The sequence below is a fragment of the Prosopis cineraria genome, unplaced genomic scaffold (genome assembly GCF_029017545.1).
Source record: "Prosopis cineraria cultivar Desert tree isolate PC_DT_omini unplaced genomic scaffold, ASM2901754v1 PC5, whole genome shotgun sequence".
In the NCBI taxonomy this organism is placed as follows: Eukaryota; Viridiplantae; Streptophyta; class Magnoliopsida; order Fabales; family Fabaceae; genus Prosopis; species Prosopis cineraria.
The window spans coordinates 1,472,053-1,596,027 of NW_026555336.1; the positions used below are offsets into that span (position 1 = coordinate 1,472,053).

The window sequence follows — 123,975 nt, forward strand, 5'->3', positions numbered from 1 at the left end:
ACTCAATTTGAATATAATATCAATAAATGATCATTTAAATTTTTCAAACATATAATTTTCAATGCATATATTGGTTTATATTTTTATAAAATGGTATTATCTGTCCTAACTTTTTACTTAAAATATCAATATGTAAAGATAGATGAAAATATATTTATAATATAAACATTTGTATATGTTCCATATAACTTTTTTAAAAAATTAATATTTTAGATATATGGTGTCTTTTATTGTTTTCAATTTTCTTTAAATACTTATGCATTTATACTAATACATAATTGTCATCTAATAATATATTTTAACTTATTAAATTATTTAAAAAATAATTATAAAATATATTTAAAATTAAATAAACATACACACGCCCATATAACCCACCCCCAACAAAAAAAAAAAAAAAAAGGTTTATAAGGCTGGTAACGTAGCCAAGGCTCTTTTTTGTAGCACTCGAAGAAGTGTCTTCAGGGTGTCAACAATAGACTTAGAATCTAATTCTACAGCCATGTGACGAAGGCCCATATCTACAAATAACGGTAATCCTTTTAAAAATGGTCCATCACTCAGCTTCATGTGCACTGCATAAGCCTAAATATTCGAGAGACCAGAAATTCATTCACCAGCACAGTCGCGGATAACTCCTCCAGAAGTAGTGCACCGGCCCATGATATTAATTGTGAGTAAGGCCCATTTTTTCATATGACCCATTTTAGGTAAGCCCAGCCCAACCCTTATTTGTTACCCGAGACAGGGCCTCACAGTAATAGCATCCACATATTAAACTGTTATTAACAAATTAATATTAGCGATTAATAATATTACAAAAACTTTAGCTATGTATTATGCATCCACGTAAAGGTTGCAGCATGTCCCTACAAAACCTCTGGCTGATAGATATTAACTGTTAGAGTAAATAAACAGTGATGGTAGTTGATTGCAATTTGTTTGTATTCGGCATGGCATCTCATTTGTTTGATGCTCTCATTCGTCATGAATTATAATTTATAACTCTCTGCCCTCTGAAGCAAAATTTGACTCCATTTTTCTATGAACAGCTGTTGTTTCATGCTACGAAAATGCTACTAGGAGATCGATACATGAATGAATTACTCGTAATTTATCATCTGTTATATAAAATGTCCTGACATCAATGAGCCTTGTCTGCTTTTACATCTCTGAAATTCCAATTCTTTCTGCCCCCGCATATTGTCCAATTAATAACTACTACATGCTCCAAGTACAGTATTAACACAATTATATATCGCCCAAATTTATTATAGACATATTGATTCTCACCCTAGGAAAAAACTAGACATAATTGAGCGCGGATAGTAAAATTTAACACAATTTCATTACATGTTTTCTGACATGAGAAATTGCAGAGGTTAACATGTAAAACTTTTAAAGATGATATTTAAATGAGTATGCTGCAACATCACCTACATCAGCATAGGCATAATTATTGGAAAAATCATTGAAAGCCGAGGCCCCATAGATGAAGTCACTGAGTTAAGACAAGTAGACAGGCGGCTTTAAGTATGCAAGCAACTTGGTCTGCTGTCTTGTGGCTAATAAAATAAATGTAAGAAAAAGTAATCAATTTATATTTAATTTCCTAATCAAGAAAATAATACTAATTTAATTTCATTACCTAAGCAATGAGATTCACTTCGTTTTGAAAGCATCATACAGTCGATTTCCGGTATAAAAATGGCACATCCAATTTTTTTTTTTTTTAACCAACGTCGATGTACAAAGTGGATGTACCAGTATTGCTCAAATCACAAGAGGGTCTTCTCTTGCTATTCAGAGGCTTATAACTATCACTTCAAGGGCTTGATATGGCCACCGAATCATTAGGAAGTATAGGTTTTGTAACCGCTTAGCACATTGATTAAATAAATGAATTTGAACGCTTTAAAATTCTTTTATTATAAAAAGGGAAGTGTAGATCCACAGCCTCATAAAATGTCAACAGTCTTATCTCCTGTGTCTTTTGATTGTATATTATTGCAGACCATCTTAATTGGTACAGAAACTGAATGAAAGAGAAACTCTCGTTTTCATTCTCTAATTAAATCGTTCGTCCATGCGTTATTCCGTTTCATTAATCAAATATTATTATTATCAATTCATCAATCATGCATAATAAAATAAATGGTTTTGTCAATATAGAGAAGGAGGGAGAGAGAGAGAGAGAGAATTCAATACAAACTTTTACTTAATATGTCACTTTCCTTAAAAACGTTTTGTAGACTTCCAAAAGAAATTAGAAACGATTTCCATTTCCTCCAAAAATACCCAAAACCACTAGATGTTATGAAGAGCCACAGTTTGCTTAACATGAGAAGAAGTAGGACAAAAGGATTAAACAAAAGAAATGCATAGGTGTTCGTCGAGAACAATAAATTATCAGTATACTAGAGATGATGAGTTTCAATTGATGACAAAGGATTCCTGGGTTCCTTTATCACAATTTACTCGAATGTAAAAGATATGCAAGAATTAATGGAACAAATGTTTGATTAATGCAAAAGGATTACAAAACGTAAAGGATTACAAGTCTGAAAGTGGAAATGAAACTAATGGTAAAAGCTATCTGATAAATCTAAGAGTTATAGGTGCAAAATGTCAGTCTTTGGATTAGTGTTGGTGTCCTCTTTTTATGATTTGATCCTCTATTTATAATGATAGAGCTACAATGGTTGCTTCCATGGAATTCGAAAATACTCACGAAATATTAGGGATTGGGTATGCACATTTTACTTCATGGCGTGTCTTATTGTTTAACTATCAGCCCGTGTCTTCAAAATACTTGAAGCTATTGGTTATATCTCCATGAGATTCAAGGCTCATTTAAATTTTGGTGTTATATGCCAATGGTCTCATGTGATTCCAAAACTTAAGGGATTCGAGTGCCTGTCGTATGACTTAATTATTTTTGTAAGATCTGAGCTAGCTGATTGAGCCTAACTCTTTAATTCTCAACCCACTTTAGGTTATAGCCTTTGACAAGCAACATTTTGATTCTAGCCCAAACAGTAGGTTTTAGACCTTTGGCAGATTATAAAATTTGAAGCGAAACTAGTTATTTTGTAAGTTGGAGAGGGCAGGGTAGAGCACAAAAACCAGAAGGCTGAATCATTGAAATCACCCTTGGAAGTCTGAAAGCAGACCACCCTTCGCTGAATACAGCAGCTAACAGCAGCATGGATCCACAAAAAGTGTTCCACATGACTGCAGGAAGTGGCAACAATAGCTACGCCGAAAACTCCTCACTTCAGGTTCTCTTTCTTTCTGTAGTTCTCATTTCGAGCTTCATATTTTGATGTCCTACTTTGAAATTTGACAGAAGAAGGCATCTGATGAGGTGAAGCACATCATCATGGATGCACTTGAAAGTCTCTACCTTGCAACCACTCCTTCCAGCTTTGGAATCGCTGACTTGGGTTGTTCCTCTGGATCCAACACACTCTCATTCATCAAAGACGTTTTCATAGCCATCCAAGGCTTTATCATAAACCACAACATTCCACAGCCTGCACTTTCTGAGTTCAGGGTTTACCTTAACGATCTTCCTACAAATGATTTCAACTCAATCTTCCAGGCGCTCCCCGACTTCCACAGCTCTCTCAAGCAGTACAGGAACAGCATCAATGAATTCGATCCTCTCATTTTCATCGGAGCTTACCCTGGTTCCTTCTACGGAAGACTTTTCCCCAACACTTGCTTGCACTTTGTCCACTCCTCTCACTGCTTGCACTGGCTTTCCAGGGTAATTAAGCTCAGACGGGACTGATCAACATGAATGATCTTTCATTATATCTCCATTAATAAAGTGCTTGCATATGCAGGTTCCTCCAGGGCTTTATGACGAGCAGGGGAGGCCTGTGAACAAGGGAAGCGTTTACATTACAGAATCGAGTCCAGCAGTAGTGGCTGAAGCGTACTATAAGCAATTCCAAGAAGACTTTGCCTCGTTCCTCAGATCAAGGTCTGAAGAACTCGTGGTGGGGGGAAAAATGGCGATAATCCTTCTGGGAAGAAGAGGGCCTGAACATGTTGACAGAGGCAACTCTTTCTTGTGGGAAATTCTCACGCGTTCGTTTTCCATTTTGGTCTCCAAGGTAGGAATATTACCTGCATTCATATCTTGAATTTCAATCTAACTTTAGCATTATTTAACTGTACGTGTTACTGCCTGTGACTTCTGTTTCCGTTTTATTTCATTTTTCCTCAGTCCCAAAAGCAAGGAAAAATTAGTAACTGTCATATTAGAAAATTCAGAATCTTACACACACACACACACACACACACACACATTATCATTAAATAAATAAACCTACATCCAAAATTATTATACATATTTATAAATTTTTGTGTAGTTTTTGAATGAATATTTACTGATCCCTCTAATAATTTTGAACCAGAAATAATATTTTGACATGCAATTTTATGAACTTGATTATACTAATGTACTACAATTTTGTTTTTGATAGGATATTGTACTATAATATTTTTGTTTGGTGATAACTTAAAATGCATCATTTCATTGTAAGTATGGAATATTAAAGTTATAAATTATCCATTCCGGGATAATCTTGTGACTTGACTTTCTTGGATAAGAAAAAGTAATGTCTAAAGGGTCCATTTATGAGAAATTGTAAATCAAAATGCGACAAAAAAGTTCCCATTCAAACAAAAGTTTCGAATCAACGTCTATTTTGTTTGAAAATTATTCTCAAAACTTGAGAATATTCTGTTGCCCGGACACATGGGTTAGGTATCCGATAGTCAATTAGTTTGATTTGTACATGAAGGGAGAAATAGAAGAGGAGAAGCTAGATTCGTACGATGTGCATTTCTACGCTGCATCGAAGGAAGAGATAGAAGAGGAAGTGAGGAAAGAAGGGTCGTTTGAGTTGGAGAGGATAGAGATGTCTGAGATAGAGACGACTGGGGCGGCCAAGGCAACGTATGGCACCGTACTTGCCAGAGCAATTAGGGCAATCCAACAGTCCATGATTTGCAGTCACTTCGGAGACACTATTTTAGATAGTTTATTTGACATCTATGCCTCCCTCGTCGATCAAGAACTGGCCCTTGCACCCCATCAACCCCATCAACTATGTCCTCCTTCTCACAAAATTATGACTATATATAATTATTCTGATCTTCCATCCTCATAGCTCGTACGAGATTTATGTGAATTAAACTAAGCTTTAGTCGTACTTATATATATGCCACTGCATATTCCCCTCGGGCTTGCCGCCGTAAACCAAAACTGTCTCCTCCTTCATCTTAAAGCATCGTTGGCATCTATACAATTCTATTATTATTTCTTAGTTTAACTTGTGACTCTCTTTAAAAGTAATGTTTTGACAAGTTCTATGCGCGCATGGACATGCGTGTGTGTGAGATGCATCGAGTCCAATTTGGTGAACAATACTTGTTATATAGTCTTCTCTCTGAATGGAATGACTTGATCCATAATTTTCTCTGGTCCCCCCCCCCCCCCCACAATATGTAGTTTTTATAATCCATTTGATTTATTCATGGAAGATCGTTGATTTATCAAGTCATGATATTAAATGAACTTGGACCAGACGAGTAATCAGGGCGAAAATGACCTCATCCCACCTATTGGGCTTTCTCATGAAATATCACAATCGGCCCAAAAATGGTAAAAGGCCTTGCATGGAGAGATAGGAGGCTCGTGATCAAGAGAAGAATCTGAGCCCATGTCCTGTGTTAACAGGAGTTAGACAAGTCAAGCTTCGTTCTGTATCAGTTCCACCAGACAGTGAGTCAATGTCCGAGGAAGATGTTAAAGACACAAGCTGTTGGTGGCTGGAAAGAACAACGCTATTAGCTGCCTTATTCCTTAAAATTCATATATACGAACTAAGACTCCCCATTACTTCTGCGTAATCATTTTTTATGGAATAGAAATGGGAATGAAGTGGAGATAAAAGTGAGAAAAACAAGTTTTGTTTAGAAATAGAAACAAAATATTTTATAGAGTCGCGTTTAACATGATAAAAAGGAAGGGGAACGACAATAATTTAAAGTAAAAGGACTAAATTAGCTGTACACCCTTTAACTACATGACTGATTAATCATTTCGTGAATGATGAACATTATGCTTTTCCACTCTTTATCTAGATGGAAACATTTGGAGCCCATGTTTCCAAATAATAGATAGTGTTACGAAATTTATTGAAGACCTATCAAACATGAGTGTTGGTTATATTGACTCCCTCGGGATTTCCTTTTCACTGTTTTCACCTTTCCCGAAGGAAACTCGAACACCACGTCTAGAGAAAAAATTATGATATGAAGCCATGTGTGGCCTTCTTTTGAGATGTTGTGTGTGTGTGTGAGAGAGAGAGAGAGAGAGAGAGAGAGAGAGAGAGAGATCCTATAGCCTCGTACGGATCCACGTGCGATTATATATCATGGTTTTATTTTTATGACATGTACCATGGTTGAAGAGGGAGAATAAAACAAAAATGCAGTCTCTTCCATCGCCGGGGGGGAAGACAAAAATGCAGTCTCTGAGATCAATATAATCAAGAGTGAGTTGAAAATCAAATCCTCAAGTGCATTATATATTTTTTAATTAGGTTAGATTAAATTAATACCAACCGTTCAGGAGATAAGAGATTTCAGATTTGATATTTAATTTGAACTCTTGACTTTTGCAGAGCAGAGACATAGCGATTAAAGTGCGCCCAGCCCCCTCCTATGGCTATATTATATGTAGAGGCTACGGTTCGATCCCCACCAACACATACAGTTTTCAACCCCACTTGATAACTCAACACTAACTCAAGCTTCTCCACTTTGCATAAGAAACCCACAATTTCATTTTTAAAACATAAGCATCAAAATTATTGTTGCCCTACTTCATCAAAGTCAAAGGCCACTCTGTATTATTAAAATAAAAGTGTAATAATTACTTACATTTTAAAAAATAAATAAAGACAAAGGTCAAAACACCACTTCTCCTTCCTTAATCTTTCATGTAGTGGGAAATAATGGGGACGCAATTATCCAATGCAAGCCAATATTTTATACCAGCTCCAAAACTGTCCACTTCGCTAAACAAAACCAATAATCTTTCATTTTCTTATTTTTACTGGTTTATCAACAATGATCTTCTACTATATCCTCACTATATTGACATCATCCAAGTTTTTCAGAACTGAATCAGAATTTATGTTTAAATTTATTTAGTATCTTATAAAATATGCGCGAATTGAGCGTCAAAGAATTGTCTAAATAAACCAGAGTGGTGCCACATCTTCGCAGCCCATGGATTAGCTAGAGCCAGACTTGTCCCATCGTAACTATCATTATTAAATCCACATGACTGATCATCTTTATGCAAACAAGCTAGTTTTCATATCTTAAATTCCGACTTCACCCTTATAAAGTCACAGCTTATATGTTCATTGTTCATGCTAGTGCCCGATTTATATAAAAATAAAATATAAAATAGCTATTACTTTTTATTCATCATTTACTATTTAAGCACTAATCTATTCACTACCACAGAATTATTAATATATGATACCCCAATATATCACGGTTGATTATAAGAAAGTCCCTGATATGAAGGAAGAGCATACATCAAGCATCGATACTTGTCTAGTATTGCAATAAGCTTTACTGTGTTACTGTTTATGAGTTTTATAACAAATTCGCACACTAATACTAACAAAAACACGTTAGACGGTTTTTTTTTTTTTTTGTCTATATACGAATACAAGGCATCCAATATACTTCTATTATATATTGAAAAAACAAATAACCATCAATATTATAATATTGAATGGTTTAAAGAATGTGTCCAATGTATGATCCAAACACATCATGTCATGAGAGGAAAAGTTACATTGAATGGTTATGACTATAATCGTCTAACGTCTAATATGGTCTATTTTTTTAATAATAAGGGAGCTACATTTATAATAGCCCTCCTACAATAGTATAATTGATATAGATAAGAAAAATTTAGTTCAATCCAGTCCTAAAACATACTTAACTAATTATACTAAATTAATAATTTTATTAAAACTAAAAAAACTAAAAATATACTATACAATAATTTCTCAATGGAAAATCAAAATTATTCTAACTTATAAAATTTAAATGAGATAAACTGCATAAAAAAAATATCTAGCTCACTTATTTTGTTGCTTATAACTACAAAACGTACCTACGCCATTCCTTAATAACTTCATTAGTGTGGTGGTTCCCAAATTCTTGATAGTATGAGTTAGGATAATATTATAATAATGTAATATGACAATAAAATTAATTAGTTGAGTAAATTAAAATTTATAATCATAGTATTTAAGGGATAAGGTGTTGAATTTTTGTTCAAGATATTTCTAGAGCATTGAGACATTCTTCAATTGTCAGGCACCAACTTAGAAGTTGCACACGAATAACTGCTGAGGTAGATGAAAAGGTGCATAGAGAATTTGTTTTTTGGTTTCCACACTAGCTTGCGAATATTGATAGTGGCTCCTGCTTGTTTGATTTGAAATTCCTCGCTCTTGGTCCAATAGGTAATGCAAGAAGTTTTACAGCATATAATGTCAACGGGTTTAGGTTTTGCACAATTGCACGTGATCAAAGGTTGCAAACCCAAAATTGTAGAGTTCTTATAACTCTTGGAATTAGGAGTTATGCAAGTTCCTCTGATAGCGACATGCATTATGAAGGTGTCCCTTATTATGGCAAGGTTTTTGATATAATTGAATTGAACTATCAAGGGCATTTCAAAGTGATTCTATTCAAGTGTATGTGAGCAAATACAACAATCACCTAAGGAATAATAACTGATGATTTGGGCATCACCTCAGTCAACTTATCTTGACTAATTCACACCAGCGAACATGAAGATGATGAGCCTTATGTGCTTGCTTCAAAAACACAAGTTTATTATGTTGAAGATGAAAATATAATAAAGACTGTAATATGTTTGTTTATTTGAAGCCTTGAAATCTTTATAATATGGGTGATGATGATGTTGATTGATATCATCCATGACAATAAGTCATTCTAACCAAATAACTTGCAAAATTTCTTTCTTGAAGGAGATGATCACTTACCATTGTAAAATTCTATTTTTATTGTTACCATGTCTAAAAAACAATTTATATTTTATTTACATACTAATAATATTATAACAATTTTAATAGGAACTTAGATAAAGAATGATGTCAATAGAAGCTAAATAATTTTATTTAATATTTAATGTATTTTAAATTGAATATATTAAAATTTTAGTAAAATTTAATGAAATTGCAAAAAAAAATTAATTTTCAAATTTTCATAGCTGTTTGCCAAAATAATTCGCTACTATATCTTATCTTCTACCAATTCTAGATGAACAACCACTGTAATAGGAACCCACAGCTCATTTAGTAGCAGTTTGAAATGAACACTAAGCAAACCACAAAAACAATTGTAACAGCTATAGCATTCACAACCCATAAAAACGCATGTCTCTCCCTTCCCATTTGCTCGTTTCTTTTGTTTTTTCTCCCTCTCATCTCCTCTCAACTCCATTGATTAGCTCAACTTTAGAGTGTTAATTTTTTTAATCTTATTTAATTTAATTCGTTTATTTTTTATTTCATCTAATTTATTTTTTACTATTTAATATCTTCACAAATAATTTTTTCTTATTTTTTTTTAGGTTTTCCCAACTATTCAATGCTCCAAATATATTTTTCTCACATTTTAATTTATAACAATAACAAAAATGAATTTAATAAAATATATTTATCTGCATATAATTCAAATAATACTGGTTAAATAGTATACTAAATAAATATTTAATAAAATTATATATTCAATTAAATATAATTAATATTTTAATAAAGAATACATATTATTAAATAATAAATATTCAAAATAATTATAATGTATTATTAAAAAATAAATATGAATTTTTAAAGAAAATATAATGATAAAAAAATTAAAATATGAATGTTTGAAAAATAGAATATTAAAAACTAATTTTTGTTAATAAATGTAGATATTTCATAGCGGTTCTGTGCCATATTTGAAAACTTAAATTTCTTTTCGCAACCGCTAACATATTTGAAATTTAAAATTTCTTTTCGGCATCATTTATTGTGGTTCTTTGAACCAAAACCTAATCAGAAATCAAATATGTCCAATGAAATTCAGACAACAATCAGATACGACAAAACCTAGCTACATGGTTTCTAGCACACGAGATTCATAAGAAAGGAGAAGGAGAGAAGACGACACGAGGATACTTACGGAGTTGATGCACACTCAATGGAGTAGAAGAGAAGACTTACGACGTCGATGACTGAAGAAGGTGAGCTCCATGGCGTCACAATCTGTTGCAAATGAATGAGGAAGGTGCTTGGTGACGAAAAACGAGGAAGACGAAAGGAAAGATAATGCACAATGACTGTTTTTTGGAGGGAGATCTTTTTCCAATCTAGATTGAATAATTATTAAAATAACTGTCTAATATATTAGATGGTTATTAATCCCTAAACCCTAAAATAACGGTCCAATATGAATTTTGCATTAAGAAAAATTATAAATTTAAAACATATATTGAACGGTTTTATGAACAATTGTCCAACATAGCGAGACATACTGGATTATTATCCATAAAACCATTTAATATTCTGCTCTGCCTTTGTATATTAGACAGTTTTCAATATAACTGTCCAATGAAAGATGCAATATATAGTATATATTGTAGCAGTGACAATAGAACATAAATCAGTGTAATTAAAAGTTGTGACCAACATTTTAATAAAAAAATTGAAATGGTCATTGAATTTACTTTAACTGTATTGAATTAACAAATGGCTCAGTGCATTAACACGGAGTCTAAAAGAAAATATATTATTCATGATTGGTAATTAATAGGGATTCCTTATATACTATTTTATATAGTACATAAAATTGACTTTGATTTAGTCATATTGTCGAATCAAGTTGCATCGATATATGGGTTTTGCATTGGCATGACTTGTGATCCATTTTTTTCCCGTTCAATAAACGATAAACTGAAGTCAGGAAACAAAAACTACGGATGGATCTCATTGAATTGAGGAACGATTGGTGGTTGAGGAGGGAACCACATAGGGAAGTACATGTAGGTTAGGTTGTCGTGGAATAAAGTAAAATGATGAAGGCAGAGCAAGACATGTGATGGTTATTAAAATGGGGAGTACTATAACGCAGGCAAAGAGAAGTGGAAGTTTAAAGATGCACAGAGATGAGATCTAGAGAGGACACACTTGAGATTTTGTGGTCAAAAGTTCCATCAGTTATCATATATATACATATATGTGTGTGTACACACACACATATATTTTCTTTCCCTTTTTCCCAAGAGTTCAATTAGTTGGCTCTCTTAGTTAATTGTTAAAATAATAGCAACAAAATGATAGGAAAAGAAAATATATGGTCAAAGAACAACGAAAATACATTGCATCTCCGTTTAAAAACTCAAAACTCAAGTTTCCTTATATATTAATTATTAAGTTAAATTTTATCTTGCATGAGACTTCTCCCGCATTAAGTCCACACGTACTTATAATTAAACAATGTAAAACGAATGCCTTGACGTTCTCACATGAGCTGCTTCCAAATCCAAATGGCTAACATAACATATATACTTTAATTGGATTGATTTTTTGAAGAAAAAGGAGGACTGAATAAATGGTGTTCCACAAGACTGTACTATTTGCTGCAATACATACGAATGTAAGCCTAGGAAGATAAGGATTGACAGCTAAAAATAGTCATCACCCAAAGTTGAGGTCATTTTTCACGATCGTCCACACTGGTGGGGGCTAAGTTATGGTCCCTCTTTGAAATTAAAGGTGATGCCTCCATCCACGTTGTCAGTGCACATGGATGGGCTTTTCAACGTTGCAACACATAACCCACTCACCAGCCATCCTCTCTCTCACACTCTCACTTATCACTTATTTCTTTCTCCGTTGCTATGGCCTATGCACCTCACTGTCTGCTGGCTCGTCCCTTTCTTGTTCACACCGCTTGTCCCCCCTCCAATTGCTTATCCCCGATATTGTTTTTTATTTATTCGAAGCATTGAATTTAATGTATGTGCTTGTTTATTCTTTTATCGTTCTCTTTTAAGTCCATGATAAATTATTAACAAAGAAATAAGAATTCTTAATTAATTTATTAGAGAATAACAATTAGGTTCGCATCATTGAATTAATAATAATTAGCTTCCTCAATAAAGTTTTTTAATAATAAATTATAATAAATATCAATTTAAATAGTTATAAACAAAAATTTCGGTTATAATTTAAAAGTTACATTTGATATTTAAATTCTTATGTATAACTAAAACTCTTATACTTATAATTATCTAGATAAATATCTTTAAATTATTTTTAAAAAATTGTATTCAAAATTTTACGATCATTAATTTAATACTTTAAAATTTAACTGTCATTCTTCCCGCAAAGACTTCGTGCACGACAGGACTGCCCACTAAGCTCGATCATCTTAGAAGCAAAGCAACCCTACGTCTCTAGCTAGGTCTTTTAAATTTTTCCTACACTACTTTTATAGAGTTTCTTTCATTAAAGGTGAATTCTACAGTGCACTCACACAAATCCTTAGTGCTTCTGCGTAAGATATAATTTTGAAAAAATTACATTCAACCATTTTTCAAAAAAATTAATTACAAATAAAAATCAATACAGTACAGATTGCTATTAAAATATAAATATAATTTATTTTTTAAATATAATTTATTATTAATCTTTACCTATAATTAATTTTTTTAAAAGATGGCTGAATGTAATTCTCCATATAATTTTAGATACAAGTTGTCGTCCATTATATATAGAATCAAAGTGCTTCACATTGTACACGCACATACACGCTAGTTAAGGTTTGGTCAAAAAGTACATGTTAGAAGAAGAAAGGTACAATAACAGGAGGACATGGGTTTTGTTTTATTGTGGCATTACTGTATCGTGACGACATGTGGTATATATATAACTCATGGGTATGCACATGACAAGGTGTCATTCAATAACAAACAAACAGGATTAATGATCAGAAACCTCAAGATCTGTCAAGCGTTCTTTCTTTATCCTTGCGAGGTCACTAATGAAGTGCTGATTTATTTATAATGCCTGGGTCCTGAATCTATATAGAGCTTCTCCTAATAAATACGAAACACACCACGTAGGGTTGGACGCTAGTTTTTCAATCTTATCTCTGATTCAATTCAATTCAAAATAGTTTCCATCTTATTCAGTCTATATAAATATTAGTTTTTCAGGATGAAAAAAATTAAAAAAATCAGACTGTTTTTTGAGATTGGACTAAATAAGTAACTAGACATTCGAACTACTTGGTCCAATTCAATTCTATTAATTTATTTATTATAATTAGAATTAATTTATTTTTGACAAATACTTTAAGTGCAATTGATGCTAAGGAAATGATTGTATGAAAATTTATTAAGTTTGTTTTTAAATTGTTGTTATAATGTAGTGTTTTTGAAATTTATTGAGTGCTATTTTTATTAAAGTTATAAATTTAAATCATTTGAATTATAATAAAAATATTTTTTTGTTTGAAATTATTATGAATTTTCTATTATTATTATTATTATAAATATTTTTACTATCTTAATTAAGTTTATTTGGTTGAAATGTATTATTACCTCTCATAGAAGGAAAAAAAAAAAAGCTAAGTGAGTAGTAAATTAGTAAGATCAATCTTTCAATTATATAGATCAAGTATAATTCTATTATTCTTTAAATTATTACTGGACAAGATTAAATTATGAGTTATTAATTCAATCATTTTTATAAAAAAAATTAAATTTTAAGTTAGGTTGAAATTCAATGCGCCTTATCCTTTGTGCACCCTACACACACGCACACTCGTTGTTATGATCCCAAGACAGCACGAACCACTGTCACTGATGACCGATGATGAACAGGCGGAAGGGGATTTAAAGCAACCATAGAAGAACAAAAATACAGGGAGAATGTTAATAAAAATCCCTTAATCACATTTATTTAAATTTAAAGTTCTTAAATTTTTAAAATTACACTGTAGTCAAGAATATTAATTTGATATTAAATTTTTGAGAAAAATAATAAAATTACTCCTCATTTAAATTAATATCAGAACTTCTCAACTTCACTTGTTTATTATCCCACTTTACTTGTTAATTTATTTAAGGAATGTTGTTAATTATCTTACTTAACTTATTTTTATTTTATGTATTTAAATCATCTTAAGATAATTTATTAATTTCTATAGTGTATGTTGTTTATTTACTTACGGACAGATATTCATTACCTTACTTTACTTGTTCATTATTAAACTTTTACTTAATTTCATTTCAGAAAAATGAACAAGTGAAATAGGACAATTAACAATATTTCGTAAGTAAATGAATAAGTGAAGTAGGACAATTAATAAGCAAATAAGAAAATCTAATATTAATTTAAATGAAAGGCAATTTTATCATTTTCCTCATAAATTTAATATCAAATAATCAATACCTTTGAATTGCAATTAGGAGTTTTGAATTTAAATAAATATGATCAAAGAATCTTTATTGAAATTCTCCCAAAAATTTATCTCTATATAAACAGTATTCATCTTTAATCTTTATTATTTAAATTATATTTACAGGGTTATAATTAAGATCGTCTTTCTGTTTAAAAAACATTTGATATAGATATTACTTTGAAAGAAACAGATTAGATGATATAGTAGTCTTTCTACTGTCAATTTTAAAAAAGTAACAATAACAATAAATATAATTAAGTTGTTGGAATAAAATTTACAAAATGACTTAGAAAGTAAAAGCATCCAATGTAGGCATTAAGTTATCAGATTTCAGGGTACATTTCCACTAGTTACAAAAACTTATGGCTGGCCATCAATAAGCAGTTGAAAGAGAAAGAGAACAATATCTTGGTTCGTTTTGCTATCATGAAATCTTGAAGCGACAGACAATGGAAGGAGGACGAGAGCCAGAATAGGAAAAAGGAGAGAGCAAAATGACTGAGGTGGAGGAAAAGAGGAAAAAGAGAGAAACATCAAAGGAACAATTTAAACATCAAAGCTGCTTTTATTTCTGTTGTGCTTGTTGCCTCCACTTGGAACCCCACTCAATGACACTTTGCCGTGTAACTAAGCTCCGTGCATTGTGTTCTTGTAGTACTGTTACTGTGGTTCCGTATGTAGCAATTCATCCTCTTTCAAGATTGATGCTGATTGTCTATTTCATCGTTGAAATTTTCCTTTGATTCTCAATTCATTTTATCATGAACAATTTCAAATAGTAACAAAGGCATCCATAAGTTTCAGTGTTCACAATTTATGAATAATACATTTACATATATATATATATATATATTGATATTAATTATTAATATTGATGTGGAGTAGTTTCCAACAAGATGCTGAGTTTATGGAGCAGGCTAACGACCAAAAGTCCAAAAGAACGGCCAATCGCTCTCAGATATATATCCTAAGCAACTTCAATGGTCATGTAATTATCAATTCCTGAAGTGTGTTGAGTCTTGTTACAAATCAATATAAACCTTTTTTTAGTTCACCTCCCTTGAATTTAAAATTATCTCATTATTACTGTTTAGGGATGGAAATAAGTTAGGTAAGGTAAGTTTTGGTCAAGTTAGTCTGAGCCTGTATAATAAATCAAAGATTTGAGTCTAATTTGAAACTTGTATGAGGTTTTTTTTTTTATTTTTTTAACAAATTAGGCATCAGTGTAATTAAAACCTATCCTAATCTGAAAGCATATTTAAAAGCTTACTTAAAAGTACTTTTAAGTAATCAAATCTCAAATATATTTTAGGACTATTAAAGTCTACACACACAAAAAACATGATTTTATAATAACAATATAATATATAATAATTAAGAGCACTTACCCACTATAATATAACAATAAAATAACAACATTAAAATCAATACATAAGTCTAATTTAATTAAAAACATAACTAAAAATAAAAAAGAATGGATTGATTGAAAATCAAATATGAAATTGATCTATGTATAATATATTACATAATATATAGGGAGAATTTCAATTAAGGACCATGGTAACTACATAATTTCATGTGGATCTAGAAAAATTTTAAAATTTTAGTTCAGTTCAGAAAAGAAAAGTCAAAAAAAAATTTATGATAAAAAGATTAAAATACCCTTCATTTGTTATTCAAAATCACTTGTTATTAATTCTCTTACTTTACTTGTTAAGTTATCAATATCACTTATAAATTACATTCATTTGTTAGACATTAGTAACTCTGTTGTTAATTTATTAATTTTACTTGTTAATTTACTAACATCAGTTGTAAATTACAAGATTTGTCAGTAACTTATAAATGATGTTAGTAAATTACAAAACCTATCAGTAATTTAAAGCTAAGGTTAGAAAATTAATGAATAAAGTTAGCAATTTAATAACTTATGTTGTTACTTATAGTTGAATAATTGATACTAAGTCTTATATAATTATTGATATATCAACTTATGTAATTTGCAACCCATATTAATAAGTTAACAAGTGAAATAAAAAAATTAACAACTAGTGATTCTGCATAACAAGTGAAGGGTATTTTAATCTTTTCACTGTTCAAATTCCTTTGACTTTTTTCCTTTGGACTAAAATGAAATTTCAAAAAAATTTTGGACTTACCTATAATTAAGTAGCTACTGTGCCCTTAAATGAAATTCTCCCTAACACACACACACACACACACACACACACACACACACACACACACACACACACACACACACACACACACAGAGGCAGACCTATTAAACTTGTAGGTTATATCTTGTAAAAATATGCCTGACCTATTTAATTAAATAGGTGTAATAAAATGTCAAAGTCTAGCTTGAACCTATTTAGTAAATAGTTTAGGTTTAAAAGGTATGAATCAGTCATTTGTCACATTTTTTCCTTCATTTTTTATTTTCTTGAAAAATAATATGTATTAAATAGGTCAATCCTAACTTATCAAAGTTAGCCCATATGATTCACAACTTATTTAGTCTAAGCCAAGAAAAACACGTCTTTTAAAGTTAATTTTTTTTTCCAACATAACCTAGCCTTTATAATTGATTATTCAGGCCAATCACTATAATTTGACTTATATTCTTAGCTCTAGGTTAGGCTAGATATGAAGTAGACCAAATAGTAGGCTCCTAATAGAGGCTTGGTCTACTTCCACTCCTACTGGTGTTTAGTCAAGATAATTAAGTACTTCATTTGTTAAAAAATGTAAGGTATTTTTAATCGAATCTCACCTCTTTACTAAAATAATTACTTATTTTCAAACTAACTATATCTTTTCATATTTATCCCAATTTAATAGGGTGTTTGACCCTAAAATAAATATAAAATAATTTATTTAATATAAGTACTTTTTGGGGGGAAAAGGTAATGATTACATCTTAAAAAACTAAAAATGCCTTATATTTTTTAATATCCAACCTTTTAAAAAATGCCTTATATTTTTTAATGGAAGAAGTATTCATTTTTACATATTTTCAAGTTATTCAATTTAGTTCCTTCTTTTATCATTTTTTAAATTAATCAAAAATATTTTATAAATAATTTTTTTTAGTAATATAGACTATAATTTTCTTAGGCTAAAACTCATGGTATTAAAACCTAACTTAGGTTGGCCGGTCAGATTAGTGGATCAATAAACCAGTCCTCTAATCAACTGAAGCAAAGAATTTTGAACGAGTGGATCAGGGGGAATCTCCCCCACGGGAGCGGATGATCGTAATTAACAACATCATTTTGAGTTAAAAAAATAAGGAAAAATATCCGTTCATTAGATTTTCCCCTTACCTTTAGTAACTCTATCATGTTAGATTACACGTGATTTATACATGAATGTTTTATTTACTCGTGGCTTAATACTTTTTCACTTAAATATTATTCTTTTCAAGGTATATATATATATATATATATATGAATATTTTAATTAAATTATATTTTTATCATAACTAGGTTAGCTCCTTTTCAACTATAGTTGGATTATTGATTGGTTCAATTACTGGTCAAATTTTTAATACTTTGCCAAAATTTTGTTAGATTCAATTTTATTTGAATATCATATTCTTTTAGGGGTGCGTTGCACTTGTCAAAAGATAAAAATAAAAAATAGAGATTTTACAACAATTCAACTTGCCCACAAAATTATTTTATAAGATTAAATTGCAATGAAGCACTTAAGAGAAGAAAAATCATTGTCAGTTGTGACAAACTAAGCAAAAGAAATCTAAACAAAGTCAACATAAATCATATATTATAATATAATGAGAACCTAAAGCCACATTACCGAAGTGCGGCTATAAAAGGAGACTATAGCTTCACTCAGCTGATGGAGGCATACTCCAGCCAAAATGGACATAGAGAAAGTCTTCCACATGACTGGAGGAATTGGCAACACTAGCTACGCCAAGAATTCCTCACTTCAGGTTCTCTCTCTTTCCCTCTCTTGTGCAAATAAAATTTGATTTCCAACACAAACTGTTCCTAGTTTCGTATTTATTTTGCACGTATATGTATCCCTTTTTGAATTTGCACAGAAGAAGGCATCTGATAAGGTGAAGCACATAATCATAGATACAGTTGAAGAGCTTTACCTTGCAACCACTCCAACCAGCTTTGGAATTGCTGACTTGGGCTGTTCCTCTGGACCCAACACTCTGTCCATTATCAAAGACATCTTTGTAGCCATCCAAGGTCTCATCAAGAGCCACAAGATCCTGCAGCCGCCCCCACCTGCCTCTGAGTTCAGAGTCTACCTCAACGACCTTCCCACAAATGACTTCAACTCAATCTTCAAGGCCCTCCCTGATTTCCACAGGCAACTCAGGATTGATGACTCTCACTTCCCTTCCATTTTCATGGGAGCTTACCCCGGCTCCTTCTATGGAAGACTCTTCCCCAACACTTGCTTGCACTTCGTCCATTCCTCTCACTGCTTGCACTGGCTTTCCAGGGTAATTAAGCCCAGACGAGACTGATCAACATGAATGAATGATCTTTCATTATATCTTCATTCAAGTGTTTGAATATGCAGGTTCCTCCAGGGCTTTATGACGAGCAGGGGAGGCCTGTGAACAAGGGAAGCGTTTACATTACAGAATCGAGCCCTGCAATGGTGGCTGAAGCGTACTATAAGCAATTCCAGGAGGACTTTTCCTTGTTCCTAAGATCAAGGTCTGAGGAGCTGGTGGTGGGGGGAAGAATGGTGCTCATCTTTCTGGGAAGAAGAGGACCTGAACATGTTGACAGAGGCAACTCTTTCTTCTGGGAAATCCTAACGCGTTCCTTTGCCAACCTGGCCTCCAAGGTTGCTAAAATATATATCTAATATCAGTGCTTGATTCCAATATATAGAACTATTTCTGCAACTTGAAACTAACTTGCATATATGAATCGAAGGGAGAAGTAGAAGAGGAGAAGCTTGATTCGTATGATGTGCATTTCTACGCAGCATCGAGGGAAGAGATAGAAGAACAAGTGAGGAAAGAAGGGTCGTTTGAGTTGGAGAGGATAGAGATGTCTGAGATAGATAGAAATGAGCAAGTTCAGGGGAGCTATGGCAGTGTAGTTGCCAACACAGTGAGGGCCATACAAGAATCAATGATAAGCAATCACTTCGGAGAAGCCATTTTGGATGCTTTGTTTGAGGAGTATGCTGCACTGGTTGATGAAGAAATGGTGAAGCAGGATATCAAGCCTATCAATTTTGTTGTGGTTCTCAAGAAACTATAAAGGCCCTGAAAGATTCAATTTTTAGATGCCATTGGAAAGACCTTTGTTTCATCAATACAAAAGCCAAGGCTATGTATGTTGCAAAATCTAATTAATTGGCCGCTGATTCTCTTTGATTGACCTGAAAAAAAAAAATTACCAGTTGAATAATCAATCGAAAATCCTTTGATCTGGTCACTCATTTTAATGCGTTGACGTGGGATCCACATGGTGTGAAAACAAAACATCTGGATCCAGAGCAGCAAGCGAGAAATTGAAGAATAAGACAAAACTTCAAATGCAATAATTAGGAATAGTGATTTGGAAAATACTTTGACCATTTTATTCCCCCCCCCCAAAAACAAAAACAAAAAAAAACAAAAAGAAAAACTCTTTGTTTCAATATACAAATTTTTATCTCCACTTTTTTCCTGAATGAGACGACTATACTCATGAGAAATTTACTATAGACCCTGAACGCTTGATTATTCATGATTTATAAAATATTTTAATTTTTTTTGGTAAAATTATAAAATGACTATCAAACAATATTTAGATTTTCATTTCAATATTCCTTATACTTTTATATTGATATACTCCTTTTATTTAAAAATGTAAGGTATTTTTAACCGAATATCACCTTTCAATAAAGTAGTTACTTAATTTTCAATTAACCTTATTTTTTCAAATTTACCTCTATCAAATACCCTACAATAAATATAAAGTCATTATCAATTATGGCACTTTTGAAAAAAAAAAAGCAATGATTACACTTCGAAAAATCAAAAATGTTTTACATTTTTTAACATCTAACTCCTCAAAAAATATTTTATATTTTTTAATGGAGGGAGTCTATGAATTTTAATGATTACTAATTTAATCATAATAAAAGTAATCGATGATCCAAAATAATATATGGTTGCAAACTATGCTTTGGCAAAATGGATATATTTTTCAGGCATGAAAAAAATATTTATTTATTAGTTCCATTTCTTCATAAGATCACCAATGTTGAATCCTGTATGAAGTGCATGAAGCAATGGGGAAAAGATAAAAAGTAAAAATAGAGTGATCGGGCCGAAGTTGTGGTATCAACATGCACTCATATTAGATATGATGTCATTTATCACTAACCCTTCTACTTTTAAATCACAAGTTTCTCATGCAGGGCCAGAATCTATTTTAAAATTTAATTTGTCTTTAATGGTATTTAAATTTTTGTATCGTTTGTTGCTAAGCTCAAAGGCATGGATTCTCTATCTTCTCCCGGGAAAACCTGCACCCATTCGCCTGGGAACAAATATTTAGACATTGAGCAATGGCAACTATAAAAGAAATCAAACTTAGATGTTTCGATCATGACCAAACAAGATTAAGAATCAATCATATACAAAATATTTTGATTCTTATTAAAATTATATAGTGGTGAACTTTTCTCAAAACAAAATTCATCAGTTGTTGTTTTTTGACCTTTTCCCCACGTTACATCGGTTCATATTTTAAAAATGTCACATCATTTTTTTATACTCTCTTACATTTGAAGCTCCTAAATATAGACCTCTTTTTCGCGGAGAAATGTAGTCCATTTTAAATCTTTGGGAGACTAGGAAAATAACAAAACCTTAAAAACCTTGACAAATACTTCTCGGATTGCTATTCTTTGTGCATGTTGCATATTTGTTGTCAACTTCAAAAATTCATTCCTAAATATAGAAAAAAAATGCTTTTAAATGGTTCAAGTCTGCCATCAAAGTTTGTTAAATCCTTTTTAAGAAAAAAAAAATCGGCCGATAACTTGTCCAGGTTAATACAGTAAATTCACGCAAGTTGACTGTTCAAAATTAGAAAAATTATATATATTTCACTCTGCATGTAAGGCAGCGAGAAATTTCCATTTTTGGTTACAGAGGCAAGAAAAATCTCTCGTTATTAGTTGGTATAAAAGATCAAATTTAACCGATTCAATCAGGAATTTGTTGTAATCTTGATTTCTTGGGGGTGGAAAGAGGAGAAAAATGGCAACATAACCGAGGGCGACACAATTAAAAACTGCTCAATAAGTAACAGATGCCACCACAAACGAGGTACGGATATCACTATATCAGTCATATATTTGTTGTAATTAACAAACTACTTTTCTCTTCGCTTTTATTCTTTGAAGTTACATCCCAAACGAGGTCTCTGGATATCACTATATATTAGTCACGTTCCATCCATTTTATTAGTCTCACAGAGGTTAATCAGAAGAAGAAAAAAGACCAAAAAAACAAAAACCCACAACTCAATGGCGCAGCTGATCCCAAACCCCTGCTACGTTGTTGAAGTAAGTAATCCCAATGAGATATGGAAAACTGATTATGACATCCTCAACAAACATGCCCCACTTTTGGGTATCCAAATCACCTTCTGCATCTTCATTACCAACCTTTTCCACACCATCCTCAAACCCCTTCATCAGCCTCGTATTGTAGCTCAGATTCTCGTAAGTGCATGCTTTAATTTTATGAACAGAGGGTTTTTTTTTTTTTTTTGATACAATAACATACTGGTGTTTCACTTTTTCAATATTGTTGATGATGCTTATGCATGTAAATTTATGGGCATGCAGGCTGGGTTCTTTCTAAGCCTTGTTATTGCTGTAGATGACAATTTAGTGGACATATTTCTGCCTGCTAGAGGAATTCTAAATCTTGAAACATACACAAATTTCGGGATCATGGGCTACGTCTTCCTTAGTGGATTAGAAATGAATTTGGATACCATCTTACAAGTTGGAAAGAACGATGCAGGCATCGCCCTTCTTGGCATGATCATTCCAACGGCAATGGGAATAGGCCTCTTTGCTTTGATACAAAAAGTTTACGAAATGCCTCCAAACTGGAGTTTTCAAGAAGATGACATGTATATGAGAAAAGCTTATTTGTTTTGGTGTTTAGCTCTGCCTATCTCGAGTTTTCCACTGCTTGCTCGGATCCTCACTGATCTCAAGCTTCTTTATACTAAGCTAGGCAAAGCTACCCTAAGAGCAGCCTTGTTTAGCGAGACTTATGGTTGGGTTCTTTTTATAGCATTAATTCCATTTTCTAGAGACGTTGCGGCAGAGGCAATCTTGTCGGTGTTGAGTACAATGATGTTCATCCTTTTTTGCATCTTCGTGCTACGTCCTTTCATAACAAAATACATCGATCAAAACACCCATCCAGATAAGCAGAACAATTCTGCATTGGCATTTCTACTGTTAGGAGCTTTTGTTTGTTCATATGTTACAGATTTCCTCGGAACCCACCCTGCTGTCGGGTCTTTTGTGTATGGACTGATCTTACCAAATGGGAGATTCACCGACTTGGTGATGGGAACACTAGACAACTTTGTTTCTGGAGCCATATCACCTTTCTTCTTCTTTCGCATTGGCTTGAATGTGAACTTGATGGAACTTGCACATCAAAAATATTGGCCCTTGATGGTCGTAGTTATCCTATTGTTATCCATTCCAAAAGTTTTAAGCACTCTAATTGCCACCTTCTTCTTTGAATTGCCCACTCAAGATAGTATTGGCATGGGACTGCTTCTCAACTCCAAAGGGGCCTTGGCACTAATAATACTAAACCTGGCTTTGGACAGAAAGGTATGTACGATTTGTTAATTCTTTAATCAATATTCACACTAACTATGCCCTTTTTATATACCAGTTAGCTTATAATTGCTAGGTCTAGTTACTATATTACTAATCATCAAATCGGTTGTGGTGTGTAGATTTTTTCTGTGGTGCTCTATACAATCATGGTGTTTGCAGTTCTTGTGATGAATATCATGGCACCTCTTTTCATTAACTTCATGTACAAACCAAGAAAAAAATTCGAGAATTTCAAGCTAAGGACTATTGAAATGTTAAAGAATCACGCCGAGCTTCGAATTCTAAGCTGCGTCCACAATATTCACCAAGCTACTTGCATGGCCAACCTCTTAAAAACTTTCAATGCTAACAGAATTTCTCCTCTGCGAGTGTTCGGAGTTCACCTTGTTGAACTCATTGGACGTGCAGTTGTGGCCACTACTCTTTTGGTTGATCAGATGGAGCAACCAACCCATTCTGGATCACCAGATTCCATACAATCACAACCAAAGTTAAAGAGTATTACCAATACCTTCAACACTTTACAAGAGGAAAATAACGCTATTAGAGTCGAGAACTTGCATGCTATGTCTGCTTATGAAACCATTTACGAGGATATACACAACTTAGCAGAGCAAAATCGAACGTCCTTAATTCTCCTTCCTTTTCAAAAACAAAATGGGGTAATAGGCGGTCGAACAGAGGCAACTGACGAAGCCTACAAAGACATAAACCTTAAGGTTATTCAGCATGCGCCATGTTCTGTGGCACTCCTTGTTGACCGTGGTCTCGGATCGATATCTAAGACCAACTTACGCATAGTGATGCTCTTTGTTGGAGGACCTGATGATCGTGAAGCCTTGGCCGTTGCTTGGAGGATGGTTGGGATTGGGAATCTAGGGAACACACTCTCTGTGGTGCGGATTGTTCTAGTTAGTGAAGCTGCAGAAGCTGGTATATCAACCAGGAATGATGATACTCAATGGCCTTCATCAACAAGAGTGGATGATGAGAGGCAACAAGCTTTGGATGAAGAGTATATGGATTCATTTAGATTCAAGGCAGTGTATAACAACGAATCTGTAACATACTCAGAGGAGGAAGTTCATAACGGGGAGGAGTTAATTGCATTGCTACAAGAATTGGACAAAGTAGAGTGTGATCTGTGCATATCTGGACAAGGAAATGGTAGGAACACAATAGTGTTTTCAAGTTTTATGGAATGGTGTGACAATCCAGAACTTGGAGTTATAGGAGACATAGTGGCATCAAACTCTTCGCTTTCTTCACTACTTGTTGTGAAGCAATATGGGCATGAAGAAATGGTGTTTGGGAGACAAAATCAACACACCAGGACTGGTGTGTCTAATGAGGCACATATTGTATAACATGAACTATTTTTGTTAGAGATAAGAGAAGAACTCTTAGAATTGTGAAGAATATACTTGAAAAAGCTAAATTCATGCCCTCAAGTTAGTAGTGCTAATATTTTCTCTTTATCAGTTGAGTTGTAATGGAATTAAAAAATGAATCATATTCATCTTGCTTCAATATTTTTTTATATGCATGTCAGGTGTCATCAATATTTTGACCTTGCAAGTAACATCGGCAAGTGGGTGTAACCAGGGAATTATTATTGTCTTGGTCCCTCATTTTTTTTATAATTTATAAACATGTGTTTAAGATTTTGGTAAAAGTAAATTCAAAAAACTAATATTTACATTTAATTTTTAATATAATTACATATGGCTCTAGCAAAAGTAGCCAAAAAAAACTCCAGCAAAATAAGCATCTGAAAAAATAAATAAATAAATAAAGCGTTCAGCTCCTTTTATTTCTGGGTTAAAGAATATTTCCCAAATTCCAAAAACTAAACCCAATGAAAATATATCGTTCGAAGCCCACAATCGAGTACACACCGACGGGCCTGATCCATTTACCATCCTATCCCAGTATCCCCAGCATTACCAGAAAAGATTTCTTTTATTTTGTCTGATATAGAAATTATTTTTGAGAAATGACAATTAAGGACCCCAAACCATGAATTATAATTAGGAACCACAAATTATTAAAATTTTAATAATGGATCATGGTCTTTACTTGCAATTAAGAACATGATGAGTTTACAAAATTGCCCTTAAGTCTCACTTGAAAAATAAAAAAAAACACGCTACTAAAATTACTATTATGAGTTAAAATTATTATTAATTTTAGTCAGAAAAACCAGGATCCATGTTTGAAAATATGTTATTTTTCAATATGAAATTAAAATTCACTTGTGAAACTTTTGAAAGGTACTTGTAAATATAAAATAATCACTTAGAAATTTAGTAAAATTAATTCTGAATATGAAACCAATTATTTGTGAATTTTTATGTTTGTCAATATATAGGTAAATCACTTAAAAAATAAAAAAAAAAAGGCAAGATTGAAATTACTATCACAGGTTGAGACTATTGTTATTTTCAATTGAGAAAACTAGAATCCCAACTATTATGGGATAAGACTACTAAAATTACTATTATGGGTTAGGACTATTGTTAATCTTATTTTCAAATATTGATCCTATTTTTTCTAACTTTATAATAGTAATTTCAGTAGTGTCTTTTCTTGATTTTTTTCAAATGAGATGTGCAATTTTGTGAGCTCATATATATTTTTAATTTCAAGTAAGGACAATGATTCATTTTTGAGATTTCAATAATTCAAAGTCCCTAATTATAATTAATGGTCTTATAAGGTTTTTAGTTGTCATTTTTTCATTTTTTTCTTTCTCATTGAAATTATTTGAATTATTTATTTCCAAAATTTTACTATACTTTAGAACAAAATATATCAATCAATATGAATATAATTCTATTAGAATAAATTTAAATTATAGAATTTATAAAAAAACATTATTCATAAACCATGACTGATACTACCATTCTTGAAATTATAAAACATTTTTGAGAGAGAGTTGGTATCCCAAAATATAAGATACTTTGAGAATATTAATGTTTCATTAAATATGCTTATTTTATCTTTTTATCTCTTTATCTCTTTATTTAATTTATGTCACTCTCTCTTTTTAATATATTAAATGGATAGTATTTTTAAAAGTTTATATTTTTTTTGAAAAAATAAGGTTGTTAAGTATACTTAGTTATATTTATTGATACGTGAGATTTTATTCAAAAATATTTTATAATTTGGGATGGGAGGAGTACAAATTATTTTTCGTACTCCTTAAAATACGCCAAAAGCTGTGCAGTTTATATTAATACATATAACAGTTTTTTTAAAAAAAAATCGAGTCATTTTTAACTAATTTAATTTTTGTGGGTCGAGATGAGATAATTCTTAAAGTTTGAAATTGGCAGAACAAAACTTTCCACCAGAATCAAAGATCATGAACGGAGGCTCAGGCTTAGCATAAACAGTGTACTAAACAGAAGGAATGTCATTACGGAAATGAATTGGGGGTAACATGGGAATTACAGTGGTCCAAGATGGTGAACAGGAGTGAAAGTGGAATTGATGAGTGAGCAATTATTGAGAATAAGAAAATAGTCTAAAGAAGAGGCCAAAAGAATAGAAAATTGGCAGTAAAAGCTCACCATACAGACAGCAAACTAACATGCTTGTTTGATTATGGATACCTTCACCCTCCCACCTTCGACCATCCAATTAGGCCCCACGTTACGGCACGAGCCTCTCATCAAAGGCTAAACCCTAAGAGGCATTCAATACAACAGTATATATCCAACTTATCATAGAGCCTTGACTAGTTCAGTTTCACTTTCTCCATATTAATGTACTCTCTCTCTCTCTCTCTCTCTCTCTCTCTCTCTCTCTCACACACACATTTATACGCGACAATGAATTATTGTTTTCTCTGTTTCCCAAATCCCCTTAATAACACAGACCATTTATGACATTATATTTATGGGCTTCTATAATGTAGTAATCATGTTTCTGATAAGCGTGCGTATGGCAGAGGAAGAAAAACATGCAAGTTTTGAATCTCATTATAACTTGCCCTATGGAGAAAGTATTATCTTTTTTTTTTTCATTTTTATTCGTCATTTCATGTATTTCTATTTTACATTTCCATCAGGTCTTGTCCATTTCTAAAATAATTATTCATACCCACTACCACGAAATCAAGGTTATAACCTCGGTCGCATAATGTAATAATGTTATAATGGCATTTCCAAATTTGTTATCACCCTTGGATTTGAGGAAAACATTTAATTTCATTGTTTTGCTGGTCAAAAAATAAAAAAGAGCAATTAAAAAACTTAAATGATACTCTCACCATCCCAAATTATAAAATACTTTTTGGGGAGATTCGATATTCAAAATATAAAATACTTTAACAAAATTAATATTTCATTAATTATATATTTTTAATATTATCCTTCCTATTATATTATCTTCTTTAATATTATTTCATAAAGAATTAAGGTACAAAAATGCCCTTAATGTTTCCCTCCAAGCATATCTCATATCCTAAACTATTTTAGTGTAATTTCACCCCTAAAGTTTTTAATTCAGGTACAATCTCGCCCTACTGTTAGGGTTTGATTGTGTTGACCATTAACTTGAAAAATTTGACTGTTATCTGCCATGCAAGCTATCCACATGACACTTCTCTCCTCTAACCCTACTATAAAAAAATGACTTTCAGTAGCAACTTTCAGCGGTAATTCTAAAAAGTTGCCGCTGAAAACAAACAATTTGCAGCGATAGTAAAAGTCGTCGCTAAAAGTATGACTTTCTACGTAACATTTGAAGTTACCCCTGAAATAATGACAAGATATAGTTGCCGTTGATTGTTAAACTTTTAGCAGTGACAAGTGCATGTCGTCGCTGAAAGTCTAAGTTTCAACGGTGACATATAAATCGCTACTACAAGTTGACAATCAGCAACAATTTTTTAGAGTCACCATTGATTGTCAACATATTTTAAACTATGTTATAACTTTTAAAAAAACTTATGTTATAAGTTTCAGCGGTGACATATAAGTCACTATTGAAAATTGACAATTAACGGTAACTTTTTAGAGTTGTCATAAATTGTCAACATATTTTAAAATATATTATAACTTTTTAAAAAAACCTATGTTATAAGTTTCAACGGCAACATATAAGTCACCGTTAAAAATTAAGAATTAGCGGCAATTTTTTAGTGTTGCCATTGAAAATGAGACTTTTAGCGGTGATTTTGAATGTCGTCGCTGAAAGTTTAATTTTGTATGATCATCATAATTTTTTATTTTTATTAATCTAATATTTAACATTTTAAGACATTAATTTTGTTGTATTATTGTAATTTTATAATGAATATATAAAATAACATAATGAGTTTTCATTTAATATATTCTATGGTTAAATTGTAACTTTAAGATAAGGTTAAGGTATTATTTAATGTTAATGAGCTAAAGTAATGAATTAAACCAAACCATATTATTTTACATTTGTGTTTGGATTAAAAAAATTTACAACTGAGGTTAAGATTTAACTGAGGTTAACAAATTAAGGTTGGAAAAAAGTCAGTAAATATAATATAATTTTTGTTTGGATATGTTTTGTCTTTAGAAGTTAGTTAGATAAATTAAAATTTATTTGGATAATTTTATTCAAAAGCCAGTTGAGATTTTAATGGCCAAAATAAGTATGAAATTTTTAATATATATATTTTTGACTAATTAATAACAAAAAAAATTAAATTTAAAATTATAACTAATAAGTAAAAAATTTTAAATATTCAAGATAGAAGAGAAGAGAGAGAAAGCATAAGCCATCGGATCAACGTAGAAGTCAATAACACTACTTGTTATTCATTAATAGAATGATATTTCATTTAATCTAATTTTTTAATTCAAATTGTACAATTAACACCAGTAACTCTAAAACTTGATGCAGTTTAGAAATATAAATAATTATAAATTAATGTATAATCATTAATATTTTTACCATTTATTCTTAGATATTTTTTATATTATAATTATAAATATGAATATTGAAATAAATGACAACCTCAAGAAGTAAAAAAAATTAAAATAAATAATGCAAATGATATTGTATCAATTATATTTATAGTTTACTTTAAACAAAATAAATAGTATAACTTATAATTTATAAATTAAAAGAATTAAATTAAAGTATTTAAGGATAGTAATGATATTTTATAATATTTAATATTTAATATATATGTGTGTTTGTATATTTTAATAATATATATATATATATATATTTAATTATGCAATAATAGATTGTAGGTTCATTCCAATTAGTGGGAAAATAGTTAGACACAAAAGGAGGAGGTCATAGGTTTAAATTTTAAAGGAGACAACTTTCAAAATGAAAATATAAATTGGTGATATGAAGACACGTGGTGTGTGGTGGAACGACACATGGAGAGTGACATAACACCACGTGGCATGAGGTATGGGGCGACACGTGGAAGGTGTGAGTGGGGTGCTATGTGGAGGGTGATGTGGTGCCACGTGGTGTGAGGTGGGGTGCCATGTGGAGGGTGATGTGGCACCATGTGTGAAAGTAAACTAACATTACTTTTCAACAACAACAAAAGTTGACACTAATTGATAGTTTTCGCGGCGACAAATGTCGCCACTGATACTTAACATTCAGCAATGACTATTTTGTCGTCGCTGATGTGCGTTTTTGCAGCGACAAAATGTCGCAATTGATTTTCAACTTTCAGTGGCAACTATTTTTTGGCGGTGACAAATTTTTTTATGCGGCGATATTTGTCGCCTCTGATTATAAACTTTCAGTGACGACTTTTATTATTGCCACAGATTGAATCAACGACAAGAGTTCTCGCGATGACATTGTGATGACTTTTTGTTGCCGCTAAAAACTTTCAATGGCAACTTTTTAGCTTTAAGTGGCAACAAATATCGTCGCTGAAAGTTAATTTTTTTATAGTGCCCTCTAACTTCTCTCCTCCAAATGAACCAAACCCATCCTATTTGCGCAATACCCATTTCTTCATCTCTAAAATTGCCAACTCTTCACATCTCCTTCTTCTTCGAGCACCCAATGACACAGCAAATCACCTAGCTCGTTTCCTAGCCATCACTCAACTAGTTTCCTCGGATGCTACCCATGGCTATAGGGAACCACAAGATCCAAATCAATAGAGGGATTAAGAGGTTAGAGGGATTCAATGCTATTCGAAGATGGCAACTTAGGTTCTGATTCAAAGCAATTCCAAAGACCCAAACACAATTGAGCATCGTAGGTGATAGATTGTGACTAAGGAAGGGACAGAGTGGTGCAATGGAGACAAATCAAGATAGAGGAAGTAACAGACTGATGCGACGCCAATGCTGAACTATGATTGTTTTGAAAATTTATGGGTTCCAAAATTTATGCATTTTATCTATTTTGAAATCATTATATGATTGTTTTGATGCCTTATATATAAATTTTACTTCAATTGTTCTAGGTTTGAAAGGCAAATTGTGGCTTAAAAATTTTTACTTTGATTTGTTTATTCTATAAAATGGGACGAATATGAGGGACGAAAATTGCTAGGTCTGGGTTTGTTTATTTTACTTTGATTGTTTTGGGTTTGATTGCTAGATTTGGAATTTTGATTTTGTTGCTGTGGCTTGGGTTGTGTTGATCTTGATTTCATTGCCATGGTTGCCGACATCCAGCAAGGTGTAAGGGAAATGAAGCATCATGGCTATGGTGATAGAGAAATGAAAGGATGATGAGAGCACAATGGGTTCGTTCATTGCTTTTGTGCTTGATTTTGAATGAAGAATGAAGAATGAATATGCTTTGGGTCTTATTTTTTCTTTCAATTTTGTAGAGGACAACTGAGTGGGGAAGACTTGTCTACGTGATGGGAGAAGATTGATGGTGTGGTTAGGGGAGTATTATTTATTTTTTATTTTAAAATTTTAAAGTATGCCACGTAGCTATCAAATGTGCATATAATGGTCATATATCATTGACTAATGGTCAACTTGGTCAAATTTTAACAGCAAGACGAAATTGTACCCAAATAAAAAAGTATTAGGGTGAAATTACATTAATAAATAATTTAAGATCTGGAGATAATATTGAGGGCTACCTTAACCCTTTCATAAATAAAGTGTTAAATAAAAAATATTTTTAAAAATTTATATTTTTATTTTCAAGATATTTTATAAATTAATTAAAAGGGAGGGAGTAATTTACTTTTTACAGTGCTTAATAGAAATTTTAATTTTCAAAATCTTTAGCTATTTTTCATTGAGGGTCATTACCACCTCTAGTTTTTGCCCTTTTTGTGGTCAATGGATCGCAAGAAATGACTATTGATTTGAAGGGCCAGGAACCAGAATGCGCAGTAGCGTGTGAATCACTTTGAATCAGCAGGTAAGGGATCAGAAAAAATAATAACCACATCTTACACACATGGATTTACGTCACATTAATTAATTCAAGTTGGGACTTTAACAGGGTCGACATTATTTGAAGAACCGTACAACATAACCTGAGAGAGTTGATCGTAGAATGCAGAATCCAAGACCTAGTTGTAAATGGATGTGCTGTGACTTTGTACTGGCAGAGCTCAAAGGGGGTCCTTTCTTGCTTGTTCAGTCCTAATTTTGTGATAGACTCGTAGCTCTGTGCACATGACAGTGTTTCCTATTCGGTCTATCAAATTTGAATTGAATTTCCTTGCCTTTTTAGGTCCCTCTTTACCTGTACCCTCCCCAGTTCGTATCCTTTCCCTTATAACAAACAAGCATTGGAACTCAAAACTGTGGTTCACAATCATGTTTCCGAGCTTTCCATTACCGGCTCTCCCTGTAGCCTCCCCTGTTCTTGGTTCCTCACTCTGCCTCATACATGATCATTTCCTATGATCAGTTCCTTTGGGTTTAACAAGTACTCTCTTGAGAACTTGATATTCTTGCAGTTTTGGGTAATTTCCATAGCATCTTTAGAAACCTATGGTATAAGGTAAAGCATCTGGAGCTGATAATGCGCGTGGGTGTGGGTGGATAGAGGATCTGTAATTTGATGGTACTTTTGTTTGATTGTTAAAACATAATCATGACAAGGTCTTGTTTTTATGTAGTTTATTAAGAGAAGTGGGTTTGGAATACAGAGATTTTGTAATGGGATGGGTCCACGGATGTTGTAGGCATGTAAGAGGTACTTGAAGTTTGGCAGACAAGTGTGGAAAAAAGCTACTAAACGCCCAATGGTAGTCCCTCCATTATTAATCTTTTCAAGGTTAAATTAAACCCCTCAATGCCCATTTTATAGCAAGATACCATCAAGATACATGACAATGACATTAATCACTCCCTCCCTTTCTTATTTTATGCGTTCAAAATAATTGTAATAATTCAAGATTTTCAGTTATGATTAATAATTGAAGGGCTTTAGATATCTTGCAAGACTATTTGTGCATCCATTACGTGTGTTTAACATGATATGTTTGTCATTTTGGATGTATCTTAATAAATAAAATGGGTAAATAGATAAATTATCCCCTAAACTTTAGGTTCAATATCACAATAGATTCTGAACTTGTTTATTATATAAATTATTCTTTTAACTTTTTAAACAATGTAATCTAACTCTTATTATTAATAAAGTTCATTTCGACCATTAATTTACTAGAAAATGACATAAAAATTACAAAAAATAACCAAAAATTTTTTGTTGCTTATGTTCTGTAATTTTTTTTGGTTCTCCTCTATAATTCTTGAAGTCCTTTTTCATTATTTTATGGTTAATTAATGTTTAAAATTAACTTTTGTTAATGACAAAAATTATATTATATTATTTTTAAAAGTTGAGCAAAAAATTTACACAATAAACAAATTTAGATCTATGGTGCTATTGAACATAAAGTTCAGGATATAATTTACTTATTTATCCTTATATAAATTTTGAGTTATAAAAATTATGTAATTATTTCTAATGTTATATAATCATTTAATAAAAATATAAAGTTCTTTACTTTGTCTTTTAAAGAAAAGACTCAAAAGATTTTAATTTTCAAGAGTTAAAAAATTTAATTGATTATACTATAAAGACTCAATTAAAATAAAATAAATTACAAGGACATAATTTAAAATTGAGAAAAATTATAAGAACTTACAAATGTATTTTCCCTTCAAATTTATTTACAATACAAAACGAAAATTTTATGATAATATTTTTTTATATACATTAAAAGGGTTTAAATCCTAAATCACTAATCCCTCCCCTTTTTGCTGTCGCCACCTGAGTCACTCCAAATGGATTAAAGTTTGTTTTAATTTTAAAAATTTAAAAGCTTGTAAATTAAATTCAATAGAATTAAAAATACACATAATTTATTTTTATTTTTAAAATGATTCGGTACCTGCTAGCCACCACTAAACAAAACAATGAGACAGTGCCAAGCCATTTGGCATGGAAAAGAGAAATAAATGGGGAAGAAATTAAATAGGCTCGTTTGGTTAGGAAACATACTTTTGGCCGAAACAGTGATTAGAAGATTAGAAGTGGAGGGAATGATGACTAAAGATGAAAAGGAGGAGAAAAGAAGAGCTTTTCGGGAAGATGGAAATGTTTAATTGAGAAATGAATATAATCATTAAAAAGTATAAACGAGGATTAGGAATGGGGATTATGGAGAATAATCAGCGGGACAAAAAGTGAAAGTGTCAATTCCTAGCCAGGGAGACAAGAAAGAAGAATTGGGTCACTTCGGTTTGACAATGATGATCACATCATTTTACAATCATTGGTGTTTAATTATCCACCGGAGAACCCTTTTGCCGACGGAACCGCCACTCATGATCCGATGGCCGTGAAAAAACTAGGCCTCGTTGACAAGACTAATCAATTACTATCTTCAATAATATTTTCTTGTTTTTTTTTTTTGAATTATATGGAGCTCCAGCTTCATAAGCTAGTTATATGAATCAAATAAATTTTTCTTGTTTTTTTTTATGTAATGTGAGATTACAATCAAACTTTTTTTTTTCCATGAATTGCTTGGAAAGGAGTCGGAATGTAAATGGCTTTTAAATTATGTGATTTGTTGGAATTTATTATGTGGGTGTACATATTTATATTAACTCTGACACAAAATTCTTATTAATGATAGTATTATCTGCTTTGGGAAAAAACTCTGATACAAAATTATTGTTTTATTTTTAATATCATGACATGGAAAATTTAATAATAATCTTGAAAAAATATGCAGAAAGGAAAATTTAATAATGATAAATTAAAAAAAGAAAATTATTAATTCTTACATGATCATTTATCAAATCCCACCAACGAACATGATGATTTTGAAATAAACATACATCAGAGAAAAAAATTATCACATATATTAAAATTCAATATGAAGGAGTTTAATGATACTTTTGAAATAAAGAATCCATCCACTATATTTTGGCGGGGATATAAAAGAAGAGGGAGGGCATCAAAATAATATATACACGCTGCACACACATACACAAATATTGTTTACTTTTTCTGTCACTTTCTTTTGAGATATTTTATTTAATTAGTCAATTGATACAGGGTAAAAACTAAAGTTCTAACTTAACTAAAGTAACTTTAGTCACCATTTACTCAAATTTGGAAGCATACAACAATGGAATACATGCAAAAATATCATGAATTGATATAGTTGAAGAATTTGTGTTTCACTCAAATATCTCTTGCACTGACTTTGGACAAATTCTTCCAATATGTAATCCCAAGTGTTTGTTTTATTCGAGACAGAGTCCGCATCTAGAATTATTGCCTTATGCCTTTGAACACATTCCATTTGATGTTCATGAATTATCATTCTCCCTATAATGGTAATTTTGCTAAGCCTGACCTAAGTTAACTTCACTAAATCTTCGCTGCTACTAGAACTTATATGGTATTATGTATAGGTTATAGTATTTATTAGAGTTCCCATTTTTTAGAGCATTATATTTTTTTGAAAATTTTGAAAAGAAAACAAAAATAAGCCTTATCACATGTATTTTTATTTTCTTGTATAATATACACTTTTCTTTTCTTTTCTTTTTTGAAAAAAATATAATATCTAGATAAATAGGTCATATATTTGTTGAAATGAAACCTATAATAATTAGACCCCAGAGTGACCAGAAACCAGTTGCCTCGTGATCCCTCCATAAGTCTACGTACCTGGAAGATTCAACAGCATAAGGAATTTATGCACCAATCTGTGGGCGAGGAAAAATTTTCCCTTCATTAGTAATGAAGCTTTTACTATAATTGGGATTATTTCCATCCTCACCATTAGTATGATGAAATCGCGCCTAGTTCACACTTTTCTAAAGTAATTAATACGCCTAAAAGAGAAATGAAAATATTATCCTCATACGGCTAATATATATGCTTTCGTAATGCTACCTGAATCAAATCAAGCAACAGCCTTTCACGTCTTATGTGAGGAATACAATTCTATTCCATTACATTTTATTCCTCACATATGATCGAACCTGGAAACAAGAATTCCAGAATTATTTTTGGTCGTAATAGCAACAATAATCCAAGAGATCAAAGTACAGGCATCGATTCCAGTCCTTTTTGTTTGTTATTAATTAATTGATCAACTAAACCACATGTCTGTTGGAATATATTCCTCACAGAAATGGATGGTTCTATAGTACTTGTAGCATGTTATTCAATTAGCATTATGCGTCCAATGGTCTTCGCACACTTACTGTAGTTTGGCAAAGACTAGCAGTAAAACTAGAAATAAATTAAACTTGGTGGATGAAGATATCGTTTCACGAACAGAATGCAGAAAATGAATAGAATTATTTATATTTAATTTCGGTATTCAATAAGATCGAGAAAATTAACACTGTACGATGCAGTGGGAATAGGTGGAAGGCATTAAGACCAAGGAGTAATTGTCTGTCTTACCCCAGCAAGAGAGCTAAAGGAAAAGGGAAAGCAAGTACACTAGATATCCAGATTTTGAACTTCCCATTCTCATTTTCAGTTTCTAGTTTCTATCACTAACTGATCAGCGAACTATTTAGCTCTGGTTCTGAATAACAATGGCCAGGGATTCTTCCCTCAGGAATCTCATTTGCTTCGCAATGAACGCCTCAATCGTGCGCTGGAACTCCTCATTGCTCAGCTTATCTTGAGGATACATGCTTTGCCTCCGATTCTCCGTCTCCAATCGCCGGAGTTTCTGTTGCATCTGCTCCGGACTCTCCTCCTTCAACTTTTCCGACTGAGTCCTCCGATAAACCTTGGGAAAATCAGAATCCAGTCCTGCTTCTGAAACCGTATCCTTACTGGCGTGGATGTCAGCTTTTTTCTGAAAGGTACGATCTGTGGAATTCGTCTCGGAGACAATCTCTTTGTCCTGATACACCACCTCCCCCTCGGCGACAGGCAACAGAGGATCGGCTTCGGGTGCAGGAGCTGTACGATGCGAGCCGTCGTTGGGGAAGTCGAGGCAGATTTGAGGATGGGCGTAGGAAACGGCGTCGTGGTGGGAGAATCGGCGGGATTTGGCGAGGAGAGCAGCGATGATGGCGTTGGAGAGGAAGAAGACGAAGGGAGGGCTGGCGATGAAGAGAGAGAAACGGCGGAGGAAGGAGAGAGCGGAAGGGAGGCGAGGGAGGAGCCAGGAGAGGAGGAGGAGGGCGAGGCAGAGCTCGAGAATGCGAAGGGTTTTGGTGATGGCGGAGAAGAGGTTGAAAGAATCCATGGGAGAGAATGGAATTTTGAAACGGCAAGTGAGGGAAAGGTGAGATTGGCAGTGTGTGAGAGTGAGAGTGGGAGAGTGTGTCTTATTAGGCTCACGCCCAACACAACAGAGTACTCCAAGCTCCAGACAACTCAAGAGCCCTTCTGCCCTGAATCCCTGCTCTTATTTATAGCAACTCCAGCTGAATGTTTTCTTGCTCCTTTTTTCTCAGCCATAATGCACCCCTTCATCAATAATGTCTCACAGAGTCACAGTACAATTTTTAAATTTGTAATTCTGTCCAAATTTTATATACACTTCTGCCCAACCTCTTTGTCTTATTTACCATCCTCCCTCGTTTTTTTTTTTTTTGAAAAATATTAGTAATACCATCTGAATTAATTCAGATTAAAAATAAAAAGATAAGTCATGTAAATGAACATTTTGTAAATCCTTTTTTCAGATTTTAATTGTTCTGTGCAAATTCTTAGCATCATTTAAAATCGAAAATGTTTTTATGTTTTTAAATTTTTGTGCAATTTATTAATTAAAATTCATGTAAACAAATATGTGAATGTATTATGTACCCACTCCTCCTTGCTCTTTTTCAAGTGAATTTAGACGGGCAAGAAAAAACCGGTCAGGGCTAAATAATTGAACCGAGGGCTTTCTAAAGATAAGGGGCCTCCACGTCTGTGCTATGCCACGTCTGCTTAGTTCTTTCAACCATTGCATTCTTTTTTTATGTGGTCAAAAAAGGTTCAAGTATTTCGATTCAAGCCTGCTGCTTAATATCATTTTGAAAAAAAAAATAATTTCTTAAAATATAGCAATTAACTAGAGGGCATCATTTTTTAAACAGTACAATGGGGCGGCGTCTTTTTTTAAACAGTAATATCAACTAGTTTTGAGGAGATTCATTGATAATATGACATCGAATAAAACTTTGTCGATGGGCAATGGAAATTATTTTTCATATATAAAACTCGAATTGGAAGACGTTGCCTTAATTTAAGGGCATAAATATGAAATTGCACGAGCTTAATGTCGTTGATTATTGGGGTATATCTTTAAATAATTATCTTGAGTTTGATGCAAATACAAAAGGCTCGCACAAAATACTAAGAAAGAAATTATATATTTACAGAATATTGTTATTGCATGATAACAAACAAGAAGGTGGAACAAATTATCACAAGAATGAATAAGAGACTTTAGAACACTGTGAAGGTGGGTTATGAATGATTCAACTCTATAACCCAAGTACAACTACCACTACACGATTCTGTTACGTTGAACCCTTCAGAAGAAATCGTACTTTGTTTGCAGCTAGCTAGCAAGCATTACCAAACCCGGCAAGGAAATGTAGCTGAACTTGCGAAGCTAAATATTATTTGACTGTTACCTTTAATAACCAATATTCATAGGTCCTAGTGAAGGAGAGATTATAATTGTTTAAGTGCAAAATGTCGGATTCAGATACGTTTGAAACGTAGAAATGACTTTAAAAAAGTTACCTCATAATTAGAACCGACAAAATTCGGATTTAATTCAATCAGATAATTATATATATATATATATATATAAAGAGAAAAAAGTGATAAAAATAAAACAATTTGACTAAAAAAATAAAATAAAACAAATACTCCCCATCGTGCTTAATTATTATAAGGCATCTTTTAAAAGAGATTGTTTTATTAATATAATGCACATGATGAGATATTAATTATATTTTTTTAATATTACCCACTATTTAAACTTACTAAATATGAGAGATAATGTAATGCAAATTTAAATTTTTTTATTTCGATATGGATAAAATTAAAAGTTTATTCTTTTTTTAATAGAATTAATAATTCAATCACTTCTTTTTAGTTTTGATAAAATAGTTAAATGTGTCTTATAATATACTATTTTCATCTTAAATTGTAAGATATTTTTAAATAACATCACACATATTAATAAAAGCTCATTAAATATACTTTATAAATTTATTTTTTAAAATAAAAATATAAATCTTTAAAAATATCTTTCATTTAATATTTTATTGGTTAAAAAAAATCAAAAAAGAGAAAATACATTAAAAAGATAATATTAAAAGTATTATTAGAAAATTATTTTTATATTAAAAACATTATTTTTATTAAAAAAGTGTTAAATATTTTTTAAAAATATTTTATAGTTTAAAATAGAGACTAAAATGTAGGAAGTAGTAATATTAAGCACAAAAAAATCACATATCTTAGAATGCGTGAAAGCTCAAATATTAAAGGGAAGCTCAAAACCGGGATAATAGTAGATTGATGGAGTTGGGATTTGCGTGAAGGGTGATGAGATTAGATGTGGCTTTTCACGTGAGGCGGTACATCTGTCGCCACAGACTCTCGTGTGAGCGCGATGTGCGCACACACTTATAAAATCGTGGGTCCGTCCTTGGCCTTCTTTTCCTTGGTCGATTATTTGAAAGAGGCGGGGTTGTATTGTACCAATTCACACGCCCGTCTTCATGTGGACGCATCCTTCGCTGGCTTTTTTCATAGACCCCTAATCCCTTTTTCTTATGTGCAATCTGATGCGACAGCTGGGCGAGTGATATTAAAATTCCAGAATTATATTTTTGATAAATTTTTTTAAAAAATTAAAGATAAATAGGCAAATTACCTTCTTAACTTTAAATTAGATCCGATAATTCAAGTCAAGCCTGATAGGTCAATCCAAACCTATTCAAAAAAGGTTGGAATTAGCTTGATTATATGAGTTTTTTTTAAAAGGATAAAATACTTTAAGTCCAATCGAATAAGTCTGAATCTGACTGAAAAAAAGTTAAGATCGGGCTTAATTATATGAGCTTTTTAAAAAGGTATGATATCTCGAGCCTAATCTGAATAAGCTCGGCCCAAATTAATCCAAACCTGAAACAAATCTAACCCTCCTGAATTACCAACTTTACTTTAAATCCAGTGATATCATAGATCTTGAACTTATTTATTATGTAAATTATTTTTTCAACTTTAAAAAATAGTGTAACATGGCCCTTACCATTAACGAAAATTATCTTTAACTATTAATTGATTAGAAAATGATGAAACAAGACATCAAAAATGACAAAAAAAGATCAAAAAATGTTTTGTTTTTCTCTATAATTTTTTGGGTTCTTATATGTAAAATTTGGATCCTCTATTGTAATTTTTGGTCATTTTCTCTCATTTTCTAATCAATTAATAGTCAAAATTAATTTTTATTAATTACAAAGGACAAATTGCACCATTTTCAAAAATTAAAAAAATAAGTTGTACAATAAATAAATTCAAAGTTTATAGTATTATTTGACCTACAGTTTAAGAAATAATTTACTTATTTACTTAAAAATTAATTATAAATATTGATTCAAATTATTATAAATTCAGAAATTTTAAGTGAAAATAAAACATGTAAATTATAAATATAATTCTCAATTTGAAATTTATTTTTTAGAAAAATTTTATCAAGAATTTGGCTATCATAAATTCTGACTTTGTTATCGTTCTCCCTGTCAAACAATGAGACCCTTTGATACTAATTTTTTTTATCACCAAGTTTTGATATTAATTTAAAAGAAAATAAAAATAATTAATAATATGATTAATGAGTTTAACTTTTTGCAGAGTGAAAAAATTCCCATAATTTTTTTGGTAGAAGAGATTATTCAATATTAGTAATTAATTAATTTAAATATTCTTTTTTTGGTAATTTACAATCTAAATTACCCTCAAATAATGCTTAAAGGACATGATAAATTCTGTGATTATATATGTATGTTTTGATTTTATTTACACAAGAATAACCATCTCACCTTTAATCTCGTTGACTTATTAAAATATGAAATATACTCATTAAAATCCTAATTTGTTATTAAAAATGAAGGGCATTTTAGCATATTTCCTATCAAAACATATTTTTAATTCAATCCCTTAGCCTTGCAATATATTTTTAGGTTCTATTAATCCTGATTTGAAAGCAAACCTTTGCAGAGATCCTTTATTAAAATTATCCCAAGATCACTTTTAAATTTAATATTTAATTTAATTTCAAAGTACCTTGAGCTGGTCCTAGAATATGGAGTCATATTAAATAAAATATCAAAAACATTTCTAAGGTATCTATAAGGCCACTGTTTCTAACAATGGTCCCCCACAACAATGGTTGGATTAATCTAATCATAATATGATAATACTCTAAGTTTTTCAAGATATCAAATAATAAAATAAAAAAAAATATAAGTGTCACTCTCAAATTTAAAACTCATTTTCAGAATACCTGACATTTGAAAAGGAGGGTTGGGGCAAGGTCCTTAAAAATAATTTCGAAGTTTATCTGAGCCTTAACATTCATAGTCGACAATTAACATTTTTTAGTCTAATTTCTTGATCAAGCCGATCCTCCTATATATATAAAGGGTTAAAATTATTTTTTTTCTAAATTTTTTTTAAGGAATACTGGGCACCATGCATGAAAGGCTAGGGCAATATCTCTTTAAATAATTTTTTTAGGAATAAAATCGCCCTTCCATAAGAGACTTGCCATGTTTTCAGTTATCTACTTATATAGAATAGTTATAGGACCCACATACAGTGATAATAAGATATTTTGACTCATTTTAATCATTTAATATGAGTCAAAGGAGTTGAAAGTGCAATGATAGTGACAAAAATTGTGCTCAATTTTAGTGGTAAAACGGTGACAAAATAAATTAGAATGCTTTATTGTTAATGTATTTGTGCTCCACAACTATTTTAAGTCAAGAGATAACTAAAAAGATTGATTTCTAACAAAAGAATAATTTTATTTCTGAAAAAAATTATATTGGGGGATATTGCCCTACCCACCAGTGCTCCTAAAAATAATTTTAGCATCATATATAAACATAAAACACTTAATGAAAATTGTCTTTATCAAACCAAATCATTTTTTTTTTTGGAATGAATACTGAAATACAATAACCACAACAGAATAAAGTACAAACTAAACTTAAAACAAAAAACATGTCCATCCTCTTTCACCGTCTTCCTCCTTTGAGCTAGTAGGAGGAGGATGATTAAAGAGGCAAACATTTTCCTTTATAGTAGAAGAATAGCTAGTTAAGTAATCAGTTTTTTTTCTTATTATTGTTCCTATAAACATGGTTAAAAATAAATTGGCCATCCTTGACCTTGAGGAGAAATGACGGCTTGTTCAGCAATGTCCATGAAATATGGTAATTGAGACCACGCCCTTCAATGATAAGATTAATGGGTTCCACACAATCACAAAAAAAATTTCACTTTGAAGAGGCCCTTCTCCCAACATTTATTCAAAACCATTTTCATGTTTACAAAACAGTAATTTATTTTTACAAAAATTTAATTTAAAAAAAATTAATTATCATTCTCACAATAATTTACCGATGGCGCACGAATAATGATGTGAAAATGATTTCAACCGCACACGGTTGCGCTTGCAGCAGCAGCTGCTTTTTTGGTTTAAGGAATAACAATTAGTTTTCAGACATTGAAAAAAGAATTTGTATCAATAGTATCAAAATTAACTTTTATATAATTAATAAACAGCATAATGACACAAAAGTTTCAAAGTGAATATTTAAAATGATTATAAATGATTAAAATTACAAAGAAGGATCCATAACTGTAAGAAAGACTTTTAATAACAATTATTTTAAACTTTTAATGTCATTTATTAAAAAAAATAAAAAGTAAAAAATAGACTTTTAATATTAATTATTTAACTGATGTCAAAAATTACTTTTTATATCAGTTATATAATTAATCAATGTGAAAAGTTTACAAAAATTAATAAAATTTTTTAAAAAAATTAACTTTTAAAAAATTTTAATTGATTTTTTTTAACATCTAGAACTTAAAATATAAATATTTTCTTTAAAATAGGACATCAAAAAAATTTAATAATTAAAAAATTCTATCCAATAACAATAAAAATATTTATTGAAAACATAATAATTCTAAAACTTTAACTATCAAAATTACATAAAAAAATTTATTATAATAAATTTAATTCTTCCGATAAAGGATAAATTTCACTTTATCAAAATCACAACAAAAAAGTGAATTTCAATTTCTTCCCTTAACATAAACAACATATCAAAAAAAGAAAAATAAAAAAAATTACAAAGAATAAAAATAAAAATGTAAAGATAATAATTTAAATCCAGCTACTATAATTTTCATAAATCAATAAAAAATAAAAAATAACAATGGATTTACTTGGAATCTACTGAAGAAGAAAATATAACTCAAAGAATCCACTTAAAATAACACCCAACAATGAGGAGAAGGAAGGAGCAACTATTCACTAAAAAAAAAAAAGCATATGAAGAAGATCCACCTAGGAGAAGAGGGAAGAAGGAAGAAAGCAAATGGAGATTCAAAATCAAAGATCTCACTTGAATCCATACACAAGAGACGGTAACGATGGATTTGCTCTAAAGATGAAGATTAACAGTAATGGAGCTTGATGGATTTCGAATGGTGAAATGAGATGGCCAGCAAACATTGACGGATGGTGAATAGAGCTTCTTGGAGACAAAAATAGGCAAAGGTCAAAGCTTTGAACGCTGGATGAATTCAGCAAGAGAGAACTTGAGAAGAGAGAGAAAGAGAAAAAAATGGCTATTCAAGTAGCGAATGGAGATACAAAGAAATAAATTTAAAGAGAAACAACGTCAATTTTTTTGAAACCGATGTTGTTTCTCTTTTCAAAGTCGATTCTATGAAAATCAACATTAAAAATGTTCAAATTTCCTCCCTTTTTTTATTTTTTAAGCTTTTTAATGTCGGTTATTTGAATAACCAATGTGAAATATACTTTTAACGTCGGTTATTCATATAATTGATATTAAAACTCTTTGCCTTATTTACAAAGTTGCCACTGCATTTTTTTTACAACAATTTTTGTTTAACTGATGTTAAAAAAGACGTAAAAAGTGATTTTTTTTAGTAGTGATATCAAAGTAATAAAAAAAGAAAATAGACAAAAATACTTGGACGTCATTTTTTTTTTGGCCTAAACTTGTACGTTATTGATACATAACTTTGTCTTAGTTGCAAACGGTAGAAGATGAGCTGCAAATTGAGGAAGCTTAGCTGAAAATGCCCTTATATATAATTGACACACATAATTTAGTTGCAAACTCTGGAAGCTCAACTGTAAATATTGAAAGTTTAGTTGTAAATAGATGAAGATTAGTTGCAAATCATTTGTAAACTGTGGAAGTTTTATAAATTCTTAAAGTTTAATTTAAAACAAATTAATGAACTTTCAATATCTGCACGTGAATTTTTAAGATTGCTTAAACTTTTGAAATCTATAACTCATTTGTAATTGATCTTCTTATATTTGCAGATGACCTTCCACGTTTTAGTACAGCTCTTCTTTCACCATTTGGAACTAAGTTATGTTTAAATTATATAATTCTTTGTAATTTTAAAATTTGATGGTTCACTGTAATGATTAATTTTTTCCTTAGTCTTATGTGTCATTCCTCTTTAATAAATTTTACTATAATGATGAAATTATTGAAACCCAAAAGTTGAATTTTTGAAAAGTATTTGTCACGGATGGGATTGTTGTTATCACTGATTGTAATAAAAGTTGTTACTTATCATACTGAACTTGTTATTGATCCATAACACTTGAATTCAAGTTATTTGAAAGGTTTTATTGCTAAATTTGCAATTGTCATTTGTCATAATGAAAGTTGTCAATGTTTGCACGGAACCTATCATTTAATTCTAGTGTAATTTTAAATTATGGACAACATGGCAATTTGATAAGCAAAATTAATGTTGGGAAATGACCTAAAAACTCTAATATATAAAATCATTTCATTTGGTGAAACTTATATGGAAATATTCTATTTTAGTGGTCTTTCGCATGTCATCTTTCCTATTTTTTCATATTTGATAAGCATCATAATATTTATGAAAATGCCTAGATTAAAAGAGTATAGTATGATCAATCTTTGATGTCATAAGTGACGGGGGCAGCCCTCAATTATTAAGAAAATATTTTCTCCAAGTCTGGAATGCTGAAGATATTAGTTTGTAAGGTAGAAGTAGTAGTTGTGAATGTTTGATCTAATCACTTAATGATGAATAGTGGCTTGTCCATCGTCATTATTGCAGAAACAGAGACAAAGGTCGCAGTCAATAATGCTGAACCATTGTCCTAACTCAAACTAGATCCACTCGTGTTCTTAACTCTATGTTGTCTATGTTGTCTTTCCTCTATTTTTTTTGGCCAAGAGCATCCTTTGGTTAAATTTGAGGGAGAAGGATAAATAATTACCACTGAAATTTGGTATTAACAATCTAATTCTCATCAAATGAGTTAATATATTGCAATTCCATGAAACTTTTCTCATAATAAATCTAAATGTGAAATTACCATACCATTCTTATATATATATATATATATATCCGTCTACTATTAGCACCGGTTTGTCATGGATATTGGTTACTAGAGAGTCAAATTTTGAAATTGATGTGCAAAAAGTAGATGTTGATTTTGAACTTGTAGTTATTAATAATTGAAAAAAATTGTTATTTCTTATAATATGCATGTTATTATGTTTAATTGTAGGTTTCTCATGGATAATGACTCAAATTTTAAAATTGATTATGTTAAAAAGAGTTGTTAATTTCTAACTGGTAGTTGTTAATAATAAAAAAAGCAAATTAAAGTTGATATTTCTTATAGCATACTCATTATTCAGCTTGGAGTTTTCTTCTACGAAATAATTGTTAATTTATGAAGTCTACTTTAGAAAATGACATTTCTATTCTAGAGCATAGTAGCCATTCTTATATGATAATTTGCCTATATTAAGAAAGAGTATTATTGGCTTAATGGCAAAACCTTGGAGGGATTGTGGCATCCCCTTCCTAGCAATTTGCTGAGCTTGTATGTAGCTCGGGGTGACTAGCAAACAGAGAGTATTAATTTTCTTGGAAAAATCACTCCAAAATCACTACTTTTCTCTGGGCTTCGTTGGCATGTGATTTAATTAATAATATTTGCTTACAAAATTTCACACAATATCTTCTTCTTCTCCTTCAAACCCTCCTCCTTCTGAGAAAAGATCCTCTGCTGTGGCCGAAGGAGAGCTTTTCTCAGGCCTTTATGAGACAGCGCAGAAGCCCCGTGAGAGATTCGGGTGCTATAGCGACGTTTGAGAATTCAACAGAGAAAGGAAAACTTGATGAAGAGAAGATCGGGGCCGTGATGAAGGACGAGATCCAGCCACATGGTCACGTTGTGTGGGAAAAACGTTCAAGTGCTTTAGGATTTCATAAGCATTTGTGTAATTGGTGGGATTTTGGAGTAATTATAATTGTTATGGCGGACCTTGGAGTGAATTCCTTTTTTCTTTTGGTATTTGCAATCAAGGTAATATGATTGTTTTGCATTTAAATTCATTGTCTAAAAAAGTATACAAGAAATTAATTGAAGGGTGAAGATGGAATTGACATCAATTAAAATTCTAAATGGGTAGCATTCATTGTCATCGCATTTACAGGAATCAACCAAACATAGCGTTCCCGTCTTTCTATTTTCTTGGACTAATATCCCCTCTTATTCTCAAGCGAGTGCATCTAATTAGACCTTGGGCCTTGTGCTTTATACAGAGTTTTGAGTTGAGTGATCTATAGATTTTATATTATTTAAACATTAATGATATATTGATATTGATAAAAAAGCACACAAATACAATCACCTCGGTGTAGTTCCGAATTCAATGTTTTATAAATAGACTGATCTCTCCCCACAACCACACATGGGCCACTCTGGCCCAGAGTTTCAGAGCCGTACAAAGTAGCCTTCGAAACATGATAAACCATTTAGAAAGGTCAATGGGCATTGAGCCCAAGAGTCTAGGTCTCTTTTACGTTTTGGAAATGACATATGACTCGTTTGGTTACTAGAAATAATAAGAAGAAATAAGAAGAGGTTTTTTCGATACAACTTATATTATAGGATCAATTAAATAAATAATTTAATATTTATTATATTTTGTATTATAATCGATTTATTATATTTGTCAATGATATACCTAGTATATCATTGATAAGCCTCTTGTAAATTTCAAAATTTTGATAATAAACTTCTTATATATTAATAATAAAATTTTTATATATTAATATCAACTGGTCATATTTTTAAATTTTTTAAAAATTTAGTTCATATTTTCTGAATACAAGATTTTTTTTGGCTAGTGAGCTAATTTATTCCTAATTTAGAATTGAATGAATTAAAAATTATGTTTCCTAACTTTTTATGTTAAGTTTGATAAAACTCAATATCACATTGCATACCTATCACAAACCTCATGAATAACAATTTTTTATTTTATAAATTAAATTATCTCTCTTCCTCATAAACATGGTTGACTTATCTTTCCTCACATGTTGATCATTTTATTTTTATGTTTATTTCTTTAATTTATTTCATTCATTTCTTTTCCAACAAGCAAACGGTCCATAGGAAATTCCTCTCATACGCCCACGAGCACAGCGAACGTGTGGAATATGTTATGATGAAAGATGATGTTTGTGGTTTCCTCGATCGTGATGAGACGACATTGCTAAAAGGATGAAAGAAAGAATATTATATTATTTTCCTCCTTGAATAGTGAACACTGAATACAAGAGCAGCCACGTTAATAGGGAGGCATGCTCAATACAGTGATGACATGTATTAGGAACAGAAAAATCTGGAATAAAATGTAGGCTATGCTTGTGACGCGATATTTAACGAAATCAAAATATTTGTTTCTTGGCATCTGACTTGGAGGTCTCTGCCTCACGAGTCATGCTATACTAGAACAATAATACGACTCGAGTCTCGACCGAAGTACTGCAAACCGAGTTAAAGGCAGAGTTTGGTGAGCATATAAACGTTGAAAACAAAAAAAATTGAGGTTTTACATTTGTGATCAAAAGCAAACTTCTCACCTGTATCTTTTATATTTAGGACTTCATGGGGCATAAAAGGGATATAAGAAAATCCCATAACAATGCTTAAACACAACTCTTTTAGTTAGAAAGCATTATAATTAGGATTTTGGATTTAGTAGATGGTTTAAAGTCACCTATTTAATGAGTGCATGTTCCGCATAACATAACAAGGGTTCAATTTAATTGAACAACTGTTAAAAATTTTGTTATATGCTGCCACACACTAGCTATCAAATCTTTAGATAAGATGACATAAGAGAGGAGCGCAACTTTCTAACTGTAAATGTTATTTTAAATTTTTGAAAAATGATGTATATTTTAATAATTTTTAAATATTGATAAAATTTAATGACGATAATTAAAATCTCATTAAATGAGTGAATTTATATCACTCATTGAATTCAAATCTATTATTTATTAATAAAATTAAATTTAACTTTTTTTTTGCCAACAAGAAATTAAATTCAACTACTCATCACTTTCTCAGATATCTTAATATTATATATATATATATATATATATAGCTTTGATTTATCCATCGTTTCTCCAATATTTTATCTTTATGTTAAAGAATATAAATCTATATAAAGCAAAACTCCTTTAGATTACGTTACGTTGTTCTTCATAACAAAATTAAGCTTTCACTATTCAAGAAAGAACAAAATAATAGTAAGTAAAATTAAAAGAATATATTTAGCAGTTATTACTAACTCTGAACCCCGCAGCAAGGTTCCTAAAGCTCCTTTGGATTTACTGTGCTAAGAATCCCGCAATGTTACTTTTTCATTCTCGATATATTCCAATCAAAAAGCCGTTATTTCATCATTGCATGAGTCCAAGACATGCTTTCCCCACGATCATCGCATTCAAAGGAGTAAATTGAATAATTTGTCTTTAACATACGAATAATTAATATAATATGAATCACTATAAATTTATGTTTTATATATTTACATTAATTATATACTCACATGTTTTAATTAATAATAAATTCATGGAACCCACACCAGATAAACAAAGTCTCACTGCAAAAAATGAAAAAATAAAAATTTTTAGCGACAACTTGTTAACTTTAAATATCTTAATTCATATATAATTGAATATATTAGAATAAAGTAATATATGCGTACTTGAAAAATTCATAAGAGTTTGAGAAATTTTGATTATCTCGAGTGTAGACAGGTACACAACCCATAGGTCCTCAGAGCCTTCAGAGAGTTCAGAAATAATAGTGCTGAAGAAATGAGTCGTGTATATGCAATTATCGACTGATCGACTTATGTAGATCAGATATGTAACTGCCTTATTAAATAATTAGATAATTATATTATCTATTATCTTTGACTCAATCAGTTAAGAGAGAGAAATAACTGACGGCTACTGGATTGTGGGTTAAGCCTCTGTCCATTGGGTTCACTTGTATGGTCCACCTATTATGATCCACACAAGATCATAAAGACTAAACTATTAGGCTTATTAGTTAATGCTAATTCATAAATAATATTCCAACACGACTTTCACCAACAATTTTAAAAAGTCATTGTTGAAAATGAACAATCTGTAGTTACAATAAAAATCATCATTAAAAGGGTGACTTTCTACAATAACAATATATAATTGCCGCTAATAGTCAAACTTTCATCAGCAACAACACTACTAAAAAAATAAAATTTAACAACAGACAAATTCTTCACTAAATGCCATTTTTACTAGTTAAATTGCTTTTTAGCGAGAGATTTTGTCTCTCGCTAAACTCACAACTAAAAAAGAATTTATTAAATTTAGTGAGGGATCATATTTTTCTTGTTCATTAGCGAGGAATTCAGTAGCGAGGGACTGAATCGCTCATTAAATTTCTCATTAATACCACTCAAAATTTGATAACTTTAATAAGGGATTAGTCCCTTGCTAATCCTTCACTAAATATGCTTATATTTAAACATAATGATGTCACATCACTTGCCATGTGAGTCAATTTTGTGATATGTCACCAACAATCTTGTGTCTCATCAACCACCATCTCACCTACCATGTCATACCTCATCACCCGCACATGTGCAACAACTCATAATATGTCATTGTTCACCTTGCGCTATATCACTTGCTCTTACTATGTCATATATTCATCATGTTTATATAAAGCTAAGATTTGAACCCTTAATCTCATACCTTCCAAGACTTGTGCTCTCTTTTTCTGCTAGTTGAACTGAAAGAAATTTACAATTATTATATGAGAAATTAAATATATACTCCTTCATTCAAAAATGTAAGGCATTTTTTAAGGAGTTAGATGCTCAAAAATATAAAGCATTTTTAATCTTTTAAGGTATAATCATTGCCTTTTTTAAAAAAAGTCTTTATTAATAGTGACTTTATATTTATTATATGTTGTTTAGTAGGGTAAATATGAAAAAATAGGATTAATTTAAAAGTAAGTAATTACTTTATTGAGGTGAAATTTAGTTAAAAATGCTTACATTTTTGAATGGAGGGAGTATTATTTAACTATATAAATATATCAAATAATATATTATAAAAATACACATATATATACATATTAAATTTTATTTTCAATTATTAATATGTTAAAAATATTTATATTTTATTTAAATTATTCTTTATATTATATTTTTAATAAAATATTGTTTTATTAATCAAAATCAACTTAAAATAAATAAAATATTAAATATTATATAATTTTATTATGAATATTTTAATTAATTTTAAAATTTAATATTTATTTTCAAATGAAAATAATTAAATATATCATTAAAAGTCATTATCAAAAGTTAAATTTTTTTTACAACAATTAGTTGGGGATAAAATTCCTCACTAATTATCTTATTTTAGAGAGGGATTGACAGTTCTTTACTATTTTTTTTTACTAATTCTCTTATTTTAGAGAGAGATTGGTAGTCTCTCCTTATTTTCCTCACTAATTATTTTATTTCAGAGAGAAATTGACAGTTCCTCACTATTTTTCTCACTAATTTTAAGTCAAACTATGAAATCAATACCTCTAGCTAATTTGGTATTTTAGAAAAGAATAAATAATCTCTTACTAAATTCCCTTGCTAATTTATGTCTTTGCAGTAGCGCACGTGCATGTTGCTGCTGAAGGTCTATGTTTCAGTAGAAAATTCACAAATAGCGGCAACTTTTTAAAGTTGCCACAATAAGTGAGACTTTCAACCCAACTTTAGAGAAGCCACTCAAAGTTTGACTTTTATAATAATTAATAGTAACTAAATATTATCATCATAAATTTTTATTTTTTGTTTAATTCAATATTTAATATTTTAAGACATTAATTATGTTGTATTATTGTAATGAATATATAAAATAACATAGTGAGTTTTCATTTAATATATTTTATGGTTAAATTGTACTCCCTTCTTTAAAAAATGTAAGACATTTTTAGTCTTTTAAGATATAATCATTGCCTTTTTTAAACAATGCTCCTATTGATAATAACTTTATATTCATTATAAGGTGTTTAATAGCAGTAAATATAAAAACATAGGGTTAGTTTGAAAGTAGGTAACTACTTTATTGGGAGGTGAGATTTTGTTAAAAATGCCTTACATTTTTGAACGAAGAGAGTAACTTTAAAATAATACCTTAAGGTGTTATTTAATGCTAATGAGTTGGATTAAAAAATTAAGCCAAACTGTATTATTTTGCATCAATTTTTGTTACCAAATAATGTTTGGTTTGATTCGGTCCAACTATTTTGATCAGTTTGATGCATTATTGGTTTTGGCCAATTAACATTGAATCTAACTAAATTGATCAATACATACCTCTATATGAAGTGATAAATTCATTCAAAAACTTAATTTTTGATATTTTAATTTAAAATATATATAATGTGATAATGAGTCTCTATTTTTAAATGTTTTATGATTAAATTGATATTTTAAACAATAACACTATTTAGTTATAATAATTAGATATGTGATGATTAAATTTATTTATTCATATAATCATATTTCATCCAATCTAATTTTTTAATTTAAATTTTATATTTAATATCGGTAACTTTAAAGTTTGATGCCAGTTTAAATGTTCCTATTTTAATGGCTAATAATAAGAAAGATAAAGATGAAAAGAAGAGAAATGAGATATTCTAAAATTCTACTTTTAAATTTTATAATATATTAAATATATCTATGTATGTGATGTTATATGATTTTTTTATATGATGCTATCTTGCGATATAAATATTAAAAAAATTAAATAATGTAGTGTATAATTTTCTTATAAAATTATAATTTAAAAATGAAACTAATTAAAAAGTACAATGTAAAAAATAAGCCAATTAAATTACTTAATAATTATTTCTAATTAAAAGTAAAACTAAAATTTTAAATAAAACTAGCTAGAAAAATAAAGAATTATGATCTAATGTATAATCATTTATATTTTTATTATTTATTATTAGTTATTTTTATATTATAATTATAAATGTGAATATTGAAATAAATAATATAATAACCTTGGAAAGTAAAAAAATTTAAAATAAATAATATAAATAATATTGTATCAATTATATTTGTAGTTTACTTTAGACAAAATAAATAATATAATTTTTAATTTTAATAAATTAAAAGAATTAAATTGAAGTATTTAATAATAGTAATAATATTTTATAATAGTTAATATTTAAGATATAGTATGTTTGTTTGTTTAGTTTAATAATATATATTTAATTAAACAATAATAGATTGCAAGTTTATTCTAGCTCAATGACAAAATAATGAGACACAAAAGAAGGAGGTCATGAGTTCAAACATTAAAAAAAGAAATTTGTAGAATAAAAAAATAAATTGATGATACGATAACACATGGTATGAGGTGAGGGTGACATGTGGAAGGAGACATGCCTCCACGTGGAGGTTGACATGTGAAAAGTGATATGGTGTCACATGGAGGATGACATGTGATAGGTGATGTGGCGCTACCTAGCTATGTAAATTGGCATTACTTTTTAATATTGACAAAAAAATTGTCGCAAATAGATAAAAACTTTTAGTGATGACATTTTAACTTTCAACGACAACAAAAATTAATGTTACAAGTTAATTTTTTTGTAATGTCTAATCCAAACTCACAGAGAGTATATTGATGATCTCCACATATATTTTTCTAAATTTAAATTTTGTAAAATTAATATTAGTATAAAATATAAAATTCATAATAAGCCACAGTATATTCACAAGTCATGAACATTGTGGCTCATTTTTTAAAATTTTTCTTCAAACAAAATACTAAAAAATGTGTATAGTCTTTTTGTTTAAATTAGCATGCTGTTTTTTATGTATCAAGTTTTCTTTATTGAAATAGTCTACAAATTAGAAACATGAGAATTTATTTACATAAACTTAAAAAATTTAAAATTCGGTGGCCAAATATTAAAGTTCATAAATGGTATACAAAAAAGGTTCTGGAATGTAAGAAATCTTCCGTCAAACATCCAAATTAAATAATTATGGCTAAAATTAAAGTCGGAGTTGGACAATGGAGAGCAAAATTTCGGTTGATGTTCACCCTCAAAATAATTATTGCTTCAAAGGTAGGGAATATTAATTGGCAAATTTGGAACACAACCCAAACCCTGGATTCAAGGTGGAGTTAATTTAAAAATTTTATAATAAAAGATTGGATGATCACTTTTAACTAAATATATGTAAAAAAAACTAATCAATGTGTCTATGCATAAAAGTTTAGACATTAAAATTTTTTATGTTGAATATATTAATTTTTTATGTATGACATGACCTGATTGGTTATTTATTTGCACAGATTTTTATATGTGGCTTTGTATTTCAAAAAAAAAAAGCATGGAGTTAATTAATTTAGAAAAATTATAAATCACGTACCCAACCCCCATTGGTGTATTCAAAGGTACATTAGACTTGGATTAATTTAATTTGGATTAAAATCAAGTCAAGCTTCAAATAAAGTAGCTCTCTTAGCTTCTAATCAACATCTTTTGCATTCATATGGATTGGAAGCCAAAACTTTTATGTTTAAGTGGCCGTACCTTTGTATGGAGACTAATTTAGTTTAGTTTAATTTCCACCTTCCCTAAATGCTCATTCATACTATCTTTTACATGATTTTCCTCATGTGGGTCCTGCTGGTTGTCCTTAACCACCATACGGGCAGTTGAGTACTACTCAACACGACTCTCTCAACTCCAATTAATTAATTGACGTGATTAATTCTCCTACAGAAAATTCATTGAAAAATATTATTATACTCGAGGGACTGTAAGAGTAGTTCAACAATTCTGTTGCAAGTAACTATAAGGTGGCCTGTTTTAACTCTGGACGCCAGATCCACAGGATGAATGTCCCTTCAATGCATTGACAAGCTCATCGCATATTTCTTCCTTTCTTAACACTGGAAACATGATTTTGATACATTTGACAAGCAATGGGCAAGTATTTAAAGATGTTAGAAGCCAAGCATATACCACTGATCTCTCTCTATATATATTACGTATGTTTGGTGTCAGATCAACGTAATATTATTGTCTAAGATTAATTTGATAATATGATCAAGCTAGCTAAGCAATTACAAATTAAGTTAGTAGTCTAGCAGAGGTGATTAATATATTCGACAATATGCCTAATCTTGGTAATACCCAAATCTTGCTGCATGTGACTTAGAGATTTTTCTTTTTCGCATTTTTAAAGAAGTTATAGTTCCTACAATGATTGATTGATTTCATTAAAGCTTCAACTGGCTTCCCTAAAAGGTAGGGATATGTATTCCTTGATAGCCTGATTTTTCTAAAATATTTCATTTCCTGAAACACTCTTATATAAAGGATTTAAAGTCGTTCTCGTAATCTATTATTATTATTATTATTTTTTGAATTTTAAAAAATTAAATTTTTAATTATAATATGTTATATATTTTTTAAAATATAAACTATAATGTTCAAAAATTTAAAATAAATAACAGAAATTCTAATTCTAAATTTTAAATTTAATTTAAAATTAAATATATTTTATTTTTTAAAGGAAAAACAAAAATGAGCTTAAAATAATCACCTAATCTTCTTTTTTAAGGACTTATTAGGATCAAGTTTCAAAGTTTGGTTTTCTTAAGAAGTGTCAATTTTTAAAGTGTAAACTTTTATAAAAATAAATTTGAACGGCCGGCCCTTTAAATCCGGCCTTCATTCCCAACTTTACTTGATTATCTTTCACATGCTCTTTTTAGTCTTATTTATAAATCACTTATGATAATAAAAAAATTTAAAATTCATCAATAACTCTTTTTTAAAGATTTAATAAAAAAATTTAGCTCCACGATATTAAATATATGCTTGTACTTTAATAACATACTTGCTCCTACCAAGATTTAATAGGATCAAAAGAAATAATAATATCCCATGCACACACAACTCATGACCCCATTAGAAAAATTAATAATACGAGCTTAAAAAAAAGCGATAATAAATTAAACATGTTGATTACGTGCTTCAGGATTGATTGATACTTTCGCCTAATCAATATATGCAAACAGATCCCATCTTTGGACTTAGCCGATGATCTGATGTCTCACTTTCTCTTTCCGTAATAATACTCCATTCACACAGGTCCTTGCATTTATAGTTTATTTAACTTATTGGTTATATATATCCCAATGCCCTTGGGCGCTGCCGCTTGTCCCCATGGCTCCAGCCACCATCATTTCCAACAAATCTATTCTCTCTCACTTCAACCCCACCAATTCCCTTAATCACAGATGCTTCAAAGATTCTTCATTTCCTCACACTTTTTCTGCTTCAGCATCAATCTTCTGCCCCAGAATTGTTCTGAGGAGAGCTGTTTCTGGAACAAAAGGATTCTGGGTACCGAGGACTGTAAAGAAGTTGATTAAATCTTCGGCCTGTAAAGAGAGCAAGAGTACTGACGAAGGACTTGGAGGACTTGAACAAGGAACTTTCCTTGATGGGCCATCCGAGTCGATTCCTTCAGCGTTTGTGTTCCGTAGGGTGGAATCGATTATCAACAGACTGGTTCGTAATTTGTTTTATTTGTTCTGATATCATGCCTGAGATTGTTTACAATTCTGATGAGTAGGATCTGGTTCAATGTGTTCGTAATTATAAGTTGTCATATGGTCTCCTTGACCAAACCTTATTGTTCCCCTTCACTTCATCTAGATACTTTCTTCATGTTCAAACATATATACCAGGTAATTACCGTGATTTTAACGAGCTGATGTATTTGGGTTTGTCGTTTACAGAGCAAGTGGATAACAGCTATTATATTTAACGGGTATATTATATGGAGGCATGATGCAGAAACCTTTTGGTTTGCACTAGGATGTGCTTTAAATATGGTGCTTTCCGTAGAGCTGAAACAAATACTGAACCAGGAAAGGCCTTCGACCCTCAGATCTGATCCCGGGATGCCCTCTTCCCATGCCCAAACTTTCTATTTCATTGCCATGTTCGCCGTTTTGTCAAGTAATTATATTTCTCCCACTTATAACAATTATTGTAATCTTACTACATGTACTACTAGTTTGCATTCCTTTCAGCATGAGTGATAGCAGATTATATAATAGATAGTTGGAATCTTGAATATATTATGCAGGTATCAAATGGGCAGGGATGAATGAATTCACCATAACAATCGGCGGACTCACATTGGCATTTGGTTCTTATTTCGTAAGAAGTTTTTTAATTAATTCCGTAGCTTCTACTCCATGTTTAATTAAGCTTAAGTAACCTTAATCCAAATTCCAAAAGGAGTCCTATTTTGGTTTTCTCTTACATTATTGGGTTATATTGGAAAATCATCCACTTCTCTCTCTAGAATGTTCGCTTCTATTATGTCATTTTAGAAGGATCAGCTAATATTTGTCAGGAAAAATTTGGAAACAATTATTTTAATCGAAGACAGTGAAAGAAGCAAAATCAAAAAGGCTGTAAGCTGACATATGAAAGCTATAAATACGTCGCGTTGGGTGTTGGTTTGATTTGAGTGTGAGCAGAAAAGAGAAGCTGAAGCATGCAAGTGGCAAGAGAAAGTTAGAGATAGAAAAGTCAAAAAAAAAAAAAGTGTATAAATTGCTGTCAGTGTTAGTAATAAAATCTTCTTTCATTCAATTCTCTCTTTCCTTATCCAAGCTTACACCAATTACTGAAAGGTTCTCACACTCCAAACTCTAACAGGTCATGCATGGGTATAGGCTAGACACGAACCTATTGTTTTCAAGTTGTGATACTCGATCTTATGCAACATTAAACTAGAACGTCTGTATTTGCAAGTCCTTTCTCAAAGTATTAGCTAATTTAGAACTATTAAAATTTTGCACAAATACAATAATTGCATTTGGATTATTGGACATTTAGATTTAGATTTGAATCAAATTTTTCTTTTATGAATACATAAAAATTTATGAACTTAGATTTGATTTAAATTCAAATTCAAATCTTATTACAATTATTTCATAATTTCAAATTCCCTACTACAATTTAGTTATTTAAAATTTCTATCATTTTTAGACATCTCACACTCCTTTTTTTTTTTTTACTATCAATACATCTATGACTCTCATATATTTTATCATTTTTCATTGTCATTTCTAATCGATTACAAGTTAGATATACATTTGTCATTCTCAATTTTTATTTTCATTTAACTCATCTCTCATTTTCATTCGAAATTTTTTAAATAATTGAAATGAAAGATTTTAAATAATATATAGGTTTTAAATGTAAGATTTGAAATACAGGATTTAAAATCTAAGTCCAAATCCAAATCATTAATCAAACATTACATAAAATTAAATTACTGCTAGTACATCTCAAAATTATTATGCTCATAATTGTGACTTGTATTTTACATTAATTTCTCTGATCTTGCAATGGTGTGTTTTGAATTTGTTAGAATTTTTTGAATAAAAAAAGAACCGCGCGTGGGAGTAGTGTATTGAGTTGAACACAAAAGCATTAAATCAATTAGGATATTTTGCACTATTGTTACATACAATGGATTAAGAAAGGGTTTATTGATAGTAAGATTAATGGTGTGTTGTATTTGCAGTCATACCTACGAGTGTCGCAGCAGTTTCACACGGTGAGTCAGGTGGTAGTGGGCGGAGGCATTGGGATGTTATTCAGTGGCTCTTGGTTTTGGCTTTGGAATGCTTTGGTGGCCCATGTCATCCAATCTTCCTTCACTCTCAAACTCATCCTTCTTTCTGCCTCTTCCTCTGTCTGCTTCGCTTACACTTTCTATTTCATTCACCTTTGGCTTCAACGACAAGGCTGATCAACTTTATGCATCTTTCATTTAATTCAATCTCATCTCTCTTCCATGTTGAACTATTATTAGCTTATTCTTGTCACCCTTCACCTTCTAAACCAATTCTTGTAATGGTAAGAATTAATTTTCAACAAGAGATCCCATTCAAAAGCATTGTGTTATATACATACCCCCTTTGGTTCTTTACATAAGGCGAAGAAAGAATGATTTTTTAAGTTTTATTTATAAATCATGTTATCAATTTTTTTTTGGGAGAGAAAATGTTTTGTATTTTTTGCCACAACATAGGGTTCACCCAAAAACCTATCAATATATACATCAACTTGGTCTTAAATAATACTTATATAATAAGGTATTTTTATTTTATATACGTAGCTTGAACGATCATCATCAATTTTTTGACTGTTGAAAACATAAAATTTGTTTCAAATATTACTTTTATTGTGGCACACGACTCTCACAAATGTGGTGATCACATTGGCTAATCCAATTCAAAAGGTTATGGAAAAGCATATCACGTAAGTCTCAATTAAACTAGATTTTTTTGTCCGCCAAGCTTAATTAGACTAGATTTAAGATAAAAAAAAAATCAGATTGACGTCAATGTGATCATCATTTAAAAAAGGCACGACTCATGTACCAAAAATTAAACAAATCATGACGTGCAAAGTCTCATTAATCACTCCAATTAAATAAATTATTTTTAATAGAAGGGTACCTTCAAATAATAAAATAATTTAAAAAAGAAAGTGAGTTAATTTAATTAGGTTGGATTAAAAATAAAAGAAATATTAGAATCATGATTTAGGCAATATGCGATTTATGTAGCCTCGACTCCTATTTTCTGTGTCTCCTTATAAACAACTCTTCCCTCTTCTAGTAACCTCTAAAAGTTTTAATCATATTTTAGTTCACGCATAATCAGCCAAACGGACCCCGATGCTTAAGAAAATAACAAGAGACAAGGGCAATGAATTATTTTGTTCATTGGGATGTATTGGAATATTAGTTATTAATCATGGTTAGTTGTTTGCCCATACTTATATAAAAGGATAAGGGTTAGGTATTTAGGTAAGAAAGTTTAATCCTACTTAAGAGAGAGATGTTAACTTGATCCTCCCTCAAAATAGGGTTTGTTTATCATTCAAATAAGTTGATTGGATTGTAAATCCTTCAATGGAAGGATTATGATATTGTAATGTTGTATTATCTTCATCAATGAATGTTCAATCTTTTTAATTCAAATTTACAATTCTCAACATGGTATCAAGAGCAGGCCGTCTTTGGACATTATGATTGTTCAAAGGATGATCTGCAAGATTTAGCCGAGAAACCAAGATTTATATGCCCTCTTGAAAGACAAGAAAAAACCACAGAATCAATAGTTGGGCCCGAATAAGTTTCAAGACCAGGGCAAAAGTTGCAAGAAATGGGCCCAAAATTAAGAATTCGGGTCCATCAGGGACATAATCCAGCGACCTCTCTGATTTGAAACACGGTGCATTTCTTGTTCATGCGTGGGACGCTGCGTTGCACGTTCTTTCATTCGCCGAAGGTTTTCCCTTCGTCGCGATCCTTTTTATAAGCCTTGCCATCTCCGCCTCAAAGTCGTTGTCATCTTAGATCCAGAAAACAATTCCTAGTTTTCGCTGCTACTCAACCTTCCACATCGTTATTACGGTCGAGAGCAGCCTGAGCCTCTGACAGAGAGTGGTAAGGTAGCATTGAAGAAGAAGATTGTCCCCGAAACTCCAGGAATGACGACGGCCACCATTGACTTCCGTGAAGAAGATGATCGTTCCTTTCTCAAAGTAGAGCGAGTTCTTCGTTGAAGGTATGTTCACCGGTCAGTTATTGTATTACAGTAAGAAAGCCGACTCTGATTTCTCACTTTCCTTCTACGCCTTTTTCTCTGAAGTCAAGTCGAGAAATGATGATAGTATCTCAAAGCCGATGGTCAACTCAGTAGATTGGCTCCCATGGAGTGGCCAAAAGCTTAAAGATGAACCTTGATTGATGAATCTTGGGACTGTTTCATGAAGTGGGTTTTAGAAATTTTGATGCAATCATGAAGAAAGATGTGTGGATTCATGGCTCTTCTCATATTTGCAATTTGTAAGTGTTTTTTTGATTAGTATTGTCAATGCCTTGCTGTCGTATCTACAAACAAAAAAAGCGGGTTTGCAAGTTTATGTGGATTGCAGCATGTTGTTACCTAGCATCCTTTCGGGGCTGAAGTTGCTCTTGGATGGAGACCTCATACTAATGACTAAACATGATCTACTAATTCAAGAATCGGATATCATTGGTAGAGCGGGGAATTCAAGCATGTCAAATTTATTCAGATCAAATTTAAAGTATTCTACTAAGGATGAAACTAGATTGGGTCAAGTTAAGTTTTAGTCAAATAGATCTAAGCCTATGTGTTAAATCAGAGACCTGAATCTGATTTTAAGCCTGTATAAGTTTTTTTTTTATGGCTTATGCTTATGCTTGCCTAAAACCTGACCTAACTTGAAAGTCTATTTAAAAGTTTATTTAAAAATAAAAACTTTTAATTAAGCTTGCATTTTAAACGCCTTAAATATATTTTAGGACTATTATAATATATAATATATAACTTGATTTATCAATTATAATATCTAAAAATTGCAAAAATTTATCAACTATAATAAAATACAACAATAAAGTGATAACATTAAAATTAAAATATAAGTCTAATATGATTGAAAATATAACTAGAAGTAATAAAGAATAAATTGATTAAAAATCATATGGTGAAATTGATGTGTTTGTGATATAATACATAATATATATATATATATATATAGGCCGACTTGTTGGATTTGTAGACTAGACCTTACCAAAATAGGTTTGGTCTATTTAACTAAATAGACTTAATTAAAGGCTTGAATATGGCCTAAACTTATTTAATAAGTAGGCTAGGCTATAGGACTCTATTAAGATCCTAGCCTATTTTCACCCATATCTAGAAAGCCTATATAGTTAAGTCAGGCCTTAACTCCTTTGAACTTATTTAGATTGGCCTGAATACTTGATTTTAAAAATATTTTTTTATTTTTTAAACTAATTTTAATTTTTAAATAAGTTAGTTAAGCATAAAATATTATTTTGACTATAAAAGAATAAAAAAATAATTTATTAAATTTGTACTTAAGTAACTTTATTACTATTTTGTTGTATTATGTGTAATTTATTTATAAATATTTTCTTTACTTGTAAATTAATATCTTAGTTGTTTAAATATTATTCTTATCATGATTATATATAAATATTTTATATATTTTAATTAAATTATATTATTTTAATTATGATCAAGTTAATCTCAATTCAATTATAGTGAGACTACTAATTTAAAATTATTGCTCCAAATTAGTTTAAAATTTTTAATAACTTTTAGCTAAACTATACTTTTAGTTTTTAAAAATATAAAAAAAATAGTTATTATTATATTATATAAAATAAAATTAATTAATTATGAGTAACATAGTATTTTTTGGAATTTTTTTTAATTTTTTATATTATTTAAGCCTTGCATAAAATGGGTATTAATTCTAGTTTATTCTTAATTTCTAACCAAGTCTAGCGTGGATGGTAATCAAATAATTATTCAAAAGTATTGTTCTATTTATTATATTTATTGAATATTAGAGTTGAGAATTTGTATATGTATGATTTTTTAAAATTATTTTTAATTTAATTTTTACTTTAAAATTAATTATCTTATTTTATAAAATATAAAATATATTTTTCTATGCTCAAATAATGTATAGAACTCAAATTTTTTTAAAAAAATAATTGGGTCTTAAAATATAAAAATTAATATGAAAATATATTTTAAATATTATTTTGAGATATTTTATTGATGAAAAAGAATATAAAAATAAAAATATAACTATTTTTAATTTTTTAAAAAATAACTATAGTAATGTACTTGAATATATAGTATTTTAGTATAAAATAACATAAAACTTAGAAAATTAATTAACATTTATTATATTTTATATATTTTTAAAATATTTTTTTATTTGAGTATTCAAGCCAAGACTAATCTGATAGCCCGAATTTTTTTGTGCTCGAATAAGCCGGAACATAAGAAAAATATCATTTTTTTGGGCATGGTTCTAAATTTTTTGAATGGATTCGGGTTAGCCCATCAAGATTTGCTCTAATTATTGGTTCTAATTATTGGCATCTAGAGAAACATGGGCTAATATTCCAATCACACTGTCAGGCTTCTAGCAAAAGGATAATTCAACAGTATATTCAACATCTATCTGAATTATATTCATCTTTACTCAGCTCCTCGTCATTTGTCCCTTTATGATAGCTTTGATTCTCGTCACTTGTTCATTGTGAGTTGTTTTGTTATGTATCAACAAAGCTACAGCTTCTATATTGGACGAGCTTGATGGATTGGGATGCAGAAGAAATTATGGTAGTTTGGTAGAAACAGTCAACATGATCTATCACCACTAGGGATTTGCAAATGCATATTAAAGAAGCACTAATTTGTAGGAACTTATTGGAGTTGCTGGCAGAATCATTGTTTATAATCTCAAATATATCAGTACATGCATAGTCATAACTTGGCAAAGCAAAAATCAAGAGAATGGATTTCAAACAGTGAGGCGGAGGAGAGAGGTATGGTTGTGTTGAATTCTCTTTTGAGTAGCATGGCTGTTTTCTACGAAGGATAATTGCAGGAAAATGGGGTCATCATCATCAAAGGATCTATTATACTGTGATGTAGTTTTGGTTGCTGCAACATTTTTCAATCTTGTTAGAATTGAATTTCCAGATGAAGAACTGGTTTCGTCCTTCAGCTAGTGCATAAGAGAAATATTGATGAACTATATCAATATTGATGAAGAGGACAAGTTTTGAAGAAGATATCTCCATGAAGGTTTTGCAAGTTGAAGTTGTTGGTCTAGTTGACCAAATTTGTGAGAAATATTGATACAGCTCATCATAGTTGTATGTTAATATTTCGGCATGTTGTTGCCCCTCTTTGTTGTTGTTGGCAAGTTGAGTACTTACAGTCAAAGAGACGTCAACTTAAAGGGGGTGTTGAAATATTAGTTATTAATCATTGTTGGTTGATGGTCTAAACTTATGTAAAATGAAAGGCGATAGGCATTTAGGTAAGGGAGTTTAATCCTACATAAGAGAGGGAGGTTAACTTGATCCTCACCTCATATTAGCCTTCAAAATGAGGTTTGTTCATCACCGAAGTGAGTTGATTAGATTGTAAATCTTTCAAGAGAAGGATTATGATATTGTAATGTTCATCAATGAATGTTAAATCTGCTTAATTCAAGTTTATAATTCTCAACAGTATGAAACAAGTAAATAATAAAATAAATGCATATTGCTCTTGTCTAACTTTCATTACTTACAAGCTTAAATAACCAAATTAATTATTTTTATTTTATTAATAAATATATAATTTGAGAGTCCAATTAATTTTTAATGTCTCCTTGTTTGTGTATATTCTTTTCAGCCTCTCTTGGACAAGATTAGGTAATATACTTATCTACTATGTATGATATTGCTTGAATGGGTAAGAATATGTGATTGATTGTAATAAGTTATTAAGTGGTGGTAGTGAATGCAATTGGATCTTCCTTCCCTCTTCACATCTCAGCTGCAATTCCCTTGACTTGTACTTTAATTACCATTCTCCAATTCCTTCTTCATGAACCATAGATATAATCTTACTTCTCATTTTTAAAATTTTGTGTGTTACATGCAACCTTGATTAGTTGTCTAATATTTTCATTCAGTTTCATTTCATCCATATCAACGCTGGAACGTCAGTCTCTTGGTTTCAGAATCTAGGAAAAGATTTCTAATAATACAAGTAACAGTCTCCATCTTTAAATTGAATCTTGTCACAATAGATCATTTTTGTTCTTTTCATATTTGAGAATGGAAGATATGTTCACAAATATTCTGGCAATAAACTTGTTATCTAGCCACGTGCAAAATAATCAAATACATTTTCATTGAGGGAAATGAATTTGCCTCGTCAGAATAGCAAATCCAAGACTATTAAGTCCCACATCGGAAGCTACAATCCAAGACGTGTGGGTGGAGCCGTATAAAGGAGAAGGTAACGGAACCTTATAAACATACTTACCTGGATGGAGTCAATGGGTGATCTGGAAGACTCATGGCTTAAGTTGGTGATCTTCATTGCACTTTGAAGGGGCACCTGCTTAAGGTCTCCTCAAGTAGGAGAGCCTACATCATAATTTGTGGCAGTTGGGGCTTGCGTTCGCGCAGCCCTTTCCCAAATTTTAAAAAATTATGCATAAAAAATGGGTTAAAGTGTTTTTTTGAATTATACTCTTAGGGATACTTGGTGTTCTATCTTTTATTTTGATACATTTCTCCTTTAACTATAAAGGATGTATTATTTTTTCCTTGCTATTAAGTAGGGTTAGATTTAACCTTGATTGACGTGACTCACCCTTTTTCGATCTCAATGGCAACATATTCCAAAAATGATTCATCTTCTGCTTTAGTTAATCAACATCATCCCCAAAACTTCAAAAAACTCAAGGGAAAAAAAAAACCACTTGAGAAGGCAAAATTCACACCGAATCAGTCCAAGCACCACATAAAACATAACCAATTCAAACCCCAGAACAAAGGCCTGATCTCTCCATCATCGCCAATGCTCGAGGCATTCCTGTGATCAACCTTCTTCAATCCACAAACACTTCAATGCGATGCCGTTTCAAACTGGCCCACCATAATAGGCGTCGTAATTGAGATAGGTAGAACACGCAAGAGTGGGGTTCTTCTTAATCACCAATCAAGGACGTTTCAAGAAAGATTTTTTTACGATTCAAGAAGCACACAAAAAATGTTAGGTTGGAAGAAGGGGCTTGATTTTCTGGCCGAAGAGCTAGCCTCTTTGCTAGCTTGTTTACCCGTATTAGCACCCATGCCAGTGATGAATATATCTGCACAAATCTCTTCAAGCAAGTAATTTTTTTTAAAAAAAAAAAAGCAAGGAAAAAACCCAGAAGTATGTTGGACCTCTCGTAGGTTTGGCCGGTGGAAAGTATGACTGGATCTTGCATTGGCTTGAGGGAGATTGGGCAGATAAACATTGAAGGAACTTCGAGCAAGTTGAGCTCTAGAATCATCTTCCCTGGATCCAATTTCTCACCAGCCCCAGCCTCGACAATCCCACTGTCAACGCCACCTAAAACCCATCCCCATCCTGGATGGTAGTATCTAGAGATAGAACCTAGCCATCACCACCATCGTTGAAGCCAGCAACCACATCTCATTTAGAAGACTGGTACATCAGAATATTGAAAACCTTTCAGGAGAAAGACCTGGTCAGAAAATGCTGGGAGTGAAGTGGGAGAGGGGGAGGTGATGAGATCAGGCACAGGAGAGTGAAGGCGGTGGGGGGAACCTGATGATGAGGCAGAGAGAGAGAAAGATATGGTGAGATGATGACATGGTGTCCCAAGTGGCAGCCAACTCCTCAAATTTCTTGGCCCCATTTGTTCACTTAACTGTCAACTAAATTTAATGGTAGGATACTGGATGAATTGAACCAAAGCAAAGTATATAATTTAAGGACAACAACGAATTTTAACTCAAAAAAAAATATTAAGCCTTTTAGCTGGTATAGGTCAAATTCTATTTTGATTATGATTGATAGGTTACATGATTTGACATCACTAGATTCCGAGTTTTCCAGTGATGAACAAGGGCTTGATACTCATAAAGATAATGCCACCCTATTAAAAGCTAAACAAATTGTACCTGAAACATGTAAATATATTCAAGAAAAGTAATCCAGAATAATTTTTTCCCTGGAAATTATCATCATGTATGTCATTAAAAAGAGACCAAAACAGGTCTTGGGATGGTTCCCTTAAAACTAATGAATCCCTACTTCAGTGATTTCCACTCTCCTGCTCTGCAATATCCGGGGCGCTGCATCACCAGAAATTGCTTTCCAAGTCAGATCTTTTCCTTCCCTTTTCCTCTTTTACAGCTTCAGTTGTTAGTGATGATCCCACTTGACATGGCTAAAAGGCGAGGAAGGGGGCAGTGTCAATCAAAATCTCATGCAGTTCAAGTTATGATCCCACCCCTGGCAAGATTGATGTCTGACAAATATTTTATGTATCTTTACATCAGAGAACTCGTATCTGGCCTCCATATCCATAGTTCTTAAGAAGGCCTTCATCTTGTCGCCAATTTTCTCTCACCTTCACTTCAATCTGTTCAAACAAACGTGCTTGGTAAATAAGTTCATATACATAGTACTTTACCACCACTTGAAGCTCGATGAGATTATTAAAAGAAACAGCAAAATGGCGCAAGATCTGGCTAAACTGAGCAGCATACATATAATGCAGAAATGGTATAAGCAAGCACCTCAAGATAAACTTTCTTCTGCAGAAAGTCTTCAATGTCAAGACGGGCAGCTGTTGCAAGAAGTTTCAAAGCCTTTCCCTCCTGAAGAAGTTAAGCAAAAAACCCAAATAAATTACTGTATAGCCCTTATTATGAAGCAGATAAATGCATGTGTAAGGGGAAGAGGCATATTTAAAAACCATTTAATTTTCAATCTATAAGAGCTAAAATTCTTGACAGTTATATTTAAAATTTTATTTTGTTCCATACCATCATCTCTTTTCAGTCAATGTTCTCAAATACAGTGTTAAGTTTACAGGTCAAAACTCAAAACCGATGCCAAAGTGCCAAAACCCAAAATTGAATTATTAGCATTGACAATGCACTACGTCTAGATCATATGGACCCCAGGATTTCACAAATGAATATGATTAATCGAAATTTGATATAAGTGACATACTCTTCCAATAAGTATAATCTTCTGTGAATTTTTTTCAACAACAATCTCCACTTGAATGAAATCCTTTGCATTGGGCCGAGCCTTGTAGCTTACAACATTCACCTGGACAATTTAGAATTAAGATTATTTGCATATAAATCCAAGAAAACAAGTTGTTTCATTTATTTCTTCCTTTTCCTTTGCCCTCCACTTTTTTGCCCCTCTTTGCTTTTCATTGGAACATGGCAACTATATCATAAATCAAGCACTAACTATTTGATGGTTACCTGACAAGCATAGGGTATTTCATTTCGATACTGCATAAAGATCTTTTCTCTAATAATTTCACCCACAAAAAATCTCTCTGGGTGCTCACTGACAATGCCCTGTAAATTCATGAACAACATTAAGGAAAACAAAACACGTGCCAGAAACAATCATCAATATATCACTTAAACAACAGACGCTATATTTTTCCTGTGCTGATGGGGTTTCATGAATTTCCGCATTTTTTTGGTTTTCATGCAGGAAAACTTCAAGGGCGAAACCTAGTTTTGACAAAATGATGACTGGAAAGATATTAAGTTTCTTCATATATAGAGGTCAATTTATTACGTTAGAAATGAAAATGATTGCTGTCAATAAATCCATCTAATAGAAACATTCCAGAAACACCAAGAAATTAATAGAACTAGTATATTTGACTTAAAATATGTTTATTTAAGCCTTCTGTGTAAATAGCTAAATCGTTAAGGTCACAGACGACCGAGTTTTTTAGACACTTTTCAGTACAAAATAGAAGACCATGCCAAACAGATCCATTAAATATAGAGAAAGAATAACAACAACAACAACAAGCCTTTATCCCACTAGGTGGGGTCAGCTACAAATCCAAGACGTCATTGTGTTCTATCATTTATCAAGCTTTTAGGAATATTATTAATGAAGAGATCGCGTTCAACAACTTTCAAGAGTGTTATCTTAGGCCTTCCTCTACCCCTCTTAATCGAACTCAAAGTTATATGTTCCACTCTTCTTATTGGTGCCTCCCTTGGTCTTTTTTGTACATGCCCAAACCATCTCAATCGATTTTCTACCATTTTTTCCTCAATAGGTGCTACCCTCACTTTTTCGCGTACGTGCTCATTTATCTTTACGTGTATGTCCGCACATCCATCATAACATTCTCATCTCTGCTACTTCAATTTTATGCTCTTGCTTTCCCATTAGAGCCTAGCATTCACTACTATATAACATTGTTGGTCTGATAGCAGTACGATAAAACTTTCCTTTAAGTTTATTAGGCACCTTACGGTTGCAAATAACTCCTTTAGCTTTTCTCCAATTAAACCACCCAGCTTGAATCCTATGAGAAATATCCCCACTGATTTCACCAACATTTTGAATAATGGCTCCCAAATATCTAAACTTTTTCACTTGAAGTATAATTTGATCTCCCAATTTCACTTCTAAATTACTGTCGAATAGTCTCTTACCAAATTTACAATATAAATATTCCGTCTTACTCCTACTTAGACAGAAACGTTTCAACTCCAATGTCCTCCTCCATAACTCAAGTGTGCAATTAACATTTTCTCTTGTCTCTGCTATAAGACCTATATCATCCGCGAAGAGCATACATTTAGAAATTTCCCCTTGAATATGTTCCGTCAAAACATTTAGGATCAAGTTGAACAGATAAGGACTCAAAGATGATCCCTGATGTAGTTCAATCTTTATAGAAAAATTCTTTGTTTGACCACTAGGCGTTCTTATACTAGTTTTTACCCCCTCATACATATCTTGTATTGCTTTAATATAAGCAATCCGTACTCCTTTTTTTTCCAACGCTTTCCAAAGCACTTCTCTTGGTATATGGTCATGAGCTTTTTTCAAATCAATAAAAACTATGTGTAAATTTTTATCTTTAAGAAACATATCATACAACATGATTGAGTAATCAAGTTAAGGCTCATGGAAATTTTATAGCATAAAGAATGTACAGTATGTAGTTTAAAAACACATTGTTTTCTCACTTTAAAATAAAGATTTTTACCAACCAAAACTGGATCAATACGTTCAGTGATTTTCCCAAGAATTGTGGACGGTGGAACTTTGGTTTTGATGTAAGTGATGACTAACCAATGGGTGCAACCAGAAACCACGCTGAAATGATGGTGATAAGTCTTTGCTCTGATTTCATTGAATAGAAAAGGGTACATATATAGGCTCTGTGAGTCATGTGACTGCATCAGAACCTCTAAACAGAAAAGTAACAACACTTAACAAACTTAGTTACTCCAACCAGACTCTAACTAATTATTGCTGATGCGGACAAGTAATGACTCTAATATGCAAGCCTTTAGCTTATCACTGTTAAGACGTCCCACTTCTTACTATGATATCATTGGTGGGACAGGTTGCCAGTCTGCAAAGTATAGGGAATATCCAATTGCCACTGATAGCCTTCCCCACTGTTACCCCAACCTGGAGACTGTATCGGCAATTGTATGTGTTATGTGCACTGTACTGTATTCCTATAGGCGATTGATGAGGTATATGATAGGATGGCATATTGATATGCTGATAACAATGACATTGGTGGACAGAAGTTTCCAAGAATAATGCAAGTCTTGACTTCAGGCGGACTCATATTTTAGTCTTAGTCTTAGAATCAAATGGTTTTCCTGAATTTACATGGTGTTAGGCATTTAATAGCAGAAGAAGCAATTTTAATTTTCAGTGTCCAATTGAACAGCTATAATTCATGGATGGAGGGTTAAATGGGAACAGTGAAATGATGATTTTCAACATGCCTTTGGATAGTATGCTGGTCCATTGGGAAGCTTTGACAGTATCCACTCCTTGACATCTTCAACACCATGACCGTATTTAGCACTGACTGGTATAACCTCATCAACATCAGTATGTTTCTGATACCACTGCAAGGAACGTAAAAATGTTAGGACATAAAACAATGTGAAAAGCAAATACAGGTAAATTCACTGGTACTTGTGAATATCTCTATACCAATCAATGAGTTCCAACCTCAAGTTTCTTTGCAATTTCCCCCGGTTTGATAAGATCCTTCTTATTCAGAATCAGTAGAGCGGGAGGCTTATCCTTGAGATCACCTACACCTTCCTTCAACACTTCATCAATCTACAAATAAGAAACAATTAGAAAATGAAAAACAAAAACAAAAACAAGCAGTTTTGTGAACCATGAACCATACATTTTCAGGAACTTTACATGCATCAACAAGAATTAATACACAATCAGCATTAACTGCAGCACTGCGAACGTTTTTCATCATCATGGAGTCCAACATGTGCATTTCTTTCTTGAGAACACCAGGTGTATCATAAAGTATTATCTGTCAGTAAATCCTCAAGTCAGAGAAACAAGGATTAAAAAAGATGTGGCTAGACATATCACATATCCAGATCCTAGCAAACTCAATATTTATTGTAACACATGACGATTAATGCGTGTAAAATAAATAGATCAACTCAGTTTTTCTGTCAGGAAAACTAGTTATCAATCCCATTTTTTTTCAATTTCTTATATTACAGCACAGCACGGTCCACAGCTTTATAAATGAATCAGAAGTGATCACCATGAATAGTGTATATTATACATCAGAATAGGAAAGCATTAGTAACAAATTTATTATAGGGATTATTTTAAAATACGTCAATGCTAGACTAATATTCACAAAAACTTTTATTATGTTTATCATCCCTCTTTCAACTGATAAATGAAAACTCAGAGAACAAAAGCATATAACACCAAACTTTCGGAGTTAAGCTCTTCAGAACAGAACTAATCCTATATTTACTGTATCTTTAAGAAGCGTCTGAATTATCCTCACATCTAAGAAAACAGTACTCTGCATCAAAATTTTGAGCATCAAAGGACCATGCATGATAATGAGTTTAACAAACCAACTAACCGGCTGACTAAATCAAACCAATCAGCTTCCACTAAGTCCAAACCTGATAATCTGAGCCAGAACATATACCAAGAATACGGTGCCTTGTTGTTTGAGGTTTCTGTGTAACTATAGACAACTTTTGACCAATCATTTGGTTTGTTAGTGTACTTTTCCCGACATTTGGCTTCCCAAGTAAAGCCACATATCCTGCATTGAACTCATTCAAGGTAAGAATTGCAGGGGCAGGCATAAACCATAAAATTTCCAATAATGCAAAAGGCACATATATACACATTTACAAGTCAGAAATACAACATATCAGCTTTTCCATAATGCTTTCATTATTAATAAGAAGAGGAAGATGCTATAGCTATATGATAATTACCGCCAGGTTCATCCTACTTATTTTTTAATCCATCATCCTATGTTTGCCATCTTCACAGATAAATATTAGAGAACTTAACAGGGGTGAATAATCGATAAAGTCAAAGTTTTAGAATTTACAGTTGAACTGAGCATGTTATTTTTGCTAATGCTAGAAAACTGTGTTACAATGTCAGCTTTTCAAGAATAAAAATATTCTGCTCAGAACCCACTGAATTTTTCCAAGAACAAAACAAAGTCCAAAGGAAGTGGTAAACGAAGCATAAAAAATTTCTTTGCATATGAAGAGACAGACCACTTTGATGGTTAGGGTGGGAATCATAATCAAGCTCCTCCGCTTCATAATCGTCCAACAAAGCCAAATTCCTGTCAGGTTTCTCGCTGAGAGACAAGAAAGACAAGTCATCGTCTAAATCTTTAGAGGTCGTATGTGGTTCCTCTGCTCCTTCGACTTCTCTGCTATACTCTTGTTCGCTGACCCATTCTTTTTTACGGGCACATGCTTCAAAACGAGAATTCCTATTTATAAAAGTAATAAACTGGGATGAAAATTCAAGTGGGATTTGATGGAATATGGTTCTGGAGATAAAAGCAGGAAATAGAGTGTGAGAATCAAATTTCTTTCTGGCAACAGCTGGAGACAGGGGTGAAGCAATTAGCTCCATTGCCGCAGCTCCACAGTCCACAGTTGAAGTTGGCTGGCTCCTTCCCTCTGCTAATTTTATCCGAGGCTCAGAAGATAATGTGATTTTTACAAACGACGTCGTCTGACTATGTGGACCTGGATTTGTTGGCCATTTTCATGGGTCACAGGTATATCTTCTATATGGATTGACTTTTGACAGTAGAAGGCCGGGAAAATATTCCTTTTTTGCAAGTAAAAATAAAAAGGAAAAATAAAAATTATGATTTTTGTACAAAAAAGTAAATAATTATAAAAATTTAAATAAATATTTTATTTTTAAAGAATATTGGCTCAATGGCCATGAAAAATAGAGTTTTCATAAATTATGGATGAGTTTTTTAAATATTTTAAAATATAACTCATTTACAAAATTAATTGAAGGTGATTTTTCCTTTTTATCCACAAAATAGATATATAAAACATATGCAACAATAATTTTCATATGCACTAAGCCATGAATATATCTCACGTGACTGAATGATTTTAAAGTTTAACTAAATTCTTTAACTTTTAGCTAACTAAGTTGATTCCTTACACACACGATATTTCTCCCCTTTTCCCATTATTCCTTCCTTTCTTGCCCCGCAAGGATCATTGTGAAATATTTCTCAACAATAATATCCAATAAGTGCAGGACTAATCATTAGATTTTGGTTTTTTGAAGTTGAATAGCAGGCTAAGATATATTATTTATCATTCACTATCTTCATATTTCTCAATAATATATTTATTAAATAGTTGTTCATTTCTTCATAATCTATGATTTGATGTCATTAATTATGAAACTTTGTTGGAATTATTACTAGAAAATACAATTTATTCTCTCATTGTTTATGATTTTTTATTTTATTAGTTTAAGTATTTGATTTTTTGTGATAAGTTAAGAGTACAAAACTTTTTGTGAATTGTGTTTGATTCATTTAAGGTAAATAATTATGTGTTTTTCATGTTACTGATTTATTCTATCACGTCATTAAAATACGATTGTATATTAATGATGAATAAATTTATATTTAATTATCTGGTTATATTGATATATGATAATATATCATTGAAAACTTCTCAATACTATTTTATCTTGCAAATATGAGGATACATAATATCATTATTTTTTATGATGGAAAATAAAATTTGAACAACCATTATATCTATTATTCATACTTTGAAGTGCTTGTGGAAGATTTTTACTTAACATGTTCATTAATGATAAAGCTTGTTACTTACTTATGATCACCACACATAACATCAACAACATAAGTATGGTCTCTAACATACCATCTAATGATCCAAGCACAAGTACAAGAAACCATTGAGGTTCATATATATCATTTACAACTATTAACATTGCAAGCAACAACAAGCCTCTAACTATTTGATTTAAATGTTTTGTATTCAAAATGATCTTTTTTATAGCTAAGAGTTGCAAAACTTTTTGAACATTTAATTTGCTAAAGAACACAGCTCCCTCTTTATATTGTCTATTTGCAAAAATTCATCAACTACACTACAATGCTTATCATTAGTAAATGTAGAAGAACATGAAGTTAAGAAGCTAGCTCTTTCATGACAAGGTTCAAACACTTCTTGTATGGATAAAGGTCCATTGAAAATAGAGACAAACAATTGAAAATTAAAGAGACTAAAATTTCTCAACAAATTAGAATACCATATTAAATTATTGTCATTCTTGACATCTAAAATGCTATATATTAAAGCCCCAATATCAAAAGAAACCATTAATTTGACCTCATAACCTGCATTTACTTATAATTTTTCATAGACAATTTCTATAACATTAAGATATGAAGTTGTATCTTCCACAAGCGTTTTAAGATATATGAAACATGGACATGATGGTTGTTCTAATCTCATTTTCCATAATAAGAAACAATGAGATTAAGCATCCCCATATCTACAAAATAAAATGGTGTTTGTAAGTTTTCACTAATATGACTTATATATCAGTGATATATAATATTGTATCAATCATGAATCAACATAATCAGATAATCAGACTTAAACTTGTTTATAATTAATATATAACCATATATTAATAATATAGTATCGCAGATCAGTAACACAAAAATACATAATCATTTGCTCAAAATAGGTCAAATACAATTTGTAAAAAATTTTAGACTTTTAACTTATCATAGAGAATCAAATACCTAAATTAATAAAATAAAAAATCATAAACAAATTAAGTCTTTGTTCATCTGCTCTATTCTTTTATGTTTGGGGTCTTCAAGCATTTGCAAAAACCAGAGCATTATAATTTTAAAAGGGCAGTTTTGTCAATTAAATTTCATATATATATATATATATATTAAAAAGCCATTATTCAAATTTAAGAAAGATTGGAATATTATTTTATTTGGTCATATGATATGGGTTAAATTTGCAAAACTCCCTTATAGTTCTGTATGTTAAAAATATATCTCTAGTTCATTGATAAAAAAGCTTTGCATACATACAGTCCGGTCGAACTCAATTTAAATTAATGAGAATGTAAAGTGACTTCGAAAACTTGTTAATACTAAAAAGTAACAACAACAAAAAAAAGTTTCTCACCATCATCCAAATTGGGATTTCAAAATTGAGTTAATCCAACTCAATATGTTTTATGTTGTGCTGTATTAATTTATCGTTTTATTATAGATTTGTAGGGGTTTTTTTTTTCCATTTATTATAGGTACTTAATATACATTCAAATGTCTAAAGTGATTAAGCCCATTTGAAAATTGAATGACACTTTGACCCTATTAAAAATTTGGAGGGGGGGGGGACAACGTGTTGCTTATTAAAAAGAATTCTTGATGACTATAAATGTTATGCCAATTGAATTATTCATAGTTGGATTTGATGATTCATCACCATGTATGCATCCAAAACATAAATATAATATAGCACTTTCATTTTAGACCAGATGGTAGACAGTCGAATAATTTATTTTTTTTTCAAAAACGAAAAAGTTTGTTCATTTACATTATTTAATAATTAAACATATGCATGGATAAACATTTTAAAAAAAAAATGACCACAGAGACTTTTCTTCCCTGAAGTTCTGTGAAATCGTTTGGTTTTGCAACATGTGTTTTATTTTTCTTTCTGGTAAAGCTTGCTGACTTTACGGAAAACCAGATACAAAAGAGAAGGTATCAATTCTTTAATTTTTGCGTCTCATTTAATTCTCCGCACATCCAACCACTTGCTTGGGAATGTGAAGCCGTGCACTCATGTGTAACGTTACGGGTCAAACGAAACATACATGTAACGGTCAAACATACATTAGTTTTAAGAATGGATTGACTCCACCAAAAGCAAATTAAGATAAGATGATTTTTTCATTCAAGTTAATGAAACACTTATATCTGCTCGGCGACATACTTGAAGTGTTGAACTAGAAATCTAAACAAGAAGAAGAAGAAAGTACATCGAACACACAAGCTGGATATTTCATTTGTAATAAATGACAGGCTCATTAGAGTCCAAATCCCACATGCCTCCTTCCTTGAGATACTCAACATACCTTGCCATTTCAGGCCTGGCTGTTGTTTTCTTGTTCCCTCGAAAGTCCATGAAGCTGAATATTGGATGGCTCTCCTTCTTCTTCTTGGTCGGATTCCTCTGCAGACCGCTCCCATATGCAGAGCCTGAACCTATTTCTCTTGCTGATCCCAAACTTGTGCTTCTTTTGAGCTCTGGTTTCACTGCATCCCCACTTCCAGAAGCTTCTTTCCCCAATTTCTCATACTTACCAGGTCCCCTCTGAGTGCTTGCTGATCTGAACATGGCTTGATCTCTCTCAAAATTGTAACAGCAGCCTGGTCAGAGCATGGAATGGATGACATGACAAGGCTTCACGGTGAAACTGAACGCCTTTATATATTCACTTCTTTTGCTTACTTGCTAAATAAATTGACTTGGCCAAAGTCGTATCGTAATAATTGTCCTTGTTTATTCATGTTTTGCTGGTTTGAATTTTGTTTATTTCTTGAATTTCATAAGTATTGTGGGTTTGAAGGTAAGACTACAAAGTTTTTCAAATATATATTATATCAGCATTAATATATGAATATATATAACAAATTTAATAAAATGATGCACTACTCATGCCATGAATAATAATACCATCATTTCATACTTTGTGCAACACATAGGGCCATCATCAAATTTTAAATCATAAGAAGTATAGAATTCTTTTTATTTTCAATTTAGTGGAATTTACAAGGTATTTTTAATTTCCAAACCACCCAAAAAAACAAAAATCATTCATTGTATGACTTTGATATCATATTAAATTTTTTATTAAATATACTTAAAGAAAGTCTATTTCACCAAATAACTTAAGTCATTTAGTTAGAAAAATCCTAAACCTTTTATATTCATAATTTATCTTTTATTCTCTAGACATGAGACTCTTTTTTTTATCTCTAATATGTGTTTCATTATCTAGTAGATAAGTATTGGTGTTGATTTAACGTTTTCTATTGCTTGAACTTAATTTGTATTACATCTATGACTTGAAAAAAGAGATCAATGGCGAAATTTTGGATGACTTTTTACTGTGCCGCCTCAAGCGATTCCATCGATAGATATTGGACTCATCGAGGAATTAAAAACAATTATGGATACCGATCTGGCTTCATTCAAAGTCCCTCCACTATATCCTAAATTAAAATTAACTAGGCTTGAATGATTCAACTGAATCTGCAACAAGAAAAGTAGACAAAGCTTAGTTTGAATCTGTAGTTACGTTAATTTTTTTATGTCCTGACGGTATCATTTATGCCTGCCAAAATAAATTTATAATAACTTAAGGGTGGGGTAGTGAAAAGAGAGGATTATCAAATTTCTTAAACTATTCTCCCAGTCAGAAAAACTATTATTTTTCACTTATATTTTTTTTAAGCAAAATCACTTATTTTAATAAATATTTATTATATATTTTTTAAACCACCTCTCATAATTTATATTAACAAAAAATAAGTAATGTATGCTTATATTGATTAGTATAGGGTATTTTAGTTTTTTTTTATTTTCACATATAACTATTATATTTAACTAATTTTTTTAAGATGTATGATATAATAATATATATATATATATATATAAAATATAAATGGAAGGAATATACGAGTTATGATGAGTATTAATAATAAATATATGAATCCTACTTCAGTTCAAATTTTCAGCTATGCTAGTTTACGAAGTATGAATCCTTTAACCTAATCTAAACCAGAATTCTTTATCAAACGTCTTCCTTCAACTTGGACTATATACCCATTCTTGGCGATAAGTTGCTTGTGTTATATACATTTGACGTCTTTGTTGATTGACATGCTTCCAACAAAAACGATCCATCATTTGTAGCGTTGAGTAGGGGTGAAATAAGTTAGCTAAATCAAGCTTTAACCAAATAGACTTAAACCTGTGTGGTAAATCAAATGCTTGAATCTGACCTGAAATATATATAAGCTTTTTTCATGACTCAAGTTTAGGCCTATCTGAAGCTTGGTTTAACCTGAAAACCTATTTAAAACGCCTACTTAAAAATAAACCTTTTAAATAAACTCACATTTTAATTTTAAACATTTTAAATATACTTTAAGATTGTTAGGCCTTATATATGTGATATATATATATATATATATTACATATAATATATATATATATATATAACCTGATTTATGAATTACAATATATAATAATTAAAAAGATTTACCAACAACAATACAATAATAAAGTAATAACATGAAAATCAATATATAAGTCTAATTTAATTGAAAATATAACTAGAGGTTAAAAAGAATAAAATTGATTAAAAATTAAATGGTGAAACTGCTGATGAGTGTGTAATATATTACATTACATGTGTGTGTAAATAGGCTAACTTTTTGAACTCGTAAATTAAACCTTAAAAAATTGGGTCCAGTCTATTTAACTTAGGCCTGAACTTGAACGTTGGCTTATTTAATAGCTTAGACTTGAAATATGTTAAGGTGTAGGCTCCTATCAAGAGTTTAGTCTATTCCCAAACTTTACGTTTGGAATAAGGCCATGGAAAATCTATTTTTTTTTTTTAAGTAATTGCAGTGCAGCCAGAAGATGTTAAGATTCTTTTCTGGTCAAAGAACTATTGTTTTTAAAGAGCTGTTCACCATCCACTGGACTGAGGCCTGGGAACTCGCGTGCGGAACTGATGACCTTAGCCCCAGCAATGGATTGCTCTACATATCTATGCCCCTGCGCCCAAGGAATAATCCGTGGAATAACAGATAATACATGCCGGAATTATAAGTAGACGGCAATGAGAATAAAGGATTAGAGAAGGGAATGCTTAATTTAGATCTAAATCAACCCATCACTTCCTTTTACTTCATCTCTGTTTCCCTTAATCCAAACATAACCTAGAGCATGGAATAATCAAGAGGACAATGACTTGAGACCTTGACTGGAGCCAGCAACAGTAATCCAGCTATTGCCAGCTTCCTTAAATAACCCTTTTGTGCTCATGATATTTCTCAGTTCATCAACACAATCCCACCTTCCAATGGCTGCATAATAATTTGATACAAGAACAATATTGCTAGCTTTACTAGGTTCCAACTCCAAGAGATGTTTTACAGCGAATTCACCTCTTTTAGCATCCATGTTAAGGCTACAAGCATTCAACAATGCTATCCATGCACCTGCAGTAGGCTTAGTGCCGAGCTCCATCATATGGTAATATATAGACCATGCTTCATCCACTCTACCAGCTCGACCGAGGATATCTATGAAGCAGGCATAGTGTTCTGGACCTGGTTCAAGACCGTATTTTTCCCTCCCCAATTGAAAACATTTTCGTCCTTCCTCCACCAACATAGAGTGACCACAAGCTGATAAAACAGCTAGAAAAGTTACCAGATTGGGCAATACCATAGTTCCGTTCTCACTCATCTCCTCAAACAGCATAACAGCTGCATGCCCATGCCCATGGTTCCCATATGCATCGATCATACTTGTCCAGGAAATAACATCTTTTCGACTAATTCTATCAAACAATAATCGAGCATGCAAAATCTCACCACATTTTGCATACATGTCCAACAAGACATTGCATAATTGTGTGTCAGAAGTGAAATCCTGACGTATAGCAACACAATGTATCTGTTTTGCTATCCTCAAATCCGAATTCTCAGAGCAAGCTGCAAGGGCGCTGGTGAGCGCAACAACATTAGGTTTCATCATACGCATGACAGAGAACGCCTCTTCGTACCTTTGATTCCTTAAGCATCCAGAAATCAACGAGTTGTGCATCATGTCGTCTTTTGTACAATTCAAAGTATTAAACACTTTCAAAGCTTCGTCGATCTGCCCAACACTTGAGTAGAAGTCAACAAGAGCAGTACTTAGTACCACCAAATCACGACCCATGGAGACCACCAAACCATGAACTTGCTTGCCCAGTTTCAAGGCCTTAAGAGAGGCACAAGTTTTAAGCACAGCACACAAAGTAAACTCATTAAATTCCACGTTCTTCCCCCTCATTGCTATCAAAACACCGAGTGCTTCACGAGGAAGATCATGCCGGAGAAGATTCGAAAGCATGACATTCCAAGTCATTACATCCCTGTATTCCATCTCTTCAAAGACCTTCAACGATTCGTCCATAAGACCATATTTGGAATACATGTCCATAAGAGCAGTTTCGATCACAGTTCCAGAATCAGAACCCGTTTTGATCATCAAAGTGTGGACTTGCTTGCCACGCTCTGGATTAGGCAACATAGAACAGGCACCCAAGACAGGAGTGAAAGTGTAAACGTCAATGTCGGAACGCACGTAACGCATACGGTAAAAGATTGCCCAGGCCGTGGCAGCATCACGTTGGCGAACATGCCAGGTAATAAAAGAGTTGACTGCTGGAAGACACCTTTGAAGCATTTCATCGAACATGTTCAGGGTGTGCGCATGGCGATTCTGAAAACGCAATTGTTTTGGTGAGGGGGACTGGATGAAGGAAATGAAACCAACATTTTGAAGAATGAAGTGAAGGCACGAAAGAGAGTATCTTTAAGGATTGAGGGCCCCATTGGTTGGAGGAAAAATGCCAAATGGAAAAGGAGAGATGGTTACACTTTCTCCAGATTCGTGTTTGGTGCACTGCTTCACATGTACTGTTCATGCCTTCGTTCTTGCAGGAATGACTTCACCTCCACCTAACAGAAAGGTGGATCCTTTGGCCAGCGGAGGGAGCGCGCTTCGTCACGATGGACAGTGCGTTGGAAAGCCTTCTTTTTAATCAGAGCACGTCATGACATTTCGAAGTCGGTCTCTTCGTTGCTCGCATTTCTCAGATTCTGCTGCTGACAGACACGCTTTAACATTCAAGAGTCAAGAGCGATATTGATCGCAAACTGATGTTTGGTTATTCACAGAAATCCGATTTTAATAGTCTGGTGTTTCCTTGCACCTCCAAGCATATTTTTCTCATCAAACATCTCTTAAATACTGATTTCGTGTGTTATACTAGTTTATTACTGATACTATATTTAAAAAGAAAATAAAGGTGGATTTCATGGTGCATTATCGGATGTAAGGTACTGATAAGGTCATATTGCCTTAATATTAGTTTCCTCAATGTGCAAGAAACCAAGAGATATATGACACAAAAATATTGCCTCCTTTTAGAATTAGAAATACCCAGCGCACCACACCTCATACGAATGTCTAAAAATATGATATCAAACCGATTCTACTTCCAAAGTATCTTGTTTATAATTTCGATTTACTTAGCTTCGTTGCCAGGGAGAATACGTAATGCAACCGCTGAATCAAACATTATAGTATACTATTAAAAAAAATAAAAGGAAAAATGATTAAAAAAAATCCCAAAAAAAAATCAATTAATTTAACTTAAGTTCCAAGACTTTAAAAATTTGCAAGTTTCACTTTTAATTTTATAACTTTATTGTGCTAAATTTATAAGTTAAAAAATAAACAAATTTAATTTTCCCATTAAAATTTAAAACATAAATTGCAAATTCATCATTATAAAATTTCAACTGAAATTTCAAAATTGAGAAACTTGAAATTTAATATTTAAAACCTAAGTTAAATTAATTGATTCAAAACTTCTATATGTCATTCTCACAAAAAAAATAGCAGAATTGTTATTCACCAATTGATGCATTAGCCGTATCGCTTTAACAAGTGAAACTACGACGCTGCAAGAAAGAAAACAGAACAGCAATGTCAAATGACTCCATCTACTGACAAGTCTCTTTGTCCGAGCAACCAGCAAAGAAACCTTATCAGAAGAGTAAATACATTTCAAAACAACTGAGAATTGGAGATTTGCAGATTTGTCCGCAGATGCCTGAAATCATATCTAGATTCCACTGTTGTTGTTTGTTATCGATCAAGCAATATTTCTAAATTGACGGTATAAACTGAGCATAGCCACGGATCAAATATTTGCATCATAGTAGGATATTTGTGACATCAGCAACAGCCCACGATTATTGAAAACAAAAGCAGCTGCTCTCCACTAGTTGCAAATTACAGAGATCCACTCACAGCAAATCTCAAAGAAATCCCTAACGGAAGATTTAAGAGGCCTTTGGAGGAGGAAGCTCTGATGGAGTTTCCCTAACGCCCCCTAGCATTGAATCATAGTCCTCCTCACCTCGGGCAAACTTCTTGCGGACAACCTTCTCAAATTCAGCCGCATCCAATGGTTTTGCGTTCTCAGCAGCATGAGCGTGAGCCAAACTGGCATAATTTAAAGCTGACTGAGCAAAGAAGGCCATTTCATTTTCTGTTAGCTTTCTCAAGAACCTGGCTGGATTACCTCCCCAAACCTACAACAAAACCTTAATCACTTCAGCTAGTCTCCAAGGATCAAAGACGCATGAGAATTACAACACAGGAATCACAAAAAGTAAAGCTGAACCCCTTTCAAACTGTTCACTTGAGACCAGCTTGGATCATTGGGAATGCTCTCTGTCATCAATTCAACACGTATAGGACATAACCAGATGTCCAGATCTAACTATTCGACTGCGAGGGTTCAAAGTGCAGACTAGAAAATATTTTCTTTCCCTTAAAAAAACAAATCAAACAGACCTCCCCATAAGGGATCTTTGTGTTCTGCCTGACAAGAGCTCCAGCAGCAACCATGGCATGCTTCTCAACATAGACACCATCAAGCAAGGTTGCACCCATGCCAATAAATGCCTCATCCTCAACAGTACATCCATGTAACACAGCGCTATGACCTATGATGTTCAATGGAGACAAAAGTCAAAACATTTAGACAATACTTGCAATAAAATTACGCTCAACGTCAACACAATCACAATTTACCCATGAGTCTGTCACTAACCTACAGTGACATTATCTCCAATGATAGTTGGTAAAACCTTCCCACTCAAATTTGACTTTGCCACATGGACAAGAGAATTGTCCTGTATATTGGTTCCGCATCCAATACTAATGCTGTTAGCATCACCTTCACAGGTTCACACAAAAAGTATCATTAGATGAAAGTAGAAAGCAACAGGTGGGGCACATAAGTATTTAAAAATGCAAGAGAGCAAATTGGCACTCAACCCCATGATATATGTACTGAGTATTTACATATATATGTGTGTGTGTGTGCGTGCACGTAAGGGTAGGATGGATAAGATATTTGTCCTTGATACTCCATAAATGCAAATAATGAGACTAAGGACTTTTTTTTTTTTCCCAGCTAGTTGTCATCTATCCTATTCTCCTAATGACAAGAGAGAAGGAGAAGTTAGAAGCATTAATGATTACTCCACCCTTCAGACAAAAATTAACTGCCGAGAAACGGATTGAAGAAATCCTTCTCCGTATTTTTTGCCAGTTCTGTTCAGTTATTTGTCTGATCATGATGACCAATTCCCAACCCCCCTCGCTTTCACCCCCCCTGGCAGGTATGTGTTTTTAAATTTTGTATTTTTTTTTTTTATGTTACCGTTTTCAATAACTTTGCTGAGGAGGTGTGGATAAGATGACGTTATACTGTCTAACCTTAGCAGCATGGTATCTAGGACTGGGTTGATATTAAGAACAAAAATCTATATTGCTCAGCATTTTCTGCTCAAATATTTGCACAACAAACACAAAGTAGCTAATTCATTCCATATTTACCCAAGAAAATAAGCACATACGTTTGCACTTGATTGCCTATCATATATTATACCAAACCATGTTTGCAACAAAGGGTGGGAGAACTTAACATAATGCGTTCAGCATGCAATGGGACTGATATTATGAGCTTATTCTTAATGAGTTAAGGATTGAATTACATCAAGGAATCGAGAATTGCCACTCAAATTAAATAATAAATTGAAGTATCAATGAACTAAAATTTTAGTGACTTAAGAGCTGGATGATGGTGCAATGTACCTCTCAGGACACATCCATACCAAATGGAAGAACCACGCCCAACCTGAACATCGCCAATAATGGATGCATTGGGGGCTACAAATGCTTCCTTGTCAACCACAGGAGCTTTGTCAAATACATTCATGAGAGTTCGATGCCTGGACACTGAAAAGAACCGCAAATTAAAAGGGGAAAAGTATAAAAAAAAAAACAGAGAGAAATCAAAGGAAACTCTGAAATGAGAGATAGCATGAAATGCTGTTGGCCAAGATGAAAAGATAGTTCAATTTTATGGCAGCGCAGCTAAATATATAATCTTTCAACCCTAGCTACACAACTAAGCAGTACGAAAGACAAAACTGCTGGGGAACATAGAATCTGTTGCCTTTAAGAGAATCATGCATGATTAGAAACGGAAAGATTTAAAAGCACCATATATTGTAAGGTAGAACCATGAGAATAAGGACTTTGAAAGCCATTAAATTAAAGACTTTGAGGTAACAGTGCAAAAATTAGATTCCAAGTTCCCTCATTTTTTTCCCCGGGAGGCAAAATGGAATAATAAAGGAGGGGCTTTTAAACACATCTCCTGGCACATTGACCGCAAATGATCCAAAAACAACAACAGTATTTGGCAGGGATCGATAGTTGTATAAATAAAGACCAGATAAGAGGGAACGAGTTGCAATAAGAAAGAATATCAGGAATCATGAGGACGTTCTAGGGTTTCAGAAGACTGAGGTGGGAGGGGGGAGAAATGTGAGACGTACGCTGTTCTTGGAAGTAATAGTTTCCCTGAAGACGGGAGCCAAGGCGATCAAGGGCCTGGCCCGTCTCGCGGATCCAGAATCCGACAGTGTAGAACGCTTTACCCAAGGTTGCCATCTTCCTGTCCTCGGATTCCAGCCCAGATTAAATTCTGATCAGTTTAGGGATTTGAGGAGTTGAGCATCAGTTGAGAAACCAAAGCATTGAGCAACAAAAACATCAACAGAGAAAATGGTAGAGAATCGAAAATGTCGCCCAGACAGTGGGAGCGGGAGAGAGCACTAGACACAAGACGAAGCTCTTCTTCACACCTATCTCCCTTGCTGCTCTCCACTTCGCAGGAATGAGCAGCAGAATCTCGCCACGTGTCGTGTTAACCTCACCTTGTGAGCACCACGTGCTGCTATTAATTACTTTTTTCCTTTTTTACCTTCTTTGCCAACACACGCACTGCCGTTGCTAATTTGCCACACAATCGGATTCAGTAATTATCACAAGCCTTGAATTTTATTAGAAGTTAGAACTCTTGAGATTTATATTTAGGTAGACGATAACATTTGAAAACTAATAGCTATAATTGGCATGGGGGGCTATCTTGGATTAAAAAAAAAAAGTAAGGAAGGATATATATATATATATACACTCCCTTCATTTAAAAATATGAGCATTTTTTTTGAAAAATTAAATATTCAAAAATATAAAATATTTTTAATTTTTTAAAATATAATCATTAAATAAATTATTTTATATTTATTTTACGGTGAACAACTTAGGAGTAAATATAGAAAGATAAAGTTAATTTAAAGATAAATATGTTGCTATATGTGAAAAAGTGGTGAATGGATACATGTGGCTATGAATTAAAATGAAATATGTGATATATTATATTAAGTGATATAATATGTTTTAGTTTCATATAGTTGCATGTAATAATTATTAAGAGCGAGTTGTTTTGTTACTAAGATTTGTATCTCATCCCTATGGTTATATTTTTACAGGATCGGGCAATGATCAGGGTAAAGGAAGATAGTCTAAGCCGGCTTAGAGTTGTTAAAGCCGTGTGAACTTGGAGTTTGTATAATGAATTAAGAACTTGTGTATATATGTGTATATGAATTGCCATAGGGTTGCATACATGTTTTGAGTAGTGATTTTGTGAAATCATAACCCAATTGTGTATATTTGTGATGGAATGAATTAAGAGCCATGATGTGGGTATGTTTGTGTTGAAATTGTCATTAATATTAGTGAATCTTAAGCCCATGTAAAAAATTATAATGGAATGAGTAATTTGGGGATAATATTGAATAATACATATGTTATAAATGTGAATGTATGTGCTTATGTGAAAAAAAAGGCCAAGTGGGTTAGGTTTTGCCAAGTTATAACAAATTGTGAAAGTTTATGAAATGTAAAAATTAACCGTTGAGGGGTTAAATTTTAATATATGCATATGTTTGTGGTATAATATGGTCAATCAGGCGTATTAAGTCTTTTTGAACTTTGATTCAAGGCCTTGTGTAGTTTAATGAGAGAAAGTGATCGATTTGAGCACTTGGGTGCACAAAATTTTTAGAAAAAGTGACTTTTTACACCCCGAGTGTCTAAATGTTGATCAGACCGTTAGATTGTGTCTAAACCTATCTCATTAATTAGCTTATGAGATAAGTTTTATGTGGGTGCTTGAATCACTCCGATTAAACATCGTATGTGAAAACGGCACACGTTAAAAGTTTATCATTTTACTGTCAAAATGATAGCAAAAATTTCAGATAGGCGCCACGGCATATGGTGTCGCATGTTGCAACGCATGGCATAGAAAGTTGGGCATGTGGCTCTGTCCCATGCTGTGGCACACGTACAGTACAACGCAGCGCACGGACCATTTTCCCAACTTGATACTGTGATTTTAAATACATACAATTGAGATAGAAATACTTACGGGTTGTGTCCACTATGCATTATACAAATGTGTGATTAGCTTTAGCTATATTACTCAAATGCATTATGGTTTTTTAATAATTTTGCGAAACAAGTTTTTGGCCAAAGCTTTTCAAATAACATATTTGATTACTGTGGTAATTTGTGATGTGGTAATTCTATTAATCTTCTCTTGTATTGAGTGAATACGGGGAAGGGTTACATGGAGAAATCTAAGTTCTAGTCCCTCGACAAACCATTATTTAGTTCCTCAACAAATTGTAGGATAAAGCTATACTCTCGTGCACCGGAGAGGAGCCTAAATATCATATGAATTTTTTTTTTCTACTCCTAACTCCTAGGCGAACTCCCACCCACTGATCATACCATATACGATGCTCACTCATTTACACATTTTCATTTCTTCGTTATCACAATAATCACGTTGGGATCATGATCGTGCGCTACCCAAATGAGCATCAAGTTTCATTTCTCTTATAGCACATAAACACAACATTTTTAATCTCAATTACTTATCTTTATCAAGACCATTATTCATTACTCATTCAAACACATTATAAACATGAAATTTACTCTCGAATATCACTTTTACAACTTGAAACTCATTTAGTAATCTCTTTGGCATGTTTAATGTATATCAAAGTGTTTAGATAAATATGAGGTTTCATTGCATGATATATTCATTCACAAGTCAAAATTTACATGTTTAACACACAATTCACTTCATATTACAATTAGTAAATAACTATCCAAAATAAGATTCTCCCAATTATCTCAAACCTTTGAGAGGTCAAATGTTTACCCCTCAATATAATATCTTCCAAGCTTGAATTCCCAAACCAAAATAGGTGTTCAAGAGTTCAATCTACTTGTCAAACTCAAACATGTAACTCACATTTCTCCACTTTTAAATTGCACAATGCCCACCTTGTATGAGTTTGAGCTTATCTATTGGATTTATTAACTATATTTAGTCCCCATTAACATTTATGAGTCATTAAACTCTTATTAATGGCATCATACTCCTCCAACAACCCACATTAATGAATTTTTTGGATATTTATGATGTCTAACAATTCAAGACACCAAAATCTATTATACCTAGGTTTAGATACTTCAGTCTCTTCCTATTGATTTCATTTAAATCAATAGATTGGGACCCATAACCTATATGGACCAAAAATCATCTTCCACTATTAAACCCTGATAATAAACTCATAAATATGGAAGGAGATGGGAGATTAAAAGGTATAATACTTACCTTGGTTGTTTGTAACTTTCAAAACACTCCCAATGTCATCCATGAACAAACTTTAATAGAGCTTGGCATACCTCTTCGTTTTCTCCTTTCTCTCCTTTCCAATTCTGTCTTAGTTTCACGATTGATAAATTACAAAAAATGACCATGTGCCATGACTAACAAACAATGCACTGCTGTATGTGTCATAGAAAAGTCCTTATTCTGCATCTGAAGTGTTTGTGTGTTGCAGTGGATGTTCTCCACATCGTGGCATATGGCACAACAACATTAATCCTTCATTTTCTTCTCCTTTTAATGCCTAGGTGGCCCAGCTTGATATTGGATCTACAATTAAGGCTAAAATACAATCGAATATGATTATTAGATCTTCCTGGACATACACCACCTTAACTTACTTAATCATCCTAATTAAGCTTAATAAATCAAGGAATTAAAAATTAGGATATTACAATTTCAAAATAGTTTTCCCACTTTATATGAATTCTAAAACCAACTCATACACCTGCATGCTTGTACATACATATATTTACATATAATTTCATAATTACACGTTTTTTTAAAACTCATATAAGGTCTAACAAGTTAATAAGTAAGATAAATTATTCAGTTATCTCAACCATTTTATTATCAAAAAAGGTTACTTGTAGTATTACAACACTTCTCAAGCTTCCTCAAGCTTAAGCAAGTTCCTAACAACTATAATCTACATAATTAAATACTAATCAATCATTATAGCTGCAACGTAAGCACTATCTAGCTCAATTAAGCTACCTACAACCTCTATCTTTATCATTGGCTAAACTAGCATGCTAACAATGTTCCTTTAACTTCATTTAGCTTTCATAAATTTAAACAACACCAATTTAAGGCCTAAATTACTCCCAACATGCAAATTTAAGGATTGGGTTTATCTAAACCCTAGAGCCCAACATTAAAATACCATAAACTCTCCAACTCTTGGTATAGAAGCTTAAATTCACTCCTAATGGCTCCATCTAAGTTAAGGGATTTGCCCAAATGCATCCACAACAAAATCTTCATCCAACAACACCCCACACCCACATAAATTTGCATATAGAAGTAGAGGAAAGGTGTAGCATGCTTATCTAGCTCAAACCAAACTTAAAATACTCCTAAAATAGTGTGAAACTAAAGCCCTAATAGAGCTAAGTCTAGCTATCTCTATTCTCCTTTCTTCCTCTTTTATTTTTCTATCTCTTATGCACCCAATTTAACCAAAATCAAATCCATCCATTGGGGCACATTCATATCTGCTATGATAGATGGCATAAAGGTTAAGTCTAGAGTTTTAGATCTGACTGACCCACATTCTATCCTAACCTATCTCCAAAACTACCCATTAGTCCAATAAACTTATTAGTAACCCAAAAACTCAATAAGCTCAATTATTTCTTTAATTTATTAATTTATCCTAATTTATTTTAATTAATTCCAGATTGAAAATCTTGAATGTTACATCCTACAACTATAATATAAAGGGAGAATAAGCCTTCTAGAAATTCCTTTTTTTTATGGAAAAAATAGAACTCATAAATTCAAGCATATGATGCATTTAGTAAAATATAAAAGTAAAAATTCATAATCTTTAAGATTTTTTATTATTAAATTACAATTTTGTGTCCTTTTAAAGCCTTGTTTGAGAACAAGGAGCAAAGAAAGCAAATAGAAATAGTTACTATGGAAAGAAATGCAACTGGCTTTGGCGTAATGCACCCGTTGGAGAACTTGTTTCTGTAAGCTAATTGGACGACCAGGTAAATAATTAATTACACTGGCTCAAATACTCATCCAAGAAAATCAAAGCCTTGGAGTTTCTTAATTAGTCTGTTAACACAACTAAAACAATTAACAATTTACATTCATCTTATTGTTATCATGATTGCTTGACCAATATTTTTCTGCTATTAGATTATACTGTTCATTCTCATCGATTGTACACACGATTTGGTATGTTTCTTTTGCTTTTGATATCGGGAACGTGTGCTCTTTCTCTTTTTCTCTCTGGGTTTATCTTTTTGTAATATTGATTTTTTTATTTATTTCGCGATTTTAACTTATAAGATCTTTCTCTTTTGTACTGGCAGAGCCGAGGCATGGTAATAGGACGACAGGTGCAAGAGGTAGCACCTCCTCTCATGATTACAAGATTCAGAAATACAGACCAACACTAAGAAAAGAAGAAAAGGAAAACTTTAAGAGACAAGTACTAGTGTAAACTTTGAAGTTTCGTAGTCTGTATTCTGATCTGAATTGTACATATACGTTTCTAATTTATTAAAAAAAAATTGTATTCTTTTTCAAATGTAAATCTCTTCATGACTATTTTTCAAAACATAATATGCAAAACTCCCTTCGGGTTGAATCAATTCTAGTGTTGAGCAAAGGGAACACAATTTTATGCCCTTGTCTTCACAATAATACTACTTTTCTATCATAGGAAATTGTCCTCAGTTGATTATCCCATTGAGAATCTTGGATTCTGCATCTGTGTCAAGCTGAAATTTCCAATCTCCTTTGATTTAGCAGATTAAGATGAGAAGGGAAGTCCATTTTTACTCACACATATTGCCTGCTGATAAAGCTCTTTTTGTATATGCCCATAAACTTGGCCACAAATTCTGCAGACAATTGCGTATCAGTCTTATTTACTAAATCAGTAAGTCTTTGCATTTATTTGTTATATGCAAAAATGAGCAATTCTGGTGCCATTCATGTTAGATTTTTGACAGAGATTAGAAAGTCTTGGATGTCTTTACCAGTTAACTTGGTTGCAGCTACAGTTCCAGGTGGGAGTCTTTTGTCCTGTAAAGTGAAAGCATGCAACTTGGTATTACTAATTCAGTATCATATCCATGTGAGATTCGAACTAATTTGGCATCATATTGCAGAAAATTTGATGAGGAAGAAGAAAGTCACATAATAAGCATGCCAGTAGTAGAGTTCCCTTTTTAATCTGGCTTCGATTTTTTTCAGAAGTTCTTCCACTATTTTCTGCATGTGTCATAACACAATCTATTACAAAATGGAAATAATGTTTTGGTAAAGGCTTATTTAGACATGAGATAAATGAGTCATCACCCGGAGAATTAGTTTTGGGTGGACAAAATCCTCGATCAGCTTCTGAAATTTTTCTCTTACTGAGATTAGGCTGATCAAACAACAAAAGAATAAATAAATAAATAAAACCATTATCTGATCCATTACAGTTTTGCTCCACACGTGGAGCTGCAAGAGATGGCTAGAAATTCTCCTTTTCATTTTGAAATTTTTGTACCATGAGTTTGATGGATCAGATAAGATCTCTGAAGCAATTCCTATTACAATAACCTCCCATCCAATTGAAATTGGTTGTTCTTCCAAAAAAGGATATCTGCGTGGAAAAGGACAGGCTTCCTTGACTGATGATGTAGAACAGGAAAACTGATAATCCAAACGAGGGTAAGAAAATTTATCCATCTATACGTTATATTTTCTCACTCTAATGCAGTAACACAGAAGTTGGGGAAAAAAAAATCTTTCGAGGTTCAAACGTGGTAATACAATTTGAGGGATTGTGCGGTTTCATCATTTCAGCATCTTACTTGAAAACTTTGCATGCCTCAAGAGCCATGATAGCTTGTCTGAGATTCTGATTAGATTTTGCAGCAATCATAGCAGCAAAATTCTTGGATAGATGAATGCCCTCCTTCTTTGCTATGTGAAACAGAACCTCCATAATCTGGGATTTTGGGGTTCCACATCAGTGTTTACAACACAAATTTTGTCCCTTTCTAAGGTGCACTCCATAATCCAACCTTCAAATACTTAAGCCAAACAAAAAGCAAAAAAAAAAAAAAAAAAGTATTCATACTTGGAGGGTGCTAGGTGGATGAACTTCAATCACTTTGAACAGGTTCCTCACAGATTCAGGAATGTCAATATCATCTTGGCAGCAGAGTACCAGTTTGCACATTTGGGAGTGACAGTCTACAATCCATTTGATTATCTGCTGGATATCCTGTTCTGCCTTGTCAACCCCATAGAGAACTATCACTGAGCACGGGAATTAGAGTAGGCTACTTATTAGCCTCACATACAATTATCAAGTAGAGTGCATCTCTATGCTTATATAGTACATGTTTTGAACTAACCTTGACAATCAGACTTGATATTAGAGTTGGCATTTTCGGGTGTTATTGCATAGATGCAGTTCATTTCCTTTACTAAACCCATCAAAGCATACTTAGCATTCTGTTCCAAATTTACGTTTAGTTCCACGTGATGACAGCTGCACGTTATTGGAACACTTAATTTCATGGGCCTGCCTTCCTGTCATTTTTACCCCAAACGATTAGTAACCATGAGATTCAGAAGTGATTTTAAATTTTTAACTACGGTTAGAATGAATAGAACATGGGGAATCTGTACCTGAAAGTTGAAATATCTTAAATTGTGGGATAACTGCACCAAAAGGTGTTTAGTAAGGTGAGCTTAAGAATCAGGAAGATATATACAAGAGAGGAGGTCAAGCCAAGATACAAACCTTCCAACACTCTTCGCCGTATATTTCTCGCAGAAGAGCCATTGCTAAGGCTCTTTTCCCTGAACCAGAGGGACCTTTTAGCAAAGTGTGTGGAAGTTCGTCAAGAAACACCTGAGTGAAAATCAGTTCAATTAGAAGTTCTAGCAAACCATATGGAAAATATTTTGAAACAAGTGTAATCCAACTTCTTAGAAATATTGCTGAAATTATATATATATATATATATATTAAAAACATAATTTTGGACCCTGTACTTTACTCAAGTTTTGCCACAGATCCTGCACTTTTTTTCAATTGTCTAGATCACTACATAGGTCCCTTCATGAATGGTATTATGAGGATTTAAAACACTGAAAAACAAAAGTATAAGAAACTAAAATATTAAAACAAAATTATAACAAAACTCGATTTTTCCTTTATTTTTTTGAAACAATTTATACATATGCTTGGTAAAAGTAGGTACTAATAGCGTGTCTGGGATGGCATTTGAACCACTGGTTCCAAACACACCCTAAATAAATCTCGTCTAAAATAGAAATTTTGTTGAAAATATTAAAAAAAGAACAAGAAGGAATTTGAATTGGAAGTGTATTTAAAGCTTACTAGTTCCTGGAGAAGTTGAACTTCTTGTTGGTGGCAAAGGAAGCCGCTCAGTGAAGTAGGCTGGTACTTGTCTGCCCAGAATTGTGGCAAGCTCTCCACCACGAACGCTCTCTCGATGAAAAACGCTTCATCAACACTCGGACGTTCTGGTGATTTTCTTGAGTTCTTGCATGAATCTTGTCCCATACAAGCAAACAACGCTCCTTTCTTCTTCTTCCTCTTCTCTGTAATTTTCCCCCCAGTATCCTCCCTGCTCCTGCCAGGAGAGCTGGAAACTGCAGTTAATGATGATGACGATGACATTATGCTTCGGACACTCTTGTCGATTCGATTTGATAAGAAAATAGCAGCGGATTGAATCGACCCTGTAGAACTTGTTGTTAATGAACTATGCCTTCGGGAATTCTTAGAAAATTCTGCCTCAGCTACCATTTCGTTGATTTTTCCGATTGAAGGACTTGTATGCTCTTCTTCAAATGTTTGATCCTGCTTTCTGCTACTACTTAGAGTGCCATTTTTAATCCCGTGATGTTTGATTCTCGAAGGCAGTGGGATTTCTTCTCGAAACCTCGCAGAATGCATCCTGTGATGCGCCATGGAGCTCGCAGGAATTGTGGGTGGAACAAACTACAAGGTATTAAGGAAAGCACACAAAAAGACCTGAGGAACGAGAGAGCGATGGTTTCTAAACGAGAAATCCTGGACGAGGAGCACTAAAATTCTTGTGTGACGAGAAAATATGCTTTTTCAGGGAACGTGCCTTGGTTATGTCACTTGTGTATGCTGGTATGTTTCTTCTTGAGGTTTTACGTAACGTGTCAAGACTCTAGAGTAGTCGGCGGGTTACTTGTCAATCACCACACTGGATTTTGGACGAGCTTGTACAATTTTGCTATGCTCCCTCGATCTTTGTTCTAGGACGTTTTCAATCGTTCAACGCAAAAGTTTTTTTTTTTTTTTCATATCAAAGATGTATTTTCATTTTAAATAATAATATAATTACATTAAATACTAGTTAAAAAATAAAACTAAAAAATAATTTAATTAGGGAGAGTTACAGCCAATCCCTTCTTAAAAAAATTTATCACGGATAAGAACCAATTCGAAATAGATTGTTGTTAAAATAGAACATGACTTTTTTTTTTTTTCAAATGAGACTTATTGTTGATCCTTGTCTGTGATTAATTTTTTTGAAAAAGGATTGGCTGTAATTTTTTTATTTAATTATTACAAAATATCTTATATTTTAAATTAAAAATTACTTATAGAAAGTGTTTGATAAATAGGGCTAGGGGGAATGTATGATTCAACAAGGATGCTTAGTTCAACTCAGTTTCCTACTGCATTTGGAAACTAGATTACCAGACATTTTCCCATCCCTCATAATAATATTGTGAGAAAATTGATCAATCTATTCTTCGTCTTCTTACTTGTATTATTCCTCGAGGGGATGAATTGGTGCATGTAAACTCGGAGCGACTTGTTTCTTTGCTCCCATAAGCTGACGATGGAACGAGGAAAAACAAATAGTGATCCTTTCTGTGAGAGAGAGAGAGAGAGAGAGATTTAAGGGCATTAGTTGTCGATGCACCCAATAGTTAGAATCTTAACTATCGAGTGTCCACAAGATAAAGATTCAATGACAAGAAATTGCATATATTAAAATTACTTAAATGGGATAAAATATAAGTTTTAAACTATAGAGGGTACAAAATAATATTTTAAAAACCGGATCGAACAATGAACTGGAAAGATCAATGGGTCATGAGTCTTATGACTCAATCAATTAGACCAATGATTGAATCAGTGATATAATAATTAAATAAAAAATAATATTTATATGGGTCAAAACGGTTCAACCACTTCAAGTTCTGGGTTTTTGCTCAAAGTCTTCAAGAATCGCTCTGGTCAAAGCAAGCCAACCCAGTTCAACTACCAAAATGGGCTAAATGATTGAACCAAACCGTTTTCTTCTCCAAGTGACAGCTCAACCGGTCCAACCATCCGAGTCTTAAAACAGTGGTACAAAGTACAAACTCATCTATATATCCTTTTGAATAAAACAACAACCATATTTATAATTTATGCATACTTGCAGAGTATATTGTTTATACATTATGTAAATGTTAATATTCCTGTTGTCTTTTTTCCCTCCCACGATCTCCTCCATTAGAAGTAGAGCCAGTAATTCAAGTTTATTTGGGTTGGGCTCAATTCAGTCAGGTTTATTTAGATCGGGTTTGAAGTATCTAAAAAGTCCATATAACCAAGCCTGACTCTAACTTTTTCAACTAAGTTCGAGTTACCTATTAGACTTGGCTAAAATTATCAACTCTATATACGTACAGAGCTAAAAATTCTAGAAGTCAGGCTTAAGTACCCTACCCTTTTAAAAAAATCCATATAACCCAGCTCGATCCTAACTTTTTTTATGTAGGTTCAGGTTGGCTTGAATTAGGGTAAGAATACCCTTCTTTTTTGAGTGAAAGATTATATTTCATTTAAAAAGAATACTCTTGTGCGTCAATGGAACCTGACATCCAAAGAGTACATATTGTTACTATTTATAATGGGAAGTATGGAAAGATAAAATGAAGAAAGGAAAGTTATCTTTATTAATGAATCTGGCTGTACATATATATGGGATAAGAACAAACGAATAACTAAATGAGTTAAACTAACTAAGGCTAGTTAAGTAAAACTAACAATGGTTTAGTTAATAATGTCTGTTTTCCCCACAAGCTGGTGCATAGATATCATGCAAACCCAACTTGGAAATTGCAGTACAAAAAAGAAGGGTGTAAAACTTTGGAAATTGCAGTACAAAAAAGAAGGGTGTAAAACTTAAGTTAAACATCTGCTAGTTGATTCCAAGTTCGAATGGGAAGTAAGTGAAGAATTTTAGCCTGAATTTTCTCACGAACAATGTGACAGTCGATTGCAATATGTTTGGTGCATTCATGAAAGGTTGGATTGGCTGCAATATGCAAGGCAGATTGATTATCACAATAAAGAAGAGCCACATGAGGATGCGCAACATGAAGATCTGCAAGAAGATAGAGCAGCCATTGAATTTCACAAGTTGCGGAGGCCAAAGCTCTGTATTCAGCCTCTGAAAATGATCTGGAAACAGTACTTTGTTTCTTGGATTTCCAAGAAATCAAAGATTGATCTAAAAAGACACAAAAACTAGTCATTGACCTGTGAGTTTCAAGATAAGTGGCCCAATCTGAATCACTAAAATCTTTGAGTCGAAAATCTGAAGACATTGTTAACTAAACCATAGTTAGTAACTATATCAGGCATAATAACTAACTTGATAACCGTTTTTTCTTGTAATAACTATATTATCAGTAAGGTATTGAAAACTGAATTAATTATTGAATCAATTAAGGTATTAGTTCAATAATTAATAATTAAAATTGTAATCAATTCGTAATAAACTTGTCATAAATTAGTTATTTATTTAATCGATGAAAATATTGATTTAATAATTTAACTAAGTTGATTGACCCATATTTTTATATTATCATTATAGCATGTATTTTTATAACATTAAAGTCCCAAAACAATGAACTTACAACAATTAGGTCACTAGCAAAATTTTCTACGAAATAATTTTTAAATATTCATTCATATAGTCATAAATTTAATAGTTCTGACTATAAATAAAATGTTTAAATTTTAAATATAATTCTTAATTTATAGTTGTAGTTTTTGTTTGTAACTATTTGAATTAATATTTATAATTTATTTTTTAAAAAAATTATTAAAAACTTAACTGTCATAAATTATAAGTTTTGGGACTTTATTGTCATTTTTTATTTTAAAAATAATAAGTAAAAAATAAAAAGTAATATATATATATATATATATATATATATATATATATGTATATAAGCAGAACCGCAAGCTTATGTCTAGTAATGCCATGTGTCCTTTATGTTTTTATGTGTTATTGTTTATTTAAAAATTAAATAAAGCTACCTCCCACATATTTCATGACACATGTCCTTTATATGTTTATATTTCATTGTTTATTTTAAAAATAAATAAAACTACCTCCTGTCTCTCCATTATCCTACATTCCCCATATATATCACCATTAACTCTTTAATTATTTATAAAAATAGTTTTAAAAGATAATAACTATAATATTTTTTAATTTAATTGAAATCACTTTCTCTTATCTCTTATTCCTCTCTCCTTTATTTTAATTTATGCACACTCGATTTGCTTAAGTATTTTTCTTGTATCTAATATTCTCTTCTTCTATCCCTCTCATTATCATAAATAAAAGTTGATGATGTCACTTGTTATGCTTACATATTTTAAATATAAAATTACTCCACTCACAAATGTCCTTTTATTATTCTAACCTCATAAACTTATTCATAATTCTAATTTCTATCCTGCAGGTTGAGATTTTTGTGAATGCTTTGAGTGACTATCATAAAGCACTCTCTCGCACATTATGGTTTTTCTCAACATTCTCAATAGGTGGGTTAATTGTTGTTTTTGAAATCCAAATTCCTCTTCTAAATTTTTCACCATGCACATCAATCTAGCCAGAGACTTGTTGCCTGTGGTGGTGCCAAGACCCTAGATTAAGGAGTGCAATATTTTTTGGGATTCACCTGAACATATTTTAAATTTTTTTAGAACTCAAATATTTTTAAAATTGAGCTAAGGGGTATAAAATAATTGAACCAAGAGGTACAAAATAGTTAAATGTATAACCCTTTTGTTGCAATTTTCTCCAAATTTAGGGATGCATTTGCCTCCACTAAATTATACCTAGTGCCCCCGATGGCCTCATCACTTTTGGTCTTTCTTCTTCGTTGAAGTCGGGTTATACCATCACCATTGCCTCATCAATAGCCTTGATCGAAGTGTTACTATTAGTGTTAGTGTTCTTCATAGGAGGCAATGTTGACTTCGATACTCATGATATATCTCTAAAAGTTGGTGAAATTCTTCCATTGTTACTTGTTTTCATTGTATTTCTTCTCTTTGGCAATTTCTTTTTACTTTGAAAGCAGGAGGTCAAGCAAAATCAATGTATTGTCAATAACTAACTTTTTTTTTTTTGTCAATCCTTTTTGCATTCTAATATTTTGGCAGCTCGGGAGACTGTACTAATGATAGAAATGGATTACTATTGTTGGCTAAGATATATACATGGAGGAAAATGAAAGGCATGAATCAGGTATGGGTAGCAAAATGATTATGTATATACTCTTTTATTCAAAAATATAAGACATTTTTAATCAAATTTTATCCCTAATAAAGTAGTTATTTGTATTTAAACTAATCTTATTTTTTCATATTTATCTCTATTTAATAAAGTGTTTCACCTTAAAAAAATATAAAGTAATCTATTCAATAGTAGCACTTAAAAAAAGATAATAATTACACCTTAAAAGACTTAAAATACTTTATATTTTTTAACATTTAATCTCTTAAAAGACTTAAAAAAATATAAGATATTTTTTAATAAAGGAAGTAGTTTGCTTCATATTTTTAGCCTAGGTAAGCAGAGGTTTTTTGGCTTGAAAATTTCTGGTATAGGAGCGTGGAGGAATCAATAGGCACATAAGTTAAGCAAATCTTAGAAAATGAAGCTTATACACGCATTGATTCATTCTTAAAATATCTTTAATTTTTATTTTTTGTGAAAATTTTATGATCTGTTCATTTCTTCTTGTTTTTTTTGCTTAATAATAAGAGTATGTGGCAATGTTCCATTCTTTTTTATCACTATAGATCCAAACTAGAGCTGGTAATTTGTGTAAGCCTAACTTATCTGGGTCAGGCTCAATTCAGGTTGGGTTTATTCGGATCGAATTTAAAGTATGCTACATATTTTAAAAAGTTCATATAACTAAACCTGACCCTAACACCTTCTGACTTCTGGCTTATTCAAGCCAGTCCAAATACCAAAACTTTTTAAAATATTTTTTTAATTTTTTGAATCAATTTTAGTTTTTAAATAATTTTGTTAAGTATAAAATATTATTTTAAATTTAAAAGAATAACTTTATTACTGTTTTGTTGTATTATGTGTAATTTATTCATGAATATTTCCTTTACTTATATATTAATGTCTTATTTGTTTAAATATTGCTCTTATTATCGTCATATATAAATATTTTATATATTTTAACTAAATTATATTATTTTAATTATACTCAAGTTGATCTCAATTAAATCACAGTTAGGCCACTAATTTAAAATCATTGCTTTGATTAGTTTAAAGTTTTTAATAATTTTTGGGTAAACTGTACTTTTCTTTTTTTAATAATATGAGAAAAATAGCCATCACTATATTATATAAAAAAATAATTTAATTATGAGTAAAATGCTAGTATTTTTTTGGAATTATTTTTATTTAATTTTTTATATTGTTTAACCCCTATATACATACAAAGAGTATTTATTTTAGTTTATTCTTAATTTTTAACTAAGCCTGACATGAATGATAACTAAATAATTATTCAAGAATATTGTTATATTTATTATGTTTATCTAGTAATAGACCCTAGAATTCATACATGCCCAAATTTTATTTTTAAAATTATTTTTAATTTTATTTTTACTTTAAAATTAATTATTTTATTTTATAAAAAATATAAAATATATTTTTGGATACACAAATGATGTATAGGACTCAAAATTTTTTTTAAAAGAATTGGGTCTTAAAATATAAAAATAATATTAAAATATATTTTAAATATTATTTTGAGATGTTTTATTGATTAAAATAATGAAAATATGAAAATATAAATATTTTAAAAAAATAACTATAGTAATACATTCAAATATATAGTATTTTAGTAGAAAATGACATAAAACTTAAAAAATTAATTAATATTTATTATATTTTATTTATTTTTTTAAATTTATTTTTTTATTCGGGTCCTGATCAGGCTTGGCCCGATAGGCTCAAACATAATTTTTTTTTTAGATTTGGCCCTATATTTTTTAGGCAGGTTCGGGTTAACCTATAAGACTTAATACAAATTATCGACTCTAATCCAAACCGCCATGCACTATTGTCAAAATTACCTAAAGGATTGGGAGACTTGTCAGAGTGATGCTTATAAGATCTTATACATTACAATAATTGAGTATTATCCTTAAGAATCCGCATGAAGCATTTTCTCTGGATGTGAAATTTTAGATGCCTTTTAATTACCCATGTCATCTTTCAAATAATCCTAACTAGCCTTGACTCATTTGATCTCCTTTGTTAGTACAGATGTGGTGCTGCACTTCTTTAATTTATGCAACGAAAGAATTAGACAAGCTTCAAATTCCTAATTGGTACTAACTTTGATTAGAACATAGGCGTTTAGATTATCCAAAGAACTCTCAAGGCAAGTAGATTTTTCCAATTACAACCTTGAAAGCAATTTGCTGTTGATCAAGCACTTGCTGGGAATAACAAGGAAAATAAACAGATTATTGTTTTTTTCTATTTTTACTCTCATATCATGAAGTCTTTTTTGGGTTTATGGTGTGATGATTTGAGCTTAATTAATCAAATATCAAATGTAAAGCATACACCAAGTTTTATTATTCTTAAGCAATAAACAATGTAACTTGATGCAGAATTTTATAATTATATATTGTTAAAAGATATTATGTCTTTATGTGACACGTTAGCAAATTGTATTTATGAATGAATAAAAATGTTCTATGGAAATTTGATACCAATTAATTGTAAAAAAAAAAAAACCATTAAACTTCACTAATCGGGATCCTACCTCTACTATTAGTGTGCATGGCATGATTGATCTAAACTATTCATTTTTCACTTCTTTAATGGGTTCCCTGATGTCTTGTAAATGTTACATGGTTTGTTTTTGTTGGCCATTTGATACAAATAGTATGTGGTGAGTTGGAATTATTATTTACAAGAAAATTAGATGACTCAAAATATATATTTGCACTTAGCTTGTCTCATATTGTGACTTCAAGATTTGATATGCATTCCACTACAATTGCATTGTAAATTGTTGCGAAATGTTAATACCTTAATTTTTTTCATTGTGTAAATTGGCATTCCAGTGGCAGCTTGCATTTATGAAAATGTCATTCTTAGAATTTATATACTTAATGTGTGATGATAAATATTTTGTTCTATGGCATGTATTTTTTTTTTTTCACCATCAGTTCCATGGCATATATTCAGTTTATATACCATGGCATAACGTATAATGGGATTTTTGTTTTCTTTACTTACATTTACTTTTTCCTACCCTTTGTTTATTCTGATTATATTTCCTTTCATATTTTGCTTTAATGTCTTAAAAAGAGACATATTTTCAATTTATCATATAATGATATGTTAATGTCTCAAAACATATTTTGCTTTAATGTCTTAATGATTTTTATATTCTGATTATATTAAACTTTCCTAGATTGTAAGATAATGAAGATTTTTTAATCTCTTTAGCTTGCTCATATCAAAATCAAGGCTTCCTCAAAACCATTGAATGTTTCCTCTTACACTTGTACATTTGGGGTATCTTTTTGTAAAGTTGTTTTCAAAACCATGCTAAATTTGCCTAAGGATATTTACTTGATAAATACTTAATTGGAGGAGGCGAGATTTGACAATATCGATATTTAGATTGGAAATCAAATTTACAGTACTTGATATATGAATATTTTCATTTGTTAATGTCATATTTAATCAAAAGTGCATGAGTTGCATGAGATATTTGGATGAAGTGCATGAGATCACAAAGGTATACCCTTCACACAATATTAGCTTTGCAATAAAAGTAATAAACTATGATTTCAAAGAACATTCAATAACCTTAGTTTTTAATAATCTTATTAGTTAATATTTCAATTTACTTTATGTAAATATTTTGCCATCCATATTAGTTAATATTTTAAAATTATTTTACTTTATGTTACAAAAATCCAGTTTATGAAATTAATATCAATTCTTAATTATTTTTTAATTGTGCAATGGAGATATATTATTTATAATTTAAATCTATTTTATAAAAATTGATTTAGTTTTTAAATTTATTCCATGGAAAAGTTAAATAGGGATTTTTAGATCATTATTATATTTAACCCATTATTACAATTGAAAATATGCCAATTACTTTATTTAGGAGTGATTTTCTTTAATAATAATACAATTTTGTAATTTAACTTTTATCTTATTATTTTTTTAAATCATTACTCTCATTTCACACTCGTGCATCACGGAATACATACTAGTTAGTATGAGTAACGTTAAACATAAAATTTATAGCATACAATTCATCCCTCAACTACACAAACTTTCTAGCCACATGAGGTTGTTTGGTCTTGCGTTGAGAAGCTGAAAATCATGATTTTGGAACCCATACCACATTCCATGCCTATGTTTAGATTTTAATTGGGTAAAATTGATTATGGGAAAAACTAATTAAGAAAACATGATGATATTTTACTAATTCTTTCTAAAATTGATCTTGATAAAATTAAATACGTTTCAATAATTTTTTCAAATCAATTTTAAATGTTCAAATTATAATGAAGGACACTATTTTTTATAATGTAAATATTGATAAATAAAATGAAGGATGAAATTGTAAAATGGACATTCTGACAACTCCCCATACAGTTACAATATTAATTGTTAAATGGATCTATTTTCACTTCTTCTAAATATAGTTTGAAAAATATTGTGAGTATTTTTGGTACTTTTTTTCCTTCAAACCTTGATTTTAGATCCCATAATCAAACAATCAATTTCCAATAAATAAATAAATTAATTAATTAATTATACATACAAAACTTGTAGAATGATTCTGATTGGCCAAAAATCTCCTCCCTCTCATTGGTTGATAGACTTTGTTTATAATATCAATATTCCATATCTCCAATTGCCGCAGAAATACCATTTAATTGACCTGTGCTTGTTTGAATAGTATCAGCTAATCATGTCTTTAATTTCTTTGATAAAAAAAAAATTAAAGATCTTTATAAGCTTCATCTTCTGAATGAAATTCCATGGTATCCCTCAAAACCGTGTCTTCATCCATTGATTCCAAATGCCTCGATCAATCAAAAGTTTGATACTATCTAAATTGTTCATTTGCAAATGATTCCATAGTGTTTACAAATATTCATTTTTTATTTCAAAACTTTCTTATAACTTAATCCATAACAATTTTTGCATTAAATCCACAAATGCATATATTATTTAGTTTCCTCCAGATCATTAAAATCACAATCACTCGTAGCATTCGTGCAGGTTATTATATTAGAATTCCCTCTTTGACTAATATTTCAGCTTTTATCACAAATGTAACTATAAATATAATTATCATTATATTTGTCACTATCACCTAAAATATAACTATCATTAATACAGATTTGAGAACGAAGATAATAGTCAATGTAATTATTAATGCAATTATTTCAACTATATTTAGTATCATACATGTAACAATGATAGTCGGGATCGTCAATCTTAGATACTTAACTAAAATTCTTATAACTCTATGCATGTATAAACTTTCTAGTTTACTTAGAAAAGAATAATCATTATCAATCTCAAAAAATTAATTTTCAATATCAAAATATATGGAATACTTGTCCTTATTATTGTCCCTAACTGAAAAAGTATCGTCAGATATTAAATTCCAAATGTTCCCAATGCCAACTAAATAAGTAACATTACAGTGGCTAGAATTGACACTATCACTCCTACTCTGAATGTCTTGATCCATATCAATTAAAATTGGGTCTTCATGTAGATTGATATTTTCATTATGACCAAAACTATCTAATGATTTACTTAGCCCACACCAATACTCTAACTCTCTATTAAACAACATGGAATTGAGCCACCATTTTTTCATAGAGCTTTCTTGCCTCTATTTACATGAAAATAAACTAAATGAATAGCCATTATATGAAAATTTTCTTTAGAGTATTTTATTTCCTATCACAATAAGCATATAAATCCAATCACTAAGATCATTAAATAATCATAACGAGCGAGTGCCATTGGTTCAATCAATTTTTTATGTATCCAAGGAATTTTACTTGATGAGTTTTCATCTGGCTTCTTAGATTTGTTCTGTGACATAAGAATTTTATATCAAAGGTAACTTTTATCGGGCAAACTCAATCATCCTTGCAGATCATAAATTTGTCCTGTTGGATTTGTTTGAGAAATTGTTGAAGTACGTCTTTCAGTTTCCGCGAGATCTTTGCTCGTTGGGATTTAAAGGCTTTTATTTGACCCTTGCTTTGCTCTTTACTGTTCTCTGAACTGATACAGCCCATTGAAGAAAGAATGAAAAAAGTTGAAAACTTCATAAAGGAACATGTTTCGAGCCATCAACCGTTGCATTTCGCCTTTTGCTATATGCATTTTTATGGAAAGACTCCCCTGGCTCTTTTTACTTGTAAGTTTTTTCGCATATGTTCACTGTCCTTGTTATGCGTGCGTACAGATCTCACTTGAATATTTTCTGGTCACAAACCTTCAAGCTTTTCATATTATAGAGTACAAGGGAGAGGTAGAATGTTAAGCACTCATAACCTATATGTGAAAGAATTCCACATCTTTAAAGTGTTCTACCGGTTACATATATACAATGGCTTCTTCTGATCTGAAGAAAGTTTTGTGGTTCAAATTCTGATTAAAAATTGATCGGATAAAATATAAAGTTGATCAAGCCAGCGCCGGAAGTGCAAACTGTACCAATCACAGATCCCTATGGCCCTTCCATCGTAGATTAACATTTAGAGGCTGTGATTGTCAGGTTTTTAATGTGACAATCTGGTACTTTTGTGATTCGGTGATCTGATTATCTTGGTTGCTTGATCAAGTGGGCATTTGATCACACATAGTAACATCACTACTGCTTGTTTCACTAGTATCGGGTCCATTTATTATTTCCAATATTTAATTTCATCATATTCATTCTCATTGACTGGAAGCTATTTTTGTTGCGGTGAAGAGACGTTACCAGGTGGATTAGCGGTTAATAGGAAAAGAGCAGAAAGAGGCCTTTCCCAGTTAAAGGTCTGAGTCTCATGTCTTTGTAATATCACAAATTTAGACCTAAGGCCCTAATAAGATAAAGGACTTTGGCTAAATGAGAGACACAAATATAAATAATATATGTTACGAAAATACGCACACAAATGAAGAGGCATAACAATACAAAGAAAGCAAGAAATAGAACAAAAAACCCACTACTTTGGGAAGATGCATCCTATTGTTTTGATACATACTAGAACTGAAGTTCATTGATGTTAGAGTTGTTACAAAAGAAGTGAGAAGACTTTGTTAGAGTTGTTAAAAAATAAGAAAGGATTACATATGAGAGGTATGTTGTAGAAGCAGCAATGTAACTTCAGATTAATTTCCATGGTTCCCAAGATCACTATGCGACTGTTGGAAACAGTATAATAGAAAAGAATTATTCTAAGTTGTCACTCAAGAAAATATCATTCTTTTAAGCTCAATTGTCAATAGATTTGGAAATAATTAATTCTTTTGAGTGAAATCTGTATGTAATTCTTTCAAAAATATTTTATGACAAAGATTATTAACTATTCTAGCAAGTGAAATAAGTAATTTTATAAACTATTTTATTCGTGTCGTATAGTTGAGGTTGATGTGCTTGATTTCATGTAAATCCAAGTTGTAAATCTGCGGCGGAGAATCAAATTAAAACAAAAAAAAAAAGTTAGTAGTGAACCTAGATAGGTCAACATTTATCGTGAAAAAACCTTAAAAATTATAATTATTTTCAAGGACAAAAATAATCATTTTTTTGGCTAACAGTAATTAATTGACTAATATATTCTTATAAAAATATATTTTCTAAAGGTTAGTTCAACAATTTGCTGAGAGCTTGGAACTAAAAAGGCCAAGCAATCTAGTAATGGTTAATTATTTCTGTGACAACATTACCTCTCTGCGAGCATGAGATTCTGATTCCAAACCTTACATCTACATGTATGCACGTGAGTAATATAATATTAGACTGATCATTCATCACTTTTAGAGAGGGAGAGAGAGCCTAATATTTAAAACTGTTTTATCTGTGGATAATACGTTTATAGTTTCTAAGGAAATAGTTTCATATGTTAGATTTTTTTAGAATAAGTATTTTTAATTTAAAATTGTCGCTGCATTTTTTTTTTTGGGGGGTCTGTTTTCTTGTAACGAGGATTCTTTTTTTCCGCCGATGAACGAGGATACAAAGATAAACGCCATTGTTTGTACTATGTACGAGTGTCTTATCCGGACACGTGCAAGTAACAAGAGCCATAAATACAAAACGTCTCGTTGCCTTCTGAACCTTTCTCAACGCGTTTCTATTTTCTTCAATTCATTATACTTTGATTCTGATTTCTTTATGCTTAATGATAAGCATGCTTCTAACACTGTCAAGCCAACCCCTACTGCAAAGCCATGTGGAGGAGACCCTGAATCTGCTCGAGAGATGCTCAAACATGAAAGAACTAAAGCAGATTCATGCCCAAGTTCTGAAAAATGGCAGCTATATGCACCAGATTGCAGTGAGCAAGCTCTTAGCTTCATGCACATCTTTGGAATATGGGAACTTAGCTTATGCTCGTATGGTTTTCCACGGAATAAGCTCCCCTAACATTGTCATGTGGAACACCATGATCAGAGCATACTCAAACAGTAATTTCCCAGAAGCAGCCCTGCTTCTCTACCAACAAATGCTTCACCATTCAGTCACTTGCAATGCTCACACTTTCCCTTTCCTTCTCAAAGCATGTTCTGCTCTCTCAGCTCTTGAAGAAACCAAACAAGTTCATGCTCACATAATCAAAACAGGTTTTGGTTCAGAGGTTTATGCCACAAACTCCCTCATTCATGTTTATGTGAATTTCGGCAGCATTGAATATGCACGCCGCCTGTTTGATCGGCTTCCCCAACCAGATATGGTTTCTTGGAATACAATGATTGATGGTTACATCAAATTCGGAAACATAGGCATGGCCAACGAGATTTTTCAAGCCATGCCAGCGAAAAATGTAATCTCTTGGACCACCATGATTGGTGGGTTTGTCAAGGTGGGTCTGAACAAGAAAGCCCTGTCACTTTTTCATGAAATGATGATTTCAGAAATCAAACCTGATAGTGTGACTATGAGTTGTTCTCTTTCAGCATGTGCAGGTCTGGGAGCATTGTACCAAGGTATGTGGATTCACGCCTACATTCTTAAAAATGGAATAAAAGAAGATCCAATTTTGGGTTGTGTGCTTGTGGACATGTATGTCAAGTGTGGTGAACTGGAAAAAGCCAAAGAAGTGTTTAGAAGATTGGAGAAGAAATGTGTCTGTGCATGGACAGCTTTAATCGGCGGCTTTGCGGTCCACGGAAAGGGAAGAGAAGCTCTTGATTGGTTTATTCAGATGCAGAAAACAGGAATCAAGCCAACTTCAATGACTTTCACTGCAATTCTGACTGCTTGTAGTCATGCAGGTTTAGTTGAAGAAGGAATGTCACTGTTTGAGAGCATAAGTTCTCTTTATAAAATGAAGCCTAGTATAGAGCATTATGGATGCATGGTGGACCTTCTGGGTCGAGCAGGGTGGTTGAAGGAAGCAAAGGAGTTTATAGATTCAATGCCCATAAAACCAAATGCTGCAGTATGGGGAGCATTGATCATTGCTTGCAATATGCACAGAAATCTTGAGCTTGGCAAAGAGATTGGGAAAATTCTGATTGAAGTGGACCCAGATCATGAGGGGAGATATATTCATTTGGCAAACATTCATTCTGCAGCTGGAGAATGGGACCAAGCAGTTCAAATAAGAAGAGAGATCAAAGAAAGAGGTCTTCAAAATCATCCAGGATGTAGTACCGTCACCCTTAATGGAGTTGTGCATGAGTTCTTTGCTGGGGGTGGATCATGCCATATCAAAGAGATTTATGATGACATGTGGGAGATAATTGCAAATAGACTTGGGGAAGAAGAGAATTTGTTAATATAAGAGGATCTGTGTGGAGCTCTATTTCTCAAGAGGTTGATGTTTTCACCTCTAGATGCATCTCAAGATTCTAATTTTTGAAGAAAAGGATCTCAATACGTAAAATGGTCACTGGAATTGCAATTCCAATCGCAAAATTCACAGCAGTACTTGGAAAGTGTTTCTCTATTATATCTTCTCTCAGCAAATTATCTTCACAAAATGTTCATCAGTCTATCCATGCACAGCTCATGATTATGTAAATTCAGTTTTCCCAAAGATTCTTCAAATTTCCCGGCCACAATATTATACCCAAACTCTGTACCATACATTATAGTTCTCTTGGGTCACCTAAATTCCAAACTGAAGGTATATACAACCCCTACTTACTAGAAGATCAAGCTCACCCCTATATGTAAATATACAACATCATAAGCATAAAAAAAGAGGCAATACGAACAAGCAGATAAAGAGAGATATAATGTTCATCTGCATGTTCTCTAAAGCAAACCATCTTACCGGTCAAATAAACTCAAAACCATGTTAATGTATAAAAAGTACTTGAGTATAAGTAAATTCATGGTCGTAATATAGAGATTCGGAAAATGGCCCACTGCACTAGCATCATCACTTACCAGTGGAACAGTTGCTGGCTGTAGTAATCCACAGAGGCATCTCAGATTTCCTTTGGTTATCATTGTTGAAGAAGTTCTCAGTCAAATTACATAATTACTGCGATCTTGATTAAGCCCATGCCCTTATTAAATAACCAATGATCATTGAACTTTATTATAGCTCCTCTGCTGTTTCTGATATTGCAACATTTGGTCTACTAATTAATTGACATGTAGTATTGTGCATTGGTTCATAACCTCTCATTTACAGTGACAATAATGGATGTTGCATTACACAATCTATTGGCATTCTTGGGTTGCCATCAATAAAAGCGTCAAAGAAACTAGCTATAAGAGAAGAAAGTTATTTGAAAGGAAAATTTCACTGAAGACCTCTGGAACAAACTTATTAAAAAAGAAAGCTTACTAATTTTTGAATTTTGATATGTCACTATGAGTCAAAGGTACTTACTTAATATTAAATTCCTTAAAAAATGACAATATTGCCCCTCATTGAAAAAAATGAAGTTAATATCAAATCAATATCGGGCTCGAACAAATTAGAGCCAAGCCAAGTTGGGTTTGAATTTCGCTCGAACACCCAAAAATTTATTTTAAAAAATATATTAAATATTAATGAATTATTTAACTTTTAAGTCATTTTATACTAAGATATCATATATTTGAATATATTGTTATAGAAATTTTTTTAAAAAATAAAATATTTATATTGCCATATTTTTATTATTTTTAAGTTATAAAATATCTCAAAATAATATTTAAAATTTATTTTAATATTGATTTTAAAATTTTAAGATCAACATATTTATTAAAAAAAGTGTTGAGTCTTCTTTATTGTTTTAAGTATTCCAAAAATATATTTTATATTTTTTATAAAAAAAATTTTAATTTAAATTAAAAAACAAATAAAAATTAATTTTAAAAATTAAAACAATTAATAATTTGGACATTTGGATAGGTCCGAAACCTAAAGAAATTCAAGCCAAACTTGACTATTCGAGCAATTTAAGAAGGTTGGACTTATTGAGTTGGGGCTTATTTAGGTTGAGTCATACTTAAATAAGCTTGTCTCACTTAAATTATCAGCTCTAATTTAAATAATATGAAAAACGTGACATGACAACGAAGGGCAAGAGGTCCTTAAAGAAGCATATAATCATGCAGTAGTCACAACAGGATGATTCTCATCTTTCCTATTTACTTTTCTCTTGATCCAAGATTTATTTATCTTCTTTCAAAAACAAAAACCAAAGAAGAAAAAAAAAAATCATTCTTCCTTCAGTTTTCTCTCTCTTAACCTGGCATCAGATTCAGACTCTCAGGCAGACAGGCAAGGCCACACATTCAAGCAAGTCAGTATTAATTAAAAAAAAAAAAAGGCCAAAAGAGAAATATTCTCCAACCAGAAAATAAGCCAAGCAGGATAAACGGAAAAGAGTAACACATATCCGCTAACCTGACAGAAGCCTGATGCTTAACAGTGCGATGGAACAACCACGGAGCCCAATAGGTTGGGGTATCATCTGCATGACGAGAAGTTAGCTGATGCAAAATTTGCTCAGAGATTCTTTCCACTGCATAGGGATCTCTAATTGCCTCCATCATTCTCAACCAGAAGACAGAATTTGGGTTTGACTCGAGCAATTCCTCAGTAAGTGAATCATTACTTGGTAAGCAACGCTGTGCATGACATAGAACTTGGGATGTTACTTCACTTGATAACATATCTACAAGAAAAGAGAATCAATCAGGAAACAACTTTGCTGACTCTTAACAACCAGTCCAGACGCAACTGCAATTCACAACATTAACGGCAATATAACAACACAAAATAAAGTTGCGTGAACAAAGGAGACATCGTAAACATGCTTCTTTGCAGAGAAGGGAAAACAAGCCAGCCAGCTGGGGGCAACATCTGCAGGTAATTGCATCTTATATGAGAAAAACAGGACAAGCAAAATGCTGATATTCTTTTGCTGGAAAAGAAGAAGAAGAACAACAGGGCACACATAACATAGGAATGGATCCTACAAAGATAGAATCATCAATTAAATTCTTGGCCACGCCAATCCAAAGACATGCCCTTATGTGGAAATCAGAAATTCAAAACTTGCAAAAGAAACCCCAACAATTAAAACATGCATCATAGGAATGGTTCCTAATGTGCAAGTGCGTGATAGAATAAATGATTTTAAAAAGCATTACCAAGTAAGAAGCACCGAGCAAATGTTGGAAAAGCAATCCCTTGGTAAAATGCCTGCCACCAGTCAGCCTGCTCTTCTGCCAAATGAACTTCGATTGCTACAACCTAATTATGCCACAACAAAAAATAAAAAAAATTATTTAATTGAAGAAAATGTGATTAAAGCCATCAGTACAGCATTTCAAAATTTTGAAGAGATTAATGACAAAAAACCTAGTGGGATAAGACTTGTTGTTGTTGTTAATGACAAAAACCTGATCCCAATAACTCATCAATACTACCTACCAAGTTCCAGATACCCAAATATTAGTATTTCCCCAAATTAATGTATCAGCAATACAATAACAAGAGCAAAAAATATTAAAGAATGTATTTGGATAAAACCTTCATATTCATTTTGGGAGCAATGAAAAATAGCCAAAATGATTTTGTTTGATCCTTCACTTTCCAATAACATTTCATTCGAGTTTCATTCTCTTCAATGAAAACGCAACCATTATAGGACTAAAATCCAGAATATTGCGGCTAAATGCTGAGCAACAATCAACTGCTGAACCCTGCAAGAGAACAGGGGAACACTGAAATAATGAGAAATTATGCCCAGGACTAACCTGAAATAAGAGAAGTGCCGATATGGAAGAGAAAGATAGCTATGGAGTGAAGCACACAAATGACTTGATCAACATGCTTAGAGCTCTTCATAGTTGATATCACTTCGCCAGCTTTGTCAAGGATTGCAGCTTCCAGTTCTCTCTTCATTCAGAACTCCTCCCCCATCTATCTAAGCTTCCCTTTTTTCTGATACAAAATATATAGTACTATCTTCGTCTGAGTTTGAGGGTGTATTAGGTTCAAGGGAGGGGAAGGGTATGTTACCTTGTTTGCTAATGACATGAAAAACAACACTATATGGTGAGGATTCTGCACAACTCACATGATACAAAAGTTGCCAAAACACGAAGCCTTTGTTCTTAGAAAAGAAGGAAGCATAACAATGTAACCATGTTCCACTAACTTTTTTCTAATGCAATATAAATGTTAACCTCCTCCATCTATGACTTAATTAGATGTATTAAAAGGCAATTTAAAAGAATGGGCATGTGCAATATGATTTACTGCTGCTAACTAAAACTAATGAGACATCTTATAGTAAAAGGCACAACATACAATCTGACACCTAATACGCATTGCAGTACAGGTTTTCTAAACTGACACAAGGCAGTGGCTGTAAAAGCTAAAATCCAAGATAACATACATGATATCATCTGGCCACCTTGAAGTGATGGTTTAAAATGCTTTTAGCTTTCATTACATAGCTATATTGCTGTATAATAATTGTATAGCTTTAACCTCTCTTGTATAGAATTTTCTGCCCCACACGGGAAGCATTAAGCTATAAACAATTGCTTTAAAATATTCACTAAGCATAGATTGAGTAATATTAGGCAAGAGTTAGAGTTCAGAACTCTATAAAATTTTAACCAAACAACAACAACAACAACAACAATAACATATCAAAACAAGTCACACATATCTATGAGTGAAGGAAAGATCAAGGAGCACAAAAGAAACTTGACCTGTACAGAAATTTGGCCACAAGGGATGCACCTCTTTTTTTTTTTTTGGCCACATGCAATGGATACACCTGAGAGAAGTATTATATTACTTGGTTATTGAGACATAGCCTCACCCCCCGTAGTTATACTTTTATAGGTGAAGGTTATGATAGGAGCAAAGGAAAGGAGGATTCTATCAGGAATTGAAGAGCTTGTAATAGCCTAGATCTATATTCTTTTGGTAAATTGTGTAACTTTATATGTATATATTATGCCAACTTTAGGACATACATTGTTTTGATACACTTGCATGATGAGAGGGTGTTGTTTTGATATATTTCAGCCTATGATATTATATTTGTGTTGACAATTATTGTAAGAGGCTAAATTACTAATGCAAGTGCCATTATTATGGTGAATGAATGTGTATGGATAGTTGTTGCATGGTTATGCTGATTTATGCCAATACCCTTTAATTTAGGTGAAATCGGGGTTTTTATGCTCAAATGAGCTTGAGATATATGTATTTGTATTTGCCTGTTCAATTAGGTGTATTGTGGTCTGTTTGAATTATTTGAAGTGATCTCTAGTCTATTGGCACTTAGGTTGAGAGTTTAGACACTCTTGGGCTAGTTTTGAAAGAAAAAAAGATCATTTTGTTCTCAGATATCCAATTTTTAAATGGTAAAGATTTTTATTGTGAAACTGGTTGTAACATCCGAGATAATTTAATCTTGGTTTATTAACCTAATGAGAGTGATTAGTAAGTTAATAAAGTGTGCAGTCAGAGGGGTTTAATTAGTGTAATTGTGGTGATTTTAGCCCTAGAAGTGGGTCCAAATCGATAGCGGGCCACCCAGGCAAGAAAAGAGGAAGAAAAAGTGAAGATTTTTTTTCTATGCCACATGCCGCGGTGCATGGTTAGTTTGTCGCGACGCACAAAGGCAGATTTGAATGCAACGGACTCCTCTGTGCCATATGCTATGACAGAGGGTAGCGTGTGCAATGGCGCACAACCAAAAATTTGATATATCAAATTCATATCAGCACGAGAAAAATAGGAAAGAGGAAGGAGAAACCGAATAGCATGACTTTGGCTTTACTAGGGCTTGTTGTTGGAGTATATTGGTGATAGATTGAAGCTCCTAAACACTTGAGGTAAGTAATCTAAACCTTATTCTTCCTTTCTCTCCCTCATTTATGATGATTTATGATAGGGTTTGAGTTAGAAGATGAATTTTCGGTCCATAGGACTACGGGTCCGATTCTATTGATTAAAATGAGTATAATGGTAGTTGTTTAAGGTATTGAAATACCATATTGATAATTTTAGAAGTGGTGAGTCTATGGGAGCATTTAATATCCGAAAATGGACATAAATTGATAGTTGGGAGAGGTTTATGTGCATTAATGGTAGTTTAAAGTGTTATCAATGATAATGTGTATTAATGGAACCTAATGAACCCATTAGGTATGAATGGGTAATGATTTGTGGGTTGATTAAGTAGAGTATGTGAAGATTTAGGTTGGTAGAACATAAAAAAAATGAGATAATGATGGCATTGATTGCTTATGATTGTAGTATGAATCATTTGGCACCATTTAAGCTTGGGAGAAGCTTTAGAAGTTGATATTATGAGGACTAATCTTTTGACCTCTTAAAGGTTTGAGATAACTGAGAGAAGTCTAATTTTTATAGTTCAATGTTAATTGTGTTTGTGAAATGTGTTTAATGATTTAAATAAATGATGTATGTCAGCAATGTGTTTAATTGTGAAATAATTTTAGAAAGGAAAAATATTTATTATGCCACCTACTTGTAATTTATAATTTACTTGTGGCATGTTGTTATAAAAGCGAAGAATTGTGATATGTGATATGTTGAATGTGTGGAATGACTAAATATGAGATAATTTGTCATGAATTAATTATTTAAAATGCATATTATATGAAAAATGTGTATGGCATGATCATTGACAGGAGTTCGCCTAGAGAGAGGAGTAGATTGGTTTAAATCCACATGGTATTGGCAGTGACCGTTGAAATTGAGAACTTGCCTTGGCACCAATCATTGAAATTGGGAGGTAGCCCTTATTCTATGGTTGATTCGAGACTGTTTCACTTATTTTACGAGGGACTCGAACCTAATTAGTTTCCACCAGTTCATGAGGAGGCTAGATTAGGGGTACAACACCTCATGGTTGTTAGTATTAGGGCAAATCGGATTACATAAGTGAGTAAGTTCACCTTGGTCTAATAACTCCTCACAAGTGGTAGGCTAGGTTAATCAGTAAGGGACGTAGCCACGTGATAGCTACTGGTTTTGTGTCGGAGGTAACAGGAGGTATAAGGTTGGCATATAATCGTGTATATAAGACTAGCCACATGGTTGTTATTTGTGGTTCGGCATGTGTAGGGGTGCATGGTTATTATTATTATGACTCCGTGTTGTGCTTTATGAAGTATCATGATATTATGTGTTATGGGCTCAATCATATGGGCTCAATTTTGTGAACCATAGCCAAGTGTTTGTATGCGATATTTATGTATTTACTTAATTGCATCTATTTACAATTGATATGTAACTATATAGGTTAGGTGAAACTTGGTTATTGAGTAATTGTACTCACTCCTCAATTCTCAATATTTCCAGGACCTGGCTCATTGGATCGAGTCAAGGAAAAACACACTGAGGCTTAGGATTGTGAAGTAATCCTCTATATGCCTTCTTTTTGTGGTTCCATGCGTATATGTTATTGTATTTGCCAACTAAGATCTTTTGACATGATTTATGCACTACTTGCATGATTTTGTGCATAACTTGTGGATTTTATGCCTTAAGATAGCTAGTTTTGATTGTAAACCTGTGGATAGGGCCGAAATACTTGTGCAAGTAGAAATATATGTATTTTGAAAGATTTAAAATGAAATTGATAAATTTGTACAACTTTTCCTCCCCCTTTGTGTTTTATGAAAATCGAGGTTGAATGGTGATTTTGCGATATAAGTATTTTTTATGTGTGTGTTGCATTGCACAGGTCCGCATGAGTCCATTGGATGTAGTCGGATGGTTAGTGTAGGCTATTGGCACATGTGGTTAAGTTAGGACATACCTTATTTGTGAAATGTTGTGAAAAAGTGATCAAAATAGGTATTGGTATCCAACTATTTATAGAAAATAAGTTTAAATGTGAAACTAGTGCCATTAGTTAGAGTTAGAAGAAAGCTCCATATAGATATCGAAACCACCTCAATCAAACGTCAGACGGAGTTTTGGGACGCATCAAAAGTTCACCTCCTGTACTGTCAAATTCATACAATGCACCATAGCACGTGGCGCCTCATACCGAGATGTATGACACAGAGAAGACAAGCTGCGGCACACATGTCAAGAGCCGTGGTGCATGTGTCATTTTCTGCACAAATATCAGTTTTGAGCTTTAAAACTCACGAATTTAGGTCTCAATTGATTTTCAAGCTTCCGCATTACTTTTAAAACTTTGATTTGAGCTTATTAAATATTATTTGAGATTTAAAATGTTGAATTTAGGATTCCGTTGTAAAAGTTTTGAGAAATCTTTTGTGTAATTTTACAAACTTAGGTAATCCTTTGGGGTTAATTCCTTAATTACCTTGATTTTAAAGCATTATGTAGTTAAGTAATAGGGACCTTACACTAGTTCCAATAGATAAATAGCTTTAAAAGCTATGTGTGAACACTTGAATTACTCAAATCAACCATTGAATGATGAAATGACGCACTCTAGAACCTGGTCCCATAATGTTATCATGACAATAGAGGTGCACTGCGGCATGAGGCTTGTGTGTTGTGATGCATTACATAATGAGGGGGCTTCACCTGCCATCTGTCATGGTAGATGACACGTGCTATGGCAGACGGATGCATTTCTAACTATGTCCAAGTTTTCCCTCTTTTGATGTTTGTATGTGTTGATTTCTACTTCCATCCTTCCATTGCTTCTTTATATATGTTTTAAATTATAATTTAAGTTCAAACATCTTTTCAAAAGGGTTTGTGCTAACATGTTTATCATCAAAGTCTACTAACAAATGCCTAACACTCAAATCATAGTCTGTGCTCTTCTCTTGTCTATCACTAATGTCCCACCTATTACAATCCAAATATATCTTTCTCCCATGTGTCTTATTTCATCCTAAAGAGGTTAAACACGTGAGGAGAGAGCTGTTCTAGCATCATCTCCTTCAGCGTCATCCAAAGGTAATATTTCTTCCACAAAAGTTAAACATGTTCAACATCAAAGTCTACTAACAAATGCCTAACACTCAAATCACAGTATATGCTCTTCTGGTCTTCTCTTTTCTATCTACCAATGTCCCACCATCACAATCCAAATATATCTTCCACCTGTCTTATTTCATCCTAAAGAGGTTAAACACGTAAGGAGAGAGCTGTTCCAACATCTTCTTCTTCTTTAGCATGGTTGAGTAAGACAGGAGAGAGAGATGGAGAGGGCAGAGAGATCCAGAGAAAGGGGGAGAGAGAAAATTAAATATGGCACCGCAACTAACAAAGTTTACTTAAAATTAATTGTTGGGACCAAACTACAAATTTTTTTTTGGTCTCCAAGAAGTTATTGCGACTACTATCAGTTTCTACTTTTATGTTTCTTGAAAATTTCTGTCATCATTTACATGACAAAACAAATACTTATTTTCCATTCTTGTGCAAGGTAACAAACCACAACCATTCAAACCCATAAAAAATAAAGTTGCAAACAAATCCGGTCCTACCCCATGACCAAAAAGAAGATTTTCAATCGAGTTGAAAGAAAAAGAGCAATTTTAGATTGTGTTTAAAGTTCACGCACACCATGCATGTTAGCCCCTTTGAGATCACAAAAAGGTCTAAATAAATGTAACGCATGAAAAATAAATGACTTAAAATATATTGCTTTTGGGAATATACCTCCAATAAAGACGAGGGGGAAAAAAGAGTAAAATTTTAGTTTCTTTGAAATGAGTGGGGAACTTTAAGTTGATGTTATTTTCTTTAAATGCAAAAAATTACATTTAATATATTATTGCTTAAATGTGTTGACAAGACAAAGCTGATACAAAATGTGCTAACACATTTTCTCTTCCTCTCCCTCCTTTTACTCTCAACAACACTTGCAGCATACCAAGCTTCAAAGTAAAAGATTTTCTGTCAATAAAAACTTACCTTTTGGTTCTCGGTCTTCCATGTCCATGGCTGAGGATAAATCAGTGGAAAAAAGGAAATAAAAGGAAAAGGAAGTAGCGATTTCAAAAGCTAAGGGAAGTGAAGCAAGTGAGTGATTAGCAAGAAACTGAACTACCTAAACACTTTTCCCTATCTTTAGACACTATATGACTTTTTGAATCCTATAAATTGGCTAGGAACAAAACAATTTGATGGCAAAGGATTTTATGGGGAAGCAGTCACATCAGTTGAATGGAGAAGCAAAAGCTTACATGCTGAATGGTATAAAATCAATTGACAATGACAGGGAAAGAAGACAAATATGATTCCAAGGTTTCCTATAGGGTTTAGCCTCAGAAAATTACTCTACATCGATACACCTTAGGCCATATTTGGTAGGTTGGAATTGTGAAGATGGAAATGGAATTGGGATAGGAATCTGAATAAAGTGATGTTTGGTAGATATGAATTACAATTCCTGGGAATCCTAATTCTATGGAAAAAAGCTAATTTTGATTCCTTATGTAAATCTATGGAATTGGGAGCAATTCTATGGAATTGTAATATTTAAGACACTTTTGCCCTCATACAAATTCCAGAAAGACAAATTTGCCCTCAAAAAAAAAATAAAACCCTCATATGCTAGCAAAAAAAAAAAGAAAAAGGGAGTATAAAAGGGTGAATGATATTTTTTCTCATTATATATAAAGCGTTATAATATATATATATATATATATATAAGATAGTATTATATATAATATTTGTATATAATTTATATATTTATAATATTTTTTTGGTATAAGAAGTAGAATTGATTTGTTTGACATTTTTCTTCTAAATCTATATGTTAGTGTATTTATTTTAAAGTAGAAGGGATGGGAACCATTGCCAATTTTATTTTCAAGAAAATGTTCCCTCTGATGATAAAACTTTTTGTTTGGCCCAAGCTAGTGAATAATAGTTACAGATATAATCTATGATTTATATAATATTTCATTAATATATAAAATACATAAGAAAATTGGTACACAATTAAGTTTTTATTATGTTTTATTTTAATTTTTATATAGGGGTATTTTTGTCTTTTAAGTATAATTCCATTTCCATGTCTTGCATACCAAACAAAAGTAATGCAAGGATTCTATCTAATTTTTCTGACATACCAAACATACTTTTATAATTCAATTCTATTCCAATTCTGATTCCAATTCTGATTCCAATTCCAATTCCAATTCCATCAAAAACTATTCCATCATACCAAACGGGGCCTTATTCTTCCATTTTCTCAAGTGTATGAAAGGAACATTAACACACATTGGCTTATAATATTAACCACTAAACGGCCATTGCCAATTAACAGTTTATACATACACATCTATATGTTTAGAGCTTTCAACAACTAAGGTCAAGTGATTACCAAAAGGGTCATTTTAGTTTTGAAATAATACAATACAAATACCAATAAATTATCAAGATGACAGAAGAGTGAACAACATAAATGTGATAGCCCCATGGACAATCAGAACAACTCTAACTCTAAACTAAAACTCACAGTAGTACTTCAGCTAATACATATGAACAAGGCTATGCATTGACTATATGACAGCTGAAAGCAAAACATATTCTATGTAATATGTAAGTACAACAATGGAAGAAGAATAGCACTGTACTGTTGGGTAGCCAAAATATACAGCACAACCTAAGAAGAATGAAGCATGTCAATTCAATGCAAAGTACTTGAGGAGTATCACTATTCATGCATACAAATACAAGTCACGAAGATCGGTAAGAAAAAAAATAGGTTGCCGTCCTAAAACCACTATCAACGCAGCAAGATATCAATCTGGTTGGTAGCAGCATGAGATAAAAATTGCAGATCAAATATATAAATAATTGCACACCACTGGATCTTGCCAAGAAAAATGTTTGAAATACTGAACAATTAGATTGAGTATACCTTTAAAAAGTCAGTAGGCAAATGATGTAGCACAAACGCACGATAAAGCATATGAATCTGCCCGTGAGGGGCAGCAAGGCCTTGTATATGGCTGACATGGCAGAGCAATCTCTGCCTTGTCTTTTTTTTTTTTTTTTCTCTTTTCAAGCTTTGTGCTTCCGATATGATTCCAAAAAATAAACATGATGAATTCTCAATAAGCAACTGCAGTAACAATGTGACAATTGACAAATCAGCACAACCATAAATCTGATTTAACAGACAAATTTGATCTAGGCAACAGGGAAAGGAGAAAACCAATATTGGCATTGAAAACCTCGTCAAAGTGCCACTTGAACTATGTAATAAAATTCTATATCTATTTTGAATATACACCAGTGAAACCACGCAAGAACTGCAACTTGTTTCTAAATTAACATAAATCAAATTCCACAAGCAAATCTCTTAGTATTGATTATATAAGGTGTTGGATGCGGCAAAATAACTAATAAAATGGAATAAAAGTATAATATCCAAATGATTTTTGTTTTCAATGATCAACATAATAACTAATCAAATGGAATAGGAACTTTGATCTTTCTAAAACCATCCTGTCACAGGTTTATACCCTTTTAGGCAGTTTTTTGTTTATGCTCGCCCCAACCCTTTTTTCTTAAAAAAAAATATATATATCCATTTTGGTGGGAACTTGATAATGATTCATCCTTCCTTTACATGGCATCCTCCAGCTTCCTGGGTTAGGACGTATAAACTTAGAATGAAACCCCATGAATTAATTTTGCAGGTTCCCACAAGAAATTGCACTTCATATCTTTCGAGCAGCACAGTTATGACAAATTTATAATGTTTAAGACAATATCATAAGAAGTCAAATAACTAAAACAGATACTTATGTGTTAAAGAAGCCTTGGTGATGCAATGAATTGTCAAAATTAATAATTATCATGCATCATAAAAATATTAACAAAAATTATATCCTCCAATATTTAAATAAATCAGCACCATGTGTAACAACTTACAAAGGTCAGATCATTAAAAAGAAACACCTGTTTTGAGTTAATCTTAGTCTGAGGAAAATGTAACCATCACACAGGTTCTTTTTAAAAAGTAACAGAGAAAGATCTTTTACAACTAATAGCACGATACGTTTTTCTTCAATAAGAAAAGATCATGCGTGGACTACAGAAATTACTGTTCCACATTCTCTGGAATAATCTATGACAGAGAAAGATACTGCAATCAATATCACAATTTCCCTAGACTACTCAGGCATTGACACAGCAGGAAATAAAACTCACCTACTGAGTTACTATTGAGGACATGTAATGAAAGATTTCATATCATACGTCATGTAATACTAAATAGACAAAGATAAAGAGATAAAGTTAATCAATGGACAATGATTCTCCTAAAAAAATGCACGGACCAATGAATCTTGAGGAAATAGAAGAAACATCAGAATGTAATGTATGTTCAAAATTTAAATGCAAGGAAAAACAGAGATTACAACACCAAAAAGTGACAGAAAAAGTCATCAATTTCTCCTCAATTTTTGAGTGCATCATAGAACTGAAGCAAATGTAACTGAACTTATTTTATGCTTATGATAGATATTATAAATATAAATAATGTAATTGTAAAAAAGCCCAATAACGTGACCCTTACAGAGCTTGGCAAGAGATTGTTAATTTCAGCTATCAAGAAACACCTAACAATATGCAGGTGGGCAACTGATCAACTTCATAAAATGGTGGCACATGCAACCATTAACACACTCTAATATCTGCCTCAAAATCTTCATACGGACCAGTTAAGAAAGTGAACGAGCCATTATGAGCCTTAGTTTCATCATATGTTAAATATAACAGTTCATAATTAGGTTATACTATTCTACATAACACAGGCTACAGACACAAAGAAGATGCAGCAACAGGGTGAATAAAATGCCATTACTGGACAAAAATAAAAATCATGTGACACCTGATAAAAATCACAGATCCACTTTTGCTGCACTGAGACATGACAGAACAACAAATTTGAAAACTATGAAACAAATTGATAAGACCCCATTGCCTGTCACTGTTAAATCTCACAAAAGGAGACATAAAAAGGATGGCAAAAGGGCAGAAAAGATGGAATTATTAGTTTAGAAGAAAATACAATGGGTAAGGACCAGATGAGACAGAAAAGTAGGGGAGTAAAGATCCTAAATATACTATGCCATTGTACTAATTTATTGAAATAAAATATCGTTCTGGTCAATTTTGGGCTGCTATACTAATGAATATCGGAAATTGGTAAAAAAACAAATGGCAAATAATCTTCTCCCTGCCATACATATCGCTATGTAAATGGAGAGAATAAACTAAATTCAATAAATTAAGTATTAATCAGTTCTTCAAACATTAATATACCAACTTATGAGTCATCTATATTGTGTTGGAATACAGAGTTACAAACATAATGTTCATTTCTTGGAAGAGTAATACATAGGCTTAAGCTAGTTCCATATCTTTGGACACAGTTTACCTCAATCCTTAATAATGCCAATTAATTCTGACACGTTCAGAATATATAAATACCAGGTAATTATTAAATTAAAAGATCAAAGTAAATTAAATTATATGCATATTCAAACTTTAATAAAATGGTATCAAATCATATTTTATACATGTAAATTGTTCAAAAATAAAGTTGGCTTTTAGTAAAATCTCATTTTTGAATTTTTTTTATTTTTTTAAAAAACATTTTTAATATTTTTTTAATATTATGTTTAAAACTGACCGGTTTTTTGAAAACCACTTTGATTCTCAATTTAACTTCGGTTTCTGGCTTAATAATGACTTAACTCTTATCAAATCCGGCTCAATCATGAAAATAGTTTTTTTGGTCCAAATTGAGCAGTTAATGATGGCTCTAAGGTGCAAATACAAATACTTTTAACTTTATTCATATCTAATTTAACTAAGATTCACTTATATTTAATAAATTATAAAATTATAATTTATATTTTTCTTATATTTTTTATATATACATTTAATATTATTTTTATTTAATATTATTATAAATTTATATTTATATATACATTTAATATTATTTTATTTAATATTATTATATTTTTATTTTTATTTATTTTTATAATTTTTAAATGGTGAGGGTTACATTGCTCCTTTGAGAATAGTTTAAAAGTAAAATTTTACCTTAACTCATGAAAAGTAAATCCAACTAGCTATAATAAGGAATATTTAAACAGGGAGGGCAACATTGCTCTGATTTAATTAATTTTAGAGCAACATTACCATAATAAATAGTTCAAAGGCAACATGGCTCCTCTGATAATAGTTTAAAGATAAAATTACACCTTAATCTTTTTTTTTAACAATACACCCCCTCATCTATCAATCAATATCCCTCCCTTTCCTTTTTTTTTTTGGAGAATGACAATTAAGGACCTGCTAAGATCATTACTCCCAATTATAGACCGTGAAATTTTGAAATCTCAGTTAAGGACCTGGTCCTTAACTGTGATTAAAAAATGTAATTTATAAGATGAAATTCATTATTACTACTTGAGAATTCACTATTTTAACTTGAGAAAATGTGTAACGTATATTGTGAAAATATAAAACCCCACTTGAAAATTGAACGCTTTACAAAAAGTACCACTTGAGAATTCACTAACCCGATTTGAAAAAATTTCTAATATATATTGTGAAAATATGAAACTTTACTTAGAAATTGATTGTTTAATAAAAAATACCAATTTAGATAAGTCACTTTTTATTAATGATTCTCAAGTGGAGTTTCATTTTTTCACAATATACGTTAGAAATTTTTTCAAGTTTAGTTAATGAATTTTTAAGTAGCGCTTTTTGTTAAACATTCCATTTCCAAGTAGGGTTTCATGTTTTCACAATATATGTTAGTAATTTTTTCAAGTTCGGTTAGTGAATTTTCAAGTCGTGTTAGTGAATCCCACCTCACAAATTACATTTTTTTTATCACAATTAAGGACCATGATCCTTAACTCTGATTTCAAAATTTCACGATCCGTAATTGGGATTAATGTTCTTAGCAAGTCCTTAATTGTCATTCTCCCTTTTTTTTCCCTTCCATTATCCTTTTTTTAACATTTCATTTAATTCATTTTTCTTTTATACAATTTCCTCTATCTTTATAATTTAGGATTTTGACCTTATAAATTCTTGAATCCTCTCTCAAAATTCTTTCTATTTTCTTTTTAAAGAAATATAGTTTAAATCCTTAAAATTTAAACCCTTTTTTTATTAAATTATCTTTACTTAGATAATTTCATGATAAATTCCAATTAACCTGAATTAATCTCATTAAATTCAAATCAATGCTAATAAATATTTACTACCTTCAATTTTGTACTTCTTCTTAATAAAATAATAATTCAATGCTTTAACAATATAATTAAAAGTAATTTATTTCGATCAAGATTTTCTCCAATTTCATATTCTATTTCGTTAAATAATAATCATATATGCTTATATACTTTAGACAACATAAAATAAGTTACCTTAAAAAATCAATTTACTTAATAAATCATATTATGATATTACTTTAAATTTTATGA

General features: G+C 31.8%; 11 protein-coding genes, 1 long non-coding RNA gene, 1 other non-coding gene and 2 pseudogenes across 15 annotated transcripts; 7 read left to right on the plus strand and 8 right to left on the minus strand.

The window, feature by feature from the left end:
• Positions 1-2,966: 2,966 nt before the first annotated feature.
• On the plus strand, positions 2,967-5,490 carry LOC129310666 (probable methyltransferase TCM_000336; annotated as a pseudogene).
• A 12,977-nt stretch (positions 5,491-18,467) lies between these two features.
• On the plus strand, positions 18,468-19,953 carry LOC129311798 (probable methyltransferase TCM_000336). Its single transcript, XM_054954264.1, has 4 exons — positions 18,468-18,556; positions 18,668-19,084; positions 19,165-19,437; positions 19,530-19,953. Exons 1-4 carry the CDS (start codon positions 18,482-18,484, stop codon positions 19,860-19,862), a joined length of 1,098 nt encoding a protein of 365 aa, XP_054810239.1. The 5' UTR covers positions 18,468-18,481; the 3' UTR covers positions 19,863-19,953.
• Positions 19,954-22,125: 2,172 nt separating this feature from the next.
• On the plus strand, positions 22,126-24,842 carry LOC129311451 (cation/H(+) antiporter 15-like). The gene is made up of 3 exons (XM_054953782.1): positions 22,126-22,323; positions 22,450-23,466; positions 23,595-24,842. The coding sequence occupies exons 1-3, from the start codon at positions 22,126-22,128 to the stop codon at positions 24,840-24,842; spliced, it is 2,463 nt and encodes an 820-aa protein (XP_054809757.1).
• Positions 24,843-36,254: 11,412 nt separating this feature from the next.
• Positions 36,255-37,348, minus strand: LOC129312112 (uncharacterized). Its single transcript, XM_054954703.1, has one exon. It carries the CDS (start codon positions 37,172-37,174, stop codon positions 36,488-36,490), a length of 687 nt encoding a protein of 228 aa, XP_054810678.1. The 5' UTR covers positions 37,175-37,348; the 3' UTR covers positions 36,255-36,487.
• Positions 37,349-55,832: 18,484 nt separating this feature from the next.
• On the plus strand, positions 55,833-58,629 carry LOC129311909 (lipid phosphate phosphatase epsilon 1, chloroplastic-like). The gene is made up of 4 exons (XM_054954402.1): positions 55,833-56,200; positions 56,431-56,653; positions 56,784-56,857; positions 58,239-58,629. The coding sequence occupies exons 1-4, from the start codon at positions 55,853-55,855 to the stop codon at positions 58,464-58,466; spliced, it is 873 nt and encodes a 290-aa protein (XP_054810377.1). The 5' UTR covers positions 55,833-55,852; the 3' UTR covers positions 58,467-58,629.
• Positions 58,630-59,916: 1,287 nt separating this feature from the next.
• Positions 59,917-63,765, plus strand: LOC129310273 (uncharacterized). 2 transcript variants are annotated; one of them, XR_008593078.1, is made up of 3 exons: positions 59,917-60,294; positions 60,379-60,575; positions 62,866-63,765. It is a non-coding gene; the product is annotated as an uncharacterized LOC129310273 (long non-coding RNA). The 2 variants fall into 2 exon arrangements; XR_008593079.1 differs by having other exon boundaries at positions 59,918-60,294; positions 62,872-63,765.
• Positions 63,766-64,615: 850 nt separating this feature from the next.
• LOC129312245 (U1 spliceosomal RNA) lies at positions 64,616-64,776 on the plus strand. The gene has a single exon (XR_008593492.1). It is a non-coding gene; the product is annotated as a U1 spliceosomal RNA (small nuclear RNA).
• Positions 64,777-66,138: 1,362 nt separating this feature from the next.
• Positions 66,139-72,359, minus strand: LOC129311542 (GTPase ERA-like, chloroplastic). The gene is made up of 9 exons (XM_054953878.1): positions 71,931-72,359; positions 71,313-71,458; positions 70,550-70,690; positions 70,363-70,476; positions 70,131-70,256; positions 67,602-67,700; positions 67,336-67,437; positions 66,897-66,977; positions 66,139-66,739 (listed from the first exon to the last, which is right to left on the minus strand). Exons 1-9 carry the CDS (start codon positions 72,298-72,300, stop codon positions 66,653-66,655), a joined length of 1,266 nt encoding a protein of 421 aa, XP_054809853.1. The 5' UTR covers positions 72,301-72,359; the 3' UTR covers positions 66,139-66,652.
• A 3,286-nt stretch (positions 72,360-75,645) lies between these two features.
• On the minus strand, positions 75,646-76,161 carry LOC129311216 (uncharacterized). The gene has a single exon (XM_054953343.1). It carries the CDS (start codon positions 76,110-76,112, stop codon positions 75,777-75,779), a length of 336 nt encoding a protein of 111 aa, XP_054809318.1. The 5' UTR covers positions 76,113-76,161; the 3' UTR covers positions 75,646-75,776.
• Positions 76,162-77,497: 1,336 nt separating this feature from the next.
• LOC129311214 (pentatricopeptide repeat-containing protein At5g66500, mitochondrial) lies at positions 77,498-81,310 on the minus strand. Its single transcript, XM_054953340.1, has 2 exons — positions 80,442-81,310; positions 77,498-80,285 (listed from the first exon to the last, which is right to left on the minus strand). The coding sequence occupies exon 2, from the start codon at positions 80,259-80,261 to the stop codon at positions 78,747-78,749; it is 1,515 nt and encodes a 504-aa protein (XP_054809315.1). The 5' UTR covers positions 80,262-80,285; positions 80,442-81,310; the 3' UTR covers positions 77,498-78,746.
• A 142-nt stretch (positions 81,311-81,452) lies between these two features.
• LOC129311215 (gamma carbonic anhydrase 1, mitochondrial-like) lies at positions 81,453-84,840 on the minus strand. Its single transcript, XM_054953341.1, has 5 exons — positions 84,491-84,840; positions 83,742-83,885; positions 82,693-82,818; positions 82,434-82,585; positions 81,453-82,168 (listed from the first exon to the last, which is right to left on the minus strand). The coding sequence occupies exons 1-5, from the start codon at positions 84,603-84,605 to the stop codon at positions 81,917-81,919; spliced, it is 789 nt and encodes a 262-aa protein (XP_054809316.1). The 5' UTR covers positions 84,606-84,840; the 3' UTR covers positions 81,453-81,916.
• Positions 84,841-90,009: 5,169 nt separating this feature from the next.
• Positions 90,010-93,502, minus strand: LOC129310371 (replication factor C subunit 3-like). 2 transcript variants are annotated; one of them, XM_054952193.1, is made up of 11 exons: positions 92,837-93,502; positions 92,234-92,344; positions 92,119-92,151; positions 91,842-92,019; positions 91,562-91,743; positions 91,293-91,429; positions 90,986-91,081; positions 90,790-90,859; positions 90,628-90,702; positions 90,468-90,513; positions 90,010-90,329 (listed from the first exon to the last, which is right to left on the minus strand). In XM_054952193.1, exons 1-11 carry the CDS (start codon positions 93,431-93,433, stop codon positions 90,268-90,270), a joined length of 1,587 nt encoding a protein of 528 aa, XP_054808168.1. In that variant the 5' UTR covers positions 93,434-93,502; the 3' UTR covers positions 90,010-90,267. The 2 variants fall into 2 exon arrangements, with proteins under 2 accessions (XP_054808168.1, XP_054808167.1); XM_054952192.1 differs by having other exon boundaries at positions 90,790-91,081.
• A 9,210-nt stretch (positions 93,503-102,712) lies between these two features.
• Positions 102,713-103,763, minus strand: LOC129310612 (acetyl-coenzyme A carboxylase carboxyl transferase subunit beta, chloroplastic-like; annotated as a pseudogene).
• Positions 103,764-106,152: 2,389 nt separating this feature from the next.
• Positions 106,153-108,136, plus strand: LOC129311056 (pentatricopeptide repeat-containing protein At5g66520). The gene has a single exon (XM_054953018.1). The coding sequence runs from the start codon at positions 106,241-106,243 to the stop codon at positions 107,843-107,845; it is 1,605 nt and encodes a 534-aa protein (XP_054808993.1). The 5' UTR covers positions 106,153-106,240; the 3' UTR covers positions 107,846-108,136.
• Positions 108,137-108,521: 385 nt separating this feature from the next.
• LOC129311455 (uncharacterized) lies at positions 108,522-111,418 on the minus strand. Its single transcript, XM_054953785.1, has 5 exons — positions 111,335-111,418; positions 111,154-111,216; positions 110,662-110,764; positions 109,913-110,183; positions 108,522-108,630 (listed from the first exon to the last, which is right to left on the minus strand). The coding sequence occupies exons 1-5, from the start codon at positions 111,416-111,418 to the stop codon at positions 108,543-108,545; spliced, it is 609 nt and encodes a 202-aa protein (XP_054809760.1). The 3' UTR covers positions 108,522-108,542.
• Between the last annotated feature and the right edge of the window lie 12,557 nt (positions 111,419-123,975).

Excerpts from the sequence above, each read along its gene's own strand:
- LOC129311798 (XM_054954264.1), top strand. The coding sequence starts at position 18,482 with ATGGACATAGAGAAAGTCTTCCACATGACTGGAGGAATTGGCAACACT. Across the intron at positions 18,557-18,667 it reads CCAAGAATTCCTCACTTCAG|AAGAAGGCATCTGATAAGGT; the intron begins GTTCTCTCTCTT and ends GAATTTGCACAG. Across the intron at positions 19,085-19,164 it reads GCTTGCACTGGCTTTCCAGG|GTTCCTCCAGGGCTTTATGA; the intron begins GTAATTAAGCCC and ends TTGAATATGCAG.
- LOC129312112 (XM_054954703.1), bottom strand. The coding sequence starts at position 37,174 with ATGGATTCTTTCAACCTCTTCTCCGCCATCACCAAAACCCTTCGCATT.
- LOC129311215 (XM_054953341.1), bottom strand. The coding sequence starts at position 84,605 with ATGGCAACCTTGGGTAAAGCGTTCTACACTGTCGGATTCTGGATCCGC. Across the intron at positions 83,886-84,490 it reads CTATTACTTCCAAGAACAGC|TGTCCAGGCATCGAACTCTC; the intron begins GTACGTCTCACA and ends GGTTCTTTTCAG. Across the intron at positions 82,586-82,692 it reads TGGAGATAATGTCACTGTAG|GTCATAGCGCTGTGTTACAT; the intron begins GTTAGTGACAGA and ends TGAACATCATAG.
- LOC129311909 (XM_054954402.1), top strand. The coding sequence starts at position 55,853 with ATGGCTCCAGCCACCATCATTTCCAACAAATCTATTCTCTCTCACTTC. Across the intron at positions 56,654-56,783 it reads CATGTTCGCCGTTTTGTCAA|GTATCAAATGGGCAGGGATG; the intron begins GTAATTATATTT and ends TATATTATGCAG. Across the intron at positions 56,858-58,238 it reads TGGCATTTGGTTCTTATTTC|TCATACCTACGAGTGTCGCA; the intron begins GTAAGAAGTTTT and ends TTGTATTTGCAG.
- LOC129311455 (XM_054953785.1), bottom strand. The coding sequence starts at position 111,418 with ATGAAGAGAGAACTGGAAGCTGCAATCCTTGACAAAGCTGGCGAAGTG. Across the intron at positions 110,184-110,661 it reads TGCTCGGTGCTTCTTACTTG|ATATGTTATCAAGTGAAGTA; the intron begins GTAATGCTTTTT and ends CTTTTCTTGTAG. Across the intron at positions 108,631-109,912 it reads AAGCATCAGGCTTCTGTCAG|AAACAGCAGAGGAGCTATAA; the intron begins GTTAGCGGATAT and ends TTGCAATATCAG.
- LOC129311216 (XM_054953343.1), bottom strand. The coding sequence starts at position 76,112 with ATGTTCAGATCAGCAAGCACTCAGAGGGGACCTGGTAAGTATGAGAAA.
- LOC129310371 (XM_054952192.1), bottom strand. The coding sequence starts at position 93,433 with ATGGCGCATCACAGGATGCATTCTGCGAGGTTTCGAGAAGAAATCCCA. Across the intron at positions 92,020-92,118 it reads TAAGATATTTCAACTTTCAG|GAAGGCAGGCCCATGAAATT; the intron begins GTACAGATTCCC and ends TAAAAATGACAG. Across the intron at positions 91,430-91,561 it reads ATCCACCTAGCACCCTCCAA|ATTATGGAGGTTCTGTTTCA; the intron begins GTATGAATACTT and ends CCAAAATCCCAG.
- LOC129311451 (XM_054953782.1), top strand. The coding sequence starts at position 22,126 with ATGGCGCAGCTGATCCCAAACCCCTGCTACGTTGTTGAAGTAAGTAAT. Across the intron at positions 22,324-22,449 it reads GTATTGTAGCTCAGATTCTC|GCTGGGTTCTTTCTAAGCCT; the intron begins GTAAGTGCATGC and ends ATGGGCATGCAG. Across the intron at positions 23,467-23,594 it reads ACCTGGCTTTGGACAGAAAG|ATTTTTTCTGTGGTGCTCTA; the intron begins GTATGTACGATT and ends TGTGGTGTGTAG.
- LOC129311542 (XM_054953878.1), bottom strand. The coding sequence starts at position 72,300 with ATGGAGCTAATTGCTTCACCCCTGTCTCCAGCTGTTGCCAGAAAGAAA. Across the intron at positions 70,691-71,312 it reads GTTCTGGCTCAGATTATCAG|ATAATACTTTATGATACACC; the intron begins GTTTGGACTTAG and ends ATTTACTGACAG. Across the intron at positions 67,701-70,130 it reads GACCAGCATACTATCCAAAG|GGCATTGTCAGTGAGCACCC; the intron begins GCATGTTGAAAA and ends ATGAATTTACAG.
- LOC129311056 (XM_054953018.1), top strand. The coding sequence starts at position 106,241 with ATGATAAGCATGCTTCTAACACTGTCAAGCCAACCCCTACTGCAAAGC.
- LOC129311214 (XM_054953340.1), bottom strand. The coding sequence starts at position 80,261 with ATGTTCGATGAAATGCTTCAAAGGTGTCTTCCAGCAGTCAACTCTTTT.